The sequence below is a fragment of the Peromyscus maniculatus genome, chromosome 1 (assembly GCF_049852395.1).
Source record: "Peromyscus maniculatus bairdii isolate BWxNUB_F1_BW_parent chromosome 1, HU_Pman_BW_mat_3.1, whole genome shotgun sequence".
Classification (NCBI taxonomy): domain Eukaryota; kingdom Metazoa; phylum Chordata; class Mammalia; order Rodentia; family Cricetidae; genus Peromyscus; species Peromyscus maniculatus.
In genome coordinates this window covers 163317518-163441725 of record NC_134852.1, presented here as the reverse complement: position 1 = coordinate 163441725, position 124208 = coordinate 163317518, and the positions used below count along the sequence as shown (strand labels likewise).

The 124208-nt window shown below is 40.7% G+C and overlaps 4 protein-coding genes and 1 pseudogene across 21 annotated transcripts in view; all 5 read left to right on the top strand.

The window, feature by feature from the left end:
• The first annotated feature begins 2725 nt into the window (after nt 1-2725).
• On the top strand, nt 2726-37763 carry Ms4a13 (membrane spanning 4-domains A13). 3 transcript variants are annotated; one of them, XM_076560148.1, is made up of 8 exons: nt 2731-2932; nt 5897-6012; nt 7459-7599; nt 11447-11503; nt 14999-15118; nt 30379-30474; nt 33371-33476; nt 37622-37763. In XM_076560148.1, exons 2-7 carry the CDS (start codon nt 5962-5964, stop codon nt 33431-33433), a joined length of 528 nt encoding a protein of 175 aa, XP_076416263.1. In that variant the 5' UTR covers nt 2731-2932; nt 5897-5961; the 3' UTR covers nt 33434-33476; nt 37622-37763. The 3 variants fall into 3 exon arrangements, with proteins under 3 accessions (XP_006993883.1, XP_076416263.1, XP_042117066.1); XM_042261132.2 differs by lacking the exon at nt 37622-37763 and adding an exon at nt 33608-33958 and having other exon boundaries at nt 2748-2932; XM_006993821.4 differs by lacking the exon at nt 37622-37763 and having other exon boundaries at nt 2726-2932; nt 33371-33958.
• Nucleotides 37714-53034, top strand: LOC102916053 (membrane-spanning 4-domains subfamily A member 12-like). Of its 6 annotated transcripts, none has more exons than XM_076560098.1 (8): nt 37714-37773; nt 38172-38367; nt 39678-39762; nt 41382-41531; nt 42239-42295; nt 46347-46463; nt 51339-51453; nt 52856-53034. In XM_076560098.1, exons 2-7 carry the CDS (start codon nt 38195-38197, stop codon nt 51447-51449), a joined length of 693 nt encoding a protein of 230 aa, XP_076416213.1. In that variant the 5' UTR covers nt 37714-37773; nt 38172-38194; the 3' UTR covers nt 51450-51453; nt 52856-53034. The 6 variants fall into 6 exon arrangements, with proteins under 6 accessions (XP_076416213.1, XP_076416229.1, XP_042117026.1 ...); XM_076560114.1 differs by having other exon boundaries at nt 37755-37773; nt 38172-38245; XM_042261092.2 differs by lacking the exon at nt 37714-37773 and adding an exon at nt 37933-38065 and having other exon boundaries at nt 38172-38245.
• Nucleotides 53035-62808: 9774 nt separating this feature from the next.
• Nucleotides 62809-106837, top strand: LOC121820808 (membrane-spanning 4-domains subfamily A member 12-like). 11 transcript variants are annotated; one of them, XM_042261061.2, is made up of 9 exons: nt 62816-62971; nt 63089-63202; nt 68624-68729; nt 79258-79367; nt 91249-91392; nt 93322-93375; nt 97368-97487; nt 102016-102136; nt 106609-106837. In XM_042261061.2, exons 4-9 carry the CDS (start codon nt 79308-79310, stop codon nt 106698-106700), a joined length of 591 nt encoding a protein of 196 aa, XP_042116995.1. In that variant the 5' UTR covers nt 62816-62971; nt 63089-63202; nt 68624-68729; nt 79258-79307; the 3' UTR covers nt 106701-106837. The 11 variants fall into 11 exon arrangements, with proteins under 11 accessions (XP_076416184.1, XP_042116984.1, XP_042116975.1 ...); XM_042261050.2 differs by having other exon boundaries at nt 62810-63202; XM_042261065.2 differs by lacking the exon at nt 63089-63202 and having other exon boundaries at nt 62815-62971.
• A 12297-nt stretch (nt 106838-119134) lies between these two features.
• Nucleotides 119135-120567, top strand: LOC102916376 (microtubule-associated protein RP/EB family member 1-like; annotated as a pseudogene).
• Nucleotides 120568-123780: 3213 nt separating this feature from the next.
• The window catches only part of Ms4a8 (membrane spanning 4-domains A8), a 15145-nt gene continuing 14717 nt past the window's right edge, over nt 123781-124208 (top strand). The window contains exon 1 of the mRNA XM_076560007.1: nt 123781-123931. The gene's annotated coding sequence lies outside the window, so the exon portion shown is untranslated. The remainder of the gene's footprint in view (nt 123932-124208) is intronic.

Sequence of the window (124208 nt, the reverse complement as noted above, 5' to 3'; positions counted from 1 at the left end):
TCAGATTCCTGAATACCCTGTCATCATAGAGTCTTCATCCAATAACTGATGAAAGCAGATGCAGAGATCTACAACCAAGCACCAGGCTGAGCCAGGAATCCAGTTGAAGAGAGGGAAGGGGATTTATATGAGCAAGGGGGGGTCAAGATCATGATGAGAAAGTCTACAGAGACAAGTGAACCAAGCTCACAGGAACACATGAACCTTAGACTGACAGCTATAGAATCTGCATGGGACCAGATTAGACCCTCTGCATATGGGAGACAGTTGTGTAGCTTGGTCTGTTTGAGGGGCCCCTGGCAGTGTGATCAGGATCTATCCCTGGTGCATGCGCTGGCTTTCTGGATCACATTACCTATAATGGGACACTTGCTCACCCTTGATGCAGTGAGGAGGGGCTTGGTCCTGCCTCAACTGAAATGTACCAGGCTTTGCTAACTCCCTATGGGAGGCCTTTTGGAGGAGGGGATGAAGGGGTGGATCAGGGGGAGGTGGTTGGGGGGAGTGGGAGAAGGGATTAGAGGGAAATCTGTGGTTGGTATGTAAAATGAATAAAAAATTTAAAATAAAGTGAAGCCAGGTGGGGCTGGAGAGATAGCTCAGAGGTAAGACTACTGGTTGCTCTTACAGAGGACCTGGGTTGGATTCCCAGCACCCACATGGTGACTCACAGGCATCCATAACTGGTTCCATCCCCTTCTGGCATCAATGAGGATGGCACACATATGGCAAAATCTCTGATCTAGATAGATTTATTTCTGTTTTCTTAATGAGAAACCCCCAGAAAAAAATGTCTGTTTTCTCTTGCATGTCTGTAAAATGAAATTCCTCCTACCAACTTGGACAAGGTTTTATTTTATCAAGGCTGGCACTCAACAGGATCCTGACAGTGACCCCTTACACAATGACAGAAAGGACACTACAGAGGCATGTGGTTCCAGTACATTCTCTCTTAATGTCTTTTGTATCCTGGGAACCAATTCAAGATAAGTTAAAAATATAACCCACAGGAAGAAATATTCAAGGTGACAAAGACTAAAAGTAAGTCCTCCTGCTAGTCAGACTGTGACTGTTTGGCTTTTCATCATTAAAAGATATAGAACTTTAACAAAACCAAATGATAAAAATTAAAAGACATGAGTTATAAATTCCCAAATCTAGATGATAAGCGGAGACAAACCAGTGTTATTTTACTGACCTGTGTAACAAAATGATCAAATCTAAGTTCATTTCCAGGTAGTTTAGATTTAAAAGAGAGAGAGAGAGAGAGAGAGAGAGAGAGAGAGAGAGAGAGAGAGAGAGAGAGAGAGAGAGAGAGACCAGTCTTGACAGTACATGACAAGAAGGGCTCATCTATTCAGAACTGACTCTGCTTGTGAGCTCTACTAAATCCCTAACTTTGAAGTTGAAGAACACTCAACTTCATTGCTCTTTCTAGAGCACAAAGTGTACCTAATATTGTTCATTCTCATACACAAAACATAAAGGAACACTAATGTCCCTGTGAGAACACTAATGTGTTATACTACTCAAGGTTAACAGCAAATCAGAGTTCATGAGATGGCTCAGCAGGTAAAGGCACTTGCCACCAAGCCTAAGTTGGCTCCCCCATGGTGAAAGGAGAAAACCAACTTGAAAGTTGTCCTCTGAACTCAACACACACTTACGGCACGCACACACATGCACAAATGCACGCATATGCATGCACACACACACATACACACACACACACACACAGAGAGAGAGAGAGAGAGAAAGAGAGAGAGAGAGAGAGAGAGAGAGAAATAAAAACAATAAAACTAATAGCCTTTAATGATCCACCAACCAATACATAATTAAAGGAGTAGAAGAACCTTGGTGTTTTATTTTCTCTTATTTGAAGGGTCTTCAGAGTCTCAATGTAAGGAAGTTAGCTATTAGGTCAATTTCTAATCCAGTTTTTCATGCTATGAAAGCATGGTAAGAGTCTCAGTAACTTTAAACCCTGCCCATTGACTCTTTTGAGTAGTTACACTTTAGGAGTGTTAGAAATGTTTAGAAAAAAAAAAAGGTTCTTTATAAATAAAAGGATTTAACTATCATCCACTACATATTTGCAATGTAAGCCAGAATTCTAACTTTTCCAATATACCTAGTTAAGTATTCCAGGAATAAATGAAAGCTCACCGCATACTGTGGTCGAAGGAGCTTCCACTGCCCAGGATCTTTAACCCCTTAGGAAGTCCGCAGTGCTCCTCAGGGCGGCCTGTGCTCGCCAGAGAACATTGCTTTCTCTTCCAGTCTCTTCATCTGCCTCCCGGATCTGTCTCTTTTTTTACCTTTTCACAGCGATCTACACTTCTTTACATTTCTCTTCACAAACATTGAACTACCGCATGCAAACTAAAACCTCTCCAGCGGGTAGATCAAAAAAGTCCTTTTGGCCATTTCCTAAACAGTCTCTTCATTAATTTCTTTAGCCATTTACATTTGGAGGAAGGAGGAAGGGGTGTGAAGTATTAATCAGATACTTGCCTTTTTACAAGTTGAAGCCTTCTGAAGTGTGTGGTAAAGGACCAGGTCTCTGCAACCGTTCTATATTGGGAGAAATATCGCTACAGAGGCAGTCTTGGATCCATGTCCAGGAAAGCCATTACTAGAGACTCCAGAAGGTGGTTGAGGGGTTGGCCCACCGCGTGGTCTGCAGGCCCCAGTGAGTCTGCGCACTAGTTCTCATCCCTTCGCGCGGCGGAAGGGCTGTTGCCCTTGACAACCCGGGCGGCCTGAGGAGCTTGACAACCAGCTGAGCGCTAGACTGCGCTGCTGCCTCTGATGGCTATGCAGCCAGGTCTAGCGCCTAGAGCACCATCCACCGTGATCTGTCTCTTCAGCCTGATCCTGGGCCTGATAGGGTGAACTGGATCCTTGGGGCTTGGGACAAGTGAAATGTGAGGTAATGGTGTCCCGCTTTACTTTTGCTAAGTGTCAAAATGGACATGGAGTCTGGAGAAAAGAGAGTGAAGGGGAAAGACGAGGATGAGCACATCTCCATCTTTTATACCCTCTCATTTTGACCTTTAAAAAAAAACTTTATTTTTATTTAGATTCTAAGATGTTGCCCAAATTGCTCTTGAATTCCTGGTCTGAGCAATTCACCTGCCTCGGCCTCACAATTAGCTCCCAGGAACTATTAATTCTCACCGACTCATCCTAGATTTTATCTAGCACTGAGTCCTGGTATATAGATGTACCATGAGGTGAGATGGAAAGTAAAATATTTAACATCATTATAACACCGAGATTATCCACCAATCACCTTAAGTAAAATGCTCATTAAAAATATCAGTCAGGAAAGTGGGGAGGAAAAGGAGGGAGCTGGATGCATATGGCATTAAGCAGGACTGGTCATGAACATATGGAAATGAATTTCTTGATTTCTGGGGGACTCAAAGTGATTTGAACTGGTCTTGAAAATCAAAAGTTAGAACACACCATGACAGGAATTATGGGGAAAGACAAACAAACTGGGTATTAGCTAATTTGTATATCAGCAGACTTTCCAGAAAAGGTTACTGCCAGAATTGTTAGGCTGTAAAATTGGAAAGGCCATGTGAGATGGAGAAGGTGAGCAGGAAGCTGTTCATGAAGGAATTCATGTGTCCTCTGAAGATGCTAGACTTAATTCTCCTCTTTTTATTAAAAAAAAAAAATTTTTTTGAGGCTGATGAGATGGGTCAGTGGTCGTGAATATTGCTGTTCTTGCAGAGGACGAGAGTTCAATTCCTCACACCCATATCAGGAAGCTCACAACTATCTTTAACTGCAGCTCCAGGGGATCTAATGCCCCTTTTCATGGGCATCCAAACGCACATGCTGACACACAATTTTTAAAGTAAAAATTTTTAAATGTTTTACATTGTTTTTCTTACACACACCCCAAGGCTCAAGGAACATCATGGAAGAGGAGGTAGGAATATTAAAAACCAGAAATTGGGGGAGGGGCTATGAAACATCACCCTCCAGACATAAGATGGTTGATACACCATGAACTCACCACAGATGTGGTCACCTACACAAGACTGGAGCCATCAACTTTCTCGTCATGAGAGGGGGAAGGGCTCCGGAGGCTTCCCCTCACCCTGAGGGACTACTGACAATTAATGGCGGCTGAGGGAATGGGTATCACTTTTTTTATTGGTGTAACCCAGAATCCAGGAAATCGCCTCCCATCCATAGTTCATGAAGGCAACCCTATTTAACTCAGCAGGTCAGACACATGAAAAGACAGGAAAACAATAAAGAGACTGGTCAGGAAGGAAGGGAGTTTTGGCAGAAGAAGGTGGGGAGATAAGACAGAATAATAGGGATGAGAAGGACTAAAATTCACTACACACTGATGAAACTGCCCAAAATTAAAAATTAATTACTTCTTAAAGTCATCTTTCAATTACTTTAGCTTTATGTGAAAACAATAATGGGTTTTATCTCTGCTAAGGATCCTAAGGATAAATGATAGACATGCTCTCTCTCTAATTGTTCCAGAATGTCTGTGCTAGTTTTAGCGTGTGATAGTCGGACTAGGAAGAGCAACTAAGGAGCCTGTCTTTTACCTACTTCTGGATTAGTGATGGGATTACCAGAAAATAAAACAAATGAATGATTATTTGTTTATTTTTACAGAATTAGAATCCTTAATTGGGTTGCAGAGCAGCCAAATGTAGTTTTTCTTTTAAAGAAAGAATTCCAAGAATATACTTTTCTTCTTCCAACAACTAAATTGAGCATTTTAAAAGTACATGCACACACACTTTTTCTGATTAGCAATTTTATGAGCTCTTCATTTGCATGACTTTACTGTGGACCTCACTGAGATTACAGAGACGTTAATATTTTACTCCCCAGCTTACCACATTCTGCTTTGCCGACATACTACAAATGTGAATAAACTTATCCATACACACAAAATGACTTATGTTTCTATTTTCTGAAAACAGATATTAACATCATTCTTAACATGACATTTCATTATTTCCCTACCCAAGTTTTGTAGTTCTGTGGATATCGAGGCATGGTAGAGAAATTAAACTCGGCTGCCTTTAGGTCTCAACTCTTGATTGCTTCTTGGAGATGGTGTCTGAAAGTATACAGCTTATTTCAATCACATGCTTTCTCTCCTGTTGCATTAATAGGCATTGATAAAATAAATTTTAGAAACTAAGGATTCCTGAAAACAACCAAGTCATTAGATTTGAACTTGCAGCATCATTTTGCCAGTCTGGAGCATCATTCTGTCAAAACTGTCTTCTTTCAGAAAAGATCAAGGACAAATATTTATATGGTCAGTCATGTGTCATGACCTGTGTCACTGACTTTTGCATATGTGTATGTATATGTGCACATATACATATCACCAGTAATTATAGAAGAAAGGTCATGAATTCAAGAGGGCATCGGGGGACACAAGAGGAGCTGGGGGAAGGAGAAATAGAAATTACAAAATACAGTATACTCATATATGAAATTCTCAAATAAATTTTGAAAGAAGAAAAATGCAAATTATGTCTAGCACTAAGTTGAAAGTGAATAAAAATTAATCATTGAAGCTTTACTGAAAATTTTCTAATACTGTTCTCTAGTTGGCCTTTATTCTTTATCATCTAGAAATGCTGTTAAGTAGTAAAAGATAACATGTGCAAAATATCAGCATTTCCTAGTCACAGAAAGAAACTTTTTCATTCTGAGGTTGTTATTCAGAAGAGGTGGATGTGCACTAAGGGATGTGAGGAGTAAACATATAGAAAGAAAAAAAAACTGTGGCTTCTGAGTTTGGGAAGATTGTTGTCAAACACTAAGAATCAGATGTATGAGTTTTCTCTCAGAAAAAAAGCATGCGTATGTGTTTTGTATTCTTTTGTAGAAGTCTGATAATAAAGATATCACTGAAGGTTAAAAACAAAATCAACCAGAGGAAATTCTGAAAGTATGGGATGTGGAGAATCAAAAATATCTGTAGCAAATACTATTGTCTTAGGGGTGAGTAATACTTTATCATTACTGATAAAAAGTTTCCTCAAAGTAACTGAATGCAAAGAGCTTTGTTTCGGCAGATCATTCCTGAGGGATGTAGTCCATCATGGTGGGGAGGAAATGGCAGAAGGCAGGGGAGGCATGGTGGTGGAAAGAGAAGGTTTTGGACTTGGTGGTCATGTTGCGTATACATTCAACAATCAGAGAGTGAATAGCAAGTGGGTCTGGGCTACAAAGCCCGATGCCTACCTCTAATAGCTAACTTTCTCCAGCAAGACTCAACTTCTTAAAGATTCAATAACCTTCCCAAACAGCACCATCAGGGTCAAGCATTCAACATGTGATCCTATGGGAAGCACTTCACACTCAAACCACAGAAGTAAGATTTTTACTCTGATTAACTAAAATTCAATGTTTTAAATGATGTCAGTTCTTAAAAGGGTGACTTTGTATCTAGAAAGGGATGTATTTAAATAAAAGAGGCAAAAGCTTTTTGAAAAACATGATGATTGTCTTCTGTAGCTTTTGCTTTGTCTCCTAGCCCTTCATAAACAAGTGTGTGCTGAGATATGAGTACATCAACTGAATTATCACACCCAAGAAAATCCAGCAATATGAATCACTATCAAATTTAAAATTGTGTATGTGTTTGTTGGTTTAAAAGAGACCTATCATAGATCTCTTTTCATCACTGCACTCATGTTTGTCCAGTAGAACTCACACTTCTATTCAGTTATAAACCCGAGAGATTAAAGCTTACCTAATCCTATTAACAAACACCAAGAAGTTAGAAAAATCACACTTACATAACTAATGGGAGAAAACTGTTGCACACATTTCAGCTTTTCCTCTGAATTTTTAGACCATGCAGACCAGCTGGCCAAGCTGCTGCATGGGAGTTCTTAGCTCTGTAGTAACAGACTGCTCTGAGAATAGAATGAAGTATCTTAATCTGCTCTTCCTGATTCATGTACATGATGCCACTCTTTGCAATCTGGTTTGTTGGTTGGTTGATTGGTTGGTTAGTTAGTGAATGGGATGGTTGGTTGGTTGGTTGGTTGGTTGGTTGGTTGGTTGGCTGGTTGATTGGTTGGCTGGTTAGTTGGTGAATAGGATGGTTGGTTGGTGAACGGGATGGTTGGTTGTTTGGTTAGTTGGTTGGTTAGTGAGTGGATGGTGTAAGTGAGACCTTCTAGAACCCAATGATGAGCTCTTAATTAAGAATGATTTTTCAATAAGAAAACTTTAGCTTGTCCCTCATACACCAACAGAGTTCTTCACAAGCCTCAGTTTGTCCCTCCTGGAGAGATCCTGTTTCTGGTACAACCAGTGACAACTCCATAGTTAATGCATGACTTGCTTACTTCCATCTTTTATAAAGATGTTAAATATTTATTAAAACTGTGTTTTTCATTACATCATTTCAGTACTAACAACTCTCTCTTCTCACAGGTTATCCAGATTATGATTGGCATCTATCATGTACTCATGTGGTATTTCCTATTGGTATTGTATATGGGACAAATTAAAGGAGTATTTGGGACTTATGAACCTTTAACTTACAAAATGGGAACTGCTTTATGGGGAATTGCTGTGAGTAAAATACATTTATGTTTATTTTATTAATCAGTAAATAATATTGATTCATATTAGTGGACAGTAAGGGCCAGCTTCTAAACAAGTTTTTCAGGAGAATCATATAACTCAATGCCATTTACAGACTAATTCAAAATCCAATTACTTCTTTCAACAAGTCTGTATTGAGCACCTTTAATCTACAAGTGCTATAAAAGAAATGTGGATACAAGAGTAAATGACAACCACAATGTGGACTATATCCTTAGCTATGTCAAAGACGGACTTTTAACCATCACGTCCATTATCATGATTAATTTTCAGGTTTACCATTACCTGCACTCTGGTGTGGTCTCTAGACAGCCAGGGCAGAAAGAAAACTCAGAGTGTGGGGTATTCCTAGAAGTCAAGGGAAGAATGTATCACAAGACATAAAGAAAGATCAGCTCTATCATCTTCTGTTGGTTTGTCTGAATAATGAAGGTTGAAAACTGACTACTGGGCTTATTAATATGGTATCCAGTCATAAACATGACAAGTAGTTTCAGTAAAAATGATGACATGAAATCCTGATTGGACTTGGTTTGAGGAAATGGAATGAGAGCTGAGAAGATTTTTTTATATTTTTACTTTACTTTTTGATAATTCTATACATGTGTACAATGCCTTTGATCTTATCTACCTGACTCCCTTCCTCCAATTCCTCTTGGAGCCCCCAACACATTTCCTTCTCAACTTCACATCCTTTTATTCTATTGTCTTTTGCTGGTGTGGGGGTGGACCAGGAATAAAAAATAAATAGATGTTATGAGCTAATAAAGGAAATATTGCAATCATATATTAATGTTAGTAAGAAATAATGAATTTTAGTGAACAAATAGCTATGGTCATGTTCTCCAGTGATGGTTGTCAATTAGTGCTCATTTTACCCCCTCAGAGAATATGTCATAGTATATGAAGAGGCTCTGGATTTTTGCATCTAGTAAGAGAAAGCCGAAAATGCTACTGAATATCCTACAATGAACAGAACATCATTTGCAAAGCATTATAGCCATTTATGTAAATAGTGCTAAGGCAAGGCAGCAAGAGGGGAACAAAGAATAAAGAACAGATCAGATTCTGATCTGATTTTGGAAGCTTGTGGATGAGTTCCTACAAAAGCCTCAAGTATATCAATGTATCAGAAAGAAAGATATGAGCTGAAAGTGAGGACAGACATATAGAGCAGCCATTAGAAGAAAGGAGAGTGTGTGAAGTGGCCATCTGAGAAAAGGGAGACAGTTATGTGGCTTACAAAAAAGTAATTTGACCTTTATACAGCATTAAGGACTCAAGGTTTAGGAACATGACTGCACAGTGAGATAAGTCTTTATTCAAGCCATGTTCACCTGCGTGGGTGCAGGGATGCAGCAGGGATAAAACTACATTTCAGCAGGATTTTGGTTAAAGATTCATTTTTGATTTTATTTTAAGTGCACTGGAGTTGAGAATGGATACAGGGAGTATTTGTAATGGCTGACCATGGAATTGATGCTGGTGATGAAAAGAATTCAGCAGGGAGCAGAAGGTCTGAGAGAACAGATAGGGTGGGAAAAGCATTGCTGGAGCTTAATGCCAGAGGGCGCCCTCTACAGCAAGTAGTGGGAAAAATGAACACACAGTCCTGAGATTTAAAATGACCAACAAAGACAAGAGGATGAGTATGAAAATCAAGCAATTTCTGTAAAGGATTTTAGGGGAAAATTCAAAGAATCATATACCATGGGTAAGTAGAAGGATGCACACACATAAATAACTAAAGATTAAATCATTTAGGGGAGACTTCAGAGGGTCAAAACTTAAAATCATCTAGAAAGGGATGAATGACAAGGTGGCCAATCAGTGAGCTTAAGCACGGGGATGTGGGGTGACAGAACCTGAAACACTTGTCTCAAATCTAGAGAAAAGAAAAGTGATGGAAATACACAGTGGGACAAAAAAAAACCCACTGTCCTTGTACTGGAACAAAGGTCTGCTGGCTGTCACAGAAGAGGTTGAGTGGTCACTAGAAGAAACAGTGACCTTGAAGACATCTGCCTTTATCCATACTCTGACTCAGGGTGTCCAAGGACAAAATCCAAATAAGCCATGTTGATAAGAAACCCATTGCCTCATCAATAAGAAAAGGTGCATTTGGCTCATAAACAAAAAGTACATGGAAGAAAGAAGAAAATAAACAGATAAGGAAAAAACTAGAATTTTCAGACAAAACTCAGAGAAATGATTTGTGTTCCTTTGTGTTTAATTTCATACTATAAAAATAACGTCAGAGGAACTAGAGAGGCAGCTCAGTCAGCAAAGAGTTTACTGTGCAAGCGTGAACACCTGAGTTCTGCCGTGTTTTCTATGTGCTTTTACTGTGGTGCTTTTGGTGTTTTTGTTTTTTTGTCCTTTTGTTTGGGAGTAGTGTTTTTGTTTTTATTTGCTTGCTTGTTTGTTTTGAGAGAGAAAAAATATCAAGTTGGATAGAGAACTTGGGGGAGGAGAAAAACTATGATCAAAATATACTGTATGAAAAAAATTAATATAATTTTTAAAAGAATGGAACATGACTGCTATTTTTCAAAAACAAATAACCTTTGCTAAAATAACTAAAAAAAAAAAAAAAAAAAAAAAGGTTGGAAAGATGGCTCAGGAGTTTAGAGCCCTTGCTGCTCTTGCAGAGGACTAAGGTTTGGTACCCAGCATCCATGCCAGGGGATTCACAACTTCTTACAACTTCAGTTCCCAAGGGATCTGATACCACCTTCTGCAGGAACTGCAAGCACACACACACACACACACACACACACACACACACACACATATATATATATATATATAATAAGTAAAACTTTAAAATAAAGCAAACAAAGACTATTTCAGGGAAGTTGTGTAGCATGCTTTCAAATAACACAGCAGTGCTTTGTACTTCTTGGAAAATAGAAATCCTGAAAGGAAATAGTGGAATGCCTTTTAAAATACTTTTTATAAAAGGCAAGGTAGCTGGGAAAATGACTCAGTGAATAAGAGTACTTGTTCTGCACACAATCATGAAGACCTGAGTTCAAATCCCCAGCACCCACATAAACAGCCAGGCATGGCTACACATACCAGTAACAACAGCCGTCAAGGGTGGAGACAGCCAAATTCCAAGCACTTGTGGTCAGCCAGCCTAGATGGAACAGCAAACTTCCAGTTCCCTGAGAAACCTTGTTTCAAGGCAATACGGGGAACAATAAAAGAAGACACATGTGTATAATTAGATTATATACCTGCACACTCATGTGCATCCTACACACATACACCAGACATGTATGCACACATAAATAGATAAATAAACAAAGTGAAAGCCTGGGCATCCTGTGGCCTTAATGGTATCTATTGCCTCTCAATGAAGAGGGTGTTATTCACAGACATGGTGTCTAATGGATTTTAGAGCCACTTTCTCAAATCTGGATGTATACACAGTCATTACAGTCCATAATATCTTACTAGAAACAGAAGTTGGAGTAACACCTAATAGGTTGTATAAAAGGTATCACCTAACCAAACTTGGTCCCTGGTTCAGGAAGACTTAGGCCATTGCCATGTACGACAACCTAAATCTTACCCACTGTCCTGAGCTTGTGACTGTTGTGACCCTCCTGTTACTTTCAATATGTGTCACCTTTTGAAAACATGATTATCTCATAATGGAAGCTTGTCCTAACCCCTTCTACTAAAACTTCTCTCTTTGCTACTATTAGTATTCTGAAAATCTTGCCCTGAAAAATAGTAGTTTTAAAGTATGATTAAATTGCTGAGCATTATCAATGAGTATTTACCAGCATATGTTTGTGTCTAGTTTGTCATTTCAGGAGCCTTCACAATAAAAGCAGCAAGAAAACAAAATAGAAATATGGTAAGTTGAAATGTTTGGGATATGTCTAGTATGACCTTTCACAAAATTGAAAAGAGGTTTGAATGAAAAAACAGTGTTGGGGCTGGAGTGATGGCTCAGCAGTGAAGATCACTTGCTGCTCTTCAGAGTTCAGTCCCCAGCACACATGTTGACTCACAAGTTCCAGTAACTCCAACTCCAAGAGTTCTGGCTCCCTCTGCAGGCCTCTTAAGGCAACTGCACTCACAGGCATACATACATACATACATACATACATACATACATACATACGCATACATACATGCATGCATACATACATACATGCGTGTATTTATATTTATATAAACATATCTTGAAAATAAAGAAAAAATAGTCTCTGAATAATAAAGAAATCTATCATCCCTATAAAATGAGTGAGGGAAATAAAAACCTGAGATCAGATTACTTAATGTAGACCAGATACATTAGTTAACAATCATGATTGTTAACTTCTGCTAAAACATCTAAATTTAAATAATATTTTTATTTGGACGTTTAACCCTTAACATTGTATGAATACTGTGATTAAAAATTGTTTGCAGGATCTAAAGTCTTTCTTCTATGTGATCATTACTGTGCTTTAATACTTCATTTTCTAGTCTACCCACTTTGGGAATAGGGTTGTATCTTGTATCAAAGTATTTTTCTTGGAATTTTCCAAGAAAGAAAAAACTATCCATGGTGTAGGTGGAAAATGTCTAGAAATAAAAATGTCAGAATTTTAGATCTGAAAGACAGCTTAGATTAATCTAATTTTAAATGTTTACACATCAAGAAATCTGGGAATGATAGATGGCTCAGGAGTTAAGAGCACTTGCTGCTCTTACAGAGGACTCAGGTTCAATTCCCAGCCCTAATATAGTGGCTCATAGCCATCCTTAACTCAAGTCCAAGAGGATCTGGCATTCTCTTCTGTCCACCATGAGCACCACATGTATGTAATATGCTGACATGCATCTAGACATAACACCCATAAACATAAAATAAAGTCTCAAATTTTCAAAATTAAAAATCAAATTATGATGTATATACAAACATGTTGACAAATGGTCCCAGCTATTAAAAACCCGGGATTCAAACATATTAACTCCTATTTGACTTTATTTCTGCAGTCTCCATATCCCAAAAAAAAAAATTTTTAATTTTATAATTAATTTAATTTTACACATCAGCCATGGATTCCCCTGTCCTCCCTTCTCCCACCCTCCAGCTTCCCCCCCCCCAATCTGTCCCCCATTCCCACCTCCTCCAAGGCAAGGACTCCCCTGGGGAGACAGCCCAGCCTGATAGATTCAGTTGAGGTAAGTCCAGTCCCCTCCTCTCTGCATCAAGGCTGAGCAAAGTGTCTCAGCATAGGCCCTAGGTTCCAAAGAGCCAGCTCATGCACCAAGGACAGGTCCTGGTCCCACTGCCTGGGGGCCTCCTAAACAGATCAAGCTAATCAACTGTCTCACTTATCCAGAATGCCTGGTCCAGTTCCTTGGGGGCTCTTCAGCTATTGGTTCACAGTTCATGTGTTTCCACTAGTTTGGCTATTTATCCCTGTGCTTTTTCCAATCATGGTCTCAATATATCTTGTTCATATAATCCCTCCTCTCTCTCTTGCCAATTGGACTCCCGGAGCTCCACCTGGGGCTTGGCTGTGAATCTCTGCATCTGCTTCCATCAGTCACTGGATGAGAGTTCTATCATGACATTAAGTGTGTTCAGCCATCCGATCACCAGGGTAGGTCAGCTCGGGCTGTCTCTCAACCATTGCCAGTAGTCTATAGTGGAAGTATCTTTGTGAATTTCTGGGGACCTCTCCAGGACTCTGCTTCTTCCTATTCCCATGGGGTCTTCATTTATCATGGTATCTCTTTCCTTGTTCTCCCACTCTGTTCCTGATCCAGCTGGGACCTCCTGCTCCCCTAAGCTCTCTTTCCCCCAACCCTTGCCCTCCAATACCCTCCCTTACCCCCAGTTTGTTCATGTAGATATCATCCATTTCTCATCACTGGGCAATCCCTGTGTCTTTCCTAGGGTCCTCTTTACTAGGTAGCCTCCCTGGAGTTGTGAGTTGCAGTCTGGTTATTCTTTGCTTTACATCTAATATTCACTTATGAGTGAGTACATACCATGTTTGTCTTTCTGAGTCTGGGTAACCTTACTCAAGATGGCACTTTCTAGTTCCATCCATTTGCCTGCAAACCTCATAATGTCATTATTTTTCTCTGCTGAGTAGTACTCCAATGTGTATATGTACCACGTTTTATTATCCATTCTTCATTTGAATGGCATCTAGGTAGTTTCCAGGTTCTGGATATTACAAATAATGCTGCTATGAACATAGTTGAGCATGTGTCCTTGTGGTAAGATTGAGCATTCCTTGGGTATATGCCCAAGAGTGGTATAGCTGGGTCTTGAGGGAGATTGATAACCTATTTTCTGAGAAACCGCCATACTGATTTCCAGAGTGGTTGTACAAGTTTGCATTCCCACCAACAGTGGAGGAGTGTTCACCTTGCTCCATATCCTCTCCAACATAAGCTGTCTTCAGTGTTTTATATAATTTGTGTCTATTGTAAAGGATGATATATCTCTGATTTCTTTCTCAGCCCATTTGTCATTTGTATATAGGAGAGCTACTTATTTTTTTGAGTTAATCTTGTATCCTGCTACATTGCTGAAGGTGTTTATAAGCTATATGACTTCCTTGGTCGAATTTTTGGGGTCACTTATGTATATTATCATGTCATCTGCAAATAGTGAAAGCTTGACTTCTTCCTTTCCAATTTGTATCCCTTTGATCTCCTTTTGTTGTCTTATTGCTCTGGCTAGAACTTCAAGTACTATGTTGAATAAGTATAGGGAAAGTGGACAGCCTTGTCTTGTTCCTGATTCTAGTGGAATCACTTTGAGTTTCTCTCCATTTAATTTGATGTTGACTGTTGGCTTGCTGTAAATTGCCTTTATTATGTTTAGGTATGTTCCCTGTATTCCTGATCTCTCCAAGACCTTTATCATGAAGGGGTGTTGGATTTTGTCAAAGGCCTTTTCAGCATCTAGTGAGATGATCATGTGGTTTTTTTCTTTCAGATTGTTTATATGGTATATTACATTGACAGACTTTTGTATGTTGAACCACCCTTGCATCCCTGGGATGAAGAATTTTCTCATTTTTTAAGTATTCAAGTCAAACATCGTGATCTTTCTTACAGCTGACTCACAAGATTATAAAATAGAAAAATTTTGAGCATTGGTGCAATTCAAAACTTGACAGTGTCTGATAATGAATTCATGTTTCCTCTAAACTAACTAGATTTCATGTAAACCAGGAAATGGCAAGCAGAAACACATTTTGAAAGCTCCCCAAACTATAAAGGAAATTTTAACTCAATTGTTTTCTAGTAAAACAAAGCAACAACAAAATATCAAAAGAAAATTCAAAAGCACTTACTCTGAACGTTGTAAGTTTCCTCCATGTCTCCTTTTCAGGTTGTCTGTACTCTGTCCCTGAACATGCTCTGCATCATGGTTGTGCTCATTGCAGCCAGCCTGACAATAGTGGAGTTGGCTCACTTCCGCTCTGTGTCATACAGGAATTATGGACAAGCAGTAAGTACCTGATTCTATAGAAACATCTTTCTTTTTGTGTTTGTAATGGTATTTTATTCTTTGAGAGTTTCATACAATATAGTTTGATCACATTCACCACCCACTTTTCCCCTAACTCCTTTTGGATCCACGCCCATTTCCTTATCCCAGTTTCATTTCTGTGTTCTATTTATTTCAATAACCAAAGAAGTCTATTTTGTGTTGCCCTTATACTCACAGGTGTGAGGCCACCCACTGGAGTGTGATTGATCTACCTAGGGCTATACTCTTAAAGAAAAACAGATTCTCCTTGCCCGTCAATAGTCCCTCAGTTAGAGATGGAGACTCCTGAGTTGCCTCTCCCCAGCCTCTTCTTTGCTAGAATGTTGATCGGATTTATCTTGTGTGCATCTTGTGCAGGAAAGCATAGGAGCTGTGAGTTTCTGAGGCCAGCAGCCCCGGCTTGTCCTGAAGACACAAAGACACTGTTTCATGCTGCTCCTCTGTGGTTTATAGCTCTTAACAAGCTCTTTGCCTCCTCTTCCAAGATGGTCCCTGAGCCATGTGAGTGTGCGTGTGCACATATGCATGTGCCTGTGTGTGGTACATACATATATGTGAAGGCCAGAGAATAACTTCAGGTGTCATTTCTCAGGCACTGCTCATCTTTGATTTTGTGACGGTGCCATTAGCTGAAAATCCCCTAGTAGGCCAGGCTAGCTGGCTAGGGAGCCACAAGCATCAGCTTGTCTCTGTCCCCCAGCACAGAGTGTGCACCCTCATTCTCCCCCTCCCATGCTCCCACCTCTCAGGTGCTAGATATTGAGCTCAATTTCTTTTTGTTTATTTTAATTGTTTTTTATTCATTTTACATACCAACCACAGATCCCCCTCTCATCCCTCCTCCTGCTCCCCACACCCTTGCCTTCCCCCCACGACCCACTCCTCATCCCATCCTCCAAAAGGTTAAGTTCTCCCATGGGGAGAGAGTTAAGCCTGGTACATTTAGCTGAGGCAGGACCAAACCCCTCCCCACTGCATCAAGGGTGAGCAAGGTGTCCCACCACAGGTAATGGGATCCAGAAAGCTGGCTCATGCACCAGGGATAGATCCTGATCACACTGCCAGGGGCCCCTCAAACAGACCAAGCTACACAACTGTCTCCCATATGCAGAGGGTCTAATCTGGTCCCATGAAGATTCTACAGCTGTCAGTCTAATGTTCATATGTTCCTGTGAACTTGGTTCACTTGTCTCTGTAGATTTCCTCATCGTGATCTTGACCCCCCTTGCCCATATAATCCCCTTCCCTCTCTTCGACTGGACTCCTGGAGCTCAACCTGGTGCTTGGTTGTGGATCTCTGCATCTGCTTCCATCAGTTCCTGGATGAAGACTCTATGATGACAGTTAGGGTATTTACCAACCTGACTACCAGGGTAGGTCAGTTCAGGTACCCTGACCACTGTTGCTAGTAGTCTAATCTGAAGGATGGTCATCCTTGTGGATTCCTAGGAATCCACCCCTTACCCCATAAAGTCTCCCTCTATCAAGATATCTCTTTTCATTGCTCTCCCACTCCATCCCTCCCTTAGCTCGACCATGCCATTCCTTCATGTTCTCATCCCCCATCCCCTCCCCTCTATGGTCCCCCCATCCCCAGTTTATTCATGGAGATCTCCTCTGTTTCCCCTTCCTAAGGTGATCCTTATGTCCCTCTTAGGGTCCTCCTTCTTTCCTAGCTTCTCTGGAGCTGTGGGTTGTAGCCTGATTATCCTTTGCTCTATATCTCAATTTCTTGTGCCTGCAAGGCAAGCACTTTACTGACTGAGCCATCCCCCAGTCTCTCCACAGATGACATCTTAATGCAAAAAGAGTACATTCCTGGACCACTAAGCCATTCACTGAACCAGGAAAAGAGCTTTGCTGCTGCTCTTCTGTGTTTAAACCATGAATACCAGGCCGGGCGGTGGTGGCGCACGCCTTTAATCCCAGCACTCGGGAGGCAGAGCCAGGCGGATCTCTGTGAGTTCCAGGACAGCCTGGGCTACCAAGTGAGTTCCAGGAAAGGCGCAAAGTTACACAGAGAAACCCTGTCTCAAAAAACCAAAAAAAAAAAAAAAAAAAAAAAAAAAATTAAATAAATGGCCGGGCGGTGGTGGCGCATGCCTTTAATCCCAGCACTCGGGAGGCAGAGCCAGGCGGATCTCTGTGAGTTCGAGGCCAGCCTGGGCTACCAAGTGAGTTCCAGGAAAGGCGCAAAGCTACACAGAGAAACCCTGTCTCGGAAAACCAAAAAAAAAAAAAAAAAAAAAAAAAAACCATGAATACCTAGTCATTTCTTACCTCACGTAGGACGTTCATAACAGGCTGCCTTTGCATCTTATGTAGATTTTGCTTTAGGTCCTCACTGCTAAATGTAAGTCAGTAGTCAGTGTCAGTCTTGTTTCTTTGCACCCCAGACAGAACTGCATAGAAGTGCAGCACATCTACCATGGCAAATGTGAACAGCCTTATTGATAATATAAGAGATTTGCCTGAGTTGTGTTGGCTTGGAATTCAGAATCATCCGAAGATGGAAAGATCTCCCACGCTCATAGATCAGTAGGATTAACATAGTAAAAACAGCCATCCTACCCAAAGCAATCTACAGATTCAACACAATCCCCATCAAAATCCCTACACAATTCTTTACAGACCTTGGAAAGGACAATTCTCAACTTCATATTGGAAAAAAAAAACCAAAAAACCCAAGATAGATAAGACAATTCTGAACAATAAAAGAATTTCCAGAGGTATCACCATCCCTGATTTCAAGTTGTGTTACAGAGCTATAGCAACAAAACCCACATGGTATTGGCATAAAAATGGGCACATTGATCAATGGAATTGAATTGAAGACCTAGATGCAAATTCACCTGGTTTTTTTTTATAAAGAAACCAGAAATACACAATGGAAAAAAGAAAGCATCTTTAATAAATGGTTGGTGTAATTAGATGTCTACATGTAGAAGAAGGCAAATAGATCCATATTTATCATTCTGCACAAAATTCAAGTTCAAGTGGATCAAAGACTTCAACAGAAAACCAGATACACTGAACCTAGTAGATGATAAAGTGGAGGATAGCCTTGAACACATTGGCACAGGAGACAGCTTTCTAAACAGAACACTGATAGTGCAAGCACTAATAAATAGGACCTCGTGAAACTGAAATGCTTCTGTAAGGCAAAGGATACAAACAATAGACAAAACAGCAGCCTACAGAATGGGAAAAGATTTCCATCAACTCCACATCCAAGAGAGAGCTAATATTCAAAATAAACAACTCAAGAAACTAGATATCAATAAACCAAACAATTCAATTTAAAAATGGGGTACAGATCTAAACAGAAAAGTCTCAAAAGAAGAATATCAAATGGCTGAGAAACACTTAAAGAAATATGCAACATCCCTAGCCATCAGGGAAACACAAATCAAGACTACTTTGAGATTCTATCTTACACCTATCAGAATGGCTAAGACCAATAACACAAGTGATAGCTCATGCTGGTAAGTATGTTGAACAAGGGGAACACTCCTCCATTGCTGGTGGAAGTGCAAACTTGTACAACCACTGTAGAAATCAATATGGCGGTTCCTCAGAAAATTGGGAATCGATCTACCTCAAGACCCAGCTATACCACTCTTGGGCCTTGTGTTGTTTTGAAAGAAAATGACCCCAAAGGGAGTGGCACTATTAGAAGGTATGACTTTGTTGGATTGCATTTGGCTTTATTGGGAGAAGTGTGTCACTGTGGGGGAAGGCTCTCAGGTTTTATATATGCTCAAGCCACATGAAGTGAGACAGGCCACTACCTGCTACTTCTCCAGCACTATGTCTGCCTGTATGTCACCATGTCGAACCATGATGATAATGAACTAAATCTCTGAAAATGTAAGCCACCCAAATTACATGTTTTTCCTTTATATGAGTTGCCTGCCATGGTCATGGTGTCTCTTCACAGCAAAAGAAACTCTAACTGAGACAGACATATACCCAAAGGATGATCCACTCTACTGCAAGGACATTTGCTCAACTATGTTCATAGTGGCTTTATTAATAATAACCAGAAACTGGAAACAACCTAGATGTCCCTCAACTGAAGAATGGATAAAGAAAGTGTGGTACATTTACACAAGAGAGTATTACTTGGGTGTTAAAAAAAATAACAACATGAAATTTGCAGGCAAAAGGATAGAACGAGAAAAAAATCATCCTGAGTGAGGTAACCCAGACCCAGAAAGACAAATATGGTATGTATTCACTTATAAGTGGAACTTAGCTATTAAATAAATGTTCATCAAGCCATAATCCACAGACCCAGAGAGTTTAGGTTAAGAGGAGGGCTCTAGGTGGGATTCATGAATCTCCCTGGGAAGGGGAAATAGAATAGATTTTGCAGTAGACTGGGAGAAGGAAGGATCAGGTTGGTGGGGTGGGGGGAAGGAGAGAGTATGGGGAAAGACAGGTAGAATTGGTGGGAGGCACGTGGGGGTGTGTGGAAACTTCCTGGAAACTATGGGGATAACCCTAGTGAGGACCCTGGTAATGGAAGATATGGAATCAGAACTGGCCATCTTTTTGTAGCCAGACAAGGCTTCTGGGGGGGACTGGGTTACATCCGGTTGAGTGGTTGGCCTAGGCAATCCCCTGGGGATCCCTAAACAATGCAGGCTGATGCCAGGATAGAGAGCTGCTCTCTGAAAACTGCCAGCGGAGATCCCATTGCTGGGATCATCCACATTGCTCATTGAAAGTAGAGAGGTCGATAATACCAATTGTTCCACACAAAAGAAACAGAAGGACCATTACCAAACTCCTTCTATGAGGCTACAATTACCTTGATTCCTAAACCAAACAAGGATACAACAAAGAAAGAGAACTACAGACGGATCTCCCTCGTGAACATTGATGCAAAAATACTCAATAAAATACTGGCAAACAACCTCCAAGAACACATCAAAACAATTATCCACCATGATCAACTAGGCTTCATCCCAGGGATGCAAGGGTGGTTCAACATATGAAAATCCGTCAATGTAATACACCATATCAACAAACTCAAAGAAAAAAAACCACATGATCATCTCACTAGATGCAGAAAAGGCATTTGGCAAAATCCAACACCCCTTCATGATAAAGGTCTTGGAGAGATCAGGAATACAGGGAACATACCTAAACATAATAAAGGCAATTTATAGCAAGCCAACAGCCAACATCAAATTAAATGGAGAGAAACTCAAAGCAATTCCACTAAAATCAGGAACGAGGCAAGGCTGTCTGCTCTCCCCATACTTATTCAATACAGTACTTGAAGTTCTAGCCAGAGCAATGAAACAATATAAGGAAACCAAGGGGATACAAATTGGAAAGGAAGAAGTCAAGCTTTCCCTATTTGCAGATGACATGATAGTATACTTGAGTGACTCCAAAGATTCAACCAAGGAACTGATACAGCTTATAAACACCTTCAGCAACATAGCAGGATACAAGATCAACTAAAAAAATCTGTAGCCCTCCTACATACAATTGACAAAGAGATTGAGAAGGAAATCAGAGATACATCACCCTTTACAATAGCCACAAATGACATAAAATACCTTGGGGTAACACTAACCAAGCAAATGAAGGACCTATATGACAAGAACTTTAAGTCCCTGAAAAAATAAATTGAAGAAGATGTCAGAAAATGGAAAGATCTCCCATGCTCATGGATAGGCAGGACTAACATAGTAAAAATGGCAATTTTACCAAAAGCAATCTACAGATTCAATGCAATCCCCATCAAAATACCAACACAATTCTTCACAGACCTGGAAAGAATAATACTCAACTTCCTATGGAAAAACAAAAAAAACCCAGGATAGCTAAAAGAATCCTGTACAATAAAACAACCTCTGGAGGCATCACGATCCCTGACTTCAAGCTCTACTATAGAGCTACAGTAATAAAAACAGTGTGGTATTGGCATAAAAACCAGACATGTGGACCAATGGAATCGAATTGAAGACCCTGACATTAATCCGCACACCTATGAACATAAAATTTTTGACAAAGAAGCCAAAAGTGTACAATGTAAAAAAGAACGCATCTTCAACAAATGGTGCTGGCATAAATGGATATCAACATGTAGAAGGCTGCAAATAGATCCATATCTATCACTGTGCACAAAACTTAAGTCCAAGTGGATCAAGGACCTCAACATAAATCCAGCTACTCTGAACCTGCTAGAAGAGAAAGTAGGAAGTAGTCTTGAACACATTGGCATAGGAGATCACTTCCTAAATATAACACCAGTAGCACAGACACTGAGAGAAATAATCAATCAATGGGACCTCCTGAAACTGAGATTTTTTAGAGCAAAAGGATACGGTCAACAAGGCAAAGCGACAGCCTACAGAATGGGAAAAGGTCTTCACCAACCCCACATCTGACAGAGGACTGATATCCAGAATATATAAGGAACTCAAGAAATTAGACATCAAAATGCCCAACAGTCCAATTAAGAAATGGGCTATAGAACTAAACAGAGAATTCTCAACAGAGGAAACTCAAATGGCTGAAAAACATTTAAGGAATTGCTCAACATCCCTAATCATCAGGGAAATGCAAATCAGAATGGCTAAGATCAAAAACACTGAAGACACCTTATGCTGGAGAGGATGTGGAGCTAGGGGAACTCTCCTCCACTGCTGGTGGGAATGCAAGCTTGTACAACTACTTTGGAAATCAATATGGTGCTTTCTTAGAAAATTGGGAACCAATCTCCCCCAAGATCCAGCTATACCACTCTTGGGCATATACCCAAGGAATGCTCAATCATACCACAAGAACACTTGCTCAGCTATGTTCATATCAGCAGTGTTTGTAATAGCCAGAACCTGGAAACAACCTGGATGCCCTTCAACTAAAGAATGGATAAATATATGTGGTACATATACACAATGGAATACTACTCAGCAGAGAAAAACAATGACATCATGAGGTTTGCAGGCAAATGGATGGATCTAGAAAAAATCATCCTGAGTGAAGTAACCCAGACTCAGAAAGACAAACATGGTATGTACTCACTCATAGGAGGATACTAGATGTGGAACAAGGATGACTGGACTGCTACTCACATGACCAGGGAGGCTACCTGGAAAACAGGACCCCAAGAAAGACACGGGGATCACCCAGTGATGGAAAAATGGATGAGATCTACATGAACAGCCTGGACATGAGTGGGGGTAATGAAGGGCGAGGGGCGAGGGAAAGAGAGCCTGGGGGAGCAGGAGATCCCAGTTGGATCAAGAACAGAGAGGGAGAACAAGGAATAGGAGACCATGGTAAATGGAGACCACATGAGAATAAGAAGAAGCAAAGTGCTAGAGAGGCCCACAGAAATCCACAAAGATAGCTCCACAATTGCTGGCAATGGTGGAGAGACAGCCTGAACTGACCTACTCTGGGGATGGGATGGCCAAACACCTTAATTGTCGTGCTAGAAACCCCGTCCAATGACTGAGGGAACTGGATGCAGAGATCCACGGCTAGGCCCTGGGTGGAGCTCCGGGAGTCCAATTAGCAAGAAAGAGGAGAGTTTATATGAACAAGAATTGTTGAGACCAAGATTGGATAAAGCACAGGGACAAATAGCCAAATGAATGGAAACACATGAACTATGAACCAAAGGCTGAGGGGCCCCCAACTGGATCAGGCCCTCTGAATGGGTGAGACAGTCGATTGGCTTGATCTGTTTGGGAGGTATCCAGGCAGTGGGACCGGGTCCTGTGCTCATTGCATGTTGGCTGTTTGAAACCTGGGGCTTATGCAGGGTCGCTTGGCTCAGCCTGGGAGGAGGGGACTGGACCTGCCTGGACTGAGTCTACCAGGTTGATCTCAGTCCTTGGGGAAGGCTTTGCCCTGGAGGAGGTGCAAATGGGGGGTAAGTTGGGAGGAAGGGGAGGGGGGCAGGAGGGGGGAGAACAAGGGAATCCGTAGCTGATATGTAGAACTGAATTGTATTGTAAAATAAAATTAAATTAAAAATAAAAAGAAAAATACAAAGCATAAAACAAAGAAAGTAGAGAGGTCGAGCTGATGCCTGCATGGAACCTTTACCCCCATGTTCTAGACTCCTTGGTATGGAAAGGTACTCTGCAGGTTGCAGAAGGAGAAACCTGGACACCAACCCAGCCATGAAACCCTTGACCTACAATCTTTCCCGCCAGCAAGATGTGCTGGGGCAATGGTGAAACAACTTGTGGGAGTGGCCAACCAATGTCTGGTTTAACTTGAGGCCCCTGCCACAAGAGGGAGCCCATGCCCCACATTGCCTGGATGTCCAAGAACACAGAGACCAAATAGGACTTGCCCTCAAAAAACAAAACAAAACAAAACAAAATCAGTGAAATGATTCGTAATAACATTCTGCTATACTCACAGATCAGTGCCAGAGAGGCTTCCTCTGGCATCTAAAAATGGGAGCAGATGCAGAGATCCATAGCCAGACATTCTGCTGAGAGTCAAAATGGGAAGTGTCCAATGGGTTCCTCCTCTCAGAACTCAGAGAACCCCACAGAAGAGGGAGAGGAAAGATTATAAGAGTCTGGGGGGGTGAAGGACACAGGAGAACATGGCCCACTCATGTAATCAGGACTTACATGGGCTCACAGAGACTGAAGTGCAAGCAAAGGACCTGCAAGGGTCCGCACCAGGTCCTCTGTGTATGTGTTATAGCTGTTAGCTTGGCTCTTTGTGGGACTCCTAACAGTGGGAGTGGGATTCTGTTCCTCCTGTTAGGTTGCCTTGTCCAGTCTTGATATGTGGGATTTCACCTGGTCTTATTGTATCTTGTTTTGTCCTGTTTGACTCATCTCTTGGAGACCTGCTCTTTTCTGAAAGGATATGAAGAGTGAGTGGATCAGGGGGATGGGAAGGGAGAGCTGGGAGGAGTAGAGAGAGGGGAAACTATGGTCAGGATGTATTATATGAAGGAAGAATCTATTTTCAATAGGACAAATAAACTATTAGCACTTAGAAAAATAATACATGCAAATAAAAACATTATTTTCAAAGTAAAAAGAAAAAGAGGCAACACCAAGTTCAGTTGTGCCTGATTGTCATTCCATCTATCACAGAATTACCATGCCAACCTCCTTTGCATAGGCTCCTGATTTCCTGATCCTAACTGCCCACAATTTACTTTCTTCATAATTATATTAAATTAGATAAATTAAAATCTAAGCAAAACTAATTTCCTTAATGTCCCAGTTCATTTGTGCAGAGTCTAAAAATCCTCTATGCTTTCTCTCCAGGCATCCAAACAGTTAATTATTTACCTTCCCAGCGGCCTCCAAGGCACTTCTGATCCTATTTTTAGAACAGAGAATGATTCCATTTGATCGAGAGGGGAAACAGTGCCCACAGCTTTCCTGAGATAACAAGAAAAAGTCCATTTATGCAGAAGAGATTGTGCAATTCATGCCCTACAGAGTCCACTAGATCCTGACATAATGTGCACAGGCACATGGTCATTATACCCAAGATTTCCACATTTAGGAAGCCAATTCTCAAATGTTGGGATATACAAATTCAATTGTTTTTTAACTACAGAATGATAATGATGCTTTGAGAATGTATTAGCATACCTGCATGGAGCAGACTTTTCCCGTGGGTGCCTTGCTGCCTGTTGAATTATTTTGGCCTCATCCCAGGACATCCATCATGGTCCACATATGACAGGGGCAGAGTGACTTAACTTGTTGTCAGAGGAAGCTGTGAAGTCACAAGAAAGAGTCAGATCTTAGCAGACTACATCAGAGAGAAGACAAGCGCTAGAACAAGGCTCAGCTAGCCAGTCACTAGACAGCCTTCATATAACAGCACACCTTGGCAAACAAGGACCATCAAAATCTAATTAAGAAATTTCTTTTCTGGGCTCTGAGGGATCTGTGCAATGACACAGAAACAGCTCCTAATGGCATGGTATTCACTGAGCAAGTCCTTGGAATTATAGTTCTTCTCTATTGTTCTTTTTAAATATTTCTGAACCACAAGGAAGTTCTGTTGTTATGGTTCTAAAAGAGGAGAAATCCATTCAGTTATTGATTGAGTTTAAACTCTTCACAGAGAAAAACAAATTTTGTTGTACTTCATCCTGCCTCCACTGACTCAGAATCTTCCAAACTTGCTGAAGTTAATTATTATAAGTATAGACAGTACAAGAATTAGAAGAATGGATGAAAGTAATATAGATACATACATAAATTGATACATAGATAGGTAGATAATAGGCAGCTATATAACACATACATATTATTATATAGGTAGATGATAGATATATACATTAATGCACAGATGATATAAAAATATATAATAAACATATAGATAATATAAATACACAAATTCATGCACACATTCAGATACAGTATAAATATATATACACATAGACAAATAAATGTATACATATTAAAACAAACAAATAGGTGATAGAAAGGTAGGTAGGTATGAAAATAGATGATAGTAGATATAAATATTTGGTAGATAGATGATAGATCATAGATACATAAGATATATATATATATATTCATAGATAGATGATAGATATATGTATATATACACAGGTAGATGATAGAAAGATAGATAAACATCTGATAGGAAGATAGAAGAATATAAATAAGTACATAGACATGATAGTTACATACATTGCAAGTGCTTTACCAACTGAGCTATCTCCCCAGCATGAGACAAGCCATTTTTGAGCTACCCTTGTATTGACTTTTGTCTCTATTTTAAGCTATCCTTTACTCATAGAGAAGACAGTGCACATATTAACCTATGTACCTGTTGAAACACAGTCTTCATACACCCTTGAAATCTCACATGTGCAATCCTTAGCAATGAGGTTACCTGAAAGCCTGTGTGGAAACCTGGTGGAAGCCCCATGATAGAAATGGAGGCAGGAGTTGGGAGGTTTACAGCTGCTTGGAAGAAAATAGAAAGCAAATGATGGAAATAGAAAATGCAAAACAAAAGTTCAATACTAGAGTGGAGAGACTAATATAACTGTGGAATTAAAGAACAAAAGAAAAGAACCAACAAAGGATAAGTTAGAAGAGATCTGGAATATTCTTTTCTAATACCAATCTAAATGATGTTTTTACATCTAGTTCTAATACACTAAATATAAATGGCATTCTATTTCTTTACACCTCCAGAAAGCATTATTATGAGATCATTTAATGCTGTTTGGATATGGAGAGGTTAAATTGATTAAGGTTGCAGACACTTTATTTTTATTATTCCCATAAAATGCAAATTAAATTCCCCTAATTAATTTTTCTAGAAATAATTGTTCATTTGTTGGACATCTTCTATGTGATTGCCTCTAGACTGCTAAGGGCCACCAGAAACTATCCTACCCCTGGAAGCAAGCATGGAAAGAAGGCCTAGGGGAAGCCCAGCCTCCATTCCAAGTGGTCCCTCCTTGCAAGACTCAGGAAGGAGCCCAGATGATGTAACATATATCAAAAGTTGGTGGACTTCTCCATCCCACACATATGCAAACATGATACAGAAATTCAGAGAGATGGATATCCACTCCAAAAATTCAGGAAATATTTCCTAACATAGTACCTCCCATGATCATTTTAAATGGTGGTCTCAGACTGAGGCTATTTGGTGAGACAAATATATTTTTGCTTTTACTGATTTCTCAAACTGCCTAGTAAGTAAAATCAGGAGCTCTGAAATTAAACAGTCTGCATTGAAGCCACTGATAAGCAGTTCATGGAAGCATTCCCTGAGTGAGTCATAGCTCTCTTCCAAGGCTTGGTTTCCTCATTGAACCAGAAGTCAATAAAGCCAACCCTTACCAGAAAAAAAATCAGAATCACAAATATTAGTGCTGGCAAAGAAAAATTCCCACACTTAAGCCAGCATGTTGGTGCCTGCCTGTCACCAAAGCACTCTAGTAAGCAAGGCAGTAACATGAAGAGTTTCCGGTAGATGCACGAAAGTTCAAAGCCAGCTTGGGCTACATGAAACCCTGTCTCAAGAGGAAAAAATATTTATCGGAGCTACAGAGATGGTTCAGTGGGTAAGAGCACCTCAAGTTTGATTCCCAGCATCCATGATGGGTGACTCACAACCAGGATATTATGAGCTCCCCTTCAGCTCCAAGGAATCTGAAGCCCTCTTTTGACCTCAGAAGGTACCTGAACATGTATTTACATATATACACATACATATAAGTAAAAATAAATCTTTTAAAATATATTTTTAATTAAAATAGAATTATAGCATTTCCCTCTTTCACTCTTCTCCCTCCGGCCCCTGACCACCTGACTCCCTCTCAAATTGATGGACTCTTTCTTTATTACTGCTACATATAGAAAAAGAGATGAACAAATATATAAATACAACATGATGAGTCCATTTTTTGTTATTTGTGTGCTTATGATTTCATGGCTGGCCACTTTCATGGCTGGCCACTTTGTGTTGAATAACCAATTAAGGGGCTCATCTCTGAGAGAAGCTAATTCTCTTCTTCTTTCAACAATCCTTAGTCTGTAGTTCTTTGTTGAGGGGTGGGAACCTGTGAGATTTCCTCCTTTGAGATCAGCGTGTCTATTGTCATTGGCATTGTTCAGGTCTTGTTTAGGCAGCCATTTCTGGGAGACATCGTCTATTACCAAACTTCCTGGTACTCTGGCTCTTACAATCTTTCCACCCCCTCTTCCTCAGCCTTAGGTGCAGAACTTGTGTTGTAGATGTACTCACTGGGGCTGAACTTTCCATGACCCATTAATCTCTGCATTGTATCCAGTTGTGGTTTTCTGTGATGGTCTCCATTTGCTGTAATGAGAAGCTTTTTATTTTTTTTTTAATGAAGAGTGGTAGCTACACTTAATAGTGGGAAAAAGGATAAGATCCCTAGAACACACATAAATGTCAGGTGGGCCTAACAGTCTACCTGCAATTCCAGCCTGGGAAGGCAGAGCCAGGGAATCCCTAGAGAAAACTGGCTAGCAATACCAGCCACATCACAGAGTTCTGAATTTGATTGAAAGGTCCTGTTGCCTCATTGAATAAGGTGGAAAAACAATCAAGGATGATTCCTAACATCAATCTCAGAGGGACTTCCACAAGCACCCACACATATGCACATCTGCATAATACATACATACACAACACACACACACACACACACACACACACACACACACACACACACACACACAAGAAAATGGAGCAAAAACTAGTAATATTTTTTTAAGCTGGGCTTTCCTCACAGACTGATGATCTAAGTTCAATCCTGTAACCTATAGTGGAAGAAGGGACACTAACTCCTGAAAGTTGTCCTCTGACCTCCAGATGAGCACCATGGCATGCCTGTACCCATAGACACACACATGCACGCACACACTCTTAACTGAAGAGTTTAGATAGTGAATACATTCATGAGACTAAAAAGTTGCAAGCAGTGGGACAGAAGAGCTGGGTGATGGTGACGAAGTGCAGAACTCTCAGACGATGAATTGGGAAGAGTGAAAATCTGACAAACGAAGCTGGAAGCAAACAACTAGAAATGCCTAGGGAAATCAAGCAGGGGGAGAAGGTCACCTGCTCTTATGTTCGTCCTTCTCTTTGACTCTTACTCTAGTAACGTGGACTATTGGGGTCCAGCCCCTCGAGAGCCCTCTCCCAGGGTCCATGGAAGAATCTACAACCAGCTGATAATCTAATCTTAGACTATATGAAATGAATCTACGTACATGAAGTTCTTTAGTCCATTCACTTTATTCTTCTGAGTCAGTTCTCTCTCTACACAGCTTCTATTCTGCTCTCATGCCTCGCTCCTTTCTTGCCTGATTTCTCTCTACATTTTTCTGCTGTTCCCTCTATGTGCTATCTTAATTCCTTCATCTTAGTTCTACCCCATCTTGGTCTTTCTCATCTCATTCTTACCCACCTAGTTCTTTCCCATCTGGCTCTTCCTCATCTTCCATCTCATTCTTCTAGTTCTCTCTTCTAGTCCTCCAATCTCATTCTCCTCCAATCTAGTTCCCTCAAGTCTCTGAGGTTTACAGATATATCCCCATGCAATATCAATGCTGTAGCTAAGGCAAGGTCACCAGGCTTGAACTTCCTCAGGGTCAAAAGGAGGGGCAATAAGATCCACACAAGAGAGCAGTAATTGCCAGCCATCATCTGCAACCCAAAAGGGAAGTGACTAATGGGGAATAGAATCAACTGAGGGCTAAATTCAGTTAATATCTGAGCAAAGGGGATTTATGTGCTCAAACTATATTCTTAGAAGTGGTTAGTTGAAATGTTAAGAACCTATAGAACCTACAAGTCACTAGGTCATGGGTGAAAATAAAACTGCTTTCTTATTTCCTTTGGTCCCCTTATCTGTCCAAGCTATCTCAGCTGCTGCCGTTTTCTGGCCAGGCAAGGGAAGTGTGCTTGGTCTCTAGACAACTTGGTTAGGCAATTTCCATCACAGCTAGATGCACCTGGTAATTGTTAAAAAGGAGATCTAAAGCTGGAGATAAGATTTGGAAAAGGAGAAAGTTAAACTTAATTAGCACATCTGCCAGACCTTCTCAAACAGATATTTTGAATGCTTAAGTCTGTTCTTAGAGAGTACAGAGGCATCTCTGATAAGATACTTCTGTCCACCTGGCGGCAGTGGCACACAACTTTAATCCCAGCACTCAGGAGGCAGAGCCAGGCGGAACTCTGTGAGTTCAAGGCCAGCCTGGTCTACAGAGCGAGATCCAAGACAGGCACCAAAGCTACACAGAGAAACCCAGTCTCGAAACAAAACCAAACAAAAAGATACTTTCATTTGTCCAGGGATGGTCCTGGCCGGATGCTACTAATGACGGTAATTATAGAAAAGCCTGAAATTAGGGATTTTGACTGTGTCTGTTGTTAGCACAGTTGGAGAAAGTTATACAAATACTTTATGGGGGAAATTGTGCCCAATGAATGATGGAAAAGCTACAATAGCACAGAAGAAATTCATAGCAGGAAACGGCTAATAATCAAAAACCAATACTACCAAGACTCCTTGAGCCTTGGCCTCATCCTCTGGAAGAGTTCTCAACTCTTCAGGGTACAGCTTTGTCATAACCAGCTGAATCCCTACTTCCCATATTGTTTGCAGCCTGCAGCACTCCAGGGTCCTCTTGGGGAGGGGGCACATGCTAAAACTAATGATACATCATCTCCCCATTTCCTGATTACAGAAGCTGGGGAGGGAAGTGTCCCGTATTCTGTTGTATTCCTACCCCCTGGAATTTGGGGTCGCCCTCTCATACTCAATCTGCAACTGTTCGCAATTGGTAAGTGTTTCCTCTAGCAACCCATGGGCTTTTGGTTTCTAGTAAGCAAACTTAAGGCATTCTACAACTGTCTGGAACTAATAACAATGTAATATATGATGTTTCCTTTTTGTTTTCTTTTGCCATAAAATATGAGCATAAAACAAAATGACAAGAGTAATATATGAAACTATAAATTTAAAATTTAAACACACACACACACACACACACACACACACAGTAATTCTTCCCTTAACATTGTTCTTATCATGTCCACACATTCAAATTAAATACAAACATACATACACATAAAGCTACAGAATACACATTGCATCCACAGTGGGAAGCAGAAAGGTATATGTTGATGCTCAGCTGGCTGGCTTGCTTCCTTTTATAGGATCCAGAACCTCAGCCCACAGTATTGTACCACCCACAAAAATAGCCAACAGTGTGTCTCATAGATGATTCTAAATTTCCGGCATTGCAAATCAGGATTAACCATTGTAGCCCTATTCCTCCAGCCCTTAAACTCAATTGAAAAGAACTTTACCTTGGTGAGCAAGACTTGGAGGATTTACCTTACTGTTTGAGAGCTGGTTTTACTTGAGGCATAACATAGAAAGTTTCCTCAGGAAGGGTGCTACTAAAACAGCAGAAAGTTCCATGGCAAACAGGCAGGTAAGACCAAGACACTCACTCATCATAGCTAAGATCATAGGAGACCATATTACTGTTGGGACAAGAAATTGACAGAAACTCATCAGAGACATTCAGAGGAAACTAGAGAGAGTCTACTGAGCTACCCACCTTGGCTCGTAAAAAGCCTTCAAAAATAAGGGGAAAGCTGGAGTATACATAAATGACCCAAACTTTACATTTCTCAAGTGCACTAAACAGCCTTTATTGACTGAAGATGTGTCTTATTTTTCTACTTCTACCACAGCAAAGCACCATAGATTATGTGGTTTAAACAAGAAAAGTTATTTTCTCACAGTTCTAGTCTAGAAGTTCAAGACCAAAGTGCTATGAGATCAGTGTCGGAGCCTCTCTCCCTCTTGCTGGCCTTCAGTGTCTTGTGTGGCCTTCCCTTGAATGAGTCTGCATCCTGATCTCTTCTACATACACCAGTCATGTTGGACAACAGCCCAACCAAATGACATTTTTATAATTTCATTGCCCCTTTAAAGACCTCTTCTCCAAATATTTCCACATTCCAATATGCCAGTGGTTAGGATTTTGATGTATGAGTTTCGAGGACTGTAATTCAGACCACAACAAAGTGTTTTTAATATTGCCTCTTTCTGATGACCAGCTGAGTAATTGTGCTAGCCCTGGGTAGTAGACTAGAAAAATTAGTCTTAAAAGAAGAACTAGGAATCAGAAAATAATGAAAATGTGAGAATTTATCAGAGGCAAGCTCCAAAGGAAACAGACTCCACATAATTAGTATAAGCAAGTCTCTAGAAAGAAAGCAGCATCCACCACTCCTAGGGAAAGAAAGATGGAACTATTTAAATCAGTGGTTCTCAACCTGTAGATCTTGACCCTTTCACACAGGTTGCCTAAGATCATCAAGACTATCAGAAAACACAGATATTTACATTATGATTCATAGCAGTACCAAAATTTTAAATTATGAAGTAGCAACAAAAATAACTTTATGGTTGAGGGTCACCACAACATGAGAATCTGTGTTAAAAGGCCACAGCATTAGGAAGGTTGAGAACCATTGATTTAAATTATCTAACATTTATCTAAAGTTTCTAACAATTATCAAAGAAGTCCAGTTTCAAAAATCAATAGAGACACAGGGAACAAAAGTAGTAACCTGTGTGATGGCTTGGATGAAAACGGCCCCCAGAGGCTCACAGGGAGTGGCACTATTAGGCGTAGCCTTGTTGGAGTAGGTGTGGCCTTGCTAGATGGAGTAGATGTGGTCTTATTGGAGGAAGTGTGTCACTGGGGGTGGACTTTGAGGATGCCTAAGCCAGGCCCAGTGGTTCTCTCTTTTTCTGTTGCCCGTTGATCCAGACATAGAACTCTTAGCTCCTTCTCTGGCACCATGTCTGCCTGTGTGCCATGCCTTCCGCCATGATTACAATGGATTAAATTAAGCCAGCCTCAATTAAATGTTTTCCCTTATAAGAGTTGTTGTGGTCATGGTGTCTCTTCCCAGCAACAGAAACCCCAACTAGGACAACATATAACTTGAAACGCATGCTCGGGACCTGTAGTCTTGGTGGAAGGTGAGAACAGAGGTGAAAAGAAGAAAGACTTCAAAAAGCTGAAGCATCTGTAATGGGTGCAACAAGGACTCATTAAATAAAATGATCAGACAAAAACAGAATTTAGAAAAGAGGAAGTTGAACCCTGGGATCTAAGTGTAGGCATGCTGCATCAGAAATGTAGATAAATACACTTACATCTGTCCACAATGTCAGTATTTATTGAATAACACTAAATTCACAAGGAATGGTGATTTCATTAACAGCACGGGCTGCTTTTCCAGATGTCCCGGGTTCAATTCCCAGCACCCACATGGCAGCTCACAACTATCTGTAACTCCTGTTCCAGAGATCTAATGCCTTCTTCTGGCCTCCTCAGGCATCAAGCATGCAAGCAGTAAACAAACACACATGCAGGCAAAACAACCAAACACATTAAAAAAAAAAATCAGAAAGTAACGCCAAAAGTTATGTTATAGAGACATTAAAAGAAAGTAGATTGGATTGAGAACAGACAGAAAAAGGACAATGGCACTCTGGATTGTCTTCTTTGAGTAACAACGTGGCCTGTACTCTCTATGACTATTTCAATGACTACTCTCTATAAACAATTTCAGATTGTTTCAAATCTGTTACTCACATGATTTGAAACACTGGATGCCTTCTGCAAATGGCTGCTTTTTCTTTTCCAGGGAAGAAGACAACAGGGAAGTTTAGAAACTGTTACTGATGCCGTGGAGGGCACATTATTCTGAAAGCTGGAGACATGAACAACTTTCATGACTGCTGACGCCTGATGTATGTGCCCATGATATTTCTGTAGAACAAGGCTGCTGCACAATGCATGCCTCTTGTGCAAAAGGAAGTTCACAGCAGGTTAAAAATTACCCCCTTGGTGTGTAAGGAATGTTTACACATATATCTTCTAGGTTCCAGAGGAGAAAGCTTTTCCTATGTAAGCAAGAGACTATCAAAAGGAAGCATCTGCCAGCTAGCAACTCTGAAAAGCTGTCAGCTCTCCACAACACATCATCTGCAGTAGATCGCAAAATGCTGTTTGTAACCTGTAGAGTGCAGGCTATGAAATTTAGAGCACAATCTGTAATTCAGAGGAAAACTTTAATTTCTGTCCCTGTGAGTGAAAACCACATTCCACATTCTGCATTCCTCTCCTCAAGCTAGCTTCTACCTCCACAAAGCAAGGATCAAATGGTCACCAATTCAACGCCTTTATTGTCCCATGGCTTTTCCTGTCCTCATTAAAGTTCCTTTCTGTCCTATGTGTCTCTGTTGCCTTTTTCCCTTCTCATTCCCCTGCTTTCTTCTCCTCATCATTAGAGTCTATGTTCAATCCATTGCAAAGCAAATTGCTTTTCCATGTTGAGGAACATTTCCCAGGGAGCTATTCTGCATGCAGCTTGTCTGTTCTTCTAATGTGAACATGGTATCAGAGAAGTTTCCTCAGCAATGCAAGCAGTGCTAAGGAACACTAGTGTTTTTACAACCACAGTGAATTGTCTGCTTTCTCCCCTGACTCTCAAGGCATTTCACTGGTTGTTCTCCATGACTGTCAATTAAGATTTCTTGATTCCACCAATTTCAGTGCTTAGCTCATTTCTGAATGTCTAGTACGCTCAATGAAAATATTAAAGCCTGGGGTGTCAGAGATTGATGAGGCACCCTGTGGCAGTGGTGAGGAACCAGCAGCTAAGAAATCACAACTGTAAGTGATTCATGTATAAAGAGGCATTTGAAAAATGGGAGGATGACAGAGTAGAGAACATTCTTTCTGGTGTAAAGATGATGATGTTCTGTGAAAATTCCAAACAGGAGATTAGTATTTGGGGGGTCTTGAAAGATGCGGGGAGGACATTTCAAATGAGAACTAGGGTGGCTATTCCTCTATAGAAAAGGAGGAGGAAGAGGAGAGGGGAGAAAAGGGAAAGGGGGAAGAATAAGATATAAAAGAAGAATCAAGAAGAAGAAGGTGAAGAGGAGGAAGGAAAGGAGGAAAGAAGAGGAGAGACAGAAGGGAAGGAAGAGGAGAAGGAAGAGGCTGAAGAAATGAGAACCGTCATACATGACTACAATTCTTTTTGATCATATTACACCCTTGCTCTTTTCTGACTCCAACTCCACAAGGGATCTCTACCTTACATCCTTCTCTCAAATTCATATCCTCTATCTTTAAAACTGCATAACATACTGAGTTCAATTAGTGTTACCCAGTTGTAACTGGGCTGACCACTAAAGCATGAGCTACCTACTTGTGGCCCCATCACTGAAAAAAAAAATTGTCTCTCTCTTCCCAGATAGATGTTGGCTACCTGCATCTTCTCCAGTAGGAGTAGAGCCTTATGATCCCTTCAGCCATGCATTCTGAAATATTGGCCGTTTTGGTCTTGTGAGTCTTATGCAGGTCAACATAGACATTGAGAGGTCATGGGTGCAACATTGCTGTCATGTCTAAAAGCCACTGTTTTGCAGCAATCCTCCTGATCCTGTGTGGACAAGGGAAAGCCCAGGAGGCCTCAACCCTACACAAAAAAAAAAAAAAACTACAGGCAATTAAGGAATGCTGAGAGTGGAGAATAGTCTTCCCCAGGGAAGAGCTCAGCAACTGGTTGTCCAATACTAAATGGTCAGCCCTGAAAACATACAAACAAGTAAAAGTGCACAAACTGAGAAGGTTATATGTAGGAACATGTGTGTGTGTGTGTGTGTGTGTGTGTGTGTACATACATACATGTAAAAACAATTCATTGAAAAAGAGGCCATGAATTTGAAAGAGAACAAGGAGGCTTTTGAGAAAGGAAAGGGGAGTGAGAAATGATGTAATTATATTATAATCTCAAAAATAAAAGAAACAATTTAAAAAATAAAGTGAAGAAATTGAGGCCAAAAACCAAACAAACAAACAAAACATTACAAAGTTTGGAAAACCTGAAAGAAGGGAGTCGTTTTCAAGACCACAAAAGATAGAGAACAGCCTTACCTATTGGTAATATTAAAAAAAAATCCAAGTGTAGGGCTGGAGAGATGGCTCAGGGGTTAAGAGTGCTGACTCTTCTTCCAGAGGACCTGAGTTCAATTCCCAGCACCCACATGACAACTCACACCTGTCTATAACTCCAATTTCAGGGGATCCCCACACCCATGGCAAAAACACAAATGCACATAAAAATAAAATATATTTTAAAAAATCCAAGAGTATATTTTTAAATTATCCTAGTAACCACACAAAGAGAGTAAATAGAAACATATGCATTTAATTTTGATAACATAGTCTAACTTAATAAATCAAAACATCTAAATGGTGAAAGTAAAAATCATCAGTGATATGCTTTATAGTCCTTTAATCATATGGAGTCTTCAGAATTGTTTGTGCATTTTGTACTTAAAACACAAGTCAATCCAAGCCAGCAATGTCACAAATGTTCCATAGCCATATATAGCTACCTGTTTGTTAAGTTGTGTGGGTCTAGAAGCTTCCATAGAATTCACAGAACCTGCACTCTCCATTCTCATACCCAAGAGCTCCTGATTCTAGAAAGTGAGCAAGCTTTTAGCAAAAGAGTTCCCCCAGAGGCAAACTCAGTGATGGGTCCAAAAAGACAAAGTATCAGATGAGAAAGTTGAGACTGTACAAGGGTCTGTGCATGACAAAAGGCATGTTCCAGAGGTCACAGTCAGAAGTCTTAACTGGCTCTGGGCTTCCATCCCTCCACAGTCAGCCCACCGGCACATACTCATTGTTAGTTTCATCTTAAAGCAGTTCCCTTGCTCTACTCCATCTACACACGATTATCTTTCTTTCCTTAAAACCAGAGTTCCAGAAGTCAGTTATTATCTCCAAATTATCACCTCTTGTTTTCCCTTGACTGCACTCTAGGTTGAGTCTGGTCTCCATCTGTCCTCTGAGGCCACTTTTTGCAATGACAGCAGTCACTGCCATATTGCAAAATCCAGCGACCAAATGTACACTCCTCGAAGATTTAGACATCATTTCACACTTTTCCTAGGGTTTGGGCATCTGCAGGGACCTCTTTCTGCCTCCTCCTTACCTCCTAAGCTGGGTTCTATTTATCTGATCTCGTTACCTTAGTCTCAGCACTCAGGAAGCAGAGGCAAGAGGATCTCTGTGAGTTTGAGGCCAGCCTGATCTACAGAGTGAGTTCCAGGATAGCCAGGGATACACAGAGAAACTCTTTCTCAAAAAAAAAAAAAAACAAAAAACAAAAAAAAAAAACTCATCTCTCACCCCATCCTTCCAACAAAGTAAACTCCAGAGAGAAGGAATGTTCTGTATTTCCTCCAGTTCTTACTCCCAATACATAATTAGTGTCATTCATATTTATCCTCAACAGGACTTTTTTCCATGAATTATATAATACACAAAATATCTGATACTGGAAGCTCAATAAATGGCCCATGAGAAACATTGCTTTAGTTAGCAGGCAAGCAAATCACCTTTGCTTTTGAGACCCAATATAATCTGAGTAATGAATGACCTTTCATTTATTTATTCCCTCCTACTGGGTGCCAGATACAGCACCCTTACACTAAATGTTCAGTGGGTGGGGATCCATATCATAAATGACACTTGGCCTCATAAACATGACTAGCAAGTTAGGATTCTTTAATACGTATTATTTAGGACTAGATTACAGCAGTAGCCTTTTCCATAGTTAATTTATTTTTGTTTGGTCAACAGTTTTATATGTTTATATAATGGATTTTAGTCATCTTTCACACACCCCACCAATTCCTCTCATCTTCCTCTGGATCCCTTCTCAACAAGTTCCCTTCTAGCCTCCACATCTTCTTTTTGTGTTGCCTACTGAGTTTAGTTAGTTTCTTGTCCCAGGGTGGATGACAGATTTGTGCAATCTCGTTTCTGAATCTGGGAAGTACCCAGAACAACTGTGACCTCTACTTTGCAGAAAGACAAAGAACCAGAGAAGATACATCTTGCCCAAGCACCACCAGATTCGGGGTTCCAAGAGCACTCTTCCTTCTCGAGTCTAAATCTATCTAGACTTGGAAGCGACTCACGATAGAAAGACTTGCGTCTGTCTGTCCACCAGAAAACAGTGTAAGGCATCTGCTTGGCAGGGAAGTCTTTGGAGCGGGGCATCAGCCTGTAGTTGGGCTCAGGCATTCTGCGGTTCAGTGGCTAGAATGTGCCCACCACGGGTCAGGAAAGGGTTCCACACTAGACCTCTTCTCGCTCGTGCCACCCCCTAACCCCGTCTGTATCTTCTGGGCCTGAAGGCTGGGCGGAGCTTCCACGGGCCCGCAGAACTAATGTCTGCGTGGCCCTCCTCGCGTGGCACCCTCTGCGGTTGCTCTGGGACACAACCGCAGCAGCACTGGATTCACCAGAGGTAATGAGGGACGTATGGAGGTGGCAGCGCTGCTGAGGCAGGTGCTGCCTACAGGAACCCCAGAGCAGGAAGATCCAGACCAAAAGGAAACCCTTTCTACCCTTAGGATCATGACAGAGTAGGGAATTCATGAGCCTTGAACAGACCACGTTAATGACTGGCGTTGGATACTACTTCCTGGTGAGTTTCAGCCTTTTACCAGCTGCTTTTTCCTCCCCAATACAACCCTACAGGGGACTCTTGTCACTGAGAAGAGCCTTTGACGGAGTTTATTACATTTTTAAAAGGTCGCCTCATAATGGGTAAGTTTTTAACCCAAGTGTCTTCTAAAATTCTTTTTGCTATGACTTTGTGTATTTTCTCCTTGTCAAATGTCACTGGGCCATTACTGTGGCAACTGAAACCTTCAGAGTTTGTGGCTTATATAAGAGAAGGAGAAGTTTGCAAATTAAAGATCTAAAGACAATATGCTGAATTTTAGATGCAACTATACACAGTGTTTGAAGGAAAAGGGAAAAGATTGGTCAGACATTAGAGTCTGGGGGAGGGGTGGGGGATAAGGGGGAAGGGATTGGGAGGAGGATTATCAAAGCCATGTCTAACTAGAAAGCCACACAAAAGATATATTAACTTTTTGGATGAAAAAAAAACCATAAATTATATCTTATTTGTTTTAGCAAAATTAATATGTATGAGTGTTTATATAATGTATAGACAGCCAGACTTCCAAAATAATAGAACTAAGAGGTTAAAGATGGTTAAAAGGTGATATAGTCTGTTCTTTCATCTCTGATTTTCTCTGGATACCCTTCTTCCCACACCAGAAGTTTTGTCCACTCTAATTCTGTCCTTTAGAACAGGGAAAACCTAATAATGCCATGACTTCTAGCTTTTACATCTTCTCACTCAAACTCTTCCAGATCATCAGGAAAAGAGTTTTCCCTGTGCCTCTACTAAGTGACTTAGATATCCACATTTGTTCAGACCAGCTAGAATTAAAGAACAATTTTCATGGGTATTAAATACAGAAGCTGAGGGAGGGTTATGACTCCTACAAAATAGGAACCGTTGCCCTCCCTGTCAATGCTAGAAATGATGAGTTATTCTTGTCTTGCCTACTGAACACCCCCCTCAGTTCTAACTTAAAAAGCCTGCCTATATCCCAGCCTTCTCTGCACCTAGTGTAAACATGTGGCACAGATCCTTCTAGTCAGGCACCCCAAGACAGACTTGAACTTAGATGGCACCAATGATGAGTAATAGACTAAATCAAAGTTATTAGGGGTCTAAACTTCCTGATGCTGCAACATGGGCATATGAGTGGGTGCTAGAGGGACTGATGTGATTGGAGCAGCTATCATTTGGTACTTACCATAGTCTAACTCAAGTTTGATAAATGAACAAAACTTCTTGAGAGGTAAACATTAGTTTTGTCAAGATATTTCTAGTCTGGTGCAAAAGCATCTGTCAGGGAACAATCAAGTATCTTTTAAAAAATGAATTGCAGTTGTAGAATTAGAGTACCCCTCAGACTTAAGAATCTTACCCAAGAGAAGAATAGTAGTCACTAACTGATTCAATTTATATTGATTTTTGTCCACATTTTTCACAGGAGATATCCTCATATCTCTCTGTTACATCTTGATGAAATGCCACAGAATCGTCTGTGGATAAAAATGGAACTGAAATTGTTGGGGGTAAGAACAAAATGCTGCTCAAGTGAGTAAGTTAACTGTGAGAGGGTTGGCACTCCTTAACACATGAGGGAGGAGACCTGAACCACCTCTGTATCTATTATGAACTCCTCAAATGGAGGCAAATCAATTACAATGGCTTCTAATGGTGACATGGCATCAAACTATATACTGAGTCTGGATATAGAAAAATATTCTTTTTATCATCTATCAATTATTTCAATCCTAAGCTGATGAAATGTCCTAAATGAGATGAGCAAATTGTCGGTACACCCAGAACAGCTTGCAGACTACACAGCTCTCTGAACAGCGATTGGTCACATTAGCTGACAGACACACTACTGTTTTCCCAGGCAATCCCATGCACTCCATACTTTGGCTGTGCAATTTTGCACCATCCACTCATACTGCTGAATGACAGGGCCAGATGAAGAGTAAAATGTGAAGGATTAAAAATTATGTGAGAAAAATCCTAAGCAATCAAAACACACAACACACACACACATACACACGTACAGGGGATCTAGAAGTAAGTTAAGCAAAGTCATCATAGTATACAAGGTGAATTATGTTTCTATAAGATAAGAATGAAGAGGAAGATATCAGTCCTTAAAGGAAAAAACATATATATTGAAGAAACCATATAGGACTTGCATTTTGAAAATGACTAAAAGCTGGTGAAAATACAAATTAGGTTACATCAATAAAAAGACATGTTTATGGGTTGTAAAGCTCAACATAGTAAAAATGTTAATTCTCCCTAAATTGGCATATAGGTTTGGCACAATTCCTATTAAACCTTAGCAATGTCCTATAAATATCTATAAATTACCAAAGATTGTGTGAGAAGGAGAAGAAACAAAAACAACTAAATCAAAGTAGTCAATTTTTTTAAGATAATGTCTGCCTACCACCATCAGATTATGTGATTTTGTTTAAAATAAGGAAAACACAAACAAATAGAACAAAACACATAGTCCACAACTAGATTCCACAGATACAGTCAACTGATTTGGGGAATAGGAGTTGTTTGTCTGTGTTTTGGGAAGGTGTCTATGTAGCACATGGGACCTCAGACTACTACTCCTGCATCCTCAGTCCATCAAGGGCCTTTCAGGTGTGAACTACCATGGTTCAGTCAGCTGGCTTTGTTTTTGTTTTTGTTTTTGTTTTTGTTTTAGTTCATAAAAGAACTCAATGGACAGTTACACAGAAGAATAACAAATAGAGATCAAGTGAAAATAGAAACGATGAGCCTTAATAGACTCCCAAGCTTTTGAGAAATTAGATAAATATTTTAAAAGCTCCCAGAAACAGATGAGTGATCACCAGGAGTTACAAGTGTTAGTGGGAAAGTTGCAAGAAAAGGTAGAACTTGAGATGTCTCTGTAGTGACAGAATAGGTCTGTAACTTGATTATAGTTGATAAAACATGACAAAATGGCCTAGAACCATACACAGAACATCATACCACAGTTGATGTCCTCATTCTAAAGTTCTGTAAGCATCACTACCGTGGTAAGCAACACCTTTCTTCTTCATTCTGGCCGCCTTCTTGAGGTGTGTTTCCCTCTTAAGAGTTAGCTGGAACTGTGACTAAATATGGTGTCTTTTTCTTATAGACTATACAACTAATGACTAGCCTGATTATACAGAGCCTGGGATACTTCTGGACATACCTGTTCTTTTCTCAAAGTTTTGCATTTGGACTGACAAGTGGGTATCTTCCTATCATAAGCGCTTCAGGATACTCACTTTGGGCCTCTTTGTTTGTGAGTAACTTCATCTCTAATAGTAACTACTAATGTATTCCTTACATTTCATGGATTCGGATCCAAGCAATGTGTCCTAAAGGATACACAATCCCTGTTCTTTAGGAGACCATAACCACATCTACCTTTAAAAGGACAATAGAAAAATGTTTTTTTAAACCTTTAGTTTATTACCTGCAATGTTCTTTCATAATAATATTCTACATTGCTAAAGGAACATTTGTTACATTAAGAAAAAACTAGTTTCTTAGCTATAATATTACTTCATAATAACAGTCTGCATTGTTAAAGGGCCACTTGATACATTACCAAAAAATCCTAGTTTCTTACCCATAATATTCTTTCATAATAACAGTCTACATTGTAAAGGGGCTATTTGATACATTTGCAGCCATGATAATAAACACAAGGAACATATATGGAAGACAAAATCTGTTTGATTCAAATCACCAATACAAGTGAAATGCTAAAGTCATTTCAAAGCGCCCCTGGGTCCCATTCCCATTACAGTTGTAACAGTGGCTAGAACCTTCATAGCTTTCATCTCTATCAATATAAATCTTGAATTATTTCTTGAGTTGTTTCCTTAGTAGTCCCCACTAAGGAATTAAGATGGTATCCCTCATGTTACAGAATTCTAGAATGATCTTGAAGCTTACATATGGATGTAATGATTGGGCATTAACCAATGTGGTCTTTGCTTCCAGTTTAGCCTATCAGGAAGCTTTTCAATAGCATTACAGAGGAGGCCTTCAAATTACATGGTAAGTCAGAAGACTCAGAACAACTCTAGAAAGCTTTCATTATCAGTGAAAGTATGAAATTTTCAAAGAATAAATAAAAATTTTAAAATAAAAACAAAGTCAATGAGGAATTAGCATGCCCTCTGGTGACTAGATATCTACCCAGAAGCTTTGTGGGGAGGGCGGTATTTAAAGTATGAGAAACATAACATCAATTCAAAGAAAGGTGGAGTAGTTATGTCATCTCAGACAATGAAAGTACAGAAATGGTATTATTGCCATACATGCATATTCAAACAAGTTTCATGATGATAAAGGCACTATTTCTTAAGACTTGGCAAATCCAAACTTCAAACTATAAGAAGCAAGGACCAGGGTTATGGCTCACTTTCTGTGCAAGCAAAAGGACCTGAATTCAGATCCCCAGAATCCACATCAACACTGGGCATGCTAATAATATACATCTGTAATTTCAGTGATTCCCAACAAGATGGGAGTCAGAGACAACAGCATCCTCAGAAGGCCCCAGGCTGGCTAGCCTGACATATGCAATTAAAGTGAAAAAGAGACTCTACTCAAAGCAGATGAGAATCGACACCTGAAGTTTTTCTCTGACCTCTACATTTGCACAACGCCAAACATGCACACACACACAGAGATACATACACAAACATTCATATGTACGCACACACCATATGTGTATGTGTGCAAAAACAGAGTTGCAAAGAAGATTGTAATGACATAGAATTTACCCTCGCAATTAAAAAATTCTCAAAAAGAGTGCAATATAACATATAAACATAATTTTAGAGATGTATTTCACATTTTTTGGACAAAACACTCACAAAAAGCTAGGAAGAGAATTTCCTCAATTTGACAAAGTGACATTCAAAAAAATCTATTTTCCTGCATAGCAGCATGAGACTGAATGCTTTCCTCTGAGGTTAGTGTGTTTGTTAGATTTTATTGTCAATTTGACAGAGCCTGGAGTTACCTGGGAAGATAAAACCTCGATTGAAGAGTTCCATCAGATTGGCCCATGGCCACATCTGTGGTGCATTTTCTTGGTTGCTAAGTGGTGTAAGAGCACCTAGTCTACTGTGGGTGGTGCCATTCCTGTGAAATTTGGTCTAGGCTGTAAAAGAAAGCTAGCTGAGCAAGCCAGAGAGAGTAAGCGGGTCAGTAGTGTTCCTCCATGGTTCCTGTCTCAATGTTTCTGCTTTGAGTCCTGGTCTTGGCTTCCCTCTGTGGTGGACTGTGAGATGATATAAAGCCCTTTTCCCTAAATTGCTTTTGATCATGGTATTTATCACAGCAACTGAAAGCAAACTAAACCAACCAGTAACCGTGTATATGTGTACAACATTATATGTTGTATAGTGTAGTAAGTCAAGGGAAAAAAAAGACAAAGACCTTCAAGATTAAAAAGTCAGAATATGTGCTTCATCTGAAGACATCAGAAACATGCTAAAACATCCTACAACTTCCAAAGAAATCTACAAAAAATCTAGAATAAATTAGTAAGCTAATTTATCAGTGTTACAGAATATAAATTGGCTATAGAAAAAAAATAATTGGATGTCTGGGTAATTTGTTGGTACACTTACCTGGTAAGGGAATCACAATGTTCCCAGTACTGAACCCTTTCAAATAAAGCTACTATGAATGCTTACCCACAAGTATTATTACAGACGTATTTCTTGTTCCTCTTGTAATGGATATTTATCCTTTTTAAAAGAAACTACCAAACTGTTTCCCAAAGTATTTGCTGCCTATGGCATTTCTGTAGCACCCCTCACCAGACTAGAAGTCAAACAAGTGTTCTTATTTGTTGTATTCAGATAACTTTGGCCAGAAAAACTCAATGTGTAAAACCCCTTCTCCCAGGGACCTTAAAATACAGTTGCTTATTAAACCTCTTTTTCTAATAAACATTATGGCCCTAGAACCATCACTTTTACATGTAACTAAAACTTCAGCACATGTTTCAACTTTAAGGAGTGAAATACATTAAATTACAAATAACCAAACAATATTGTTGGACTTTAAGGGTATAAAAATAAACGAATGAATGTTTTGTCTAGTGATATTTTTGTTAACTTTGACATTTTCATACACACATACAGTGTATTTTAATCATATCTACCCCCCACTACCTCCCTCTGACTCCTCCTGGGATACCCCTCTCAACCCATCTCCCTTCCAACATCATGTCCTATTATTATTATTATTATTATTATTATTATTATTATTATTATTATAATTACTAATAGCCCTGAGTCCAATTAGTGCTGACCGTGTGTACATGGGCATGAAGTCATCCATTGAGGCGTGGGCAATCTGCCAGAAGCCACATCCCCACAGAAAAGTGATTCTCACTCCCTCAGCAGCCACCAACTGTCACTAGCTCCTCAGCTAGGTGTGAAACCTTGGGAGCCCTTCTCCTGATTTTAGAATTCTGACTGGCTTTTTCTCATGCGGCTCTTACACAGGTGCTCCAAGTTGATCAATGCAACATCCATGTCATGTCTAGAAGACAGCATTTCTCTGCTCTCCTCATCCTCTAGCTCTTGTATTCTTTCCGCTCCCTTTTCCAATATGTCCCCTAAGTATCCTTAGTAGGAAGAGGTTGGCAGAGGTAAGCCATCTATGGCTGAGCAACTCATAGCCATTTATTCTCAACATCTTTACCAGTTATGACTCTTTGAATTAACCATTACTCACTACAAAAAGCTTCTCTGACCTAGGGTAAAATCAGCACCAATTTATGGGTATAAATAGGAATATTTAGAAGGCAGCTTGACAACATAACCATTTAATGAAAGAAACAAAATCAGTAGGTTCCCCACTACGGCCTATGATATCCCCAGCCATAGGCTTTTAATGAAGTTTACAATACCAGACATGGAATTCATCCTGTGGAATAGGTCTCAAAACCAATCAGAAAGCAGTTGGCTACTCCCATACTAGACATACCACTATTGCACCAGTGAGCATAATATGCCTGGCAGGTTGGTATTATAGCATACAATGTACAGGGCTGAGTAAGACTGTTGGTATCTTTGTTCCATTAACACACAGTGCATAACACCATTCAGCACCATGAAAGCTAGCCTGTATGGAGACAGTTTCCTAGGCAATTTGAGATAGAATTCTTCATAACCTTCATTGGTTTTCTTTCTGTAAGGGAGAACTTTTCCAAAAGAATAAATGAACTGACATCAACAAACAACATATAACAGTTGTTAAACATGAAGATACTTTGTTCTTTGAGGTAGGTTTCAGACCTAGTCATTCAAATTGTCATACTTGCTGTCTAGATTTATTAACTGGAAAGAAATTATTGTGAATATGGACAAAGAAATAAGTATGAAAATAATTCTTCTTAATAGCAATATTAAATGATGTTTTACCTCCCTGGCGTCATATGTGGATAAAGCACAATTATTCAGCAACATTATAAAGCATAAATTGTCTGGAGTATATGTAGCCTGACAAGGATACAAATATGTGGCCTGGGGAATGACCTCCAACAGTATGTAACTCCCTACATCATGAAGAAAAACTTCACATTGAGCTAGATAGCACCTGTATGCCCAAGAAAATTCCCTAAATTTTACTTTCCTGCTGTCCAAGAACCATAGCAATCTCCTAGAATAGTAGGTATCTGGTAATATAAAGCTGTGTGGTATTGTGAAATTGTCAATATCATGTGTATATTCTCTATATTCTATTTACATTTAATATGCATTCAACTTTCTTCCATAGCCTGAAAAACATCTAATGCACAGACTGCTTCTTTTCTGTCTCTTTATTAATTCAGCACAAAATAGGCATTCAATCAGATACCAGTAGAGAAACAAGTACATGCACAACTCATCAAAAGTTTTATTATCCCCCAAATTGTTTGGTCCTACTAGGAGCCTAACCAATCTGCAGTTCTGACAACCTTTCTGGTGATCTCACTATTGTATAAAAATTAGAATTTTTATAGTTCTACAAGAATACACTTGCCAAAAATGAATATGGAATAGTTTCCAATGACTGGACAATACTTTTTAATCTGTTCTAGCTGATTTGGACTATGACAATGAACATCTTAAGCATCTTCACAACACTAATAGGTGTGTTTTTAATAGCAATCGAACTGATGATGACTGCAGATTTAGAATCTCCTTTGTGGCAGCATGTAAGTACTGGGTTTCTGAGAGAATTTCTTCATGATTTTAGAATTATGCCTTCAGTGAGGACCAAAATATTCAAGTATTAGTCAAATCACCAAGAGACCTCCATCAGTTTCCTCTTGGGCATATGTGCCTACTATTAATGTGATACAAGCTACATGTTATAGTTCAAAGCCTAGATGATTAACTAAATTCTTAAAAATATTAATACATATCTTTTATTGATGAAGCATTATAGTCAATCCTGATTCCTCCTGGTTGCTATGATTCATTTATGATTGGCAGCTCATTCTTCCTAGGTACTCACATCTCTAAGACCAGTTTTCCAAAGGCTTTAAATAAATTTGCTAGAGTAAGACTTTCCTCTTCCAACAAGGAATAGGAGACCATGGTAAATGAAGACCACATGAGAAGGTGAGAAGGGGAGGAAGCAGAGAGCTAGGGAGGCCCACGGAGATCCACAAAGATACCCCCTCAAAAGACTGCTGGCAATGGTCGCGAGACGGCAGGAACTGACCTACTCTGGTGATGGGATGGCCAGACACCCAGATAGTGGTGCCATAAACCCCATCCAAGGACTGAGGAATGTGAAGGCAGACATCCACGGCTGGGCCCCTGGTGGAGCACTGGGAGTCTAATTAGTGAGTAAGAAGAGGGTTTATATGAGCGAGAATTGTTGAAGCCAAGGTTGGATAAAGCACCGGGACAAATAACCAAATGAATGGAAGCACAGGATCTATGAACCAAAGGCTGAGGGGCCCCCAACTGGATCAGGCCCCCTGAACGGGTGAGACAGTCATTTGGCTTGATCTGTTTGGGAGGCAGCTGTGCATTGGTGCCAGGTCCTGGGCTCGTTGCATGAGTTGGCTGTTTGAATCCTGGGACTTATGCAGGGACACTTGGCTCGGTCTGGGAGGGGGGAATGGACCTGCCTGGACTGAGTCTACCAGGTCAACCCCGGTCCTCGGGGGAGACCTTGATCTGGAGGAGGTGGGAATAGGGGGTGGGCTGGGGGGAGGGGTGGGCGAGAGGGGGAGAACAGGGGATTCTGTGGCTATTATGTTGAACTGAATGGTGTTGTAAAATAATAATAATAAAAAAAAAGTAAAAAAAAAAAAAAAAAAAAAAGACTTTCCTCTTCCAAGAATGAAATGGCACCCATATGGATTTATATTACCGATATGGTCATGATCAAGGAAAGTACTGTAGTCAAGAGCCTTCATCCAGAAACTGATGGAAACAGATGCAGGCCCACAGCCAAACATTAGACCAAGTTCAGAGAATCCTGCTGAAGAGAGGGAGAGGGAATTTTAGGAGCCAGAGGGGTCAAAGACATCACAAGAAAACCCACAGAAACAACTAACCTGGCTCATAGAAGAAACTCACAGAGTCTGAACCAACAACTAGGGAGTCTGCATTGGACAGACCTAAGCCCTCTACATATATGTGACAGTTGTGTAACTTGATCTATTTGTGGGACTCCTAACAATGGGAGCAGGGGCTGTCCCTATGCTTTGTCTGGCTCTTGGGAACCTATTCCTCATACTTATTACCTTGCACAGCCTAAATACAAGGGGAGGTGCTTAGCCTTAACACCACTTGGTATGCCATGGGAAGCCTGACCCTTTCTGAACAAAAATAGACAAGAGGATTTGGGGGTGGAGTTGGGTGAGAGAAAGGGAGGATAGGAGTAAGAAGAAATGTGGTTGGGATATAAAAATAAATTAATTAAATTTAAAAAAAGAAATTGCTGTGGTTTACATACTGAAGCTCATCTCTATAGTAGACGTAATTTGGAAGGCTCTTATACTCAGTTCCATTTGCACAATGCCATATGGACATTCTTATGTTTCCACATCTGTCTGTCAGAGGGTCCATGCAGAACTATTTAAGGCTGTTTGTGTTTGTGTATCTGTGGTGTGTAGGTGGAACTAGGAACATAGGCACACTTAGTGACTTAGGTTTGTTGGTGTGAAGAGAAAGGATGATGAAGACAGAGAAGAGAGAGATGCTAAGCAAATTATGTAAGAATTTGAAGCCATGGTATTGAATTCTTGTCTATGGACTATTGTCCTTCTATTCTATGCCCAGGGCTTTACAGATGCCAAAACATCTGGGCTTTAAACCAATACCTAGAAACCACATTTTTTTTTTTAAATTGATGCCGTTGGATGTTGCTTGTATCTAACTTCCTTGTATCTAAGAAAGCTCTCCTTACTTCAACATATGAGAGTTATGGTTAATAGACTAGTTCCAAAGTATATATGGGTTTGTAATTAATCTTTACCTTTTTCTTATTTCTATGTATCTTTGAGAGAAACTTTATAATAAATAAATATGGATATAGATAGAAGCCTATGTGTCTCTTACTCAATAAAGAAGCAACCTTCAAAATGTTTAGCTATTTGCTCAAAGTCATAGTCACCTGAAGAGCATTTATGCTGATCAAGGCTAAATTCCAAGTCACCTCACCACAGTAAATAGAGCCTTAATAAAAATCAATTTAGTGACACATAAGAGGGCCATTTTATTGATATAGGAAATACAATTCCCCTCTAGTATCATTTACTAAATAATAGGGGAAAATATCATTATAGATACTTACCTATTAAATAAATCCTATTACACCAAACCTCAAAAGTAAATGTATCTCAATTTAATCTTCTCCAGAGGCTCACTATCCTTAAGAAAATATGCTGGTTCTATCCACAACAACAAAGAAGAAATATTGATAATGATTTAATGGGAAATAATGATTCCCATTATACTTTTGGCAGAAATGTATCAATTCACCATCCTCAATAACTATTAATTATCATATGATCAAGTATATGCATGAATTTTCAGCTGCTGAGGGTATAAGGATACAGTCAACTGTTTATCTTTTCATTTTTTTCTCCTTCCTACAATACAGCTATACCTCAGTGATTTTTACCATTAAAAAGTAAGAGTTTAGAAAATGCTCTAGTTTGCTTTCTATTGTTGTAATAAAACACTAACCAAAATCAACTTATAAGAGCAAAAAGTGTATTTCAACCCACACTTCCAGGTCACAATCCATCACTTAGGGAAGTCAGGAAAGAAACTCAAGCAGAAACTGATGCAGAAACTGTAGGGGAACACTGCTTACTCACTCACTCTCAGACTCTCTGTTTTGCTCCATGCTAGCTTTCTTATACAACCTACACTCACCTGCCTAAAGATGGTGATATCCATAGTGGTTTGGACCCTGCCACAGCACTCATCAATCAAAACAATTCCTCACAGACATGGACACAGGCCAGTCTGACAGAGAAATTCTTAGTTGAGGGCCTCCCTTATATGGTATCTGGAGATTGTGTCTAGTTGACAAAAAAAAAAAAACTGACAAGCACAGAAGCCTTCCTTCCTTTGCAATTTCATGAAATTAATTTGAGTTGTATTGATGTTAATTCTTCTCTGAAGTACTGGTAGAATTTTGTAGTTAATCCATGGTGTTTCTTAGAAGACATTTTATTACCTCTTCAGTCTTGTTTCTGGTTGTGGAGATGTTTCAATTATGCTGGGATTAAAGGCGTGCGCCACCACCGCCCGGCTATTTCTTTCATTTTGATTTAATTTTGATATGTTGAATGCCTCTAGATTTTCCTCCATTTCCTTTAGGTCTTCCAAGCTTGTGAAATGTAGGTTCTTAAGGCATGTCTTTATCGTTTCTGAATTTTGGTGGAAAGTATTGTAATGTCTCTTTTTTCATTTCTGTTTTATTAAGTATTCTCCATCTTTCCTTTACTTAATTTGACTAAGGGTTTGTCAATCTTTTTATTTTAAAGAGCCAACTCTCGATTTTATTGATTCTTTGTATTGTTTTTTGTTTACTTTTATTTCCTTGATTTTATTGCCTTATTTCCTGTTTTTGGTTATTCCTAGCTACTATTTTGGAGTTTGCTTTGTTCTTTTTTCTTCCAAGTTTTTAAGGTGAATTATTGAATTGTTAACTTGAGATAACTTTTTTGATGTAGGCACCAAGTGCTGTAAACTTTCTTTTTAGGATTGTCATCATTGTGTCCCATTGATTTCACTCTGTCATATTTTTACTTTCATTCTATTCTAGGGATGGTTTTTACCTCCTTCTTGATTTCTTCAATGACACAATTATTCAACAATATGTGGTTTAATCTCCATGAGTTGACATACGTCTTGAAGTTTTTATTTCTGTTGATATCTAGCTTTATCCCTTTGTGGTCAGATAGAACATGGGATTTTATTTCAATTTTCTTATATTGGTTGAAACTTGTTTTGTGTCTTAATATGTGATAGATTTTGGAGGAAGTTCTCTAGGCTGCTTAGAAAAAGAAAGCATATTGTTCAGTGCTTGAATGAAAGTTCTGTAGATGTTAGGTCTGTTTGACATCTCACCAGCACTGAGGTACAAGAAACAATGCAGAAGAATTAGAACGTAAGAGCTGAAGGATGGGGAGAAGTGCTGTGAAATGACATCTTCTGGACATGATATGGCTGTCATTATAAAGAATTCATAGCATCTGTGGTACCTGCACAAGATCTATACAAGATCCAGCCAACTAAAATTCTGGCATAGACAGGGTAGATGAACACCAGGCGCCAACCCTTTCTAGGGAGCTATTGGAAGCAGATAATTGCTGTTGGAAGTAGAATCACACTTCTGTAAGGATATGGCCACTAATCTAGTGGGTGGCTCCACATATAGGCATATAGGGACTATCAAAAAAGACACAAAATTAGAAGGGGAAATTGGGGGTTGGCATAAGAGGAGTTGAAGGGATAAATGGGAGTAGATAATATTTCATTGTATACATATATGACATTCTCAAAAATAAAGAAAAATATTAAGTAAAGACTGTATGTTTTCTTTTGGGGTACAGAGAAGTGGTAGGATGCTTACAGAATATCTCTTCCTGTTCACTATCTTGGAGATGCTTGTGGCATCCGTAGTAACTGAGTGGACCTATAGAGCAAGATTCACAGAAGACTAAAACAGTGAGTATATCATTTTTCCTTCAGTGAACAGAAGCTACTAACTTCTGTGATATATCCTGTTCAAATAACTGAGAATTAAGCACAAGTAGTGTCATCTCTAAACTGTGGCTAGAGGTAGGTGAAAATATTTTGCAAAACTGTTTGGCACCAAACAGCTCTTTCTATAACTGAAGCTAAATAAATTACCCTCTATGAAGTGAGTGGGGCTAACGATGTAGCTCGGTAGTAGAGGACACATGGCATTAGTGAGGCTCTCTGTCTGATAACCAGAAGAAGCACATGAAAAGAGGTCGGGTAGGTAACTTGGGATAAAGTGCAGTGATAGAGACACTGGTGCTGGCTTTTACTTTCAGCACTACTTAACTGAGCCTAGTTCCCACCATCCAACCTCCACAAACACTCTACCCCAGCTTCTTCATCCGCTGATTCTTACTCCATAACTACACTTTGTTCAGTGTGCCATCTAAATTTGTAGATAGAATTCGTTAAGTAATCTCTGTCTGAAATTAATGTGATAAAATTTAAATGGGAGAAAACATTATCAGATAATTTTTTCTTAGATTTTCCACTTTATCTTGCCTCAGAAGCTATCTCTGAGGGTACTTATGAGGGTACTTATATCTCGATCACTATTTGCCTTTCAATGAATTTTCCTTATCTAATGTAGTGAGATATGGAATTGAAGTTCATCTAAAATCATAACACTCATAAACTTTAAAAAAATATATGGCTGGAACTAGAGCAATGGCTCAATGGTTAAGAGCACTTGATGCTCTTGCAGAGGATCAAGGTTTGATTCCCAGAACCCACATGTTGGCTTACAAGCATCTATAATTCCAGTTCCAGGGAATCCAACAACTCTCCTCCAGCTCTTGTGGGTACCAGAAACATGCATGGTGCATAGGTATGCAATGCAAGCAAAACACTCATACACATATATAAATCATTTTAAAGGTGTATGTGGCTTGACTTAAAAGCAAAACACACAATTCTTTGAACAAAGGGACAAGAAAAAAACAAAAATTGAAATGGTTTTCTATGTGTAGTAATAAATTTTAAATGGAGAAGAGCAGAATATACAGGAGAGGAAAAGGGAAGATGGGAAAGAAATAGCAGGAGAGAAAAAAGAGAAAAAAATTATTTAAAAAATAAGATTAAAAAACAACAAAGTTTTGTCTGGGAAGTATATCTCAGGTGAAGCCCTTGCTAGCATCTATAAGGGTCTGGGTTCTAGGACCAACACAAAAGAGAAAGAGAAAAAAAAAACAGCTCATGATCTTATTTAAGACTCAATGATAAGACTATTTCCGCTTAGATTTCTTTAAAAGTGCTACTGAAATTGCATAGTTCTTTATCTCAGATCACATTAATGAGCAATTTCCTGCCATCTGTCTTACCTCAGGTTCATAGAAGAAAACAAACCTTTTCTCGCATGCTAAAAGAAGTATCATGGCCTCAGTCAAGTTCAATGATGAGTGAAGAACTTCATTTTGTTCAAGAGAATGCTCAGAAATGGAATTTTATTATCTGCCTCAGTATTTCCTCTCCTCCATTTCATTAATTAAAAATGATAGCAATGAATATGTTTGTCTTTCCATGTGGGAAATTCAGCATGAATTTATTTCATTGTCACAAATTAATCAGGGGTTGAATCTGGTCAGCCTGAGTTAAAGGGTTTCTCTAAGCCCAAGAAATCTCATGAATGGGCACATATTTTCTAGCATGGACTCTATGCCTAATATTGGTGAAGTGAAGTAATGCTGACTCAAAGCAATTTTATAATTAAAAGATAGATAATAAGCACCTCATTGTGAGTGAGGCAGACTATCTCTAAACATCAAACATCTAACTAACCAGTTATGGTTAAATGATGCATAATTTATACTGAGGATTGTATAGTACTATCAGTTATATCTTTATGTAACTAAGACTACATAAATGAATGTCCACAGAACCCTTTTACTAGAAAATCCATTTTCTGCAATATTTTATTCCTTTTCCCACAGCTTTTCTCTTTGACTCACTATATATGAATTTTAAATAAATTATCTTTCCAGCAATATTCTGCTGTGTCTGTGAACACCTTTTGTGTTGGTCATCTTTCTGTTTCTGTGACAAAATGCCTGAGAAAAACAACTCCTAAAAGAGAAAAGTTTGTTTGGGCTTCCCCTTTCAAGGACTGCAGTCCACATTTGGCTGGATCTACTTCTTTTAAGGTTGAGGTAAAACAGCGCCATGATGAGGAGAATGTGGCAGAACAAATCTGCTTACATCATAGAAGCCAAGGAGAGGGAGGGAGAGGGGTTGGAGAGGGGGGAGAAAAGGAGGAAGGGGGAGGGAGGGGGAGACAGGGATGGGGAGAGGAAGAGGAAGGGGAGAGAGGGAGGGGAAATGGGGAAGAGAGGAAGAAAGAGGGAGGGAAAGGAGGAGAGAGAGAAAATGAGGGAGGAAGAAAGGGAGAGGAAGAGAGAGAACAATAACCAGAGGGTCCCCACCTCGCAATCACCACAGATTGGAACCAAGCCATTAGCATGTGGACCACTGGAGAACACAAAGCCTAAACCAAAGCCCCTTCCCTCCTTCCTACTTTTTTGAACCCCATAACCTGCTCCCACTTCCCTGTCTTCATAAACAACTGATGGATGGTGCAAAAGATGCATATTTTATATGTAAGTGCCCCCAGAAAAGGTCCATGGCGTCTTATTATAGTCATATGTGTAATTCACATAGATCATACACACACACACACACACACACACACACACACACACACACACACACACGTACCTTTCTCCTCCTAGTAGTATGCTTTAAAAATCCACTCATGTTGCTATTTGTATATCAGTTGAGTTTTAAATGCTGCCTGATAGTCTGTGGCATCTATGTCAGCACATTTACACATTCCTTCTTCCAGGAATGTACATGTAGGCTATGTTTTCTTCCCTTGAATAATTTCTTTGGGACATGCATTCTTCAGCAGAGTATCTGATATATATGTGTATACCCAACACACACACACACACACACACACACACCATTTGCTTAAAGAGAATAAGAAGTGCCACCATTTAGAACATTCCTCCATTGCAGACTACTTGATGTTGTATACTTTTTTCTACATTGTACTCTGTATTCTCTTGGTCACTTAAGGGCTCACAGATGTTCTTTTTGCCATGGCTTAGAACTGGAGTTCACATGAGCAGTGAGTAGTCATCTACTCTGTGTTCCTGGTGAACTTGAAACCACAGTTCTGAGAGACAGTGGAATACACAGAAGAAGCAAGAAGAAATACAGAATGAGGAACAAGAGTCGAATACATGAAGGATAATGGAATAATAGATGAAATAAAGTTCATAACCCACAGAAAGAAGTGAGCTTAATTGTGTAGAAATGTAGACACTAGCAAATAGAACTCTTAATTCTTAGTGAGCAAGGAAGTAATGAGTGATGTATGAATACATACACTCGAGAGAGATGATGGAAAAATGTGAAGGCCTTTAATTTGCCTTTCAAACAAATAGAAAGCCATCTAAAAATAGGGGGAGGGGAGAAAATGGCTCAGTAGATTGCCACACAAGCGTGAGTACCTTTGTTTGAGTCCTCAGAACCCACATAAAGCCAGACATGGGTAGCACACACATCTGTTATCCCCCATCTTATATGAAGAGACTGGGTGACTGAGACAGAAGCATTCCCAGAACCTCACTGTTAATTGTTCAGTTGTTGCCATCTGAGGTTGTGTTGTTGTTTAAATGTGAAATGTCTCTCATAGGCTCATGTGTTTGAAAGCTGGGTTCCCAGTGGTGGCGCTGTTTAGGAGAAGGTGCTTTGCTAGGGGTAGTATGTCACTGGGGGGAGGGGTTGAGGTTTTACAGCCTGGCTACTTTTCTTGATCTCTCTTTGCCTCCTGACTTCCAGACCGACCTTAGGCTCCTGCTACCATGCCTTCTCTACCAGGATGGATTCTGTCCTTTTGGAATTGTAAGCGAAAATAAACCCTTTCTTCCCCCAAGTTACCTTTTGTCTGGAACCTTTCTCACAGCAAACAAAATGAAACTAAAACAGGCTGTTATGAATAATGTGATCGTAAATATTCATGAACAAGTTTTTATGGAGTTATGTTTTAAAATTTATGGGGATCTATACCAAGGAGAATAATCACTAATGATACAGGAAAAACATAGGCAACCCTTAGAAGAACATCTACTATTTCAAGTCTACTTATTCCAAAGTATCTGCACAATTTACAAGCAAAGTTTATGGGTTCCAAGCTCTCAGAATATTCATCAACACTTGTTTTTGTCTGTCTTTCTCCCTTATATTTAACCTAGTGGGTGGGAAATGGCATCTTGATGTGGTGTGTTAGTGCAGCTTGGATTTGCATTTAGATAATCAGTAACAGAGTTCAACATCTTTTTGTGAGTTTATTGACCATTGCAAATCTTCTCTGAAGATATAGACTCTTTTGTCAATGTTTAATAAGGTCACATTTTATTATCCTCATTACAGGTTGTAAAGAGTCTTTATATATCCTCAACTGAAATCCCTTCTGAGATGTATGTGGATACTGTGAGATTTCAGCCTGAAACCTTGCAAATATTTGCTTTCATTATATGAGTCATCATTTTTTTACACTTTTATTTATTATGTACAAAATAATGGGTTTTACTATAACAGTTCATACTTGCATTTCATTGTGATTTGTCCATGGTCATTCCCAAATTACCCTCCCTTGATAGGTCACTGAAGTTAGTTTATATGGTTTTATTTTTAAAATTGCCTCTATGCGCATCCAAGAAATTGCCCTATAGTTTAAAGGCTTCTAATATGTTGTGATCTATTTGTTTGATTTGTAGCAGGGAGGAACTTGCAGCAATCTTCCTTCTTCAGCCTCCTAAATTCTGGGACTACAGGTGTGAATTGCCACCTTTGTTATCAAGGGAGTAGCCTTTTAGACTAGTTTGGTAGTTCTTTCTGAAGCACTGGGTGAGTGGAGACTGTCTCCTGTTTCCATCTGAGTTCTTGTCTGCCCTCCTTCCAAGAATGGAGTGGGTAGAAAATAATGGAGAAACAATAAGGTAACTATTTGCAAGAAGGGCATCGAAATTTTAAAAGAAAAAATTCCAAGGCCCTTGGTGGCAAGAGACATTAAGCAAGAGGCCGTGTTTCAGCTCTAAGTCCACAGTAAGCTTGGGGTGAGAGGTTGCATGTGTTACAGGTCTGCAATCTCCAGGGGCTTTGGGGTGCCAGCCTAGAGCAATCTCTTACAGACCAAGTCTGCAGTATGCCAAAGAGAGTTCTCCAGGAGCTTCCTGCCCAGGGCAGACGCTTCAGGCATGAGAAACCATTGAATTCATAAAGAAGACTGAATGGGTCCTTCCTCACATTGTACGACAAAAGCCAATTTCTGGAGTCCTCACATTCTATACTGATGCAAATAAATCAGGGAAAGCAGGATATAAATCAGGAGACTTAAAGTGGTGCAAAGTCCATATAGCTCTGTACAAAAGGCAGAACTGTATGCCATTCTTATGGTACTGATGGACTTCACAGAACCCCTCAATATAGTCACTGACTCTCAATATGCAGAGAGAGTTGTTTTACATATTGAAACTGCTGAATTTATTCCTGATAATACAGAATTAACTTCATTATTCATATAATTGCAGGACATCATCAGAAAAAGGGAACATCCTATATATATAACACATATCAGATCCCATACAGGTCTGCCAGGACCTTTAGCACAAGGTAATGATGAGATTGATCAGTTACTAATAGGTAATGTGCTAGAAGCTTCGGAATATCATAAGAAACACCATATAAATAGCAAAGGTTTGAAGAAGGATTTCTCCATCACTTGGCAACAGGCTAAGGATATTGTGAAAAAATGTCCTACTTGTTCCATCTATAACCAAACTCCATTACCTGCAGGGAGTAATCCAAAAGGTATACAAAGAAATGAAATTTGGCAGATGGATGTGTTTCATTTTGCAGAATTTGGAAGATTAAAGTATGTACATCATACCATTGACACCTATTCAGGATTTCAATGGGCAACTCCTATGAGTTCTGAAAAGGCTGATTCTGTGATTACACACCTATTAGAAGTTATGGCCATCATGGGAATACCTGTACAAATTAAGACAGACAATGCCCCAGCATATGTCTCCAATAAAATGAGACAGTTCTTTGCTTATTACAATATAAAGCATGTTACAGGTATACCACACAATCCCACAGGCCAAGCAGTCATAGAGAGATCCAATCGAACTTTAAAGGATATGCTAAATAAACAGCAACAGGTAATAATGACTCCTAGAAATAGACTGCATAGTGCTTTATTAACCTTGAATTTTCTCAATGCTAATGAGAAAGGAACAACAGCTGTGGAGAGACATTGGACAACAGACAAAACTCCTGAGCTAAACCAACCAGTTTATTTTAAGGATGTGCTGACCTCAGAATGGAAACCTGGATATGTTCTACGTTGGGGAAGGGGTTTTGCCTTTGTTTCTGCAGGAGAAGAAAAGCTATGGATACCAACAAAATTAATAAAAATTCGATTCGAACAGGAAAAACCCCTTGATGAAGAGAAGTAAAAGATCATCCACCAATGTGACATCTCTACAAGTTGTAAGAAAAATTTAACAATCAAAGGGTGGGGTAGGGTTCTGTTTTTGTCTTTCCAGGATAATGGAAATACCCATCTTCCAAAACTCATAAGGCCTTGGATATCCGGATGTTTACAGCAGAAAGGAAGAATCTATTGGTACCGATCTACACATGGTAAAATCTCACTGTCTAACATTTTTCTATCAATCTAGAAAAGTTGTGGTTCCAATTCAATTATAGCCAAGCTGGCTTTGGAGATGGAATTGGCTCACTCCTTCTCTAAACCCAAGCATATTGCTAAAAGAAAAGTTTAAGAGATTCTTCAGTCCCATATCAGAAGAGCCCTCTGGTGTGAGACAGAAGGAAACCAATAAAAAGGGACCATTGTCTTCTAAATTCTAATTCTCTCCATGCTTACTCTTGATTTCTCAGAATCCTTTCTTACATGCTATGTCCTCTTTAAATCCAAACCTCCCATTTTTGATAACAAATAAGTTTTTCCAATAGCAATCTCAGAAGTCACCAGAAGGAAGATGGGGCCCCAACAACAACTCTACCCAATCCAGAATGATGCCATGGTAATCATCATCATACTACACTTCTTGCCAGAATTTCAGACAATCTTACCCATTACTCTAAAACTTGCTGCAGAACCTACAGTTAGTCTAACTGAGATTTAACTATCTGAGCTTTCTCACAGTACTCAACAGATAACATCACCCCCTAAACGGCAGGAAGCAATTCTAAGAAAACGACGCCCCTTCTCCCTTAGGTTTCATAATTCTCAGGGTTATGGATGACGGTTATAGGGTTGGGGGTGGAAGAAAATATTAACTCAGTATTGTAAAAAAAAAAAGGGGGGGGAGAAGAAATGGAACAGATGGGTATAAGATATGATGGTAAATCATTGTATATACTAGTAAACAAACTTAGTAAAATAGCAACCTTAGATAATTTGCACTGTAATTTGTACTGTTATAGATTCTTATATGTTGATACAAATGTAAACTATTTTTATACTCCTGTTTAAGATAATTTGTATATTGATACAAATACAGAACTATATTTGTTATAATGTACATATATTTCTACTCTCATTTGAAACATATTTATATTGATACAAATATAAATTTATATCTGTCATACTTTATATATGTTCTACTTCTGTTTAGGATATTCGGTATATTGATATATATTTAAGGTTATTGTCATATTGCATATCGCACTATATATTCCTACCTCTGTTATAAATATCTTGTGTATTGTCACAATTTTGAAGTCATCATTCTTCACCATACATTTGCTTATAGTCGCCTATGCCTGTCATCTCTATAGTTATGTTAGTTAGGTTATCGAGATTTACAGATACATAGGTCAGATGGGCAGGTAATCTTCAAACACTTCATAGACCTAGAGAATATGGCATTTAAATAACTTAGAATTCTGTTGACATGAGACACAATTGCTCCTGGCTGCACCAATTGATCCTGAGAGAATGTTGGGCTTCTAAGACATTTCCATTTGGAAGTTTGTCTTTTTGGCACAAAATGGCCTACTGGGCAAAGAACTGCCCTTGCCTTGATGGCTGACAGTACAAATGCAATGCTCTTCTTTCTGGACAAGCGGGACACAAGGAAAGCGACCACTGTACTCTGCCAAGACAGGGTAAGATGGTCTTTCAGAAATCCTGCTTCTGAAAATGGTCTGTCAGATACTCTAGGCCTGTAGCCAATTTGAATGCACCAACAATGCTGAGAAACATTAGGTGACTGTCCAGGCTGCCAGCTGTCTTGGTCTACTCTTGCAAGATTCCCGAAAGTTGCTTGCATCCATCTACCATTTCTCAGGTACCATTATGTTCCTTCTCAGGTCTTTGATGGGATTGAAGACTAGCAGTTATAGTTACAACTTAGTATATATAATATCTTAGATAGAACATATTAAGTATTAGATTCAGGTTCTTTAGGATAGGACACCTTTGAATGATCTTTATAACATGCTGTTTACCTATGCTCTATACTTCTCTGGATTTTAGTATGTGTTTCTTGCTTGATATTGTTTGCATTGGTTGTAGTTACATCTTATCTAGGTCATTATCTCTCATTATTTCTGGACAATATTTGATAACCATTCCTTTGTATATAGTCTTGTATTAGTTTAGAACCTTCTTATTTAGACAAAAAGGGGGAGATGTAGTGGGTAGCCATTCCAGCTTGGTTCTGGAAGTTCCAACTCCCATTGAGACTCTGGCAACTGTCACGCCTACGAGGCGGGGCGAGGGGAGGCACCGGGGGACCCGAGAGCTGGATGGGTCAGCGCTCTCTCTGGGCGCTCTCTTGGTGCCGGGACGCTGACCGGTGCAGATTGACTGTGCAGAGCTCCGGAGAACACCGCTGGACTGCGTTACACCTTCCCCAGACCCTGCGACCTACCCATTACTTAATTTGTGAGTTACGCCATTAAATAAATATCCTTTTAACTACGTGGAGTGGCCAAAATAATTTCTCCAATAGTTTTCACTATAATAAAGTCCCCCAAAGAGGTGTTCCACTTGTTTTCTTCATTGTTGTTTGAGACCAGTGCCTGGCATATACAAGTCCTCAATGAAAATGCATTGAATGTTAGGCCATAAGAGGGAGCCTACTGTTGTAATTTTGCTAAGTGCTCATGCTGTCAAATTGTGTTCTAAATATTTATATTTATATCCGTAGGTCTGTACTGCTCTGAACCTTGGTCAGAGAAGCTTCTTTCGGCAGTAAGTAGAAGTTAATGCAGAGATTCATAGCCAATCAAAGTGCTGAGAATAAAGGGCTGTGAGTGTCCCGCTGTATATGGCTCCTCCGTATCAACCTCCCCAATCCAAGGCTCAGCAGACATAGAAGAGATGACAGAAAGAATGTAAGAGCCAGAGGATAAGGGTAAAACTTCAAAATACTATCTTTTGGCCATTACACAAACTCATGGCAGCTGTGGCTACCTACACAAGGCCTATGTAAGGTAAAACCAGTTAAAAATCCCAGTATGGATTGGGAGGCCTTCCTGGGGCCTTCCCCCTCGGTGAGGAACTATTGGTAGCTGGTAGTGGCTGGGGGAAGGACAGTCATTTTTCTCTGGAAATGTGACACTGGTAGGTTGCTCTTGCCCTAGTGAATAGCCCTATACTTACCAGCTTAGGCAGTACTTATTAGACTCAGTGTATGACACAGGGGAGGGGTAATAAAGTTTGGAGGAAGATATGTTTGGAGATCTTCAATGAGTCGGAGAGGGGAGGAAGAGTGGATATAATCAAGATTCATTGTATACATGAATGAAATTTTCGAATAATAAATTTAAATTCTATTTAAAAAATTTATCAATTTCCAATACACCAAAAAAAACATTGTTGCCAACTGCTATCTGTAATTCATCATCTGTTAGAAATAAGAATCACTTGTTCCTACCATATATGACTGAGCACTAAATAGGAAGCTCCCTGTGAGGGACATAGGTAGTGTGGGAATGTGTTTATAAAATAATCTTGATCTTCAAACTGCTGTAGCACAAATTTGTAAAGTACATATTCTGCCAAAGGAGAGACTGAGTAACCAAAAAGTTAAACGGAAAATGCTTACAAGGTTGTGTTCACCACATCTAGATTCTTGGGGTATGGGAGCTTTCAGAAATTGTTTTTATTTAAAATATATATATAATTACATGATTTCCCTACTCCTCCTATGTCCTTCCCACTCCTCCCCCCAAAACCCTCCTATATAAATGAATAAACATATAAATACAGCCTTGCTGAGTTCCTTCAGTGTTGCTTACATGTATATGTTTCTAGGGTAACCACTTAGTATTGGGTAACCAATCAGGGGCCTCATTCCCCAGGAAGACAGATCTCCTTCTCTCAGCAGTTGTTGTTTGCCCCCCTTCTATCCCTATGTTTCTTCTTTTTTTTTTTTTTTTTTTTTACCTTTCCATACGCTATATGTAGGTATGTAGGTATGTATTATGTATATAGGTTTTTCGAGACAGGGTTTCTTTGTGTATCTTTGTGTATCTTTGGTGCCTGTCCTGGAACTCACTCTGTAGACCAGGATGGCCTCGAACTCACAGAGACCTGCCAGCCTCTTCCTCCCACGTACTGGGAGGTGTGCTATAGTTTGATCAGATCCTTTCCCCTTCCGGAAGTCTTCCCAGATATTCCCCGTCTCCCTACCCACCCAACTTCATATTGTTTCTCACTCTCAAAAGAAAAAAACAAAAACAAAAATCAAAGACAAAAAAAAAAAAACACCAAGCGGTAACAACACACAGGGAAACATGGAATCCATCTTGTGTTAATCAACTAAAAGCATGCACAAATTCAAGCCAGACAAAATCCCAGCAAGGAAGAGGGGAAGTGGGCACAAAGTCCCATCCCTAACCAAAACCCTGTTTGCAAATGATACTTGCTGAAGGGGGAAATCAATTTTCTCCAACCTAGCGACAAGGTGTGTGCTTCTTCAAAAAGGGCGGTCTCGGACGGGCACTGGGTCGCCAACACTCGGTGGTAGAGGTTGACACAATGACTCCCCCCACTCCACCCGAGCTGTGTGGAGCGAAGGGACAAGGACAGAGAATAAGATACTGACACTTCTAGGACAGCTGTGTGTTTGGCAGCTGCTCCCTTTATCCTCAGATGGACTGTGGAATCAGCAGGGCTGCTGCGTGCCACCGCCACTGTGCCCGGTGCCCACGTGGGCCTCTTGCGTAGCGCCCTTAGTAACCAAGCTCTTGCCCATAACCGCAGCTTTAGATTCTCCCGAGTGGGGGATGAAGGGGTACCACCCAGGCAGCAGTGTCCACCAGGCTTCCCTGGCTGCGAGGCTGCGAGGCCCCCTACAGAGGGCACTGTCCACCAGACCACACCACTGGCCCTGATGTGAGTGTGGGAGCCTTGACCCAGGTGCCATTAAGAGTCAGACAGGGTCACACCAAGGACAAGGGTTTCGAGGCCATGGCCCCTGGACTCTCTCATCCTGAGTTCTCTCATTGCTAGGAATGTTTTTCTGGTAACAGTAGCTGAATTGCGATAGCCAAGCTCATCTATGTCTTTGGGAGAGATTCAGACGTCTAGGCAGTTTGCCCGGCTTCACGTCGGAGAATCTTCTAAGTAAGTGAACGCCAGTGGAAAGGTTGCCCGTATTGGATGCACACCATCACAAATCAAGACACCCAGGTTATGTGACCCACCAGATTTGAGGTCTAGGTTGAAACTTGTTTATCCTTATACCTGTGTTTATCCCTATACCTAACACTTTCAACAACCCTGGAGTGTCCTTTTGAACCTGGGAGTCTGCATCACCAGGATCCTTAAAGTGATCTTCTCCCACCCCAGATACATATATTCATATAGCCTAGATTTTATACATTGCCATCCCACACATACCACCCAAATTTGATGAAAGTTACTGAGTTCCAGCTTGTTCTTAGGAACAATAGCAAACACCACAGTGACTCTATCTATTCCACCCCCCCTCTGTGAGCAGACACTTCTTTAACTCCTCTTTGTTAATATTAAGCCGATGAATGGCTTGAGCCCATAGGATAAGACCCTGCCACCTCAGATACCCTGAACCAAAAGCCCGTCCTGCTGGGTTGTTACAAACATCGGGAGCCCACAGAAACTTAGATAGGCATCATGCACTATAGAGCTCCAGGGATGTGTCACATGGTATGTGCTTAAAATCTGCAGTGTTGAGAATGAATATGACACAAACACACAAAAATTTGACACCTTGGTGGACCAGAAACTGATCAGAAATTGCTAGAGTATAATTTAGTGATCATATAAGCTTTTGTTTCCATGTAACCTTCCTTCTTGAGACGTACTTTTACTGCACATGGAAATAATGTATTTTCACTGTCATTTGTCTTAATATCTTTTTTTTACTTTTTAATTGTTATTATTAATTTAGTATATTTACATGAATTTATAAGAATTTAAATTTTCCTTATTTTACTGAGGATGTCAAGTTCCATCCCATAGTGATTGGTGACAAGGATGTCAGTATAATTTCAATCTTAATTTTTTTTCTCATTTGCACTGTATTTTAAATGTTTGTCACCACATTTACTTTGAAATTTCTCATTTTATTAGTATTAAAACCCACAGAAACCACTATCCTGGCTCATGGGAACTCAGAGTTTGAACCAACAACCAAGAGCCTGCATGGACTGACCTCAGCCTTCCATATGTATGCAACCATTGTGTAGTTTGGTCTATATGTGGCATTTCCAGCAATGGGAGCAGGGCTGTCCCCAGTGCTTTGGCTCTTGGGAACCTATTCCCCTTGCTGGATTGCCTTGCCCAGCCTGAATACAGGAGGAGGTGCTTGGTCTTAAGGCAACTTGATATGCCATGCACAACCCTTTCCCCTCTGCCTCCCTGTTTCATCACCCCATTCCAGCCTTCCCTGTTCATCTAAACTATCTATTCATTTTCCTCTTTCTAAAAAAACCCATCGCTCCCCACTAGTCCCTTACTGTATGTCAAACCTCTGTGATTTATATGGACTAGCTTGTTTGTCAAAGACTTAACAGCCAACATCCACATATAAGCAGATAAATATTTGTCTTTCTGAGTCTGGGTTACCTCATACGGGATGACTGTTTTTTCCTAGTTTTATCCATTTACCTATGAATTTCATGATTTCATTTTTTAACAGTTGAGTAATATTCCATTTTGTAAATGTTGCACATCTCCTTTATCCATTCATCCATTGAAGGACATATAGGTTGTTTCTAATTTCTGGCTGAGTAGAACACCGATGAACATGGTTGAGCAAGTGTCTCTTGTAGAATGAAGCCTCCTTTGCCCAAGAGTAGTATAGCTGAGGTAGATCTATTTCCGTCTTTGTGAGGAACCACCACACTGATGTTCCACAGTAGCTGTGCAAGTTAACACCCCCACCAGCAGTGTATAAGTGTTGCTCTTTCTCCACATCCTCACCAGCATGAGCTGTTATTTGTTTTATTGATCTTAGCCATCTTAGTTTTGATTTGCATTTCCCTGATGAGTAAGGATGTTGAACATTTTTTGTGTTTCTCAGCCATTTGAGTTTCCTCTTTTGAAAATTTCCTATTTAAATCTATACCCCACTTTTTAACTGAGATATTTGTTTTCTTCATGCTCAGTTTTTTGTTTGTTCATTTGTTTAGTTTAGTTTTTATATATTTTGGATATTAGCTTTCTATCAGATACATAGTTGATAAAAGTCTTTTCCCATTTTGTAGGCTGTGACTTAGTCTGAATGACTGTGCCCTTTGACATGCAGAAGCTTTTAGTTCCATGAGGTCCCATTTATTAATTGTTCATCTTAGTGCCTATGCTATCAGTGTTCTGTTCAGAAGGTCTTTCCTTGTGTGAATGAGTTCGAGACTATTCCCCACTTTTTACTTTTCTATCAGGTTTAGTGTATCTGGTTTTATGTTGAGGTCTTTGATCCATTTGGAGTTGAGTTTTGTGCAGGGTGATAAGTAAGGATCTATTTGTAGCCATCCATATGGCCAGCACCATTTGTCTTTTTTGCTGTCTTTTTTACCATTGTGTATTTCTGGCTTTTTCATCAAACAAGTCAGGTGTCCATAGGTGTATGGACTTATTTCTGGATCTTCAGTTTGATTCTATTGATCAATGTATCTGTTTAGTGCCAATATCATACTGTTTTTATTACTGTAGTTCTGTAGCACAATTTAAGATAAGGGAGGGTGATAGCTCCAGCCCTATTTTTATTATTCAGCATTGTTTTAGCTATACAGGGTGTTTTGTGTTGCCATATGAAGCAGAAAATTGTCTTTTCAAGTTCTTTGAAGAATTGTCTTGTCTTGGAATTTTGATGGGGTTTGCAATTGAATCTGTAGATAGCTTGTGGTGGGATGACCATTTTTACTATGTTAATCCTACCAATCCATGAGTATGGGATAGCTTTCATCTTCTGATATCTTCTTCAGTTTTTTTCTTCAATGTCTTAAAGTTTTTATCGTACAAATCTTTCACTTGCTTGGTTAGAGTTAACCCAAGATATTTTATGTTATTTGAGGCTATTGTGAAAGGTGTTGTTTCCCAGATTTCTTTCTTGGTCCATTTTTCATTTGTATATAGGAGGGCTACTGATTTTTTTGAGTTAATTTTGTATCCAGCTACTTTGCTCAGTGTTTACCAACTGTAGGAATTTCCTGGTGGAGTTTTTAGGGCCAGTTTTGTATACTATCATATAATCTGCAAATAAAGATAATTTGACTTCTTCCTTTCTAATCTGTATCCCCTTGATCTCCTTCAGTTGCCTTATTGCCCTAGCTAAGTCTTAAAGTACTATATTAATAAGTTTGGCAAGAGTGGACAACCTTGTCTTGTCCCTGATTTTAGTGGAATTGCTTTAAGTTTCACTCCATTAAAGTTGATGTTGACTATGGGCTTGCTGTGAACTGATTTTACTATATTAAGGCATTTCCTTGTATCCCTAATATCTCCAGAACTTTTATTATGAAGTGTTTCTCTAATGCCAGCAGAGAAACAAACCATGAGAGACAGGAAGGAAACTTGGTTTAGGATAACTTAGTTAGCTGGACTGGTTCAACCTTCTAGAGTCTGACCCTGAGCAGTTTATTTTTACATATTTAAACACAGTACAACTTTGGGAAAAGGTTTTCTCATGATAGTTATCACAATAAAGCTTAGGGCATGACTATATCAAAACTCCTTTGTAAATTACATCTCTTTTGCAAAGCACCTATGATTTTTTTCATAAGAAAGTGTTCAATTGGCTGAGAAACAATGCTCAAGATAAGGATGTAGGGAGGAGGAAGGAAGTGTTTGTAATAAGCATAATATCAAACTCTTTTGCAAAGTACATGGCCCTTCTTTCATAAGAATGGGTTCTATTGACTAAGAAACAATGCTTAGGAGTCTGTGAAGGCTGGCTTCACAGAACAGCAAAGATTAGCAGGTTATTCACACATCCATTCAGAGATTTTTAGATGGAAAACAAATATGCATATCCCTTTTGTTGAAGAGAAAAGCATTCTTGTTTAACAGTCCTAGTTTCTCTATTGCATGTGGGCCTCATTCTCTCTACAATGAAGGGGTGTTGGATTTTGTCAAAGGCCTTTTCTGCATCTAATGATCGTGTGTTGTTGCTGCTGCTGTTTTACTTTCAGTTTGTTTATATGGTGGATTACATTTATCAATTTATATATGGTGGACCACCCCTAAATTTCAGGGATGATGTCTACTTGATCGAGGATGATCTTTTTGATGTATTCTTCAATTAGGTTTGCAAGCATTTTATTGAGAAATTTTTACACCTATGTTCATAAGAGAAATTAGTCTGTAATTCTTTTTCTTTATAGAGTCTTTATATGGCTTGGGTATCAGGGTAATTGTGGCCTTGTAAAACAAATTGGGCAGTATTTCTTCTGTTTATATTTTGTAGAATAATTTGAGACATGTTGACATTAACTCTTCTTTGGAAGTCTAATAGAATTCTAGGCTAAAACCATCTGGCTCCGAGCTTTTTTGGTTGGTAGATTTTAATTACCACTTTTACATCACTAGGGGTTATAGATCTGTTTAAATTATTTATTTGATCCTGATTTAACTTTGGCTGGTGGCTTAAATTGAGAAAATTATTCATTTCTTTTAGATTTTCCAATTTAGTGGAGTAAGACTTTTTTTAGTGTTTTTTTCTCTTTTTTTATTTAATTAACATTGTTTTCATTTATTTTACATACCAACCTCAGTTTTCCTTCCCTTCTCTTCTCCCATCGCCTGCCCCCAACTGCCATCTACCTCCATCCCAATGCACTCCACCTCTGCCTCCGTTCAGAAATGGGCAAGCCTCCCATGGACTTGAACAAAGCATGACACATCAAGTTGAGGTAGGAACAAGCTCCTCCCCCTGTATCAAGACTGGGCAAGGAAATCCAGCATGGCAAACAGATTCCTAAAAGCCAGTTAAGCACCAGGGACAGGTCCTGATCTCACTGCTAGGAGGCTTACAAACAGACCAAACTACACAATGTCACACACATACAGAGGACCTAGATCAGTCCCATGCAGGCTCCCTCACTGTTGTTCCAAAGTCCATGAGCTCCCAAGATCTCAGGTCAGCTGTCACTGTGGGTTCCTCCATCATGACCTTGACTCCCCCACTCATAAAATTCCTCCTCCCTTTCTTTAGGAGGACTTCCTCCATCTGCTTCCATCAGTTAGTGAATAAAGGCTCTATGATGACAATTAGGGTAGCTACCAATGTGATTACAATAGATGGCCAGTTCAGGAACCCTCTCTACCACTATTGCTAGGAGTCTTAGCTGGGGTCCAGGGAGTTTCCCTGATACAAGGTTTCTCCCTAACCCCAAAATGGCCCCCTCTAAAAGGATGTTTCTTTTGTTACTCTCTCCCTCTGTCTAGCCCCCAACCTGCCTCCCATGCCCAGCCCACCCAACCCACTCCCTCAAGTTCCCATTTCCCCCATCCCCACACCACCAACCCCAGTTTACCCAAAAGATCACTTCTATTTTGCCTTCCCAGGGAAATCCATGCATCCCTCTTTGGGCTGTCTTTGCCATCTAGCCTGTCTGGGACTGTGGATTGTAGGTTGGTTATCCTGTACTTCACTCCTAATGTCCACTAATGTGTGAGTATTTACCATGTTTGTCTTTCTGGGTCTGGGTTACCTCATTTGGAATTTTTTTTTTTTCAGTTCCATCCATTTGCCTGGATGGATTTCATGATGTCATTGTTTTTTTTTTTTTATACCTGAGTAATACTCCGTTGTGTAAATGTACCACATTTTCCTTATCCATTCTTCAGTTGAGGGGCATCTAGGTTGTTTCCAGGTTCTGGCTATTACAAATAATGCTGCTATGAACATAGTTGAGTAAGTGTCTCTGTGGTATGATTAAGCATCTTTTGGGTATATGCCCAAGATGTGTATAGCTGGATCATAAGGTAGATTGATTCCCAATTTTCTGAGAAACCTCCATATTGATTCCCAAAGTGGCTGTACAAGTTTGCACTCCGACAAGGAGTAGAGAAGTGTTCTCCTTACTCCACATCCTCTCCAACATAAGCTATCATTGGTGTTTTTTAATTTAGCCATTCTGACAGGTGTAAGATGGTATTTCAGAGTCATTTTGATGCACGTTTCCCTGATGGCTAAGGATGTCTAACAATTCTTTAAGTGTATTTTGGCCATTGGAGATTCTTCTGTTGAGAATTCTCTGTTTAGATCTGTACCTCATTTTCTAATTGGATTATTTGGTATTTTGATGTTGTTTCTTGAGTTCTTTACATATTTTGGAGATAAGCCCTCTGTCAGATGTGGGGTTGGTGAAGATCTTTTCACATTCTGTAGGCTGCCATTTTGTCTTATTGACATTGTCCTTTGCCTTACAGAAGCTTCTCAGTTTCAGAAGGTCCCATTTATTTGTCAATCGCAGTGTGTTGTGCTGCTGGTATTATATTCAGGAAGTGGTCCCTGGGACCAATGTGTTCAAGGCTACTTCCCACTTTCTCTTCTATTAGGTTTATGTTGAGTTCTTTGATCCACTTGGACTTGAGTTTTGGGCATGATGATAGATATGGATCTATTTGCAATCTTCTACATGTTGATATACAGTTATGCCAGCACCACTTGTTGAAGATGCTTTCTTTTTTCCATTGTATAATTTTTGTTTCTTTGTCAAAAATCAGGTGTTCATAGGTATATAGATTTATGTCAGGGTCTTCAATTTGATTCCATTGATCCATGTGTCTATTTTTATGCCAATACCAAGTTATTTTTATCACTATAGCTCTATAGTAGAGTAGAAGTCAGGGATGGTGATACCTCCAGAAGTTCCTTTACTGTACAGGTTTTAGCTATCCTGGTTTTTTGTTTTTCCATATGAAGTTCAGTGATGTTCTTTTGAGGTCTATGGAGAATAGTGTTGGAATTTTGATGGGGATTGCATTGAATCTGTAGATGGCTTTTGGTAAGATTGTCATTTTTACTATGTTAATCCTACCCATCTATGAACATGGGAGATTTTACTATTTTCTGCAATTTCCTTCTTCAAAGACTTAAAGTTCTTGTCATATAGGTCTTTCACTTGTTTGGTTAGAGTTACCCCAAGATATTTTATATTATTTGTGGCTATTATAAAGGGTGATGATTCTCTGATTTCTTTCTGAGCCTGTTTATAAATTGTATATAAGAGGGCTACTGATTTTTTTTAGTTAATCTTGTATCCAGCCACATTACTGAAGGTATTTTTCAGCTGTGAAGTTCCTGGTCCAATTTTGGGGGTCACTTATGTATACTATCATATCATCTGCAAATAGTGAAAGTTTGACATCTTCCTTTCCAATTTATATCCCCTTGATCTCCTTTTGTTGTCTTATTGCTCTAGCTAGAACTTCAAGTACTACATTGAATAGATATGGAGAGAATGGACAGCCTTGTCTTGTTCCTGATTTGAGTGGAATCACTTTAAGATTCTCCCCATTTAGTTTCATGTTGTCTGTCGGCTCACTGTATATTGCTTTTACTATGTTTAGGTGTGTTCTTTGTATACCTGATTTCCCCAAGACCTTTATCATGAAGGAGTGTTGGATTTTGTCAAAAGCTTTTTCAGCATCTAGTGAGATGATCATGTCGTTTTTTTTTTTCTTTCAGTTTATTCATATGGTGGATTACATTGACAGATTTTCATATGTTGAACCATCCCTGCATCTATGAAATGAAGCCTACTTGATCATGATGCATGATTTTTTATGTGTTCTTGGATTTGGTTTGCCAGTACTTTATTGAGCATTTTTGTATCGATGTTCATGAGGGAGATTGGTCTGTAATTCTCTTTCTTTGTGGCAACTTTGTGTGGTTTGGGTATCAGGGTAACTGTAACCCCATCAAAGAGGGTTGGCAATGTTCCTTCTGTATATTTTGTGTAGAATAATTTTAGAAATGTTGGTATTAGCTCTTCTTTGAAATTCTGGTAGAAGTCTGCATTGAAACCATCTGGGCCTGGGCTTTTTTGGGGGGTGGGGGGTGGGAGATATTAATGACTTCTTCTATTTCCTTAAGGGTTATAGATCTATTTAGATTGTTTATCTGGTCTTGATTTAATTTTTGTATGTGATACTTATCAAGAAAATTGTCCATTCCTGTTAGATTTTTCCAATTTTGTGGAGTACAGGTTTTCAAAGTATGACCTAATGATTCTCTGGATTTCCTCAGTGTCTGTTGTTATGTCCCCCTTTCCATTTCTGATTTTGTTAATTTGGATGTTCTATCTATCTATCTATCTATCTATCTATCTATCTATCTATCTATCTATCTATCTCACTCTCTCTCTTTTGGTTAGTTTGGATAAGGTTTGTCTGTCTTATAGATTTACTCAAAGAACTAACTCTTTGTTTGGTTGATTTTTTTTGTCTTGTTCTCTTTGTTTCCATTTTGTCGATTTCAGCCCTGAGTTCGATATTTTCTGTCATTTACTCCTCCTGAATGAGTTTGCTTCGGTTTGTTCTAGAGGTTTCAGGTGTGATGTTAAGTTGCTAGTATGAGATTTCTCCAAATTCTTTATGTGGGCACTTTATGCTATGAACTTTCATCTTAGCACTGTTTTCAAAGTGTCCCATAAATTTGGGTATGTTGTGCATTCATTCTCATTGAGTTCTGGGAAGTCTTTAACTTCTTTCTTCATTTCTTCTTTGACTCAGTGGTAATTCAGTTGAGAGTTGTTCAGTTTCCATGAGTTTGTAGGCTTTCTGTAATTTGTGTCATTCTTAAATTCTAACTTTAAGCCACAGTGATCTGATAAGATACAGGGGGTTATTCCAAATGTTTTTGTATCTGCTGAGATTTGCTTTGTAATTAGTATATGATCAATTTTAGAGAATGTTCCATGAGATGCTGAGAAGAAGTTATATTCTTTTGTGTCTGGGTGAAATGTTCTATAGATGTCTGTTAAGTCCACTTGAGGTATAACATCTGTTAGTTCCCTTATTTCTCTGTTATGTTTCTGTCTGGCAAACCTGTCCATTGGTGAGAGTCGGGTGCTGAACTCTTCCACTATTAGTGTGTGGGGTTTGATGTGTGGTTTAAGCTTTAATAATGTTTGTTTTATAAATGTGGGTGTCCTTGTATTGGAGCATAAATGTTCATCTTGATGGAGTTTTTCTGTGATAAATAAAAAATATCCTTCTCCATCTCTTTTGATCAATTTTAGTTTGAAGTCTATTTTGTTAGATGTTAGGATAGCTATACCAGCTTGCTTCTTAGATCCATTTGAATGGAAAAATCTTTTCTCTACCCTTTACTCTGAAGTAATGTCTGTCTTTGAAGCTAAGGTGTGTATCTTGTGTGCAGCAGAAGGATGGATCCTGTTTTTATATCCATTTTGTTAACCTGTGTCTTTTTATAGGTGAATTGAGTCTATTAATAAGTGATAATAATGATCAGTGATTGTTAATTCCTGTGATTTGTTTGTTTGTTTATTTTGGTGGTTGTGGTAGTAGTGTGTGTGTGTATACCTTCTTTGGGTTTTTCTGGTATAATTATCTATTGCCTGTGTTTTGTGGGTGCAGCTAACTTCCTTGCATTGGAATTTTTCTTCTCATACTTTCTATAGGGTTGGATTTGTGGATAGGTACTGTTTAAATATGGTTTTGTCATGGAATATCTTGTTTTCTCCATCTATAATAATTGAAAGTTGCTGTGGGATGGTCTTTCTGTATGCTGTGAATATGTGTTGCTATTATTAGTTAATAAAGAAGTTATTCTGACCTATGGCAAGACAGGTTATAGCTAGGAGGGAAGTCCAAGACAGATACAAGGAGGAAGGTGGAGCCAAAGTAGATGCCAGCCAGATGCCCAAGGAACAAGATTCCAGCAGACTGGTAATGCCATGGCCACGTGGCAAAATATGGATTAACAGAAACTGGTTAATTTAAGTTGCAATAGATAGCTAGCAATAAGCCTGAGCCATCGACCAAACAGCTTGTAAATAATACAAGCCTGTGTGTGTTTATTTGGGACCAAACTGCTGCAGGACACAGGAAAACTTCTGTCTACAGAAAGTTTTCCAGGGTATAGTAGTCTGGCTTGTCATCTGTGGTGTCTTAGTGTCTGAAAAATGTCTGTCCAGGACCTTCTGGCTTTCAGAGTCTCCATTGAGTAGTTGGGTATAATTCTGATAGGTCTGTCTTTATATGTTACTTGGCCTTTTTCCTTTGAAGCTCTTAATATTCTTTCTTTATTCTGTATGTTTTTTTTTTTCTGGTCCAGTCTATTTGGTGTTCTGTAAGCTTCTTGTACCTTCACAGGCATGTCCTTCTTTAGGTTGGGAAAGTTTTCTTCTATGATTTTGTTGAATTTATTTTCTGTGCCTTTGAGCTGGAATTATTCTCCTTCTTCTATCCCTATTATTATTAGGTTTGGTCTTTTCATTGTATCCCAGATTTTGTGGATGTTTGTATTAAGAATTTGTTGGATTTAACATTTTCTTTGGCCGATTAATCTATTTTCTCTATTGTATCTTCGATGCCTGAGATTCTCTCTTCCATCTTTTGTATTCTGCTGGAGAAGCTTGCATCTATAATTTCTGTTTGTTTACCCAGATTTTCCATTTGCAGGACTTTCTTGGTTTGTGTTTTCTTTATTGCCATTATTTTAATTTTCAAGTCTTGAACTATTTCTTTCATCTGAGTGTTTTTTTTTTCTTGGCTTTCTTTAAGGGATTTATTGATTTCTTCTGATTTTTTTTGTTTGTCTTTTCCTCTATTTCTTTAAGGGAATTTTTCATTTTCTCCTTAATGGCCTCTAACATCTTCATAAAGTTATTTTAAGGTCATTTTCTTCTGCTTCATCTGTGTTGGGATGTTCAGGTCTTGCTGTTGTAGAACAAACAGATTCTGATGGTGCCATATTGCTTATGCTGTTGAATAAATTCTTACACTGGCACTTACCCATCTGTTTTTCCAACTGGTATAGGTGGTATTTGTGCTTATAGGGGCTGCAGTTCTTCCAACTGGTGTAGGTGATGCTTGTGCCTATAGGGTCTGATGATATTGCTAGAGAGGGCTATCTGAGGGGAAGATGCTGGAGTAGGCGGGGTTGGGCAGTGGAGGGGGTCTTGTAGGAACAGAGACCAGGGGGTAGCAGCAGTGGTGATGTGGCCTGCCTGCAGGATTCTCACCTGCTGGCCAGCTGCTGGGGTCTGCACCAGAGTGGTGGAGTAAAGACTTTTAAAGTATGTCCTTATGATTCTCTGGATTTTTTTAGTGTCTGAAAAAAATTATTATGTTCCCCTTCTCATTTCTAATTTTGTTAATTTGGTTATTTTCTCTCCACCATTTAGTTAATTTGGATAAAGACTTGTCAATCTTATTTATTTTCTCAAAGAATAAAATCTTTGTTTCACTGATTCTTTATATTGTTTTTGTTGTTGTTTCCATTTTATTTATTAGGTCTGGGTTTGATTTTTTTTTCCTGCCATCTGCTCCTTTTAGGTGCGATTTCTTTTTATGGTTTCTTGTTGCTGTTGTTGTTGTTCTAAAACTTTCATATATGCTGTTAGGTTGCGAGTAGAAGACCTTTCCAATTTTTTATGTAGGTACTTAGTGCTATGAACTTGCCTCTTAGAACCACCTTCATTGTGTCCCATAGGTTTGGTTATTTTGTGTATTCATTTCCACTGAATTCTAGAAAGTCTTTAATTTCATTTTTTTATTTCTATCTTGACACATTTTCATTCAGTAGAGAGCTGTTCAGTTTGCATGAATTTATAAGCTTTCTGTTGCTTCTGTTTTGTTGTGGTGGTGGTGGTGTTTTGTTTTGGGTTTTTTTTGTTTGTTTCTTTGTTTGGGGGGTATTGTTTTGCTTTTTTGTTTTTGTTTTGTTCTGTGTTTTGTTTTTGATATCCAGCTTTAATCCATGGTGGTCAGAAGGATGCAGGGTATTATTTTTATTTTCTTGTATCTGTTGAGACTTGCTTTGTATCTGATTATGAGGTCAATATAATCCCTCACCAGCAAGTCAAAAGAGGGGAAACATACACACACACCAACAACAACAGCAAAATAACAGGAACCAACAAACACTGTTCCTTGATCCCTCTCTCAACATCAATGGTTTAAATTCCCCCAATAAAAGGACACAAGATAGCAGAATGGATGTGAAAATAGGATCCATTCTTCTACTGCATCCAAGAAACACACCTCAATGTCAAGCATAGACATCACCTCAGTGTAAAAGGATGGAAAAATACATTCCAAGCAAATGGACCCAATAAGTAAGGTAGCCATAAAATCTGGAGAAAAAAAAATAGACTTCAAACCAAAGCTAATCAGAAGAGATGGAGAAGGATAATACATACTCATCAGAGGAAAAAATCCACCAAGGGGACATTGCAATTCTTAACATCTATGCACCAAACACAAGCACACCCACGTTTGTAAAAGAAACACTACTCCAGCTTAAATCACATACTGACCGTCACATAGTGATAGTGGATAACTTCAATACAATACTCACCAATAGATAAGTCATTCAGACAAAAACTAAACAGAGAAATGCTGGAGCTATCAGATGTTATAAACTAAATCAACCTAACAGATATTTACAGAATATTTCACCCAAACACAAAGGACTATAGCTTCTCAGCAGCTCATAGAACTTTCTCCAAAATTTATCATATGCTCAGACTATTACTTCTATCTTGTCTTTGCTGCCTGAAATTTTCTCTTTCATCTCTTGTAGTCTGTTGGTTAGGCTTTCCTCTGAGGTTCCTGTTCAAGTTCCTAAAGTTTTCACTTTCAGTTTTCCCTCAGTTTGAGTTTTCTTTATTTTTTCTATTTCTACTTGCAAGTCTTGAACTATTTACTATTTTCTTCATTTCATTCCACTGTTTGTTTGCATTTTCTTTCTTTCTTTCTTTCTTTCTTTCTTTCTTTCTTTCTTTCTTTCTTTCTATCTTTCTTTCTTTCTAATGGGGAACGGGTTGAGACAGGGTTTCTCTGTGTAGCTTTGGCGCCTGTCCTGGAACTCACTCTGTAGCCCAGGTTGGCCTCAAACTCACAGAGATCCACCCGCCTCTGCCTCCCAAGTGCTGGGATTAAAGGCGTGTACCGCCACTGCCTGGCCCTTGTTTGCATTTTCATAGATTCCTTTAATGGATTTACTAATTTCCTCTCTAAGGACCTCTAACATATTCATGAAGGCTATTTTGAAGTCCTTGTCTCGTGTTTCAGCTATATTCTATTTCTTGGGCACACTGCTGTGGATGGTTGATAAATAAAACACTGACTGGACAGTAGCCAAGTAGTAATTATAGACAGGACTAGCAGAGAGGAGAATTGAGAGAACAAGAAGGTGGAGAGGAGGAGATGCCAGCCTACCGTCCAGGGAACATGATGTAAAGGCAGCAGGTAAAGCCACAGAATGCATGGCAACATATAGATTAACAGAAATGGGCTGAGTATAAGAGTAAGAGCTAGACAACGGTAGGCCTGAGCTAATGGCCAAGTAGTTTAAGTAATATAAGCATCTGTTTGTTTATTTTATAAGTGGACTACAGGACTCCCAGGGCTTGGCGGGACCCAGAGAAAAACTCTAGCTACAAATGGCGCCCAACTTGGGGCAAGAGTTTCCACCTAAAACCTGAGGAAAAAAGATTCTAAAACGGAGCTAAAATCAGCTTCCTAGCTGGGCTCTAATGAAGACATATTGTCTTGGTTGTTATTGATTGTGTTTCTATGCTGGTATCTGGGCATCTGGGTTTAGGATGACTATAATTATAGGTGTTGACATCTAGTCTTGTCTTTGCTGGGTGGGTGTTTTGTTCCTTGGTTTCTGTTGCCCTCTCTGGTTCTTAAGAGAGTGTGGTTACTGTGGGTTGCCTGGTAGGGAATGCTTCTGAGATCCTGCCAAGTGTGGCCATTGAGGTTTCTAGATAGAATGAGTTTTTAGATGTTAGTAGCTGACACTTAGGAATAGAGCTGGGGGGATGAAGGGGTCAACAGGAGGGAGGAAAGTAGGGTCTGCCCCCAGGATCTTCTCAGTCCCCTGGGAATGGGGAGAGAGAAAGAGAGAGAGAGAGAGAGAGAGAGAGAGAGAGAGAGAGAGAGAAGAAGAAGAAGAAGAAGAAGAAGAAGAAGAAGAAGAAGAAGAAGAAGAAGAAGAAGAAGAAGCCACAGCATGTAGTCTGCTATAGAACTGGGGATGAGACTGGGGACTGGATTTAGAGGGAAAGTGAAAATCTGAAGATTGGCTACCTGTTTCCCTGAACTGGTGTTGGTAGTGGGTTCCCAGGGAATGCCTGTGGGAGATGCTGCTTAGACAAAAGGATGGGACATTGAGGGAGGCTATAGGAGATTTATGTGACCTGCCAGAGGAGGGAGCAGAGAGGAAGGGAGGCCACAGCAGGTGGTCTCTTGCAAAGTAGGTCAGGAGACTTGGGGATTGGATTTGGAGGAGAAGGAGAGTGAAGATCTGGAGCTTAATTGTCTACCTGCTTCCCTGGCCAGCTGGTGGGCTTGCTAGTTTTGCATTTTTTAAATGAACCCCTATTTTCTAAATGTTAGTCTTCTGCCTTCCCACAGTCTCCTGACAATGTATCTCCCCATATACCCTCCTTCCACATAGCCTACAATGTTAGAATCAGAGTGTTAGTGAGTGTGCTATTTCAGGGTCTGAAAAGCAAACATTTCTTTTCCCACTTCCTGGAGTTTTTCTCAATGCTGGTGGTAGCCTGTGAGCTTGCTCATGTCCTCTTTCTGATATCCACATAGAAGAACAGAAAAAAAATCCCAAGAAGTGATATCCTCACAGGAGAGGGAAATGAGAAAAACAGATAATGAAAACTTCCAGTGTTGTAAAAAGGCTTTGGCTCAGGAACAATGTGTCATTCTCAATGTCACACTGTCTAACACATTATCAGTGAGGCAGAAAGATATACTTCTCCCATGGGGTGAAGGGGGATTCTACAAGCCACATGGTATAAAGTCTTCTGATATGGAAATGAGGAGGACTAGCTGGGGACAATAATGAAGCTGGTTGCAGCAACTCTCTGAACCATCACCTACCAGTCAGCTCTGTCAAAAGCTACTAGGCTCATCTTTAGCAATATGACTAATGCCAGATGCAACACATTGCCTTCCTTCTGCTCTTCTTTCATAAGGCAGCATGGGAGCTCTGCTACTTCTTGCTCAAGAAGCCAGCCAAGAATGAGGCTGTGTTACCTTCATACTAAACATAGTTGACTGTGACACCCACTGGCTTAACTAGAATTGGCTGTATACTTGTTCTATGGTGGAGAGGACATATTCTTTTATTATTATTATTAAGAAATTTTCTATTCATTTTACATACCAATGACAGATCCCCTCTCTTCCCTTCTCCCACCTCCCCCCCAGGCTTCCTCCCAACCTAACCCCTAGTCTCACCTCCTCCAAGGCAACGCCTCCCATGGGGAGTCAGCAGAGCCTGATACATTCAGTTGAAGGAGGTCCAAGCCCCTCCTTTCTGCACCAAGGCTGTGTAAGGTATACCACTATAGGCACTGGGCTCCAAAAAGTCAACTCAGATTGGTGAATACCCTAAATGTCATCATGGGGCATGTTCTTAAGAGAGAGAAAAAAACAGCAGTCAGGAACCCAAGACTCCAGTGAACTTAGGAGGGGCAGGCAATGCCTAGAAAAGATGAAGACAATGAGAGTACAGTAACTATATTTAAAAAAAATCTACTCTAGGCCTGAAAGATGGTTCCGTAGCTAAGAACACTTGCTGTTCTTGGCTAGGACCTAATTTTAGTTTTTAGCACCCACATCCGGTGGCTATAATTCCAGGAAGTCTGACACCCTATTCTCACTTCTAAAGACACACACACACACACACACACACAAATACATACATACAAGCACACAACTGCTTTTTTTTAATTTTTCAAAGTATCTGCTCTATCTCATTAAAGACCATGGTGAAGGAACAATCTGAGATGTAGCTCTTGTTTTTTTTCCAGAAAATAATTAACCACATAATAAAAATCAATGACACTTGATTTACATTTTTAAAAATAAAGCTATTTCCAAAAAAATTCTATGGTAGTCTAACAGGGACTTCCATTTTAAATACATTCTTCAGAAATAATTAGTATTACTTTTTTCTCTGTATCCCTTTACAGGAAAGCAGCCCATTCATCTTCTATAATTTTTATGCCATATCTAACTCAAAATGCAAAAAGATAAAATACCAAGAACTTATATCTTAAAAGAAGAGACACGTGCAATGGGGGTAAGCACTAAGTATTATTTTAGTTAATAAATAGTGTTACTTTTTACTAATAAAAATATGGAGAAGCATTGATGCCATTTATAATGAACTCCTTGAGGTTCAAAATATGGATAAATGTGTTTTGAAGTGAAGAGAGACCAGCGCTAGTTGGACACACAGAGCAAATATTTGCACATCATTCCCAAATACTTCAACATTATCCCAGCCTACCCAGGTTCTTAGGCAACATATTCTGGGGTTACAGTTGTTTAAGAGATTTGTTTTCTGCCTTTGCTGGTAACCCTTGCTTGAAAACGGTTTAAAACAATGTTTGTAGATGACAAAATAAAAAGTCAAATAGTGGTCTCAAACACAAAGCCAAAAGACGCTGTATAGACTCTGGGGTCTTGTGTTGTCAATACCGTTCCCCACACTCAGCCCCAGGGAAATCAAATAGTGAAGCATTACTGTCCCTCTCAGCTCTCTTCAAATTTAGAACACTATACTTATCCATAATAACCATTCATATTTATGGGATCTGGAACAACATTTGGGTCTAAACCAACAGCATTAAAACTTACACCCTATCCAACCTCTCTACCCAGCCAGATCTTCCACATCCTTCTCCAGAATCCAACCCAATGACTCTATTAGACACTCCCCATATATGCACCCTCCCCAACCCACTAGATCTAGCTTGAGTCCCATATCCAGTACCCTGGATGAGTCTTGCCACCCCTACCTGTGCCATAACCAACCTCTACTACTCTGCCAGGACTTACCCTACCTAACCCCCAATACACAGGTCTCCCCCACACCACATCCAAAAATTCCACTCATATAGATCCACCCCTACACTCAAGGCTTAGACTAACAGGTACATCCTGTACACCAGCCCATTCTCCTACGTCTACCTGGCTCCATTCCACCACCTAAGCTATTTTCAACCTCTAGGCCCAAGCCACGCACACATCCTGTCTTCTATCCCAATCTTCTCTGCCCATATCTGACTTAAAACTAACAAAAGAAGTTCTCATGCCCAGATCTCACCACAAAAATATAAACAATATGGAAGATTAATTATATCTTCTTTCTAAAATGTACCAGACCTATATAAATGTGTGACACTGTGAAAAAAAACTTTCAAATTATAAGCATAGATGAAGGAGGAGAATCCAAAGTCAATGGAATAAACCAGGTCTTCAGCAATATCATATAAGAAAACTTCCCCAAACTAAAGAAAGACACACCAATACAGATACAAAAAGTGTACAGAATACCAAAGAGGCAATAACAGAAAAGAAAATCCCCATGGCACACCATAGTTAAAATAATAAGTATAAATAACAAAGAAAGTATGTTGAAAGTTAAAGAGAAAAACAACTCACATACAAAGAAAAATCTACCAGATTAACAGTTGATTTCTCAATGGAAACTTTGAAAGTCAGAAGAGCCTGGAGTAAAGCATTCCAAACTTTGAAAGCCAGAAGAGACTGAAACAAAACATTCAGCCCCTAAAAGACCATGTCATATAGCCTATACTAATATTCCCAGTAAAACCACCAGCCATTATTGAATGAGAAAGAAAAACTTTCTATAACATAAATAGCCTTTAAAAATTATATCTAATAAACCAAAGCTAAAGAAAATACAGGAAGTAATATTTTGGACTGATGAGAGGAATGAGCATAACATAGAGACTGTAAAAGGAAATATGAAGCCATAATTATCAAGTACTACTGAAAACACAACACCAAGAGTCAATAAAATGATGATTGCAATTAATACAAACATTTCAATAAAATTTTTAAATATTAATGACCTCAATTATCCAATCAAAATATAAGACGGGAACCATCCCCGATGGCATCAGAGGCCCCGGAGGCACTGATTGGAGGAAGAAACTCCTATACCTATAACTACCCCAACCCATATGAGTAGACAGCAGTGTAAGAATACATTCAACAACATAAAGAGCAATATGGCACCACTAGAACCTATTTGTTCTACAATAGCAAGACCTGAACATCCCAACACAGATGAAACAGAAGAAAATGACCTTAAAAATAACTTTATGAAGATGATAGAGGCCATTAAGAAGGAAATGAAAAATCCCCTTAAAGAAATCAAGGAAAAAGCAAACAAAAAAATTGGAAGAAATCAATAAATTCCTTAAAGAAAGCCAAGAAAAAAACAAACAGGTGAAAGAAATAGTTCAAGACTTGAAAATTGAAATAATGGTAATAAAGAAAACACAAACCAAGAAAGTCCTGCAAATGGAAAAATCTGGGTAAACAAACAGGAACTATAGATGCAAGCCTCTCCAGCAGAATACAAAAGATGGAAGAGAGAATCTCAGGCATCGAAGATACAATAGAGAAAATAGATTAATCAGCCAAAGAAAATGTTAAATCCAACAAATTCTTAGTACAAACATCCACAAAATCTGGAACACCATGTAAAGACTAAACCTAATAATAATAGGGATGGAAGAAGGGGAATTCCAGCTCAAAGGCACAGAAAATAAATTCAACAAAATCCATAGAAGAAAACTTTCCCAACCTAAAGAAGGACATGCCTGTGAAGGTACAAGAAGCTTACAGAACACCAAATAGACTGAACCAAAGGAGAAAAAGTCCCCTCACCACATAATAATCAAAACACTAAACATACAGAATAAAGAAAGAATATTATGAGCTGCAAAAGGAAAAAAAAAAGGCCAAGTTAAATATAAAGACAGACCTATCAGAATTACACCCAACTACTCAATGGAGACTCTGAAAGCCAGAAGGTCCTGGACAGACATTTTGCAGACACTAAGAAACCACTCAGACTACTATAACCAGCAAAACTTTCAATCACTATAGATGGGATGGAGAAAACAATATATTCCATGACAAAACCAGATTTAAACAATACCTATCCACAAATCCAGCTCTACAGAAAGTAGTAGAAGGAAAATTCCAACTCAAGGAAGTTAGCTGCACCTACAAAAACATAGGCAATAGATAATCTCATATCAGCAAAACCCAAAGAAGGGAAACATTCACACACACACACTGCCACCACCACTACCAAAACCAAAAAATAACAGGAATTAAAAATCACTGATCATTAATATCACTTAATATCAATGGATTCAATTCGCCTATAAAAAGACACAGGCTAACAGAATGGATACAAAAACAGGATCCATCCTTCTGCTGCATACAAGAAGAATACCTCAACTTCAAAGACAGAGTAAAGGGTAGAGAAAAGATTTTCCATTCAAATGGATCTAAGAAGCAAGCTGGTATCCTAATATCTAACAAAATAGACTTCAAGTTAAAATTAATCAAAAGAGATGGAGAAGGATATTTCTCTTTTATTATAGGAAAACTCCATCAAGATGAAGTCTCAATTCTGAACATTTATGCCCCAATACAAGGGCATCCACATTTGTAAAACAAACATTATTAAAGCTTAAACCACACATCAAACCCCACACACTAATAGTGGGAGACTTCAGCACCCCACTCTCACCAATGGACAGGTTTGCCAGAAAGAAACATAACAGAGAAATAAAGGAACTAACAGATGTTATGCCTCAAGTGGACTTAACAGACATCTATAGAACATTTCACCCAGACACAAAAGAATATAACTTCTTCTCAGCATCTCATGGAACATTCTCTAAAATTGAGCATATACTCAGTTACAAGACAAATCTCAGCAGATACAAAAACATTTGGAATAACCCCCTGTATCTTATCAGATCACTGTGGCTTAAAGTTAGAATTTAACAATGACACAAATTACAGAAAGCCTACAAACTCATGGAAACTGAACAACTCTCAACTGAATTACCACTGAGTCAAGGAAGAAATGAAGAAAGAAGTTAAAGACTTCCCAGAACTCAATGAGAATGAATGCACAACATACCCAAAGTTATGGGACACTTTGAAAACAGTGCTAAGATGAAAGTCCATAGCATTAAGTGCCCACATAAAGAATTTGGAGAAATCTCAGCTGGGCGGTGGTGGCGCACGCCTTTAATCCCAGCACTCGGGAGGCAGAGGCAGACGGATCTCTGTGAGTTCGAGGCCAGCCTGGGCTACCAAGTGAGTTCCAGGAAAGGCACAAAGCTACATAGAGAAACCCTGTCTCGAAAAACAAAACAAAAAAAACAAAAAAACAAAAAAAAGAATTTGGAGAAATCTCATACTAGCAACTTAACATCACACCTGAAACCTCTAGAACAAACCGAAGCAAACTCATTCAGGAGGAGTAAATGACAGAAAATATCAACCTCAGGGCTGAAATCAACAAAACGGAAACAAAGAGAACAATACAAAAAAAATCAACAAAACAAAGAGTTAGTTCTTTGAGTAAATCTACAAGATAGACAAACCCTTATCCAAACTAACCAAAAGGCAGAGAGAGAGAGAGAGAGAGAGAGAGAGAGAGAGAGAGAGAGAGAGAGAGAGAGAGAGAGAGAATCCAAATTAACAAAATCAGAAATAAAAGGGGGTACATAACAACAGACACTGAGGAAATCCAGTGAATCATTAGGTCATATTTTGAAAACCTGTACTCCACAAAATTGGAAAATCTAAAAGAAATGGACAATTTTCTTAATAGGTACTGTAGGTTTTGCAACTCTGGAAAAGGTGTCCTGACTATCTGGGGAGTCAGATAACACCTTGAGCTGCTTAGGACATCTCTGATGGCTGGAACTGCAAGAAGACAGTTCAGCCCTGGAGGGGGTATCCCAGACACCTTGAGCTACTCAGAACAACAGCTCTGCCCTGAAGGTGTCCCAGACACCTGGAGCTGTTTAACACAGGCCTGAGGGCTAGAACTGCAAAGAAGCAGCCCAACCCTGGAAGGAAAATTTTTCTGACTTCTTGGGAGAGTCAGGCCTGAAACTGCTTCAGAAGGGATTGGTATCCTGACTCTTCGGGAAAGTCAGGGTATACCTGGTGTGATGGGGGATGGTCTCCCCGTGAGATATAGCAATCGTGTTCCTCTCCTGGAGAGCCACTACAGCTGAGTTTTGCTCAGGCCCCACTTAAGGGGGCTTCCTAGCAGAGCTCTGCTTCTCCGGCCTAGGATGTTGCTTCTTTTGCTTCACTCTGCAAAAGGGGAAACCCCTGCAGAAATGTAGCAATCTCCTCCAGCTGGCTCCAGAGAAAAGTGTTACTTTTCAGCTCTCTCACTCAGTCCACTAAGGGATCTTGTAACTATAGTTTTCCTGCCTTGCCCACAGTCAGGACAAATCTCAGTCACCCACCAGTCCCACAGCCGCTCAGACCCAACCAAGTAAACACAGAAACTTATATTGCTTACAAACTGTATGGCCGTGGCAGGCTTCTTGCTAACTGTTCTTATAGCTTAAATTAATCCATTTCCATAAATCTATACTTTGCCACTTGGTTCATGGCTTACCGGCATCTTCACATGCTGCTTGTCATGGCGACAGCTTGGCAGTGTCTCCTCCCACCTTCCCGTTCTCTCAATTCTCCTCTCTGTTAGTCCCACCTATACTTCCTGCCTGGTCACTGACCAATAAGTGTTTTATTTACTGACCAATCAGAGCATTTGATATACAGACCATCCCACAGCAGGATCTCAGCAAAGATCTTCTGTCCAACTCCTCCTTGCCCTGCTCTTTCAGCTCTCCCTTATTTTATCCATTAGAGGACATCTCAGCAAGGATCTTCTCTACACCAGTGAATAAAGATCTTCACATTCTAAACTCTTGAAAAAGAGATTTATTTGGGAAGGAAGAGTACAGGAAAGTAACTGCCTTTACCAGGGTGGAGAAAACAGCTTTTTTTCTAACTGACCAGGCAGGGCAGTTTACACACGATGTCTTGGGGGTGGAGTCAACCAGGGGTTGACTTAGCATGTTCTACTGTCATGCTCTGTGATTGGATGGTTTCATAAGTCAGTTGGCCAGGGGCAAAAAAGGCTCTGATCTGACTGAGCCAAACTATGTCTTTCATTGACCTTATCAGAGCCATCTTTCCCTAGTTCTGGGCTCCAGGGTCAGGGTGGGTTTCTTTAGCCAGCCCCCTTTCCCTCCAGGTACCACATACAAAAATGAAATCAAGACAAGATAAACAATTTAAATGGACCTATAACCCCTAAGGAAATAGAAGAAGTTATTAAAAGTCTCCAAACCAAAAGAATTCCAGGGCCAGATGGTTTCAACACATACTTCTACCAGAATTTCAAAGAAGAGCTAATACCCCTAAAATTGTTACACACAATAGAAACAGAAGGAACACTGTCAAACTCTTTTTACAAGGCTACAGTTACCTAATACCCAAACCACACAAAGATACAACAAAGAAAGAATTACAGACCAAACTCCCTCACGAACATTGAAGCAAAAATACTCAATAAAGTACTGGCAAACCAAATTCAAGAACACATCAAAAAAAAAATCATTCATCATAATCAAATGGGCTTTATCCCAGAGATACAGGGATGGTTCAACATATGATAATCTGTCAATGTAATCCACCATATAAACAAACTGAAAGAAAAAAAAACACATGATCATCTCATTAAAAGCTGGAAAAGCCTTTGACAAAATTCAATACCCCTTCATGATAAAGGTCTTGGGGGGATCAGGAATACAAGGAACATTCCTAAACATAATAAAGGCAATTTACAGCAAGCCAACAGCCAACATGAAACTAAATGGAAAAAAACTCAAAGTGATTCCACTAAAATCAGGAACAAGACAAGGCTGTTCACTCTCTCCGTGTCTATTCAATATAGTACTTGAAGTTCTAACTAGAGCAGTAAGACAATAAAAGGAGATCAAGGGGGTACAAATTGGAAAAGAAGATGTCAAACTTTCACAATTTGCAGATGATATGATAGTATATATAAGTGACTCCAAAAATTCTACCAGGGAACTCCTATAGCTGGTTAACACCTTCAAAGATGTGCCAGGATACAAGATCAACTCAGAAAAAAAAATCAGTAGCCTTCCTATATACAAATGATAAATTGCCTGAGAAAGAAGTTAGAGAAGCATCACCATTTATGGTAGTCACAAATAACATAAAATATCTTGGAGTAACTCAAACCAAGCAAGTGAAAAACTGCATGACAAGAACTTTAAGTCTTTGAAGAAAGAAATGGAAGAAGATATCAGAAAATGGAAAGATCTCCCATGCTCTTGGATAGATAGGATTAACATAATAAAAAATGGCAATCTTACCAAAAGTGTTCTACAAATTCAATGCAATCCTCATCAAAATCCTAACACCATTCTTCACAGACCTCAAAAGAACAATACTCAACTTCATATGGAAAAACAAAAAACCCAGGATAGCCAAAACAATCCTGTAAATAAAGGAAGTTCCTAAGTCATCACCATCCCTGACTTTAAGCTCTACTATAGAGCTATAGTAATGAAAACAGCTTGGTATTGGCATAAAAACAGACATGTGGATCAATGGAATTGAATTGAAGACCCTGACATTAATCCACACACCTATGAACACCTGATTTTTTTACAAAGAAGCCAAAATTATACAATGGAAAAAAGAAAGCATCTTCAACAAATGGTGCTGGCATAACCAGATGTTGGCATATAAAAAAAATGCTGAAATTTGCAGGCAAACAGGTGGATCTAGAAAACACCATCCTGAGTGAGGTAACCCAGACTCACAAAGACAAATGTGGTCTATACTCACTCATAAGTGGATACTAGATGTAAAGCAAAGGATAATCAGACTACAACCCACAGCTCCAGAGAAGCTAGGAAACAAGGAAGACCCTAAGAGGAACTCATGGATCACCTTTGGAAGGGGAAACAGATGAGATCTCCATGAGTAAACAGGGACAAGGGGGGCAATAGAGGGAAGGGTATGGGGGATGAGAACATAAGGAAATGGTATGGTTAGGCTGGGGGAGGGAGAGAGTGGGAGAGCAATGAAAGAGATATCTTGATAGAGGGAAATATTATGGGGTAAGGCTAAAACCTGGTACTAGGGAAATTCCCAAGAATCCACAAAAATGACCCCAGATTAGACTACTAGCAATAGTGGAGATGTTGCCTGGATAGGCCTAACCTGGTAATCAGATTGGTGAATACTCTCATTGTCATCATAGAGCCTTCATCCAGTAACTGATGGAAGCAGATGCAGAGATCCACAGCCAAGCACCAGAATGAACTCTGGGAGTCCAGCTGAAAAGAGAGAAGAGGGATTACATGAGCAAGGGGAAGAGGGGTCAAGATCATGATGGGGAAATCTACAGAGACAACTGAACCAATCTCTTAGGAACTCACAAACTTTAGACTGACAGCTGTAGAACCTACATAGGACCAGACTAGGCCATCTGCATACAGAAGAAAAATGCAAAGAGATTCATATATATTACCATGCACAAAACTCAAGTCCAAGTGGATCAAAGAACTCAACATAAATCCAGTTACACTTAACCTGATAGAAGAGAAAGTGGGAAGTAGCCTTGAACACATTGGCATAGGAGATCACTTCCTGAATATAATACCAGTAGTACAGACACTGAGAGGAACAATTAATAAATGGGACCTCCTGAAACTGAGAATCTTCTGTAAGGCAAAGGACACAGTCAATTAGACAAAACGGCAGCCTACAGAATGAGAAAAGATCTTCACAAACCCCACATCTAACAGAAGGCTGATCTCCAAAATATATAAAGAACTCAAGAAACTAGACATCAAAATAAGGAACAATCCAATTAAAAAAATGGGCTTCAGAGCTAAACAGAGTATTTTCAAAGGAAGAATCTCAAATGACCAAAAGACATTTCAGGAATTGCTCAATGTCCTTAGCCATAAGAGAAATGCAAATTAAAACAACTTTGAGATACCATCTTACATCTGTCGGAATGACTATGTTCAAAAACATTAATGACAACTGCTGGTGGGAGTGTAAACTTGTACAGCCACTTTGGAAATCAGTATGGTGGGTTCTCAGAAAACTGGGAATCAGTCTACCTCAAGACCCAGAAATACCTCTCTTTGGCGTATACCCAAAGGATGCGCAATCATACCACAAGGACACTTGCTCAAATATGTTCATAGCAGCATTATTTATTAGCATTATAGCCAGAACCTGGAAACAACCTAGATGCAGCTAAAGAATAGATAAAGAAAATGTGGTACATTTACACAATGGAGTATTATTCAGTGGCTTAAAAAAAATGAAATCATGCAGGGCGGTGGTGGCGCACGCCTTTAATCCCAGCACTCGGGAGGCAGAGCCAGGTGGATCTCTGTGAGTTCAAGGCCAGCCTGGGCTACCAAGTGAGTTCCAGGAAAGGCGCAAAGCTACACAGAGAAACCCTGTCTCAAAAAATCAAAAAAAAAAAATGAAATCATGAAATTTGCAGGCAAATGGAAAAAAATTAGGAATCCACAAGGATGACCCCAGCTAAGACTCCTAGCAATAGTGGAGAGGGTGCCTGAACTGGCCTTCCCCTATAGCCACAATGAGTTGCTCATTGTGAGTTAGGTGTTACCTAACCCACCAAGCCACAAGTTGGGCATTCCCAGCAAAAACTCCAGCATCAAATGGACATATATTTATGGTCAAATCCAAGCAAACAAGACAGAAAAAACAGCCCAAATGCTCTTACTAACTCTTCTCATCCAGCTTCTACCTGAGGCCTGATGGCCCTGTTATCAGGTTTAACAGGAAAATGTAATTGAGCCCTGGTTTACAAATGATTTTGCCTGATACCCAAGAACCTCCCAAAAGTAGATAACTGCAATACTACAGCCCCTGGCTGGGATAACCCCTGAAGGAGAAATGCGAAGGAAAACCTTTCCAAGGTGTATAATTTCAAGCGTTACACCTGCTTGCTTATTTTGTATAGGAGAAATGGGAAGATGTATGATCAGATACTAACCCACAGCTACAACTTTGATGGTTCAACTAGATGGTCAGAAACTTGGAGGAAACCAGACTGATAAACTGGTAACAAGTCTAGGTGCAATAGTGTTAACTGTCAACTTGACAGACTAGGAAATCCTCAGGAAGGGGACCTCTGAGCATGCCTGCCGAGGATTAGCCAGACTATGTCAATTGAGAAGGGAAGACATGGCCGCTGTGAGTGGTGTCATTCCCTGATCAGGATTCTGCACGGTGTAAATGGAGAAAGAGGACTGAGCAAAGCAAGCATGCCTCTCTCTTTGCTTCCTGACCCTGGGTAAAATGACCAGCTGCTTCAGGTTCCTGTGGCCTTGACTTTCCTGCCCTGATGGACTGCACCTTTGAACTGTTAAACAAAAGAAACCTTTTCTTTGTTAAATTGCTTTTGTCGGAGTATTTTTTTTCCACAGCGACACTAGGAAAGCATTATTTGAAATAAATCTCGAAATAAGCCAAAGAAAATTGAAGATATTTGCATCTCACGTCAGCCCTCAACAAAGGGCATTCTCAGGAGAGGATTTTAGCAATCAAGTGGAGGGGATGGCTTGTGCTGTGGATGCCTTAGCTTGCTTCCTTTCTGTTGCTGCAGGGGGAGAAAAAAAAACATGACGAAAAGCAACTTGGGGAAGAAAGGGTTTGTTTGGCTTACAGGTTACAGCCTACCAACAGGAGAAGTCAGTGCAGGGAACTTGAAGGCAGGAGCTAGAGCAGAAGCCGTGGAGGAATGCTGCTTAGTGGCTTGTTCTTCATGCCTTGCTCCACCTGCTTTCTGTTCTGTTCTGTTTTTTATTTTGTTTTGTTTTGTTTTGTTTTGTTTTGTTTTGTTTTGTTTTGTTTTGTTTTGTTTTGTTTTGTTTTGTTTTGTTTTGTTTTGTTGAGACAAGATTTCTCTGTGTAACAGCCCCGTAAATGGCTTTGTAGATCAGGCTGGCCTTGAACTCACAGAGATCCACCTGCCTCAGTCTCCTGAGTGCTGGGATTAAAAGCGTGTGCTGCCACCACCTGGCTCAACCCACTTTCTTATATACTCCAGGAATACTTGATCAGAAGTGGTCTCTCCACATCAATCATAAATCAAGAAAATGTCCCACATGCTACCCTACAGGCCAGTGTCTTGGGAAACCTTAGGGTACTTCTTCTCATTGGACTCCAGTTTCAAGTTGACAAAAAAAAAAACTAACTAGCACAGTACCAACCCACCTCTTTCCCCATCTTTATCTCAGTTCCATAGGTCCTTATCTGGTTTTTGGACTTTATGAATACTATTTTTTTAAAACAAGGCCTAGACTGGCTTAGTCTCCAGTGGCAAAGGTCAACCCTGGATGTGGGAATGGGTAGGACAAGGAGAACCAAAGTTCAAGACCCAGATAAGAGGAGAAGAGAGAAAGAAGTAAGGAGAGGCCAAATGTCCCTAGCTGGTTTTGTGGGTGAAGAACAAGAGATCTTTTTGCTAAAGTCTGCCTTAAGATCCAGCCTAGGAGGGAGAACAGTACTCAGAAAGAGACTTTCAGATCCCCAGGGTCAGCAGTTCTCCTTTTAGCCATGGCGTCCTTCTGAGAAAGACAGGTCAATAGGTCTCTGCTTCTCATTTAACTAGAACCACCTACAAATTCAAAATAATTGTCCTTGAAGCCTGCTGTTAAATAAAATCCTTCTCATTCAAGCGAAGAAGATGCAAACCATCCAACAGTGGCTGCCACAACAGTCTCCACCTGGGTTCCTCCTTGACATGTAATCTTTCAATACTCAGAGATAGTGAACACTCACTGTCCTGAAGCAGACGGTTTGATATCACAGTGGAATGGTGTCTGTGGTCTCCATGACTACATCAATATCCTGCAGAGACTAGAACCAGCATCTTATTGATTGTTTTTCTCTGGAGAGCCTTGACTAATATACTAATATACAGAGCCACACAGACTGAAACAGTCCTTAGTAGATTCACTTTGAATAATAACATTGGCTTTCTCTTCTCACAGGCTGCACAAATAATGTTTGGCCTAATTCACAGTGCACTGGGGATGCTCTGGGTCTTTTTGTACAATCTAGAGGAAGAACAATACAGTGTCGGTCCTGTCGGTATGACTGTTATCATCTTTTACATGTTGGTGTCTGGATCATTTGTGAGTAAACTGTGGCATTGCTGATTTCTATTTATTTGGTCCTAATTGATTGATTAAAGTATGCTGTGGTCAACAGTGTACTAGACTCAATCACTGATTTCCAGTGCTCATTTGAGCCTGAAAGAGTTGTTTTTTGTGTTTGTCTCCTGTTTTGGTAAGTATCTCAAGAGGCTAGGATGTACAGGTAAAAAAGATTTCAAAGGACTATTATTCAGAAGACTCACAAAGGGCAGGGCTGTTTATACAACAACTATAAGGTCGTTCTTTTCAGGGTGAAGATCCAAAAGCATGAGTTTAATGTCTAAAGAACTAGAGGCAATTTTTGGAAAAATTACCTAAGGGAAAAGAAAAAAAGAGCCTTGGAGGCCCAAGAGGAGTTGAGGAGAATTAAATAGAGATCCCTAAAATTGATATTCTAACAATTTCTTGGGTGAATTTATCAAAATGTCCACATGGAGCATGCCCAATTAAAAGTAGTTATACTGGGGAAAGCCCAAAGCTCTGATTGCCCCAGCCATCTTAGTTCACAGACGCACTCAATCCAGAAGAAATCTGTTGATCAAGGGTCATTTATGCGGAAGTCATGTGGCCTTGTGGCACAACTGACTCCCCTGTAACAGCAAATCTCTAGAAGCAGAGAGCTTAACCTAAGGATGAGCTTCTTCACAGAGAACAGATTTCCTAAATCCTTCCCCACCTTCTTGTTCTCCTCTACCAAAATGGAGCTTTGAAAGAGTAGAGGTCTGAGTGGAGCCCAGTCCCTGAGCTTTGTGGAAAGGCTTCTGAGACATACAAGTAGACATTTCACTCAGCAGAGGTCTGACATTCACTTCTTTGATTGGCAGACATTTCCTCCAAGGACTCACCTCTAAAGGCATTGCAAAACTGACAACTTTGTAGAAAGAGGTGTGTACAGTAAAAATCGATGACTTAAACTGGAATGGTACAACAAGTCTCCAATTGCAAAATATCTAGAAGGGACCCTAAGCCCAAGACATAAACAGGAAGCTTATGGAAGAAATTACTCACAAACAAAATTCAATGATGTGTCTATCACTGCATCATGCATTTTCCAATAGCACTTCAACCTCATTTTGCCTATTGCCACAAGGATCAAATACAGTAGCTCTTCACATCCCACTTTATAAACCAGGAAGCCAAGTTCTGCAGAGTTTAAGTAACTCTGACAGAGTGCACCACAATAAAATGACCAAGTTTTCTTTAGACCAAGGTAAGGTGCCTCTGCTTTCGTAACAGGTTGTATCCTCCTGGACTGGGAGATTCTTAATATCCTTCTTAGGAAATTTAAGTCATCTTTTGTAAGTGCTGCAAGCAAATGGAATGCATACCACAGGAAAAAAGTTAATTCTCAATAATCCACAAATAATCATACTTTCAGCTAGTTCTAGTAGGTCACAGACATCACAGTACTTGAGGAAAATAGCCATAAATAAATAAAATAAAATAAAGCCATTTGATCAAATGTTTCCTGAAACCATTTTTCAGGGATGGGTTTTTCTCCTAGACTATTATGAGGGAAAGGATTCCTGTGAGTGAGAGATGCCATTCTAGCCATCTTATTTTCTAATACTTCAGGTCATTGACTTGCTAACTGACCATCAAAGCAAGCCAAGGATCCACAATTTGCCCCTCATAAAATTATTGAGAAATTCCTGAGTGCCATCACCTACATGCTGATCTCATGAACAATAAACAACTTTTGAATGTCTTTTCATCTCTCTAATAGAGAAAAAGATTTTTTTAGGGAATCCCTTAGAACCAAAATAACTTTTTCATTTTAATACCACTTTCTTCCTAAAATCCAGGGATACTCTAAGCATCAGAATGACACTGGTGTTAGGAATAGAATCTGTTGGGGGAATGGATCATCCTGAGCATGGGTGTTTCAATACTTATTTCTACCCACAGTTCGTCAACTCAGGGTCCAGCAGTGTAATCCACGGTAATGCTACAACATGTCAGGTATGTGGGAAAGCAGGACACAGCCAGAGAGACAAAGGGTTACATAGCACAAATAGAACGAGATGTTGATGATTCTGAAATATTGGTAGGGGCACCTCTTCCTAATGCTCAGATGAAAACTATCACTTAATTCTTTAAAAAAAATGCACCTCAATGTGTCTTTTGTGGGAGTGTGGCAAAGGGGATGCCTAATGAGCAAATAAGGAGAGAGATATGAGAGTTTTCATGGAATGGATCCCTACATGGCATCTAAAGGGAGTATCAATCATAAAACAAAACTCTCAAAGGAGAGAAGGTATTTAGTCAGTGCCTTAATTAAGTTTCTATTGCTATGATAAAACACCATGACCAAAAGCTATGTGGGGAGGAAAGGGTTTATTTCATCTTCTAACACTTAGGTCACACTCCATCACTGAGAGAACTCAGGGCAGAAACTCAAGGCAGGAACCTAAAGGCAGGAACTGAAGCAGAGACCATAGAGAAATGACGCTAACTGGCTTGTTTCTTGTGGTTTTCTCAGCCCCCTTCCTTATATAACTCAGGACTGCCTGCCCAGGGGTGGCACTGGCCATTCTGTCATGTGCTGGTCCCTCCCACATCAATCATTAATCAAGAGAATGCCCTACAGACTTGCCTAGAGAAAAATTTGATGGAGGCACTATTTCACCTGAGGTTCATCCCCTTCCCCCCCCCACCGCAATCCACCCCCACCCCCACCCCATCCCACCCCGCCTCAGATAACTCTAGCTTGTGTTCAAGTTGATAAAGGGGTGGGGCTGTTAAGAAAGAGGATGAGAAAAAAATAACATGGAAAGAGAGAGATCTTCTGTAATCCAGGGCTATGGAATATCACCAGGACACCTCCAACAAGGAACAGTCCCCTGCTCATTTAGAACCTCCCTCCCACCTCTGCCAGCCCCTTGTGATTAGTCACGGCACTGGAAGGTCACATACATGGATTCTGGTTCTGAAGACCCCAGTGTTATCTGTGTGACCCTGAACAAAATGCTTCCCCGTGCATCCCACTAATCTGAACAAACAAACATGGATAACACTAGCAAGCTAAAAAACTTTGTTTGCCTGGGCTGGAGAGATGGCTCGGAGGTTAAGAACACTGGCTGCTCTTCCAGAGGTCCTGAGTTCAATTCCCAGCAACCATATGGTGCCTCACAACCATCTGTAATGAGATCTGATGCCCTCTTCTAAATAAATAAATAAATCTTTTTAAAAAATTTAAAAAAAAAAAACTTTGTTTGCCATTTCAGCTAAAGATCTATCTCCCCTGCCCACAAAGAACAGTGGCATGAGAGGCCAGTTTGCTGAGAAGGAGCTTGGCAACTATGATTGTGAGGAATGAGGGTTTGGGTTTCTTACCTTTTTAACTTTTACCATAACCTAGGCAGGGCTGGCTTTGGCTCAGCGGTTACTTTGACAATGCATCAGGTCACTACTTTGCCACTTGTGGTTGAGTTCGAGCGCCATCAACCATAACCTAGGCAGCTACTGTTAACGCCGTCTTCCTTCCTAGTCCTTGTTCGAAGATGGTGACCCCAAAAATATCTGCAAGCAAGTGTGCATGGGGCTAAACATCTGGTGTTGCTCTTCCAGAGCAATAGCGTGCAGTTGACCTCAAAGCCCTGGCAGCCCTCTGGAGGTTTTGCAAGTTCCTGACTCAATGCCAGCTTATCCTCAGTTTCTGCCTTTGTATGAAGTCTGAATTTGCTGTGCAGCAACCATGGTAACAGATAGAAGTAAATATGGCCTATTGGCTGATTTTCAGAAAACTCACCAAGCACCTTGGCTTTTTCTCCTGAAGTATGTGGGTGTGCAGAGCCTGACTGTAATTTCCAAGCCACAGTCTGCAGACTTTTGTAAACCCAAACATTTCTGGATGCCTCCTTCCCCTCCATACTACCTCAAGGAGAAAGGCATAAGTTTCTTTTTTTTGTTTGTTTGTTTTTTAAAGATTTATTTATTATATATACAGTGTTCTGCCTGCTTGTATGCCTGCACACCAGAAGAAGGCACCAGATCTCATTATAGGTGGTTGTGAGCCACCATGTGGTTGCTGGGAATTGAACTCAAGACCTCTGGAAGAACAACCAGTGCTCTTAACCTCTGAGCCATCTCTCCAGGCCCATAAGTTTCTTTTCTATGCAAATCCAGCCTGGTTCCTTCTCTAGAAGCAGCTGGCATCCGTCCTCAGCACCACATTTTTATATTCAGATAAGTTTAGCACTTTTTATAAATCATCTTCCCAGTGGAAGGAAGAAGGAGGTGTAACAGACGCCTCTTCTTAGAATTTAGGGGTGGTTTGCTTTGGTTTGGATTTTCAAGACAGGGCTTCTCTGTGTAGCCTTGGCTATCCTGAAACTCTCTTTGTAAACCAGGCTGGCCTTGAACTCAGAGATCTGCCTGGCTCTGCCTCTTGAATGTTGAGATTAAAGATGTGTGCCACCATGCCTGGGAGGATTTAGATTTTTAATCCTTAGCAAAAGTATTTCACTGAGCAAGCCATGGCCAGGATACTAAAAGACTGAACAGAGAGGGATCTCCTTCTGGTTTCCACAGCAGAAATTTACAAAGTTTCCTTCACTAAAATTAAATTAATGAAGAGGACACTAAGGAAATAACTCAGTGGTTAGTTAAAGCCCTTTACCAAATTAATATGAGAACAGAGTTCACATATCCAGAACTCATATAAATGCCAAGTGGGCATGGTGACTCACCTGCCATTACAGCCCCAGAAGGCAGAGGATCCCCAAAGCAAGCTGGATAATAAGACCAACTAGACCAGTGAATTCCAGGTTTGACTGGAAGACTCTGCCTCAATGAATAAGGTAAGATGGAAGAGTGATTAAGGATGATACCCAGCATCAGCCTCAGGCCTCCACATGCAACCACCCACACATTCATATACATGTATACACACACACACACACACACACACACACACACACACATCCTGGGTCCCCAACCTTTGCTTTGGTTGACTGTCATTAAGTCACACCTTCTTCCTGTTACCACAGCACATCCTCCTCTCTAACATGCATGTCTCCCACACATTTATACAAAATACATACAGCTCCAGCTCCTTCTCAAAGGGACACCTTCCTTCATAGCTCATGCAGTGTCCTCCATGCCACTTTAAGCACTTTGGTGGCTGTTTAAAAGGAAGTTAGGAACCACTAAAAGGGTTTAAGTAGTGAAGTGGCAAGAATAAGCCTGACAAATCCCGAACTTGAAACGTGTTGATATCATGGTACTTACTAAATTTCACTACATAACAGTCAGAGAATATAACTTTTTCTCCTCATTATCATTATTGTAAGCCTCTCTTTTTTCCATTTTATTTTTTACATATGTGGGTGTTTTGTCTGCATGCATGTCTGTGCACCATGTGTGTACAGTGCCCTCAGAGGGCATCAGATCCCCTGGCACTGGAGTTGCAGACAGTGGTGAGATGCCCTATGGGTGCTGGGAATTGAACCTGGATCCTCTGGAAGAACAACCAATGCTCTTAACTGCTGAGCCACCTGTCCAGTCCCTATTGTAAGCTTCTGATGCTTAACATATTACAGGCATTTCATAGTGGTACCTTGATGAGCACACATATGTTTCTTGTGAAATAAAAACCTTTTATGTTACTAACTTCTAGACAAGTTTGGGGTGAAGCCTTGATAGGAACCTCTTTTAATAAGCTTGCAAAAAGTAAGATTTTACAAGTTGTTTTTAGTATGAAAGAGATAGGGAGATGACTGTGTGGATTTAATGCTCATTGAACAAGCATGAAAACCTGAGTTCAAATCCCCAGAACCAATGTAAAGCCAGATGCAGTACCACACCTGCAATTCCACTATGTCTGGGATGAGATGGAAGGCAAAGAATCCCTATGTGTACAGACAGAGACAGAGAGACAGAGAGACTAAACCATGTTTTAAATCTGTTTCTTCTATCCATGACCTCTTTTTTTCTTTTTACATCTATTGCAGGTTGTGTTAGCAATTGTAGCAAACATCTTAAGTGGCTTCGTGTCTATTATTGGTATAATTATAATGGGCATTGAGTTTCCAGCTTTTGAATCATTAGGAAATAAATACATTTGGTCAAATGTAAGTACCAATTTTAATGATAACTCAGTAATAGTGTTAGATATAACTGAAAAATATTCTAAATGGCACAATGGAATTGCTTTAATATACATATGGATAGAACAATGATTTGGAAATTGCCAAGAAAGTCTAGAAGTCACATAATAGTTGGAAAAGGCCAGAGAACTTGCTGAAGTAGATATTAAAGTTGTTATTGTGATATTGGAATAAAATTATATAGTCTTTACACAAAGAAAAACTTACCAGATAGCAGCAGAAAGAATTGAGACTGGAGGCAACCTCAACTACACATCAAGATCTCTATCTCAAAAAGCAATTTGTTTTTGAGAATTTCATATATAAGTGCACTGTATTTACATCATTTCCACCCCCACCTCTTATTCCAGTCCCTCTCTTCTCTCCTTCTTGGCTTCCTGACCTGTTTTCCTGCAGTCATTATTGTTTATAAACTTTAGAGTCCATTTAGTGTCATTCATATGTATATGTGTTTGGAGCTGACCACTTGGCATTGGATAACCTATCAATGGTGTGTCCCTGGAGAAAACTGATCTCCCCCTCCCCCTCAGTAGCCATTGATTGCCTGTCTGGAGTTGGACTTGTGAAATTTCCTCCCTCTTCCTTGGCATGTCAACTGATGTTGTCATTTTGCAGCTCTTTTTAGGCAACTGTACTGTTGAGATTTCAGGGGTACAGCTTCCCTGTCATGTCCAAAAGAAACTGTCTCACAACAGAGTTCTGGTCCTTTGACTTTTACAACATATTTATTTATGGGATGAAGTCATATCAGTAAACGTGGAAAAATGAAACTGAAGTAGTAGCAAATCAATGAAATATCTATTTCAAAGAAAAATTAAATGGCCAATAGTCTTGCTGTATAGAAAAGTAAGTCAAAGATAAATGCATAAGCATAAAATTATGAAAATCACCATTAAAAGTTATATGTTAACTATATGAACAAGAAAGAAAACTAGGAAATGAGGGAAAGAAACTTACACATTTTGAGCTGTAAATATTTCATTTTTGATGTAATATAGGCTGAGATAACAATAGCTAAGTAAGTGAAGTCACTTCCCAGAGGGCTAGGAAATTGAGATCACTGCTCCAGAGAGCCAAGAGAGTGAGGCCACTGTCTCAGTGGGCAAAGACAGTCCCCAGAAGACCAGAGGACAAGTCTACTGAGAATTATTCTCAGGCCTTTAAATCTACCAAAATGTAGCTCCATTGGGTTGTAGACTTGAGACTTGGCTAGGCCCTGTGAGCTTTCCCCCTTTTAATTTCCCACTCTGGGAGTGTGTCTTCTGTCTGCTCCACCCTTGTGCAGTCAGAAGGTTTCTCAGGTCCAGCCTGCACACCCCCACTGTGAACCTGCAGCTGCTAATAAAATAATCACTCAGAAGCTTATATTAATTATAACTGCTTAGCCATTATCTCAGGCTTATTACTGACTAGCTCTTACACTTGAATTAACCTATATTTTTTAATCTATTTTTAGCCACATGGCTTGTACTTTTTCTCAGTTCTGCCTTGTCTTCTTGCTTCCTCTGTGTTTGGCTGGCGTCTCCTGACTCAGCCTTCCTCTTTCCAGAATTCTCCTCATTTGCTTACCCCACCTATACTTCCTGCCTGGCTACTGGCCAATCAGTGTTTTATTAAACCAGTGTACAACCAGCATTATCCCACAGCATTTCTCCTTTTCTGTATAATCAAAAAGGAAGGTTTTAACTTTAACATAATAAAGTTATATAATAGAATAGAATAGAACAGTTATCAAGCAAGAATTACAGTTACAATATCTATTCTATTTGTATTTGGCAAAATTAAAGAAAATATTCAGAGCCAGATGTAAGACAAATTGCTAAACAGTCTTATTAATAAAAAACCTGGAGCCAAATATTGGGATAAAAACTGAGAGATCAGGGAAGCAGAAAGAAGCCAGCCACATCCTTACCAATAGAAATCCTCAGCCAAAAAGAGACCTACTTCCTGTATATATGCCCACGCATATATGCCTTTCTGTTCCTGTCCTCTTACTTCCTCTGTCTGCCCAGCTACATCACTTCCTGTCTGTCTGTACAGATCTCCAGACCTTCATGGTTAGTGCTGGGATTAAAGACATATGCCACCACACCTGGCTCTGTTCCCAGTGTAGCCCTGAATTCACAGAGATCTGAATGGATCTCTGACTCCTGAATGCTAGGATTAGTGTGTGTGCTACCACTGCCTGACTTCTATGTTTAATATAGTGGCTGGCTTTTTTTCTCTGATCTTTAGATAAGCTTTATTGTGATTCACAATAAAATATCACCACACCCTTGTGTCTTAGCATCAAATAACTTGTTTTCTGGTTTCATGAGTCCACAGGTGCAGAGAAAATTTACCCCCTACCAAACAACAGTATGAGTATTTCCTACAACTAATTTCAAGAAGGATTTAGGGCTTCCTTGACTTGATATTATTTAGAGAGATTTTGGACTTAGAATTGATGCTGTCATAAGTTAAAATCTGGGGAGATGCTGAGATAAGATGAATACATTTTGCACATAGAAAGGGCATGAACTTGGAGGCACTAGAGGCAAATAGTTATAAGTTGAATTGTTTTTTTAAGTATGTGCAACTGTGACATTTTTGATGAATAGAGTCATTATAGTTATAATTAGTAAGCTGAGGTCACACTGGAGGAGGGCAGACCATATTACTGATGCTCTTGTGAAAAGAAAAGCTGGTACATGAGGAAAATGGCCATGTGAATAAAAGGGCACATCAAAGTGATGCTACTGTAATTCAAGGGGCTTCCAGAATCTGAGGAGAGAAGTACCCTCTTTCAGAGTGTCTAGAAGGAGCATGGTCTCACCAATACATTGATTTGGAGCTTTTAGCCTCCAGAACTATGAGACGGTTAATTTCTGTTGTAGAAGCCATTCATGTTATAGTTCTTTATCACAACATACCTAGGGAACTAGCACAGGAGGCCAGTAGATAGCTGTCTACTTCTACAGTGTTTTATTCCAACTAAGACAAGACACAACAATAAAACAACTGAGCTAAGACATAAGAATGTACACAGAGTTGTTGATTATTACCTTTGAAATCCTTGTCAATGAGTTTGCTAACACTGATGGTTTTAGTCAGGGTTACTGTGGTTGTGATGAAATACCAAGACCAAAGAAACTTGGAGAGGAAAGGGTTTATTTGTCTTACATTTCCACATCACTGTTTATCATCAAAGGAAGTCAGGACAGGAATTCAAACAGGCCAGGAAACTGGAGGCAGGAGCTGATATAGAGCCCATGGAGGAGTGTTGCTTACTGGCTTGCTCCCCATGGCTCATTCAGCCTGCTTTCTTAGAGAACCCAGGACCACCTGCCCAGAGGTAGCCCCACCCACAATGGGCTGGGCCCTCCCACATCAATAGTAATTAAGAAAATATTGTACAGACTGTGGGAGCCCACAGAGGTTTCCTAGTGAGATCTGAGCTTGCTTTACCCAGCGGGGCTGCATGTGGGAATGATTGGACCAAGGGCATATTTGCCAGGTGTTTGGAAAGGTCTACACTTGACTGTATCTAACAAGGGGGAGGTCTTTTGCCTCACCCCTTGGCATTGTTGTTAAAAGCCCTTTTGAATAAAGTTCATGGCCGTTGGGTATTGACCTAGGTGCTCCCGAAGCTCTCCTGTGTTTCCATCTTTCCTCTCATCACTATATCTCTCTTTCTACCTAATATCTCTTATCCCTCTCTCCTCCTCATAGGAACCCTGTAAAAGATGGAAGCTGGCCTCACAACAGACTTGCCTATAGCCCAGTCTTATAGAAGTATTTTCTCAATTGAGGCTGCCTCCTCTCCAAGGACTCTAGCTTATGTCAAGTTGACATAAACTAGCCAGCACACCTATCTTCATGGATTAAATCCATCTGCCAATTTAAAATATATAATAGAACAAATGCTTCCCTATTGGAAGCCAGACAAGAATCAGTTATTGAAAAAAGAATAGGATGTTCTAAATACAATTCATTCTGGAAAAAAAAAAAAAAAGATGGAACCCAAAAGAATCTGATTGTTTCTAACATAATGACCCATTCCCCTAGGTAGTTCTCACTCTTCCCATGAACTGAGCAGGAATAGCTTCATCAAATTCATGCAGTAACATTTAGAGCAGGGTGTAATAAATAAAACAGTATACACTGAATAGAGTAGTATAAAACACAGATCCTATGATCAGCCCAACCAAATGAGACTGACAAAAAGGAGGTTACTCTGCAAACCATGTACTACTCTGCTAACCACGTACTACTCTGCTTTCTCTACTTTCCAGCCTCATCATGTGTAAAGCAGAAGTAAAAGGTAGGAAGCTGTTAACAGAATTAAAGCACTTAGCAAGAGATCCACTGCATAGATAATGAAGCAACTAACTTGAAATAGCCATAGCTGTTTGGAGCTGGGAGGGTAAATTATGTATTCTGACCCAGCAATGCTTTTCTCACAGTTCTCAGAGGCTTTATTCACATGAGGAATGTTTCTTTTCTGCCTCAGATGGCTGGCATGATGCTTCTACAGATCTCTGCTGCATGTACCATCTCAGAGATGATCCTTGCAATCATAGTGGCCCACTGGTTCAGAAGAGTGTTTGATCAACAGAAACTCTGGAGTGAAGGTGAGTAATGGAGACCAGAGAGATGGCTCAGAGGGTAAGGTGCCTGATTATATAAACATGGTCACCTGAATTCCAGTCCCAACTCGCACGTGAAAGAAAGGTGGGTGTGGTGGCAGGTGTCTGTGACCCTCCCTGGGGGACAGAGCTGGATGGTGAGCCGTAAATTGAAACATCAAGTATCAAGTTCAGTGAGAAGAGACCTGTGTAAGATGAATAACCAGGCAAATAAGGTGGAGAGCAACATGCCCACATCAACCTCTGGCCCCCACAGAAGCCTGAAGAGAAACAGAGAAAAGCCCTTAACAAAGGCTAGGAATTTTATTGGCTCGAGGTAATTAAGAAAATCTATATCCAATTATTAGCCCACTTTGCCACTTACCTATGCAGCTTTCAACCAAAACATTCTGAGATATGTAAATAAATGGCAAAGCACGCTCTTCACAAATGGAGAAAAATTAGTCAACTAATTTTTTTTTTCTAGGGAAGCCTAAACCCTAGACTTGAACATGAAATTTTTCACTCAGCTATTTCAAAATTTGACTAATCAAAAGAACAACAATAACTGGGTTTGAGGCAGATTGATCCCCAGTTTTCTAAGGAACAACCATATAGATTTTCATAGCAGCTATATAAGTTTGCCCTCTCACCAGCAATGAAGGAGTGTTCCCCTTGCTCCACATCCTCACCAGCATGAGCTGTCATGTGCTAGCCATTCTAACATTCTCACACCTTGGAGAAGTGCCCTTTTCTAAAGAGAAATGGAGGGAGAGTTGATCTGGGGGAAAGGGAAGCTGGGGAGGGGAATTGGGAGAAGTGGAGGGAGGGGAAATTGTGGTTGGGATGTATCATATGAGAGAAGAATCTATTTTCAATTTTAAAAAAAAAGAACAAAAGTAATCTTCAAAAAAAATCTAAAAATATAGCAATACCTAACTTAAAAAGACACCAAAACTCATTAAGAAATATCAGAATCTCAGAGCAGAAAATTACATCAGCAAAGTTGAAAATTTTAATGCAACCAAAAGATTTGAGCTGGAAGAAAAAACACCAACTTGAAGGCAGTCAGTTTCAATTATCACCAGTGGCAAAGGATGAAAACAAATGCAGAAAAATGAACAGAGCATCAGACACCTGGGAAACGCCATTTGGGAGTGCCAAAAGGTGATTATGAGGGGTCGCAAAAGGAGAAGACAGATGGAAAGAAAGGAGGAAGAAACATAAGAAACTTTAAAGAAATGTTAGAACATTTGTAGCTGTAAAGAGTATATTCTTAAAAGTCTCAAATCAAAAAACATAACTCTCTGCTATTGAAAAAACTAAAATAATGACTTTAAAAACTAAGCTTAATGTGAGATAGTGAAAATAATACCCTGCAGTAAAAGTGAATGCACACACTCCATACAATAAACACATGTAAGTAAGAAAAAGAGAACAGAATAACAAACCGAAAGTGTGTTTGGTTTATTGTTTAAAAATAAAAATGTTTTAAAAAGCTTTAGCTATATGGACAACAGGGAAAAGGAGATCGTGTTTAATGTTCTAAATTATGAATGAACATTGATAACAATAGCAAAGAAATAAAAACACTGAAGTGGCTATTAGGAACAATGACATGGCAACAAGCCAAATAACTGTTCTAGTCTGCCTTCTGTTGCTGTGATAAAACACTGACCAATTTGGTGAGTAAGTAATCTTTTCAAATGGTCCTGGGACAACTGGATTGAAACTAAACCACTACCTTATACAAGCTACACGAGTTCATTCAAAATGCACAAAGACCTCGGCTTAAGAGTTAACAGTCAAACTCTTAGAAGACACTATAGGTATAATTCTTTGTAACCTAGGTTAGGTCATGGTATAGTGGATACAACATCAAAAGCACAAACAAAATTTAATGCATACATTAATTGGCTAAGGAAAGAAAACCGCAGAGCAATCTGATGAACCCTCACCACCAAAATCAAAGCAATCTACCAAAGCAGAGGCTGCAGAGATGGCTCAGCAGTTACTTGTGAAGACCCAGGTTCAGTTCCTATAGCCCACATAGAGCAGCTCACAACCACCTATAAGTCTATCCAAGGGATCCAACGTCCTATTCTGGCCTCAGTGGGCAGTGTATGCACATGGTGCACATACAGATAAGCAGGCCCACACACGTACATGCAAATAAAGATAAATTGGATTTCTTTTTAATTCTTCAGTTACCAAATCAAATCCAGTAACATTGTAAAAAGTTTAAATACCATGACTAAATAGGGTTTATCATAAGAACTCAAATTTAATTAGCTTATAAAAATTAATCAATAGAACATACTACATTATTAGGTAAAGAACAGAAACAAAATCACTGAAAATGATGGATTGTGTACACTGATTGTAATGGTGATGCAGCTTACCTAATTTTTTTCAAAATGGATCATTAATCTCAAAAATACCTGCATTCTTATATCACCCTAAAATCCTACCCTGGGGGCAGAAGGAAGTTAGGAAGACTTTAGGCATGGTTGGTACAGGACTTTCTTCTGTTCTTCCACTCTGCTATCTGCATCCTTATCCTAAGCCTATTTCACTTCATGACCCCAAGATGGCTCAGGCAACATAACTCTTGGTCACATCCCTCACAGACTGGCTCTTTTTCATCTGAAGGAACAGGAAACTCCCCCCTCCTCTGATGCAGCTGCCTCCAGCCTATCTCTGAACTAAATAATAGCAAAGAGGATGGTATTGGCATAAAGGGGTTAGATAAATCATGGTGGTAGGGTGATATAACCAGACAAATCTCTCCCACCTGCCTGTTCTCAAATAATACTCAGAGGCTTATATTAATTATAAGTGTTTGGCTGATGGCTCAGGCTTATTACTAGCTAGCTGTTACATCTTAAACTAACCCATTTCTATTAATCTATGTATTGTATTGCCACATGACTGTGGCTTTACTGGTCTGCTGGCATGTTGCTCCTTGAGCAGCTGGATGGCATCTCTCAGACTCCACCCTTCTTTTCCTGTCTCTGCTTGGATCCCCACCTGGCTCTATCCTGCCTTGCCATAGGCCAAAGCAGCTTATCAACCGATGGGAGCAATACATATTCACTGCATACAGAAGGACCTCCCACATCAGGGTGATTTTGAGGGAACCCACCAGTTTCCAGGTCATTCTAGAAAGAAATGAGAAAGAGAAAACAGAAAAGAAAACACAGCATTAGACAAGAATAATTAATAGAGTGTTCCAATAGACCAGCCAAGTGCTGTATATCAAATTTAAATAATGCAGAATACAGAAAGGAAGATAAGTTTGACAGACAGAAGGTTTATATACATTGTGTATACTAGTTTTATAATCAGTTTGCTCAGACAATCAGGACTATAGATTGCTCAGCCTTTATTTATAGTTCTCATTCCACTCAAGAGTTATTGAACATAGCATTGAATATTTAACCTTAATTCCAGTAGATTAAGGGATAGTTTCTTAAATATTCACGTTTTAGGAGGATTTTTGTGTGTCCTTACTCAGCATAATATTCTTTAATGCATTTAAAGGACACAGAAAAAGAAAACAAATTTTTTGCTAGGGAAAACAATAATAATACCATCTCCCTTATGATGTGTTCTAGTCTCAATTTCTGTTGCTTTGATAAAACTCCCTGCCCCAAAGAAACTTAGAGAGATAAGGGTTTACTTGGTTTATAATTGCAGGATGCAGTCCACTACTGTGGAGAAGTCAAGGCAAGAACCTAAAACACCACATCCATAGTCAAAGGCAGAGAGAGAATAAAAGTGTGGAGCATTTTATACTGGCTGATCTCAACCAGACCAAGGCCTGACCCATGACATGATGCTACCACATATTAATTGTGGTATTCCCACTACAGTTAATCATCAATACAATCCCCACAAATATGCCCACAAACCAATCTTATCTAGATAACTCCTTAGCTGCAAGTCTCTTCCCAGGTGAGACTAGGTTGTGTCAAGTTAACAATTAAGACTAGCCAGTGTAGGATGCCCTCTGCATGGCATCCAAGACCTCTGAAGCTGATAGAGCCACCATAATATAACAGAAAGTTAAAGACCTTCTCAAAGGAGTACTGCTTTGGGGTTGCTGCAACTCACGGAAACCTGTGAGGTGAATATGATGCATATATATGTACTCCAGCCCTCAGGAGGCTAAGGCAGAAGGAGCAGACATTCCGGGGCAACTTGGACTACATAGTGATATTCTACCCAAAAGCAAACTACTCAAGTAAGTAATTAAATAGTACCTCACATGCCATAAGTTCATGGGCCTGGCATGCCTTTGACACCTCCCTCAGGACACACTAAATGCTGTCTTTCCAGAGTTTCAGCTCTCCATGCTTCAGGTTTTCATGTTTGAGTAGGTGTTGTGTAGTCTAGTTTTAACTCAATAACTCAGGACAACCTTTTATTTTCAAGATGATATTAATACTGATTTGCTGTCACTTAACTTTCCCTAGGTTCCACATCTTCAAAATCCATATTGGAATCCCCATCTCAACATGAAATGGAAAAATTCTCTGGAAGTTCTGAGCCAACATTAATGGAATAAGGAATAACATATTATAATAAGTGAGAACACTGCGATTTGGCTTTACAAGACACCTCACAGAAAATGCACTCCAATGATGTCCTTGCCAGTTCTCACTTTTTCCTAGTTCCTTAATAAAGGATGCAATTTGATCACAAGTTGGCTCTTTCCCCCACTGTCTTAGTCAATGTTCTACTGCTGTGAAGAGACACCATGACCATAGCAACTCTTACAAAGGAAAGCATTTAACTCAGGCTGACTTATAATTTTAGAGGTTTAGTCCATTATCAGCATGGTGGGAAACATGGCAGGATGCAGGCAGACATGGTGCTGGAGAAGGAGCTGAGAATTCTACATCTAGATCCCCAGGCAGCAGGAAGAGAGATCCACTGGGCCTGGCTTGGGCTTTTGAAACCCAAAAGCCCACCCCCAGTGACACACTTCCTCCAACAAGACTATACTTTCTGATCTGTTCAAATAGTGCCACTCCCTAAGCATTCAATATATGAACCTATGGAGGCCATTCTTATTTAGAATAGCTCACCCACTGTAGATTACCAACCTCTTCTACCCCTAAGATTTGGAGCATGATGAGCCAACTTTTTGGAGCCCAGTACCTATGGTGGGACATCTTACGAAGCCTTGGTGCAGGGAGGAGGGGCTTGGACCTGCCTTAACTGAATGTACCAGGCTCTGCTGACTCCCCATGGGACACCTTGCCTTGGAGGAGGTGGGAATGGGAGATGGGTTGGGGGGGAAGGCTGGGGGGCTGGAGGAGAGGGGAATCTGTGGTTGATACATAAAATGAATAGAAAATTTAATAAAATAAATAATAATTTTAAAAAAAAGATTTGGAGCATAAAGGGAAGTAGAGGTGATTGCTCATTTTTATCTCAGTTGATGGAAAACATTATGAAGGAAGAGATCTTTTCATTGTAGAAAAGAAAATTCTAGTTTTTGAAGAGGCATAATGTTGCTGTAGCAGAAAGTAAGACTAGTTTGTCTATAACACTGCTGGCTTGTCAATAAAGCAGAGTGGTCCCTAGCCCGTAGAGTAGAAGGGAGAGTTACATGATGTCATTAAAACAGCTTAGAACAGCTCATAGCTAACTCATAGCACTCCATCAACAGGCTGACATTATCATTCATTAGCTCTCGTTATTGTAACTATGGTGATTTAGGAAGTCAGAAGGAATGTTTCCTACTTCCCAATGCTACTGACCAGAGCCCATCTCTGAAAGCTAAAAGTGTGATTACTTTTAGTAATTTTTTAATCCCAAAAGAGTCCCTGAAAGCTTCCTATAAGAGATTGTGATGGGTTTGTGTCTTTCAATGTAAAAAAAAAAAAAAAAAAAAAAATGATGTCGAAGTTTTAGCACCTGGAATCTCAGAAGATGACCTTACTTAGAAATAAAGTCTGGGGCTAGCAAGATGGCTCGGCAGATCAAGGTGCCTGGTGCCAAGTCTGACAACCTGAGTTTGATCCTTGGGACCCACATAGTAGACTGAAAGAACTCCTACAAGTTGTCCTCTGACCTCCACATATGTACAGTAATATGCACATGAATGTACAAACAAAATAATTTTGTTTTGTTTTTCAGACAAAGTCTCACTGTGTAGTCTTAGCTGGACTAGAACTTAGCATGTAGAGCAGACTGGCCTTATATTCACAGAGACCCACTTGTTTCTGCCTTCCCAGTACTGGGACTAAAGGCATGTGCCACCATGTCCAAAAAATAAATAACTTTAATAAAAATAAAGCCTTAGTCAGACAGTGATCACACATGCCTTTAATCCCAGCACTCAGGAAGCAGAGACAGGCAGATCTCTGAGTTCAAGGCCAACCTGGTCTACAAATGGAATTCCAGGATAGCCAAGGTTGTTACACAGAGAAAACCTGTCTTAGAAAACCACAAAGAAGAAAGAAAGAAAGGGAATGAAGTGAAAATGTCATAAGGGTGAGATCTAATCCAGTGCAGAAGGTTCTCTTTCAAAAGCAGGGATCTGGACACAGAGTCAGGCAAGCAGAGAAGGGGAAGACCCACAGGGAGAGGAATGTGGAAAGGGAAAGATTGGAATGATGCCTCTACTAGTCAAGAAATGCCGAGATCAGCAGGAAACCATCAGAAGTCAGGAAGAGAGACGTAGAAATTCATTGCTCTCCTGGATACATGTGGCCTTCAGAATACACCTCTAACAGTGTCCCAAGGGAGCCTGAAGCTGATAACATCGTGATCTACAACAGTGAGATGGTATGTTTCCACTGTTCTTAGTCACTCAGTCTGTGACACTTCATCCAAGAGCTCCCAGAAGCAAAGATGGGCACCTGTTCACTCCAAGCTGCATCCTGTTTGCTCCAGAGGGGCGGGTGTTTACAAAGAGAGATCACCTTCTCACCTGGCCATCCCACCACAGGAAAGTGGCATTTGAACTTCTCTTCTCTCCAAAGTTGGGTGAGATGAGAAGCTGTGAAGTTTGTGGGTGCTACAGGCGAATGTCACCTCCCAGTGTTAGACTTTGAGACAGATGTGAGATTTGCTGGCCAGCTCTAGAAAAATCATGACAAGATCCATGGATTTCAAGGCATTGTTGCCCAGTCGTTCAGGAAGACCCATAAACCACCCTGAAATTCAGAGTTTACAAGAAGCAAAAGGACTCCCTCCTGTCTTCAGGCCCACTGTAGAGCACTGGTGGGAGATGAGCCCAGAAGCCGTGGGTTTCCTGAGAATCTCTGCAGCATGTGGAACAAAGCATGTCAAAGCATTTCATCAAAATGCTGCAGTGGTGGGTCGGTAGCAAGATGCAACAAGTGGCCAAAAACGCCATCAGTGCCACTAACAATTGCTTAGAGTTAGGAGGCTCTTTGTTAGGGCCCCTAGGACCTCCCAGAATCCCACCTAGATTAAAGAGGACAGTCTACAGAAAGAAGACCATATTCTGACCTCTGTGTGTGCATGGGTGTAGCAGGCTTTCTCTGGGCCACCAACCAGCTCCCAAATAAAGACGCGGAGACATTATTATTAGTTATGGATGCTCTGCCTTAGTTTATGCTTGTCCCATTAGCTCTTATAACTTAATTTAACCTGTTTCTCTTCATCTGTGTTTTCCCTTGGGGCTCTCCTTCTGTATGTCCTACTTTCACTGCTTCCTCCATATCTGGCTGGCCCCAGGCATCTCCCTCTCTTTCTCCTTTGTTCTCTCTTCTCTCTCAAGCCTAGATTCCTCCTCCTACTTATTCTCTCTACCCACCAACCCTCTACTTGTAGCTATTGGCCATTCAGCTTTTTATTAGACCAATCAGGTGACTTAGGCAGGCACAGCAACACATCTTTACATCGTTAAACAAAAACAAATGCAGCACAAACAAATGCAACACGCGTTTACATAGTTAAAGTAATATTCCACAACACATAGGTGCATGCACTCTGTACACATATACACACATGTGCACATGGGTGTAGAGGCCAGAGGACAGCTCAGGTGTCATTCCTAAAATGTTATCCTTCTTGCTTTTTTGTACAAGGTCTCTTCCTGGCCTGGACCTCCCCAAATGTGCTGAGGTCACTGGTTGGTGAGCCCAGGGACCTTCCTGTCTCTCCTTTCCCACAGCTGAGATTACAAGCACATGCCAACACCTGCTTTTTCTTAGCATGGGTTCTGAGACTTGAACTCAGACCCTCAAGCTTGCAAAGTACCTTGCCAACTGAGCAATCTCTCCAACCCCACAGGAATCCATTTAATTTCATTTAACCTTTTTAAAAATTAACAAAGGTTGTTTTTTAAATATGCATACTGGGTCCGACAGTTTGAACGAGATGAAGACAGAACCAGAGCTGTGCCCTGGCCAGCGGGACTTCAACGGGAGCACAACCATCTGAAGGATGGAATGAAAGGAACAGGAAACATAAAGGAAGACAGCAAGACAGGTTTCTGATCAAGCTGCAAAATTTTATTTTTTTCACGAGGGCTTATATTGTTCTTGAAGGGTGGGGAAGGCAGGAAATTAGTATTCTAGCTAGGTCGGGCTTGTACAGCTGCAGAATGTCTGTGCAGGATGTTGGGCAGGGTGAGAAGGCCAGTGGTCAGGGTCCCTTGCTCGGTTGCTAAGCTACCTAACCATGAGATGTTCTACCTAGATTTTTCCTGAAGCTACCTAACCACAAGATGTCCTAATCACATATTCTCTGAAGAACTGACAGTTCTTATGAAACGCTGGTTTTCTGAGCTAGCCATCATTGCAAGGCCAAGTCCCTTGCGGATAACTGAGGGGACAGCATGGTCTGGCCCCTGGCATCTCCCCCAGTTTTTTTTTTTTTTTTTTTTTTTTTGTGTGTGTGTGTGTGTGTGTGTGTGTGTGTGTGTGTGTGTTTTATTTTACAATACAATTCAGTTCTATATATCAGCCACGGATTCCCTTGTTCTCCCCCCTCCCGTCCCCTTCCTCTTCCCCTTCCCCCCATCCCCCATCTCCCCCCCCCTCCCCCGCCCCGTTCTTTAAAACTCTATAGGCAGTGGCCAAGTCCTGGAGCCAGTTCGGGAAGTCTCAAATGTTATTATCTCTTAAGAGGAGGGCAGAGACCCAGTCTCTCGGTAGGCTTCGCAAGAGCCTTCCCAGTTCCCCTCACGGGCATCCCCAGGAGGGAGGGGCTCCCCTGAAACCAGCATGTTTATCGAGAGAACGGGGTGGGGGTGGGGGATGTTATGAAGGATCATACCAACCGTTATGCTCTGGGTGTGCCCTTCAGGGGTCTCGGGTATGAAGATTGAAAATCTTACCCCATGCAATCTCTCTTGCACCCTTATTTTTATCATGCCCGTGAGTCCCATACACAGGTGTGTCTTCCCCCAAGCGGAGGGGTCTGTGATGGGAGGGGCTCATCTAAGCCTTGGTCATGTAGGTCAAGGTGATGGTAATGGATGTGAATTTGCTTGGACTATAATGTAGCCATCTGCATCCTGATAAAGTTGGTTAGGTGGGAGAGTGCCCAGCTGCCGAAGGCGACCACCAGGAGGAACCCGACAAAAGGGCCCAGGATGGAGGGGAGAAGGGTGGTGAGCCATGGGGAGGCTGAAAACCAGTTTTGGAACCAGAAGAGCTCCTGTTCCCTTTCTTTTGTGCGTCTTTCTAACCCTTCCTGACCTTTGCCACACTATCTCTAGCTACCCCGGTGTGGTCAGTATCGAAGCAACATCCTCCTTAAGGGCTGCACAGAGGCCTCCCTGTTAAAGGAAGAGGAGGTCTAGGCCCCTGCGATTTTGAAGAACTACCTCAGATAGGGAAGTTAAGGAAGATTCAAGGGCAGAGTTTCTCTGTTCAAGCTGAGCTATATCTTCATCAATGGAGCTGCGGAGTTGGGAATAATGTTAGAGAGGACAAGGGAGGCGATGCCTGTACCTGCTCTGGCAGCGCCCACCCCGAGCAAGACCGCCAGGGTGACACCGGTTATGGCCTCTCTTTTGGCTCGGGTGGAGGGAGGGGTGGCAGGTAAAAAATGTTCCTCCCATTGGCCTGCAAATTTGTCCGGGGAACAATAAGTCAGGCGGGGAATGACTTGCACTAGAATACAAAAGAGAGGAGACTGAAGGGAGTTGTGTTTTAGGGAAATGCAGGGGGTGAGGCCATCAATACAGGCCCACCATGCATCATTATTAGGGAGGAGATATCCCGAGGTAAGGGAGGTATTTAATTGATCTATGCTATTGCAAAGGGGTGAGTAGGTTGAGGGAACAGAGGCGCCGTGGGTAATCACGCAACGCCCATTACCGGTGACTTTTGAGAGGGTGAGTTTGGAAGTGGGTTGTTGGTGCCATCTTCAGTTGCCTGGATCGTTAGTTGTTGTATATTTTCTATCAACTGCAATGCCTTCATAAAAAGGGGGCGGGGCTGGATGATAGCAAAGCCCACACAAATCGACCAAGCTGGGCTGGGAAGCATTAAAAACCACATAGGTTTTTTGAATAAGGGTAATAATCATGTCCTTGGTGGCCAGAGGGGATGGGGTAAATGCTGGGAAACTCATCGCTGTAAAGGAGTCTGGTGTAAAAGAAGGGGTATCAGGGTGTCTAGCATGCTTATTGAGGATAGGGTTTGGGCCTAGGGCTAAAGGGTGGCCATAATTGGCAGGCTGCTTTATGAGCTTAATGGTAAGCATAACACCTGTATTTCGCCCCTCCTGATAAAGCCTCAGCCCCCAGGTGAATCCAGTCTCCTATCCCGCACGCAGCCCGTTTTCCCGGGGTCTGTAAACTGTATCTTTAATGGGTGGCACCAATCGCCACATTTTGGTGCACCAGCATGGGTGTTGAGGTGTCCTAGGGAGTAATTGTGAGTCATGGTAATAAAGTCCCAACTAGAGGACGGACTCCAGTAGGTATTGCCTGTAGTTTCGCACCCCCAAGATCTGCAAAAATAGTCTGTTACTCCGCATTTATAAAGGAGGGAATGGTCCCAGTGGCTGCCTGGGCAGACATAAAACCTTTGGCTGGCAATCTTTTTACGTTGTGTGGAATTGGCACAGCCAGGAGGGCGAGGGCGCCGGTCATAATAGGAGTCATATAGGTTGGGGGCTTTGACCGTGAGTGACTGGTCATCCATGTGGCAGTCAGGGGAAGTAAGAGTGGCCAACATACAAAGATCAGGATGTAAGTCTGGCCACCAGGGTTGGCCAGTTATTTTTGAGGCACTCCATATGCTATCCCTACGGCTAGTTAGGACCTGCCATGTACTATTAAGGTGTTGGTGGGGTTTGAGAGCTAGAGCGGTGGCCAGGAGGGCTGGGTCCAGGAGGGAGAGGATCAGGAACCCGAGGGTCAGGATCATCACCATCCTCACGGTGGGGCAGAAGAGCAGCATCTGAAACAGAAGAAAATGTGTCCTCAGGAGAGTGGTTATCTCTCCTGGGCAAGTTAGATGCATTTACAGCTCTGACCAGGCGTTCTGGCAGCCATCTAGGGGCAGAATGTGCCTGATCAAGAATGCAGGCCGAGTCTCACCCCCATATGAGGACCAGGTTGGGTCCCTTCCAGTGTCCAGTGAGGGGGGTCACGCCACATCGCCAATGGACCGGCCGAGTCTGGTGACGGGTGCCAGTGCCTATCTGCGGTAGAGTGGCCTATAGCATCCAGAGTAAGGAAGTTAAGGACAAACAGGGCATGGCCCAATTCATCTCAAGGGGAGGTAAAATGAAGATTGGAAGACTTGAGGTGGGCCAGCCAAGTCTTGAGGGTTTGGTGGGCTAGCTCTATCGTACCCTGTCCCTGAGGGTTGTAAGGAATCCCCTTTGATGTGTAATTTGCAGGCTATCACAGAATCGCCTGAAACCTGCACTGGTGTAAGCGGGGCCATTGTCAGTCTTCAACTTAGCAGGTTTTCCTAAGGTGGAAAAGGCTAGAATAAGATGGGAGAGAACATCCTTTGTAGCCTCTCCGGTGTGGGGAGAGGCAAAAATAAAGCCACTAAAGGTATCTATAGAGACATGAATAAATTTTTGTTTGCCAAAAATCTGGACAATGAGTGACATCCATCTGCCAGATCTGGTTAGGAAGGAGGCCTGGAGGGTTGACCCCCAGGTGCGGGACTGGGTGGGAAATGACACAGGAGGGGCATTGCTTGACAATTTCTCGGGCCTGTTGTCTGGAAATTTTGAAGAGAAGGCGAAGCGTCTGTGAGTTAAGATGGTGAATCTTATGAGCATTTTGGGCCTGTTGGACGGAGCCAAGTAGAACAGGGAAGGCCGGCCTGATGGCAGCATCAGCCTGTGCATTGCCGTCAGTTAATGGCCCAGGAAGGTCACTATGTGCTCTGATACGACCTATAAAAAAGGGATATTGGCGATTCAAGACAAGCCGCTGGATCTGAGAGAAGAGTGGGGTGGCATTGGAGGTGGGTCTTATGGCTGGGGAGGTTTCTAACAGGGGAACAGAAAAAGCAATGTAAGTGCTATCTGTATAAATGTTAATTGGTTGATCGGGATAGGTCTGAAAAACCTTTAAAATAGCTGAGAGTTCAACCAGTTGTGCAGAACGGAAGGGTGTTAGGATGGAGGTATGGTGGCCTCAGGCCACAAAGGCTATGACACCATTGGCAGAGCAGTCTGTAAAGACAGTGAATGCAGGAGGAATAGGGCTAGTTTTTGTAGCTTTTGGAAAGATGAAAGAATGTAATCAGGCAAAATGAAGTATGGGATCATCTGGGAGGTGATTATCCAGAGTTCCCATAAATCCTGCTAGGGCAATTCCCCAGTTGTCCAAGGTTTGAAATAGAAACTGGGTTTGATCCTTGGTATAGGGGGTAAGGATACTATCAGGATCTCTGCCAAAATATTGGCGAGAAGTCTGTTGCCCTTTCATAATGAGTGAGGCCACCTGTTCTGGGTAGACAGAGATGACTTTTGGGAGGGCAGCAGGCATGTGGACCCAAAGGAATATCCTGCCCTTGACTTTTGGCTCTGTGGAATGTTGCCAGAGGACTCCTGTGGGGGTATGTGGTGTGGCTAAAACTATTTAAAAAAATAGGACCATAGAGTAGGAGATCTGGGAATTAGACTATTGATTAATAGCGGTGGCAATCTGAGTCAAGGCCTTATTAGCTGTGGGGGAAAGTGTGTGGGGAGATGTGGGGTCAGGGTCACCCCAAAGGATTTTGTAAAAGGGAAGAAGGGAGTCTGTGGGAAGTTTAAGGTAAGGTTTGAGCCATTGAACATGACCGAGCAGTTGTTGGAAATCATTTAAGGTATGGAGGTGGTCAGTGCATAACTGAACATGGGGAACAAGTGCATAACTGAACATGGGGAACAAGGACCCGATTCAAATGGAGTAGATTCTAGCCCCAGGTAGCTGAAGAGGTCTTGGGTTTGGACTTTATCTGGGACGATCTGGAGTCCCAACCTGTCGAGGGCCCCACTGAGTTCTAGGAAGCAGCATTCAAGGGAAATGGGGTCAGGTGCAGCAAGGAGAAGATCATCCATATAATGTAAGATATATATCTGCAGCCAGTCCATGTGTATCATTATTGGGAGTGGGCTGAATCGGTTGGGTTCACCCCTGTGCCGCCTTCCCTAGGCCTGTGCCAGGGACATAATCCATAGGCAGCATCTGTTGTGTAACCGTGGGATTTGGGCTCCATAAGATCACCTGCATTTGTGAGAGTGTATCTCATCCCCAAAGATTAACGGGCAGGCCTGGGACCACGAACAGCGTGACAGTTCCCTGGTTGCCCTCTTCGTCCTTCCAAGAGAGCATTTTTGTACTTACCAGGGGATTGTTGGATTAGCCTATTCCCTTTATGTCTGTAAGGGACGGAACCAGCGGCCAGGTAGATGGCCAATCTGAGAAACGACCGTGGCATCCCCCCCCCCCCCCGTATCCAGAATTCCCGGGAACTTTTTTCCTTCTGTGGTAAGTATGAGGGTAGGGCGGTCCTGAGTGACAGGCTGGACCCAGTAGGCGTCCAAGGATCCCAAATTAGCTGATTCTCGAGGGGTATCTGTGACTGAGGAATTATCACAGGTATCTAGAGGCAGTTGTGCCAGGCGTGTGCCTTGAGGGATTACAACCGTGCCATTTATGGCAGTAGCCAACACTTTAATTTCTCCGGTAAAGTCGTTATCTATTATGCCTGGGTCTACCTGGACTCCTTTAAGGGCTGTAGAGGCGCAGCCGAGAACAAGCGCACAAACATCTGGGGGCAAGGGGCCTGTGACCCCGGTTGAGATGGCATGAGGCCCCATGAGAGAATCTAATACTGTGTCGGAGGCGGCACAGAGGTCCAGTCCAGCACTGCCTGGGGTCGCTCTTTGGAGGGAGGAGAAGGGAACTTGGGCAAGGGGAATTGGGGCAGGTGGAAGGCAGGGGGGTGAGCTGACCTCAAGGCCCCAAGGTTTGCTAGAACAGGCATGGGGCCAGGGGCTGGCCCCTCAGCATCCGGCATCCGTGGTGGGAGGGGTTGACCAAGAGAATTAGTTTTTGATCTGCACTCCCTGGCCCAGCGATGGCCCTTGTTGCATCGGGGTGGAAAGCGGGGAGGCTGCACAGTGGCTATATCTTGGGCAGGTTGGACTGGAGGTGCAGGCCGTTATTTTTAAGAGGGCATTCCCTAGCAAAGTGTCCCAGGCCGGGCGGTGGTGGTGGCGCACGCCTTTAATCTCAGCACTCGGGAGGCAGAAGCAGGCGGATCTCTGTGAGTTCGAGGTCAGCCTGGGCTACCAAGTGAGTTCCAGGAAAGGCGCAAAGCTACACAGAGAAACTCTGTCTCGAAAAACCAAAAAAAAAAAAAAAAAAAAAAAAAGTGTCCCAGTTGTTTACATGAATAACAGGTTCAGGCTCCAGACTGTTGTGAGGCTCTCAGGGTGGCGCCCATTGCTAGCCCCATGGTGTGGGCAGCACCTACGCCTGAGCAAATCTGACAAATCTGCCCTGTTCCTGTGAGGGTGGAGAACGTCCTGGCAGGCAGGGTTTGCATTTTCAAAAGCCAGATGTTTTACGAAGGTACTTTAGTTTTCGCCCGGTCCAAGCAATCTCTCAGCAGCAGCATTTAAGCGAGAGACAAAAATCGCTAAAAAGCTCATCAGGCCCCTGGCAGGCTTTTGCCAAGGAAGTGGTGGCTGACCCCTTTTGCGGGAGGTGCTTCCAGGCTCGGACTCCTGGATTTTGAATCTGGGCCAGGAGGGGGGGGGGGGATCCTGCCTGTACCTCGTTTTTTGTCATGGGGGGGGGCTGCCAAGGAGCTTTTTAAGCATCCAGATTTTTGAGGAGGACTGTTCAGTGTTTTTTAGAGCAACTTCTCAACAATTTTCTGCAAATTCTGTTTTCCAAAGGACAAAGTCACCCCCTGAAAGCACCACACGGGTGAGAAAGTACCAATCGTTAGGTGTCAGCCAGTATTCACTTGGATTTTTTTACTAGCGCCAAAGTGAAAGGAGCCATGGGGCCATATTGAGCAAAAGTGGACTTTAATTTTTCTATAAGCCAAAAATTTAGTTTTTGATAAGTCTGTCCTGGCTGGGGGTCCTCTGATGGTGGGTCCCCTCCTCCTCCTCCTCGCCCTGCTCTAGGACATTGAGGTCCTCAGAGGAGCAGACGTGGGCAGTTGCCTCAGATGAGTCTCTGGAGACCTGTCTCCAGTTAACGGGGAAGGCCGGGACGGATTGTGATTTTGGTTTAGGCTTAACAGGTTTTTGAGGACCGGGAGTAGTGGGGATTTTATTATGAGTGGGAGCAACTGCCTCGAGGGCAAGCTCCTTAAGTTCTTTGTCTAGATTTTTTAATTCTTTTAAAAGCTCAAGATGTTCTTGGCAGGTTTGAAGGGCACGGCATAGCCAACCAAGATAAGGAATAGGAGGGGGTGTAAACTCGAGGATGGGTCCGCAAAAGCAGGAAGGCGGGGAGACATAAGGAGGCGGCATTATATTAGGAGGGGCCGTTGGAGTTTTTTGGGGTGGTTGAAATGGGCCCAGAGATTTCTGGTTTAAAGGGGGGTTTTGAGAGGGGGGCCAATCGGATTGTGATAGCGGGCTGCCTCCTCCTCCAGGGAAGTCTCCTCAGCAGGGTCCAGAAGAAGGTCGGAATTAAGGTTTTTGAGGGAGGGATAAAGTTGGAGAGGGTCAGACTGAAGGCAGACGGGAGGCCTCTCTCAGGACATTTCACCTGTGTCAATGACTTCCTGTCTGTCAGGAGAACGTTTACGGACCTTGAGTATATCATTAATAAGGTTCCAATAGGCCAGGCGGTGGTGGCACACGCCTTTAATCCCAGCACTCGGGAGGCAGAGGCAGGCGGATCTCTGTGAGTTCAAGGCCAGCCTGGTCTACCAAGTGAGTTCCAGGAAAGGAGCAAAGCTACACAGAGAAACCCTGTCTCAAAAAACAAAAAACAAAAAAAAACAAAAAAAAAAAAAGTTCCTATAGGAGAAGGTGGTGATAGGGACCTTTACCGGATTAAAAACTTTATAATAGTCATTTAGACAGTTCCCAACGTGTAACCATCTCTTTTCATCTATAGTTCCCTCCTGGGGGAACCAAGGACATGTGTCTGTTATGTAATCAAAGAAGGCTTTTAAGTCTTTTCTCTTAACCCTAGTTCCCCATGTCTTGAGAGCCTTTTTTAGGCCAGAAATGAGTAAATCTTGTGATGAAGTTGCCCCTGGCTCGTCACTTCTTACCTGCGTTGTCAGCGCTCTCCTCTGGGTCTCCTCTCTGAGGCAGGCGTTTTCAGGGGGATCCAACAACTTCACCAAGCGCTTGGTCTTTCCTCTGGGAGAATTCCAGGTCCTTCTTGTGGGGGTCAAGCGCCCATGTGGGGGTTGAGCCCCACGTTGGACGCCAGTTGCCCCTGGCCAACAGGGCTTCAACAGGAACACGACCACCTGAAGGATGGAATGAAAGGGACAGGAGACACAAAGGAAGACAGCAGAGTTGGGCTGGCAGTCAGTGGACACGGGTTCCCCCCTAGAGCTGAAGATGGCAGTGAATGTGTACTTGACATCAGTCACCAATGATACTCAAAGTCAAAATGACATGCTGGCTTGGATCAATGAATCTCTGCAGTTGAATCTGACAAAGATAGAACAGTTGTGTTCAGAGTCTGCATACTGTCAGTTTATGGACATGCTCTTCCCTGGCTCCATTGCTTTGAAGAAAGTGAAATTCCAAGCTAAAGCTAGAACATGAGTACATCCAGAACTTCAAAACACTCCAAGCAGGTTTCAAGAGGAAGGGTGTTGACAAAATAATTCCTGTGGATAAATTAGTAAAAGGAAACTTTCAGGACAATTTTGAATTTGTTCAGTGGTTCAAGAAGTTTTTTGATGCAAATTATGATGGAAAAGAATATGACCCTGTAGCTGCCAGACAAGGTCAAGAAACTGCAGTGGCTCCTTCTCTTGTTGCTCCAGCTCGGAGTAAACCAAAGAGACCTCTCAGCTCTGGCAGTGCAGCTCCCCAGAGACCCATTGCAACATAGAGAACTACTGTAGCTCCTAAGGCTGGTCCAGGGATGGTGCGAAAGAATCCTGGTGTGGGCAATGGAGATGACGAAGTGGCTGAATTGATGCAGCAGGTCAAAGTATTGAAGCTTACTGTTGAAGACTTGGAGAAAGAGAGAGACTTATACTTTGGAAAGCTAAGAAACATTGAATTGATTTGCCAAGAGAATGAAGGGGGAAATGATCCTGTACTGCAGAGGATTGTAGATATTTTTTTTTTTTTTTTTTTTTTGGTTTTTCGAGACAGGGTTTCTCTGTGTAGTTTTGTGCCTTTCCTGGAGCTCACTTGGTAGCCCAGGCTGGCCTCGAACTCACAGAGATCCGCCTGGCTCTGCCTCCCGAGTGCTGGGATTAAAGGCGTGTGCCACCAACGCCCGGCTCGTAGATATTCTTTATGCCGCAGATGAAGGCTTTGTGATACCTGATGAAGGGGGCCCACAGGAGGAACAAGAAGAGTATTAAGCAGCCTGGACCCGCAGAGCAACATCTGAATTCTTCACTCCAAATCATGTGCTTAACTGTTAAATAGTCCCTTTTATTATTCTTAGAGGATTCACTGGTTTCTTTTCATAAGCAAAAAGTACCTCTTCTTCAAAGTGCACTTTGCAGAAGTCTCTTTCTGGTGAGTTTGAGTTAGAAGCTGTTGCCTTGTAGCAGAGCAGTATTTACATCTAGTTGGTTCGCCAGGGGAACAGAGAGACCAACCATGGGGCCCTTCATGTGGATGCTGGTCACACTGACTGATGGAGAAGGGGGTTTTGTAACACATTGAGGTGACAACCTCAGAGAAATGTAAAGACTGAAATGAATTTTAAGCTAATGTGAAATTCTGGCAGAGAACGTTTTAATAAATAAATGCCTTAAGAGTATTTAAAATATGCCTCCATATTTCAAAATATAAAATATAACGTGACAATGAATAAATATACATATTTGTCATTCAATTGCATTATTAATATCTTATAACAACAAAAACTATTGTGAGAACTACATATGTAAGTTTTGTGTTTGGAGTTTGCTTCTCAGTTTTTCGGCTTCTCCAAAGGCTCTTTCACATGCATAGTGAGCAAACTTACTATCCCTGAAGAGGTTTAGCATTGCATTGGCAGACATCTGAGCACCCTTCAGGGAGGTTACAGTTTGGGTGTGAGTTGTCTCTACAGGTTCACGTGTTGAAGACTTGGTTGGTCATCAGTCTTTCTATCTCTCCATGCTTCCTGCTCATCTCAAATCCAAACAAACAGCATTTCCTGGAATTGGTTTGGATATCTCCACCCCTCCTGAGGCTTCCCTCTCCTCAAGGTTTCTAGTCCCTTCAAGACAGTTGGCACCATTTCCAGGAAGTCAATAAAAGGGAGAAAATCCCAACCTATATAATAGCTGGCTAAGTCTGGTCCCATAAGACCCACATGACCTAAGGCTTTGTCATTTACATGGCCCAGTTCATACATTTCTTATTACTTCCCTCAGTACAAGTGGTTTGTGTCATCCATCTTTCTTAGAGGTAGAAGCTGTCAAGTTATTTTATGGAGCTAGACAAATTACAGGAAATCTCCTCTTTAAAAAGAAAATTCACAAGAAGAGCAAGGAAAAAATGAAGAAAATATATTGAATTTCAAGAAAGACTGATCCTACCAGACATTGTATAGAACCTCTATAAATGAAAATACCATTGAAGTAGCATCTGCATAGACAAGCAGGCCAGTGGTATGTAAGAAAAAGCTCTCAAACAGAAATTGAGCTTGTTACTAAGATGGCATTTTCGTTCACTGCAGTAAAAAATGGACTGACTGATAGAATGTTCTAAGATAACCAAATAGCCTTTTGGGAAGGCATAAAATCAGCTTTATAGCTTATGCTATTTGCAAGAATGAAGTCATACAAGGAAATCAAAATGTAAAAGGAAAACTGGAGTAACATGTAGCTCAAGTGGTAGAGCCCTTCCCCTAACCTGTGTGAGGCCCCGGGTTCCATTTCCTGTACTGCAATTTAAAAAAAGAAGTAAAACCACAGAAGTACTAGAAGAAAACAAAAGTGAATTTCCATTTGATCATGGGTTTAAAAGGTCTTCTAACTGTGACTCAAAATCCTAAGTAATAAGATAATTGATATACTTTAAATGTAATTTTTTAATAAGTCAAAATCCAATCACCATGCCAGGGTGATGAATCAAAATGGCTGCTGAGGAAGCCTGAGGACCTGAGTTCAGCTCCCCAGCCCCTACGTGAAAAGCCAGATGAGGAAGCATGCTTCTGTAACTCCAAGGCTGGATCCCTTACCTGCCAGTCTAGGAGAAGCAGCGAGCTTCAGATTCAGTGTACGACTCCATCTCTAAAGACAAAGCAAATGAGCAGGGGCTTATGAAGTCACACCACTCCTGGAGATCTGTGAGCAGTTAATGGTTGCTGAGGGAAGGAGAGATATTTCCTTCATCCCAGCAGACGTCCATGTACCTGTAAGTAAATTCTCAACAGGTTTCTATAAGCGATCTTTATTAAAAATATTGTTCCCTAAAAATGAAGAGAGAGAAACATGAAAATAGAAGGAGGAATTGTTGGTATGAGGAAGAGGATCAGCAGGAGGAGAATATGAAAATAATGAGGAGGTGACTATAACCCAAATATAGTATATAAACATATAAAATGTCAGCATGAAACCTATCACCATATATAACTAATACATGCTAAAGAAAAGTTTGAAAAAATAAGGCAGAGAGCAATAGAGAAAAACATCCAACATAAACCTCTGACCTACAGACAGACAGACACACATTGGCCTACAGACAGACAGACAGACACACACACACACACACACACACACACACACACCACATGCACACACAATAAATAACTGCCAAATTTGGAGAAAACATCCCACAGATAAGATCTAATGAAGAGCTACCTACAACTGAACCAAGCTCATAGGAACCCACAAACTTTAGACCGACAGCTGTGGAACCTGCATGGGACTGGACTAGAACCCCTGCATACGGGAGACAGTTGCATAGCTGGGTCTGTGTGAGGGGCCCCTGGCAGTGTGATCAGGATCTATCCCTGGTGCATGAGCCGGCTTTCTGGAGCCCATTACCTATGCCCAGACACCTTGCTCACTCTTGATGTAAGGAGGAGGGGCTTGGCCCTGCCTCAACCAAACGCACCAGGCTTTGCTGTTCCCCCATGGGAGGACTTACCCTTTAGAGAAGGGGATGGGGGGTGAGTGCGGAAGGGGTTTAGGCGAGAAGGGGGGTTAGGTGGAGGGGAAGCAGGAGGAGGGATGAGAAGAGGATCTGTGGGTGGTATGCAAAATGAATAAAAAATTTTAATTAAAAAAAAAGCTAAGGGGCAAATCTGGTAGAAATGGGCATTCACAAGGTTTGGCTGCATCAGGGTTCTCATCCTTTTACTTTCAATGTGCCTTGTGTGAGCCTGCCCAAAGCTTGTCTTGTGCTTTCTTCTCTCCTAGGCTTTGTCCCTTTCCATAGCCTCTGTCTATAATGTTCTTTCACCTGGCCAACTTACAAAGTTCCAGTCATCCCCTTGTCTCTATGTGCTCAGTCAGTGAGATTCTGAGTGTCTCTTATATGCCAACAGGAATTCTCAGCACCTGCATGGTGGTTCACAACCATCTGTAACAGCTCCAGGGGATCCAGCGCCCCTCTTCTGGCCTCTGTAGTAACTGCATACACATAGTAGACAAGCATACATAAAGGCAAAACACTCATTAACATAAAATAAATAAAACTTTAAATATATATATATTTAAATATATATATAGGGGTCGAGTGTAAGTTTCATTTTATCCATTGGTTCCAACTTTTCTCCTTTCAGTTCAAATAGCTAAGCACTCCAATGCCCATCAATCATCTCTCTCTGTGTTCTCCTGGGATCACCTATCTCTTGGTTGTGAAATTGATTTCATCCTGTCCTCTATCTCAGCCCAGTACATCAAGTCCTGAATGCCCAGGTCATTCTTTTGTCTCCTAGAGCACCCAACACAACCTCATTTATCCATTCAGGCATCATGAAACCCTTGACAAATGGAACTGTATTTAATTGATTCCGTGACTAAAGCAGGAAGCAAATGTGGGTGTGGGAGCTCTGAACATCTGCTGAGCCAGCCCCCACCCAGGAAAGAAGTGGAGTGGACTTTGGATCATTCTAAATGAATCGTCCAACTGTACAGGGCACAGCCATTCTCTAGGGAAGCAAGCTTTCCACAGCAGAGAGTTGGGAACAGGAGCAAGAGAGACTTACTTGGCAACAGGCACAGCAAGGTGAGTGTCCATGATCAAGTATTTTGTACGGCTCACTGAGGGACAGAGATAAGGGGTTTGTGTCAAGTGAGACATGGGCAATATAAGTGGATGAAAGGTGTTGGAAGGATGTATTGTACTCGGTTTATTGTGTCTGCTCCAAAAGTAAAGTGGAAGAAGGAAAGAAAATGTTAAAGGCATACGAACTCAGTGGGCAAGAGTTATTGCCACCGAGACTGACAACATGAGAGTGAGATCTGGGAACCAGATCTTGGTAGAAGAACATCAACTCCCACCA

Bases quoted from the DNA above. Each gene is read 5' to 3' on its own strand.
- LOC121820808 (XM_042261041.2), top strand. From the start codon at position 79,308: ATGCAAAAAGATAAAATACCAAGAACTTATATCTTAAAAGAAGAGACA. The intron at 79,368-91,248 runs GTAAGCACTAAG...CTCTTCTCACAG, and splicing joins AAGAGACACGTGCAATGGGG to GCTGCACAAATAATGTTTGG. The intron at 91,393-93,321 runs GTGAGTAAACTG...TTCTACCCACAG, and splicing joins TGTTGGTGTCTGGATCATTT to TTCGTCAACTCAGGGTCCAG.
- LOC102916053 (XM_076560098.1), top strand. From the start codon at position 38,195: ATGAGCCTTGAACAGACCACGTTAATGACTGGCGTTGGATACTACTTC. The intron at 41,532-42,238 runs GTGAGTAACTTC...CTTTGCTTCCAG, and splicing joins CACTTTGGGCCTCTTTGTTT to TTTAGCCTATCAGGAAGCTT. The intron at 46,464-51,338 runs GTAAGTACTGGG...TTTGGGGTACAG, and splicing joins AATCTCCTTTGTGGCAGCAT to AGAAGTGGTAGGATGCTTAC.
- Ms4a13 (XM_076560148.1), top strand. From the start codon at position 5,962: ATGGGATGTGGAGAATCAAAAATATCTGTAGCAAATACTATTGTCTTA. The intron at 7,600-11,446 runs GTGAGTAAAATA...GTTTGTGTCTAG, and splicing joins CTGCTTTATGGGGAATTGCT to TTTGTCATTTCAGGAGCCTT. The intron at 30,475-33,370 runs GTAAGTGTTTCC...TTTCTTTTCCAG, and splicing joins TCTGCAACTGTTCGCAATTG to GGAAGAAGACAACAGGGAAG.